The sequence below is a fragment of the Pleurodeles waltl genome, chromosome 2_2 (genome assembly GCF_031143425.1).
Source record: "Pleurodeles waltl isolate 20211129_DDA chromosome 2_2, aPleWal1.hap1.20221129, whole genome shotgun sequence".
Lineage (NCBI taxonomy): Eukaryota > Metazoa > Chordata > Amphibia > Caudata > Salamandridae > Pleurodeles > Pleurodeles waltl.
Genome location: NC_090439.1, coordinates 71,108,137 through 71,252,315, shown reverse-complemented (window position 1 = coordinate 71,252,315; position 144,179 = coordinate 71,108,137).

The following is a 144,179-nucleotide window of genomic DNA, read 5'->3' as shown; positions in this document are numbered from 1 at the left end:
GCCTTTTCATGGCAGTGGTACTGCCATGAAAAGGCTGGCAGAGAACAAGGTTGTAACCAGCAGGGTGGCACTGCATTTAGCGCCACCCTGGCTGTTTACAACCTGCGCCCAACATCAGCCCGTCGGGATCGTAGATCCTGGCAGGGGTGGCGGTAGGTTAGGGGGTCTGCCTGCCAACCTTGTAATGTGGAGGTCGGACTGCTGTAACCTTGGCGGTCTGACCGCCACCACAGCATTGGCGGTCCTTGGACCACCAATGTCATAATCTGGCCCATTATCTCCTCCAAAGAGTACATCTGTACCACAGTACTTGACCCATGCTACAAAAAAAATCTTTCCACTTTCATTCCTGTTCCTGGGGATGTTTCAAAATACAAGTGGTGGACTGTTGAGACAAGCTGTAGAACTTGAAGAAGAACAGCTGGAACTTAGAGTCCCACTCTGCAGTTCTGGGGTTCTGGGGTGCCGCCTTCAACTTCCAGAGAGAGCAGTCTTATCTCACAGCAGCCATCACCAGCAACAACACCATCATAAGAATCAGACCCAACCTCCGCTTTGGCTTGGTTTCAAGTGGCAGGTCTTAAGTCCAGTGCTGAGGCGAAGCAAGTGGCAGCACTTGAAAGGATGTTCCCGAAGCATCTGGATGACCAAAAAGAGGCGTATGTACACCAAAACGCATTGGTGTACTGGCATCGAAAGGTGCGCCAATGTCCAGAGCTCAGCAGGCTGGCAATAAAGTGTCTGACTTGCCTTCCTGTCAGGCGTATCAGTGTGTCTGCTGAATGTGGGTTCAGTGCAGCTGGTGCAGTTGGTACAGTGAAAAGGACCAGCCTCTTGCCTCAAAGCATTGAGAGATTAACCACGATCAGAATGAGCCAGCATTTTATACCACTTTATTAAACTGTTTCCGAAACACCACATAAGGAGGAAGAGGATGATCGGTCAGAATCAAGTGTTTTTGCTGACCAACTTCTGGGTGAACCACCTGCGTTTGAGTCACATATTACATGGCTGGATTGGAGTTGGGCCTGTGTGCAGTGACGAAGCCCCCACATTCCCTTCAGGACATTGGAGACAATGCCTGCCTCCCTCAATTGCCATTACCTATCCTTTTTTGCATCACCTAGCATGGCTGCCCCAGAAGATCATTGTTTGGGTCTCTAGTTGGCAAAGGTATAAACCCTCTGTCCAAGCAAGGATCCTCACTCTAGTCAGGGTGAGTCACAACACAATCCAAATTATCTTGTGCCCACCCTCTGGTAGCTTGACACTGAGCTGTGAGGCTTAACTTTGAAGGCAATCAGTAAAGTATTTCTGCAATAGCTTATTCAGTAACACAGTGAAAACGCTCAAAAATATGCCACGCAGATTTAGAAAAATAGATAATATTTCTCTGAATAAAAGAAGATCAAAATGACAAAAATTAAATATGCACAAGTCGAGATATCCCTTTTTAAATGGTTAAAACAGCCTCAATCCTTAATAATCAGTGGTTGTATCCTTGTACCACACAGTATGTGGGATGCGTCAAAAATAACAATGCTGCGTCGAATTTTCTGGCATGGCACAGACAATGCTTCATTTCTTTCCATGCAGCAGAGTGACGCGTCGATTTCCAGGAGCGCAGCCCTGGTTCCTCACTGCAATGCGGGGATATTTTGAGGCCCAGGGACGATGCGTTGAAAATCCTTGATGTACTGGTAGAAAGGAGCAGGAGCTGCGTCAGTCCGGTAGGTGCTGCTGTGATTTTTCATCTGTGAGGCAGGCGCTGTGTCAGATTTCCAGTTGCGAGTCCAGCGCTGCATTGTTCCGGTCAGCAGTGCAGCGATTTTTCAACTGCGATGCAGGTGCTGCGTTGACTTCTGCAGGCGTTGCATCAATTTTCCAACACATGAGGATTTCTTGAAGGGCTGAAGTCTTTATTGGCCCTGAGACGTCAGAAACAGGAGGCAAGCTCAATCTAAGCCCTTGAGAGCACTTTAGGAGGAAGGAAAAGTTCAGTCAGGAGCATCAGGCAACACAGCAACTAGCAGGAAAGGAGTCCTTCAGCCAAGCAGTCCAGATGAGTCCTTTGGGCAGCTAGGAAGTCTCTCTGACAGAGTCCAGGTGTAGGTCCAGAAGTATCTAATTTGGTGGGCCAGAGAACCAGTATATATACCCAAAATGCCTTTGAAGTGGGGGAAACTTCAAAGCGTGGTTTTGAAGTGCACAAGTTCCCCTTTCAGCCTAGTCATGTCTGCCAGGATCCCTGGGGAGGTTATCAGTCCTAGGTGTAAGGGCAGGCCACTGGCCTCTGAAGTGTAAGAGAGAGCCCCTCCACCCTTCCTGCCCAGGGAGACCCATTCAGTATGCAGATGAATGCAGATGTGACTGAGGGGGTCATTACAACCTCGGCGGTCTGCATGGCAGACCGCCGAGGTTGCGGGTGCCAGAATACCGCCATTGCTGGCGGTATGGCTGGCTCCCTATTTTGACTTTTCCGCTGGGCCATCAGAGAGTAACAGAGTTACAGTCCGCTGGCCCAGTAGAAAAGTCACATCAATATTGCCGCCAGCTCGTAATTGAGCCGGCGGCAATGCTGATGTGCAGAGGGTGCAGTAGCACCCGTTGCGCATTTCACTGCCCCCATGGGCCCCCTGAGTCCCCTTACCGCCAGCCTCTTCCTGGCAGTGCAAACCGCCAGAAACAGGCTGGCGGTAGGGGAGTCATAATCCCCAGGGAAGCACTGCTTGCAGCACTGCCCTGGCGGATTATCAACGCCGGGGCTAAAATGGCGGTATACCGCCACCCCAGGCGGTGCGACCGCGGCGCTACCGCCGCGGTCAAAATACACCGGGAGGCATCTCCAGCCTGTTGGCGGTGCTCCCGTCGTTTTGGCCCTGGCGTCAAAATACCGCCAGGGTCATAATGACGCCCTGTGTTTATGGCTGTCTGGGTAGAATGCACAAGGGGAGATGTCAACCAACACAGACTAGACATGGATTGGAGACAGGGCTGTAAGGTACAGATGGCAGTAAGTGCAGATAAATGCCTACTTTCTAAAAGTGGCATTTCTAAAATAGTAATATTAAATCCAACTTCACCAGTAAGCAGGAGTTTCTATTACCATTCTGGTCATACTAAACATGGCAGGGCGACTCCTTCCAGATCAGAATCTACCACTTAAAAGTATATGAGGGCAGTTCTAATGCTAGTCTATGAGAGAAGCAGGCCTCACAGTAGAGGAAAATGAATTTGTGAGTTTTTCACTGCCAGGTCATGTAAAACATATAAGTACATGTCCTGCCTTTTACATGCATAGCACCCTGCCCTATGGGTTACCTAGGGCCTACCTTAGGGGTGACATATGTGGAAAAAGGGGAGTTAAGGCTTGGCAAGTAGTTGTAAATGCCAAGTCGAAGTGGCAGTGAAATTGCACACACAGGCCTTGCAATGGTAGGCCTGAGACATGGTTAAGGGGCTACTTATGTGTGTGGCACAATCAGTGTTGCAGGCCCACTAGTAGCATTCACTTTACAGGCCCTGTGCACATGTAGTGCACTTTACTAGGGACTTACAGGTAAATTAAATATACATATTGGGTAGGAACCAATGTTACCATGTTTAGGGAAGAGAGGATATGCACTTTAACACTGGTAAGCAGTGATAAAATGCTGAGAGTCCAAAAACCACCAAAAACAGTTGGGGGATGCTCCACCCTAAGACTGTCAGGTCTAACAATCATTGATTAAAAGACTGCCATTGCCAATACCAAATTCCACTGTGTTGCTACTTGCTACCAATGTAGGAGATAACATTTTGTTTAGCCACCATGCTTGGATTGGAAGAGGTAACTTATAACAATTTCACCAGTGAGAGGTGATATGTTGAGTGATTGTGAGTGATGAATGATGACAGTGAGGGGGTGAGTTTAACAAATTTGCAAACTTGAATTCTGATGATTTGCAATGTTTAGAAACTGATGGGTGATCATTTTTTCATGATGTGGTTGGTCTTTCAAACTTAGTGAAATTTACCTGCAGGAGCCACTCCTTTTTTCTGGTTCCCCACACCAGACCAGTCACTTTAGTTACCAAATCTACACAAAATACTCCAGTTCTAGTTCTCTATTTGTTCTTCAACAGCAGTGCACTTGACTACACAGATCTACCTCGCTCGGTTTGGGACTGTGACAGAGTTCCTCAGAATCAGGGGAGGAGGATGAAAGGACTCAGAACGGGACTACCTTAACAGCTGGAAGGAGAAAGTTATCGACTTCAAAGAGAAACCATGATGATGGCAAAGACTCTGAGGCCTAGTACTAATCAGCTCTGTGGACTGTAGAGAGGTGTGTTGATTTGAGAAATGCTGCTGACCTTGTTTTTGCTGGCTCAAGGGTGCAACTCCTCTTTATGTTCTTGCTCAGCCTCTGGTACACTCCTGGCTCCTCATGAAGCTTACTTTGCTTCCTTTTGTCCTTCTCTTTTACTTTATAATACAGTTACTGTTTTTTTCAATAGGCAGACCTTCTCCTAGTCTTTTCCTGCATGAACAAAACTTGTTGAAAGCTCAAGACTCCAGCTTTTCTACCAGACAGGTTCAGCCAGTTACCCAAGAGTGACAGACACTCCAAGAAGACTGTCGAGGCACCGTCCAACTGGCAAAACAGCATAATTTTCCTTTTCACAATCATAATTTTTAGAACTCAGTGGGTTAACTCCAGTCCTCCATAATTTGTATTTTGCAAACCTAGAAGACATAACATTGAAAGATATACTATCTGGTGTCTCTCTGGGGCAGAAGGACTGTTTGCAATGCATTTAACTGACCTGTGTCATACTTATCCCTTCATTGTTTCCTTCCACAACAGATTAATGATCGTATGTTGCTCAGCGCCACAATGAATGTTGTCATGGTTTCTTTTGTGTAGTGTTTGTCTTGTCACACCTTTCCCCAAATCCTCTTTCCCATCCATTCATTGAGCCCCCTAAACCTCTTTCCCCAGGCTGTGTGATTTATTTATTGAGGTGTGACTTAATGTTATACCATAGATGAATCACACACTTGCTGGGGCAGATGTGGTGAAAGCGGCACCAACCCACTGCATGGCCTTCTATTACCTGAGAAATATTCCACACCGGCCCATCAACATCATTATTAAGGCATCTTAATAATGATGTTGCATAAATGCAGAATCTTGTCCAACCACTCTTGGCACTGAGCCAACTTTTCCTGACTTCATGATTTCATTTCTTAAGTTTAGTTTTTAAATACTAGCTCCCCACCATTGCTCAGAAGAAGTTAATATTGCTAGTTTTTATTCTCAATTCAGGTCTTCTTTGTCAAGTACTGTCATTGTGGTACCCTGGTCTCAGTTTCCTAAAGTTATGATATAATATGACATATTAACTCTCTGGTTTATTTCAATCTAGTTCACGGTGATAGATAACCCTTTGATTAATCCTGAAGATGGAGATCACATAGGTGGGAATGGCACCTTTTGTCTTTTCTGTTAGCATGCTAGCCTCCTACTACTACTACCTACCATCCCATTAAGATGCCACCTTAGGAAAAACCCTACAGTAAGAAAACTCTCTCGCTTCATCTATTTAGGTATGGAAAGAACTATGGATTGAAGTTATCTTGTTTAGTTAGTTAGTAATTAACTCCTACTGAAGAAGTTGCCTGTCTCTATCTAGACTTTTGGAGGCAAAATAGGCAATGGTAACCATTCCCTAGTGGCCAATGTAGTTTCAGAGGGCAGTAAAGAAAGGGTATAAGTAAATGACATACACTTTTTAGCAGATTTAAAAAATAGGCTACACTAAAAGACAGCAGTACAAACTCAAACACCAAGATAAAGATTTAAGGTATAAATCAAGTAAAATAAATGATCCTCTTTTTATTTTTTTAAAATACAAAAACCCACCCTTTCCACCCAAAACAGGCCCACCCCTCTCCCCAAACAAATAGCTCTGACCCCAAAAAGTCCAATGAAAAGTACAATATGAAAGGTTTTGAACAACCCACACCAAGTCCCTCCCACTAAAACAACATTTTTTAAAAAGGGCTCAGAAGAGGGCACTGTCTTTATGGGTCTGGAGGTGGTCCATTCTCTGCTCGATCCTAGAGAGCCGTCTCTCTACCAGGTCCATCCACTGCAGGATACAGTAGAGCAAGGCCCTGTCAGAGCAGGAGGGGGCAGCAGCAGGTGCAGTAAGGGACCCTGACTGCTGGCAGCACCAGTGATGTAGTGGCTCAGAGGCTGAAGGCTAAGGCTGGTGTGCTGCTGAGCTGGGTCTTGGGTCTGAGGCAGCTATTTCATCCTCTTCCTCCTCCAGGAGCACCAGCACCAGTATTCGGCCTGGATGTTCTCCAGCCTCTCCTGCTTTAGACAGGCTGTTATTTCCTGCCTGGTTGGTGGTTGTCCAGCAGGAGTAGCTAAATTGAGAAAAACAAAAATAAAAAAGACAAATTGTAAACAATGATCTGAACAAACACTTCTTCAGAAGTAGGTAGTGGGTGGCACATTAGCACTACATTGCTGGTCCCCTAGGGACATTGGGATTTGATGTGATTGTGATTAGGAGAGTCATAGGGACATTTTTATTTGTTGGCCCATGCATGCCTCACATAAAAAGCACTGACTGTCTGATAGAAAAGAATTGAGGCAGAATAACACCAGATTAAAAAAACTGTGATTTCTTTTTTCTTTTAAAGGCTTTTCTAGTAACTAAACAGACACTTTTAGTACAAAAAATTAAAATGAATTACCTCTCAGTTAGGAGTTAGGCATTATGCACTATGGCGTACAAGATGTTGTGCCAAGTTAATGGAGGCATGCTAGCCAGCGTTTTGATACTTTGCTACTGTCTGCAGCTGGGCAGCTGAAATTGACAATTCTGTAACTTTAATTCCAATGGCCCTGCTCTTCCCCAAATGTCTCTTACTTAGTTTCCACCCTGACTTCAAAGAGGCAGATGAATAAATAAGATACGTCACACATGTCATGTATAAAATGTAGATATATTTATCCTGTCTGGCATAGGTAGACAGTGGGGAAAGCGATGCATTGCACTACAGGGAGAAGAACGGGCTATATTGGTTGTCTTTGCACATTCACCACAGAGTAGCCCTTATGCCAAAATTGAAAGCAAATCGGGCACTTACTAGTCCCTCTTTACTCAGTGGCTCTGCCCACCACCACAAATTCTTTCCAACAAATTAATTCGCTGGGCAGTAAGGAAAGGAAACTTGACTTACCCTGATGTAGAGTAAGGCAGAGGGATTAGGTAGGTAAGTAGAGCTTTTGCTAAAGACTACAGAGGTGTCACTTATTATCGATTCATCATGTGCCTAAGCTTTGGCTTATTCAGTCGCTGTAAAGACGGAGGTCTAAAGCGACAAATCTGAACAGGTGTAAAATAAATCTGTTATCTGAACCATAAAATATATTTTGGAAACACTTCACATGGCAATAAAAATGTGGCGCATGCCAAGAATTGATTTTTCCATTTGTTTCGTAGGCTTGGACGGAAGAGCTTAGGAAAGAATAAAGGAGTGAAGGACTAAGAGGTGACTAAGTGGGCGAAGGGAAAACAACACACCTTGTGTGTTTGGTTTGCAATGCATTGGAAACTTTGTAAATGCTGCATTAACTGAAGCAGACGCACATTGAACAGCCAACACTGCAGGCACAAACTGAACCATACTACACTTCTTCAGTCACAGGTTGCGACATACCATGGCCAGGGAGAGGGTTGATGAATGAGGATGATGGGTGGGACACATGTCTGCCTCGTTTAACAAACACTATGAGTCAAGGGATTAGAACACATATTAAAATACCCCCCACTTTGAACCATAGCTTTGATAACCATTAAACACAACGTAAGCGAAGTAGGTGAGCAGCAGCCCCTCTACAGAAGAGCCCTCTTGTTTTTTCATCCAAGCAATTATCCAATCATCTTTTCATTCTTCCTACTATATTCACCCATAGACACCATGATTTAAGCTTCTCTTTCTCTCATCCAGTCTTTTTCCAAAAGTCACAAGCCCCCTCCGAACAATTTTTTTCATCAGTAGTTTTGTTGCAAATGTTGCAGTTCTGTTATGAATGATGTCATAGAAGATGTCATTACTGATGCAAAATGTGGGGTAAGTAGCAGTGCATTGTGAGGGCACTAGTTGTATTTACCTCAGGTCACAAGTTGTAGTTTCTTGAGATAGGTATAACTATAAATGGTGAATTTCTATGGTTTAGAGCGTATAAACTCTGGCCCTGGGGACCCCATCCTCTGGAGCAAGGTCACATCCTTGTGTGTGTCCTGACCTCGCACATGGCACCCAGTTTTCTCATATGGGGGCTGGAGAGTGAGCCTTAAGGCCCCCGTCACACCTGCGGGCTTCCCACCTCCTGCAGGAGCTGGCATTGCTCCACACGCAGGGAGCAATTTTTTAATCTGTTTCCCTGCCTGCTTTACAGCTGGCAGGAAAACAGATGAAAGTCTGCTCCCAGCAGGTGGGAGCAGTTTTCCTGCTCCTGCTTGCTGGGAGCGGACTTACTGTTTACTCTCGCTTGGCGGGGTTATCAAACATTCTGTCAAGCGAAAGCAAATAGCTATGTACAGAAGGTGGGCACCTCAGGACATAGGGAGCCGTCCTTGGGGGGGATGGTCCCCAGGACCATTAATGGCCTCAGGAGGGCCCCCCCTCCATTAATATTGCTGGTGGTAAAGTTGCTTCGGCCTGCCCTTTGCTGCATCAGGCACTGCCTTTGCTACCCCTGGCACTGCCTTTGCGACTCATGGCTTGCCCTTTGCGGCCCCTGGCACTGCCTTTGCAACCCCTGGCCTCAGAAGTGGCAAATCCAGTGCCAATGACACAGTGGCTTTATTTTGAAAAAATAGGGTAACCCAGTACCATGGGTCCTGGGTAAGTGTATAATATAACAAAAAATATTTTGGTCCCTCTGGGGGAAGGATATGAATTAACCTCCACGACACTGGTTGTACCATAAAGAACTTTCTGTATCGATGAGGTTTGTGAGTAATATATCACATTTATTAGAAACTTAAATTCATCCTTAATGTACATATTTGCCTGTGTCATCCTGTTTATAATAGTCCTCATCTATAAATGGATATGTCAATTTGTTATCGTGCCTGGCCAGATCTTTGGCTAACTTGTCCAGCTTTTTCTGTTGAGTAATATATGTAAACTCTGCCGAGGGTTTTTCCAGGGCTTCTACTGCCTCCTTAACATTTGTCAATGCAGTGTCATCTCGAATCTCCTTTGTGAGTTCCTCAATCTCTTTTTCTAATTTGGTTATATGTTCCAATGCAGTATCGATACCTAAAACCATCCAGTGTTGTGAACTCTGGTTGGCTACATAGCTGAAATTCTTCCTATATGTAGCATCCTCAATACATATTGCTGGCTCGTTCCTTACTTGTAAGCCCACCGGAATCACATTGGATTGCAAATATTCTTTCATCAAATGCCCATGTAACTGGGTTCTCACTAGCTTTTTCTTGATTCTTTCTAACTTAGTAGTTTTATCTTGTAAGGCATCTACAACCTTTGTGGGGGATAAAGGACAGAACGTTTAGAAGCCAATCATTATAATCCTCTATATATGATACTGTGGGGCATATTTATACTCTGTTTGCGCCGGAATTGCGTCGTTTTTTTTTACGCAAATCCGATGAAAAGCTAACTCCATATTTATACTTTGGCGTTAGACCCGTCTTGCGCCAAAGATCTTGGAGTTTGCGTCCTTTTTTAGTGTGGACACCTACCTTGCGTTAATGATATGCAAGGTAGGCGTTCCCATCTAAAAAATGACTCCAAGGCATGTGCGCCTTATTTAAACTCACATGCAAAAATGACGCACGGGAGTGGGCGGGTCAAAAAAAATGACGTTCAGCCGCTTTTGCGTCATTTTTTAGCGCCTGGTCAGGGCAGGCGTTAAGGGACCTGTGGGCTCGGAAGGAGCCCAGAGGTGCCCTCCCATGCCCCTAGGGACACCCCCTGCCACCCTTGCCCACCTCAGGAGGACGCCCAAGGATGGAGGGACCCATCCCAGGGAACTTAAGGTAAGTTCAGGTAAGTATATATATAAATATTTTTTTTGTGGCATAGGGGGGCCTGATTTGTGCCCCCCTACATGCCACTATGCCCAATGACCATGCTCAAGGGACATAAGTCCCCTGGGCATGGCCATTGGGCAAGGGGGCTAGACTCCTGTCTTTGCTAAGACAGGAGTCATGTCAATGGAGGGTGGGAGTCAAAAAAAATGGCGCAAATCGGGTTGAGGCAGATTTTTTGCCTCAGACCGACTTGCCCCATTTTTTGACACCCAAGCTCCATTTTCCCCTACGCCGGCGCTGCCTGGTGTGGGTAATTTTTTTTGACGCACACCAGTCAGCTCCGCCGGCTAACGTCATTCCATAAATAAGGCACCCGCATGGCGCTTTGGAATGGCGTTAACATTTTTGACGCACAACTGCGTTGGTGCAGTTGTGCGTCAAAAAGTATAAATATGGCCCTGTGTCTTTATCAGACATATTCTATAGGAACCCAAAGAGTCTAAATTGTGTTCCAAACACAATATCCTTTGAAAAAAGCACTTGCAGTCCTGCGACTGCCAATAAATTATTTTGAAAAAATGGGGCAACCCAGTACCATGGGACCTCGGTAAGTGAATAATATAACAAAAAATCTTTTGGTCCCTCTGGGAGAAGGATATGAATTAACCTCCACAACAGTGGTTGTACCATAAAGAACTTTCTGTACCGACGAGGTTTGTGAGTAATATATCACATTTATTAGAAACTTAAATTCATCCTTTATTTGCATATTTTCCTGTGTCATCCTGCTTATAATAGTCTTCATCTATATATGGATATGTCAATTTTCAACGTACTTGCCCAGATCTTTGACTAACTTGTCCAGCTTTTTCTGTTGAGTAATATATGTAAACCCTGCCGAGGATTTTTCCAGGGCTTCTAATGACTCCTTAGCATTTCTTAATGCAGTGTCATCTACAATCTCCTTTGTGAGTTCCTCAATCTCTTTTTCTAATTTGGTTATATCTTCCAATGCAGTATTGATACCTAAAACCATCTAGTGTTGTGAACACTGGTTGGCTACATAGCTGAAATTCTTCATATATTTAGGATCCTCAATAAATATTGCTGGCTCGTTCCTTGTGAGCCCACCGTAATCACACTGGATCGCAAATATTCTTTCATCAAGTGCCCTTGTAACTGGGTTCTCACTAACTTTTTCTTGATTCTTTCTAACTTAGTAATTTTATCTTGCAAGGCATCCAAAACCTTTGTGGGGGTCCTACCTATAATGACAGACCTTTTAGAAGCCTATCAATATAATCCTCTGTATATGATAATGTGTCTTTAGCAGACATATTCTATAAAAACCCAAACACAATATCCTCTGGACAAATCCCTCGCAGTCCTGCGACTGCCAAGAAATTATTTTGAAAAAATGGGGCTACCCAGTACCCTGGGAGCTGGGTAAGTGAATATTATAACAAAAAATGTTTTGGTCCCTCTGGGGGAAGTATATGAATTAACCTCCAAGACAGTCGTTGTACCATAAAGAACATTCTGTACCGATGAGGTTTGTGAGTAATATATCACATTTATTAAAAACTTAAGTTCATCCTTTATTTACATATTTATCTGTGTCATCCTGTGTATAATAGTCCTCATCTATCCATGGATATGTCAATTTGGTATCGTACGTGGCCAGATCTTTGGCTATCTTGTCCTGCTTTTTCTGTTGAGTAATATATGTAAACTCTGCCGAGGTTTTTTCCAGGGCTTCTAATGCCTCCGAAGCATTTGTCAATGCAGTGTCAGCTAGAAACCTCAGTAGAGTTTACATATATTTCTAGAAAGAACATCTCCCTCCCCACCCATTGCTTTTCACAGTGTTTTATTTCATACATAAGAATTGTCCATCATTTCATTTTAACACATTATCTATGTTTTTTATGTACATTGTTCTGTGACTTCCACTTCTTAAACTACCAGGAAAGGCAAACTGCATGAAGAGTAACACACAGTTTTCTTTACACCTAAGGAACCCCAGTCTTCTTTCAAAATGTTGTGGAGTTTGTAACTGATTGGAAGAACAATAATTTAATATAGTTATATATTTATGGCCCCATTGGCAACAGTACATTCATAGCTATTTACAAATGCATTAAGGCGAAGCATAGACACAACTTTAGAGTGACATCTGTGACCTGTGTTCGGCCCTTCTGACCCATTAGACAAAAGAGTCAACCAACATCCTTGGTCATAGACCAGCCAATCAGCCTTGGTCATCAGGCAGTGGGAACAGTCCAGCTGAACCGAGAGGCAAGGTCGTCCCTAAGAAGGAACACGATGAATCATACACCAGGCTTAGCCTCGTGCCTCAATAATGAGCTGCAACCTGGGTGTCTGGCACAGCGAGCGAAGAATATAGGTCTGGCCAGACATACACACAACACTTCGAATGACTTACTTAAAGAACCAAAAAAACTAATTGATGGAAATGCCTGGATGAATCTTAAACCACTGACAGTTACTCAGGGCGCATTGAATACCACAGAATATTAGCTTAACTGTGCATTTACAGTGTAGAAATATGTTCAAATCGGCAGCGCCTTCGGAAATAGAGAAAACCTAGCGAAAACTGTGAGGGTACATCTACTATAAACGAGAACACAAGCTAATGTTTTCATCCTCGTTAAGTCCTGTCAACGAGTTCCAGCGGCAAAACAAGTCACCGACAAGTAACCAACAAGCACCACTTAATGCAACTCTCTTTGTCAGAAAACAAGCAACGGTAGAAGTGCTTGAACTATTCTGACCACTTCGGGCACATGCTATACCATAGCCTTTTAAAGCATGTGCCTGCTATTAATAGAGATCAGCAGTCATAATCAAAGTAGCCGATTAACACAGACCTATTAGAAAAAATAAACTACTTGTATGTGCCGGTTTAGACTGTCTCCTCAGTGAGGCAAGAGAAAGAGAAACCGAAAACTGGAAAATGTTGGTAAAAAGAGAGGAAAGGCAGAGGAGTACAGCGGTTTCCTTACGGAGTTAGATGAGCCCAGAGAGGCTCAGAAGCCAATTTTCCATCGCTCCTTGTGAGTTAGGGCTCATGACCATGGGTGTCCACAGATTTGTTTTTCTGGGGGTGTGGGGCATATTTTAATGTAGTGTAGTGTTACGCTGCACTGTGAGTCTGCACACCAGGCATACCTGAATGCAGGGGAGAGCAAGAGCCCGCCCTTGGCTCCCCTGTGGACGCCCATACTCATGACTGCTCATGACTGCCATTGCACCATGGACGTCGTTTAGGGGTCGCCAGAGGTCGCAGCTCTGGCCTGCCCTTTGCTACTCCTGGCACTGCCTTTGTGACCCCTGGTTTGCCCTTTGCTACTCCTGCACTGCCTTTGTGACCCCTGGCCTCAGATCCGGCAAATTCAGTTCCAGGAACGTAGTGGCAGCTCCTCCTTATGGACGTCAGTCGGAGCTCCACTTTCTTTGTTTTCTGTCAATATTTTATCACATTAATAGTGAATAACAATATATTACTCACTAGTAGGGTAATAAAAATGGAGTACAATTAGCTGGACTATGCCCTTCCATGGCAGCCAAGGTAAGTAAAAAATGCTTTAAAATGTATGTTGTGTGCATGCTTGCAGGTGAGAGTGTGTTTACGTGAGAGTGTACATAAGTGTGAATTTGTATGTGTGTTTGAGTGAAAGTGGAGGTCAAAGGGCGTGTGATGTCACTTCCGCTACCCCTGACATTTCGTTGTATTGACGTCCATGCATTGCACCCTCTTTTAATATAACTATGCAATAGCTTAATTGCCTTTATCTGCAAAGCAATGGTAGCTATTAATTGCCTTCCTTATTGTGTGTCTTCGTCTTGGGCTCAGGTCCATAAATGCGAAGAGTGTAACTAATTACAGTTATTGCCCGCAGGTGCAGGCATGAGCATTAATTAATGCACCACTGTGAGAGGATGCATAAACAAATAGCTAACTTCCATTTTGCAGAATATCAAAAGCACCCAGACCACACAATTAACATGTGCAAGACTTGGAGAACACCATTCAGCGCATGCACGATAGGCACAAACAACAGACGAATGCCATGCAAACTGAAATCACAATGAATCTTATTGCTGTATAAAGTAATGTAAACATGCTACATAGTATTTGCTCAACAATGTAGTATATGAGCACAATATAAAACTATAATGACCTTTCCAGGGTTGACCTGGGAATATGGCACAGAGGCAAAATTCTCAGTCGCTGAGAGGCACAGATTCTTTAAGAATGAGTGGGTTGAGTATTCCTGACAGGTCTGAAAGAACCCTGGGGCAACAGTCGTAATAGAAGATACTGAAAATGCTTGAATGAAGAACTAATGTACCTACGTAACATGCCATTCCCTGGAGTATTCAGAATTGAATATAATGCCTGCAGCATTTTAGCCGTTATATATGAATATTAACAGATATAGGGGGTCATTACGACCCTGGCGGAACAAGTCCGCCAGGGCCGTGGGACGCGGTGGCACCGCCGACAGGCCGGCGGTGCCCCGCGGGGCATTCTGACCGCGGCGGCTCAGCCGCGGTCAGAGAAGGGAAACCGGCGGTCTCCCGCCGGTTTCCCGCTGCCCCAAAGGAATCCTCCAAGCCGGCGCAGCATGCTGCGCCGGCATGGGGATTCCGACTCCCCCTCCCGCCATCCAGTTCCTGGCGGTTCTCCCGCCGGGAACCGGATGGCGGGAGGGGGAGTCGCGGGGCATGGGCACGGCAGGGGCCCCCGTAAGAGGGCCCCTAAAAGTATTTCAGTGTCTGCAAAGCAGACACTGAAATACGCGACGGGTGCAACTGCACCCGTCGCACCTTCCCACTCCGCCGGCTCTATTACGAGCCGGCGTCATCGTGGGAAGGGAGTTTTCCCCTGGGCTGGCGGGCGGTCTTGTGAAGACCGCCCGCCAGCCCAGGGGAAAACTCGGCCTGGCGGGCGGCCTCCGCCGCCCGCCAGGCTCGGAATGAGGGCCATAGTGTGCTTTTGAACTGCTTCACCTAATTTTTAGGTCTGGCCAGAGACAGCATTAGCTGCCCGGAAAAATCTAATTCATCAATTGTTCTAGAAAGGACAATAAGAAGAAACACAGAAAGAGAATGTGCTTTGGGTCAGCCCCTTCCGCCACCGACTTTCATGTGTTTTGTCATGGTTTGCCTTTGCTTGGATGGGCTGTCCATCAAGGCTATGGCATTCAATTGATGGTTATACTATCCCATTCGTATTCACGTTAGGTTTAAGTGATAGGGAATCAGGAGGGCATCTTGTAGACTTCACATACAACCTAATAGGTAGCTTGTAAATTAGAGCAGTGTGTGTTTTGATGTATTTACTTTGCTGACATGATGACATTTTAATTGTTGATTTATGGCTGTATTGTTGGTGAAGAACGAACCTGTTTGGATACCTTCAAATCTTAAAAAGAAACAGTTCTAGTCGCTACCCACACTTGCACTTTCATTTGTTTTATATTACATGATAACTTGTTGGATTTACAGCTTTTTTGTTACCAAAGTAAAGATGTATTTTCACAAAGGCTTTCTTAAAGATGCAATAAAAATACAGGTGCTTTGTCAAAAATTATCTATTTTGCTCTATTTGCCTGTGTCTTTCAAGTTCTCCACTGAGTCTCCTTATATATAACCTGGAGTTGAAGATCAACTTTTCTAAAGCCCATGTGATGATTTGTGGGCCAAAAACACCTATAACCAGGACATTATGGGCCTAATTCACAAAGGTAAACATACACTTTTGTGTAAGTGTACTCTTTTTCAAGAGTCAAAAACTACCATTTAATAGTTACTTTACAAACGTGGAGACTTGGCAGCCAGGGCAGAGAATTCCACACTTAAAAAGAAAGGCCAGGCCTCAGTGTTAAAAACAAAATTATTGTGTGGGTTTATCACTTTTCTTATCTGGGTTACATTCAATTCCGCTAGTACCCAGTCTCCTTGCTCTTACCTCAGATGGATGAACTTTGCCCAAACAGGTTGGGGTATTTTTTGAATTAGGAGTGTTGGAAAATGGGTTATTGGTAAGGGCAGGTAAGTACTTATACTTAGAAATAGGCCACTAACCTCCACTTAGGTCCAGTTAGGTCTCATTAAATTAAACCCAGCAACCCTTGGTAGCTTGGCAACGAGCGACAAGGCTTAATGTAGGAGACATATGTGTAAAGCATAAGCATAAAGCAAAACACAATAAAAATACAACACCAATTAATAAAAATAGATTATATTTTTGTCTTTAAAATGACACCTAAACGATAAAAATCTGATAAGGGGAACCCGGAGATCTGAATTTTGAAAGAATTAATGCTTTTTAATGCTTAGAAACGAAGAGCGACAATCTGGTCATCTGGTCGGACCTCGACCGGGGCAAAGTCAAAGTTTGAGGCTAACCATGATGGAGCCCTGCTCGGCTACAGCTCGCGGGAGGCCTTGGTCAAAAGTTTACCTTTGGACTTAATCGTTTTCTTGAAGATTTTCTTCAACGGGACCAAGTCGCAAGTCCAATCCGACCTCCTGGAACTCTTCCTCAGATGCGCGTTGTGGTAGCCCTTGGCGGAGATTTTTACCTTTGGATTTAGTCATTTTTTAGAGATGAAAATCCTTCGACCGGGGCAAACCTGAATCTTGATCCAACGTCCCTGGAGCCCTCTTCAGATACACTGCCTGGGAGGTCCCTATCAACTTCCTACATTCAGACTTCGTCACTTTTTCAGAGATTTTCCTCATTGGGACAAACTTGCAAGTCAGGCCGGGTTGAGGCAAGCCGGCTAGAGTTGATGCGGCGGATCAGTCCCTTTACGGAGCTTTTTTCAAAAAGTTCTCCAAACTTCTGAATCTTCTTCCAGATGTTCCTTTAAGGTTCTTTTGAGGTCCACAGCTCACCCCAATGTTCCAGAAGCTCTGAGATACTCCTTGAGGGGGGCGGACTACAACTCCCAGAATGCACCTGGCGCAAACTCCTTTTTGGCACCTGGACAGTGGTCAGCTGGTCGGTTTCTTCAGGAGGTGGTGCAGGGGACTCTGGTTAGCAAGTTTTCACCTGTAGCAAACAGGGAGTCCCTCCGTGAACCAGTTGAAGCCAGACAAAGTCCTTCTTGTGGTGAAGCGCAAGTGTTCAGCTGGTGCAGTCCTCCAAAGTGCAGTGTCCAAGTGCAGGTCAGGGGTCCAGCAGGGCAGTCCTTCTTCTGTAGTTCCTCCTTGTTGAAATCTGGTAGGATCTGAGGTGTGAGTGCAGGTCTGCCAGTTTTGTCCTTGCTCCTGGGTGAAAAACAGGGGGCTCCTGGTTCTCCAATCAGGTGCAGAGTCCTTCCCCTTCCTGGGAAGTGTGACAAAAATCAGTCCCAGGGAGCAACAGTCCTCAAAAATCCATCATGGCTGAAAGTGATTTTTGGAGGTTCCATCTGGCTGAGCCCACCCACTGGTGTGACTATAAATCTCAAACACACCCTTCTCCTGCCCTCTCCTAATATAATCAAGTGGGCACCTAATTGTCTGGGTTTGCAGGGTGTGAGGGAGGTGCTGGGTTGCTCCAAATGTCCTTCCTTGCCTTTGAAGACCAGTTTGGCAGACCTCCCCCTTCCTGCCTCTCCATCTGCTGAGGGAAGATCTCCTCCCCCAGGCACATCTCTTTGTGTTGAGCCAGGCCCATTCACACCTCATCAAGGCAACCTGGCCAGGCTGACAGAGGCTGGCCAATCCGAGCAAAGCAGCAAAAACACTGCACGGCTGAAGTTGGCAACTTTTCAGGTAAAGTTTAAAACTTTTTACCTGAACAAGTTATATTAAATCCAACAACTGGAAGTTGTGGGAATTATTATAACGATTAATTTGATACCAAACTTGAGATATCCTTTACTTAAGGGAACATGTAAAATTAAAATACAATCTCCCCATTCTAGCCTATGGAGGCCATTCACTACTATGAGGGAAAAATGAATTTGGCTGTTTTTCCTCACCAGGGCTTAGAAAACGATTTCTTGCTTATAGGTACATGGCACCCAGCCCTTGGGCACATAGGGCACACCTTAGGGGTGACTTATATGTAAAGTTAAGGTAGTTTAAGACTTTGGAACTACTTTTAATTACAAAATCGAATTTGCAGGTAACTTTAATTTAAAAGGCCTGCCTTTAAAATGGCACTGGGCACCTCAGCAGTGCACCTATGGGGGCACCACTTATGCTAGGGGCCCTAAACCTACATGTCCTACCATAAACTATGGACTTATAGGTAGGTTGACTTAGCCAATAATAACTAGCCTAATTTGCATACTCATTTTCTACAGAGCTCAGGCCCTGGGACTGGTTAGCAGTACGCAGGGCACCATCAGAGTCAGGAAAACACCAGCAGAAAGTGAAAAATGGAGCAAAAAGTCAGAGGGCCTCTGCAACCAGCCCTGTTTCCCCACAAGGAGTGTGTGAAATTTGCATAATTTGCTTTCATGTAACTATGCAAAATGATGGAAAACTTACATGGAATTACACCTAATTACACAAAATGCAAATCTATCATTTTGGGCTATAGTTTGGTGTGAAATGAATCTTCATATCAATTTTAGAGGGAGGATGCATTTAAACAAGAGCATCCAAAACGACAGATGCTGTGCATTTTCTGTACAATATTTCCACAAATTATGCCATCTACTGTAAAACTGGACTGCGAATGGAGCATAAGCACATGAAGTGGCATAATTAAGTAATTTGGGGAATTTCACATTACAAACATAATGCAAAATTTCCAAAATTACACTATTTATACCAGGGTATTTTTAATTTCACCTCTAAACTGGGATGGAAACCTCCTGATCAGATGGTAATGAATTTCAAAACAAAGTGTGTTCCAAGTTTGTGCAATGGTGATCATATTTGGGATTACTCTTCCCGTCCCAAATCACAACAAATAAAAAAATGCTTCTGCCACAGGTTCCTGGGTCTGCCTCCTAGCAAATGCACTTTTTACCATAAGGAGCTTGATCTGTTGTACGTTTTGAATGTTTGAATGTGATTTTGCTAGCTCTCTGATTTTTATGGCTATCAATTTGACGAAGCCTTAAAGCATCTCTCAATAAACCCTTTAATATGTATTGTCTTTTCTCCCCTGATGCAGTTAGAATTCCTTGGGTGAAATGTGTTAAATCTTCTTTTAGCCACCTCCGCTGATTGTCTCTACATTTTTTAACCTCTAGAATATTGTTAATTTAGATAAAAACAGGGTAGTGTAACACTTTCTGGAAAATTATATCTGCTCATGTGAGGATTCTGAGCTTCTTAAACCTATAATTCATGTGTACATTTTATTGCATAACTGATTTGCTCTGGAATTATGTTTATCAGCAGTTATTCACCCCGGGAAAGAAGTCGCCTTCATCACTTTAGGTTGGGCTCTATTCAAACCTTTCTTTACCTAAGGAGCAACTGTAGTTGTCTATGTGACGAGGTTTCACCTCAGTCTCCTTTGCACGTTATCCTTTTTTGTACATTTTTATCAATCTTTTATGTTAAGATTTTTATTCACATGGCTTAAAGCACTTGGGGTTGATTTAGGAGCTCCTAGCGCCTCCATGCACCACATTAGCATCATTTGTTTGATGCTAATGTCTCCCAACAAGGTCAAAATCGCAACGCCAAATTTACAAAGTGGCACGATGCATGCATTGCACCCCTTTGTAACCCGTTGCGCTACATTATGCATGCAGCAGGTATAATATATGCAAAGGGGCGGTTCCCCCGTTAGGGGGGCTAAAAAAATGGCACAAGGAAATGTAAGAGATTTCTTTGTGTCTTTTTTTCAGCACTTTTAATGCCTGCCCAAAGCAGGTGTTAAAAGGAGGCACACCATTGTTCACAATGTGCCTCGATGGGCTTTGCAGGATTAGCGTCAACATTTTTTATGCTGATCCTGTAAAGCTCCGAACTAGCATAAAAAATGTTGACGTTAGTTCCCTAACTACCGCCATGGTGCCCTGTATCTTAGATACGGAGCACAGATGGTGGTGTTAGGGGGGCGCTAAGGGGTGCAAGAAAACTGGTACTGCACTGGGTGCAGCACCACGTTTCCTAAATCTGGCGCTTTGTATTCCTCAGTATAGGTCCACCATAATGGATTTACAGATGCTGCCTGATTTATTTGGTTGTAATGCAACAGTCTTTTTTTAAATGTGCAGTTAGGTACATCAACTCATTGATGTTTTAACATGTTGTACTTGATACATTTGACTTCAGCATTCTTAAACAGTTTTGTTATATTGTTATATTCTAATATGTATTCACATGACTGTTATTTGTGATTTTATGTCATTTCTATATAGCCAATGTTAGACCTGAAATCCTTGCTATGGTCTTCCTCCAAGCTTTTTGTCTTCATCCTTCGTGTTTTCTGAATTTGTTTTTGTTGGCTTTAGGACTCTATGCACTTTACCACTGCTAACCAGTGCTAAAGTGCTTGTGCTCTCTCTTTCAAACATAGTAAAATTGGCTTACAACTGATTGGCACATTTAATTTAATGTCTAGTATATGGTACTACCTGGTACCTAGGGCCTGTAAAGTAAATGCTACTAGTGGGCCTGCAACACTCATTACCATCCACTGAAGCAGCACTTTAAAACCTGTCTCAGGCCAGCCACCTCAGCATGTAGTGCAGTTTTTAAACTGCATTTAGACCTGGCAAAACAAACATTTTTGTAGTCTTAAACCATCATTTTTAATAACTATGAGTCACCCCTAATGTAGGCCCTCTAGGCCTGGGTGCATTGTACTTAAAAAGTAGGACGTGCGGGTTATGTTTTACATGCCCTGGTAGTGAAAAACTCCATGATACATTTTTCACTATGGCAAGGCCTATCTCTCCCATTGGGTAACATTGGGTTACCTTATTACATTCAATAAGTGCCAGCGTTTGATTGGGAGCAGGACGAAGGATGATGGTGGGACTCAAATGAATTGCAATTTAAATTAGCTCTTTAATGGTAATGCCAAATTTTATATCACACATCTGAAAATGCTAATTTTAGAATGCTGGCCTTTACCTGCCTTAACCATTTGTTGTCTGCTGCCAGTGCCCTCAGTTACATTTCTGCGAATGGCTCTTCTGTTGGGGTTTGTATATTTCTGCCAGACAATGAGAAAAAGGTGCTTGGATGTATGCAGATTGCTTGGGACTGTTCCCTGGCCCACTTATATTTCAAAGGGGCTTGTCTTCACCACACACAAAGGAACCTGATACTGGTAGTCAGTCACCCCAGACATCTTGGAGCCTTGACAGGGAAAGAGAAGAACATCCCAGAACCAGATGTGGGGGTATACCTGGATGTTTTCCAATTTCAACGGCTGGCACCTCAGGGCAACACTTCAGTACACTCCTGAGCCTATGGAAGACTTCAAAAGGACTCACTGGGCCCTCAGAGGACTGCCCTTCTGCTTGAAGGCCTTCCTTTGCTGCTTGAAAAAGAACTGGACCATCTCCTTGAACCCAGGACCACCAGATGTGACTCCAAGGACTAGTTGGCTGACTTCCTGTGTGAACTATAGGGACATCAAAAGCTCCTGAGAATCTGAGCCCTGCACTTGGACTCTGCTGTAGTGAGTCCTAATCCCCTAAGCAGTGTCCCCAGATCCAGGAACCTTGGAAGTGGTGTTATAGGTGCTGCTCCTGTCTAACCCTAAAAGTTGTGACATAGAAGTGATTTGACAAAAAAATGCTAGAAGAACCTACCTGCCAGTCAATCTATTCAAGGTTCCTGCTACAATCATCTCTGTAGCAGCAAATCCTGTTCAGCTGGACCTCTCAACAACGGTATCCAGCCTCATGGAGCCCTCTTTGGCCACAGCCTAACAGCTTTGACCCTCTGGACGCTTTCGACTTCTAAAAAGTTGTTTAAGTCCAGAGGTGAGGTAAAAATCTTCACAGGACTGCACTGCAACATGCACCCAATCAATAATGACAACCTCCTCAGCTTGGAACTCCAGCTTTTCCTGCTCAGAACTTTTTTCTTGTCATCATCGATGGCTTTTCTGAGATCTTGTCCAGCAGCTCCCTGATGTCTCCTCCTTGGATACAGACTGCAGACTTGCCCCACTGAATGTAATCTTCTTCTGAACTTTTTTTCTTAATTTTTTTTGAAGTCGTTAGGTAAGATGATACCGTGATCAATACACCTTGTGTATTTAATCAATGCTCCATTGCAGTGGCCTTAACGTTTGACTTTGCCTCAGCCTCGCTTTACCAGATATCCGCAGTTGGAGTTTTGATCTTTTAAGCCCCTTTTTACCTTGAAAGCTTTAAATATTTACAACTATGGTTCTACTAAATGGATTTAATTCATTTTGGCGCAATTTTATTTATTAAAGTTTACTCAATTTTTCTAAATTGGTGTGAGACTTTCCTTGTGTTATCCCTTCATTACTGCTTGTGTGCTGCAAAAATACTTTACACAGTGCCTCTAAGTTAAGCCTGATTGCTTTAGTCCCACACTACCAGAGGGTTAAGCACAGGTTGATTTAGTGACCAATAACCCAATTTCTTACAGCTGCGTAATGCTTTCTTGATTAATTGTTTGAAGTTCACAACATAAAATGCACATTTAATCTTCTGACTCCTTTTCCTTTCCTAAGAGTACATACTAATGTGGTCTGTTCTGTAAAAGGCCCCTATTTTGTTGTTACTAAGAATAAACGCATACTCACAATTTTATGAATAAACCTTTATTTTCCTTCTCTTAGATGATGTAATTTTTTTATATTTCATGGTGGGAACTGAAAGAAACAGCGATATACAATTTACAGCAACAAATAGAAATGGAGTGAAACCATTCAGATAAGAAAAGCATGGGGCATATTTATACTCTTGTTGCGCCAAATTTGCATCTTTTTTATGCAAATTCGGGACAAACTTAACTCCATATTTATATTTTGATGTTCGACACGTCTAGCATCAAAATATTGGAGTTAGCACCATTTTTTGGATGTGTGAACCTGCCTTGCATTGATGAGATGCAAGGTAGTCGTTCCCATCTAAAAAATGGTGCTATCCTCATATCCTCTCTGCTAAAATGATGCAGGGTGGAAGGAGGGGCTAAATAATGGCGCTAAGCTTGCTTTGCACCATTATTTAATGCCTGGGTCAGACCAGGCGTTAGGGGATCTGTGGACCCATTTCCGTGGTTACACATCAGGGAAAGGGTCCACAGGTGCCCTCCCCAAGCCCCAAGAACACCCACATCCATACCAGAGGGACACCAGGGGATGGGAGACCCCATCTTAGGTAAGTAGGGTAAGTATTGGTAAGAATTTTTTTTTTTAAATTAAAGTGCCATCTGGGGCCCTAACTTGAATGCAATGGCCATGCCCATGGGACACTTGTCCCCTGTGCTGGCCATTGGTGCAGTGGGCATGACTCCTGTCTTTCCTAAGGCAGGAGTCATGTTTTTCATGGTTGTGTGCCAGGAAATGGCGGTAGTCTGGTTAGAGGCATTGTTTCTGATGCACAACCCCCTCCTTCCCTACCGCCACACCCTCCCAGCTAGAGTCTTACTTGAAGAGGCTGGTCCAAATTTAGCACCGGCTTGCGCTATTTAATAAATAAGGCGCCCGGCTGCTGTTGTTAAATGACGCAAGCCAGCACTAAACATTTTGCTGCAAAACTGCGTTAGCACAGTTTTGGGGCAAAAAGCATAAATCTGGGCCCATGTGTATTATTCATACCTACACATCTTTTTGCTGCTCCGTCACAGTCCAATTATATGTAAGCAAAAAAGTTTTGAATATAATTTAAAAGCATAAACTGATGTTATTAGATGTCTGTCATGACCCAGCAAAGGACAGAAAGTAACCAAACCATAAGACCAGACAAGAACAACTTGGATGTATAAAAAAGATTGCGATCAGAGTCGTTGATACTGTGGAAGACTGGGAAGTGGAGCTGGGGCTAAGATATAGGGGCCAGGTCTCCGAGGCCAGGCAGAGAAGAAAGACCAATCAAATAATGGAAAGATTGCATCCAGGACAATTTAAGCAGCATTAGAGTAGGAACAAGTTGTCTCACAAGTACTTGGCTGTATGGCCCCCATACAGTCAGTTCACTCAAACTAATTGTGTTCACTGCATCTTTGTTTTGCTTTCCCTGCCTTTCCTTCTCGTGTTTTCCCACTTAGCTGTGTCACCTACTAAAAAGGCTTCTGTGTCAGTCTTGGGCCTTTTTATACCCAAATGCATTCAGAAGTTGCATTTATGGACAGCTAGTCCTGATGCTTATGAGGTTGGGTAAGATATCCAGGTATGTCCGGGGTTTGTTACCAGCACTATATATTAGAACATCAGGAGAGCAAAGGGGGAGAAGGCTTGTTCAGTAGTGTTATACATAAACACATATTTTTATACACAATCCGTGTGTGCTTATCATTATATCCAGACTTGCTGTCCTATGGCATGTACACTCCCACTGCTGTTCTACACTCCTTGGGAAAGATAGATAGATAGAAAGAGAGAGTGAAAGAGAGAGACGAGTGCAAATCAGGGAGATGAAGTTCTAACCTCCAGTGTGTTTCTCTTCTTCTTCCTATCTTCTTCCCGCTGATGAGAACTTTTAGGATTGAGTGTATTCAAGTATCAGTGTGCAAGTCTGAATTAGTATTGGGGCCAAGTCATCTAAACTTTCAATACAATCTCCTCAGTCATAACAGTTTATGAGGCTCACAAAAGAGATTCTGGTGCTAATCTTTCCAAATCAGGAATCAGAATCTAAATCAGATCCAAAACGTTTGGTGTTCATTTGCCAACAACAGACATTTTTGTTAAAACAAAATAACATAATGAAGTAAATGACAAGACATATCTGGCACAGCTGTTTCTAGTACATCAGCAGTAACTAAAGATTACTTTAGAACCGGTGAGAGCTCAGCCACAAATAAATCAGAGACACTTCTTTACAATCCAGCACTGTTGGGTTTGCCCTGTCAGACATATTTTCTGGAGAACCTCGACAACTTAAAACAATCATGGTGCAGTGTCATTTCAGCTTTTTGAATAGGTGGCAAGCCTTTATTACTGTTACAAGCAAGATGGTTGTCAGAAATTGGGTTGTTGGTTGGGGGAGGTGAAACCCTGCTCAAGCAACAGCCATCATTTTTTTGCAGGATGAACCACAAAAAGTCACTAAATTAACCTGTGCTTAACCCTCTAGTAGCTTGGCACTAAAGCAGCCTGGACATAAAAGTTAGATGCAATGTGTAAAGTATTTAAGCAGCACTTCAATAGTAATGAAGTGATAACACAAAAAATAGTGTACATTTTAATAAATTATTTGACACCAAAGTGACAAAACTCCAACCAGTAGAACCTGAGATATGCAATTTCAAATATTTCAGATAAGTATAGCCCCTAAAAGCACAAAGCGCCACTCGTTTCTGGTCATGCAAGACCAAGTGAAAGTCACATGTGCATGCCAACTGCAAAAAAATGCAGGCCAGATACTGGGAGTCTTGCTGAAAAACTTACCTTCTAAAGTCCAGCATGAAGAGTTCCGTTCGGGGTGGAGGATGCCAAGGGGAGCAGGGAGAGCATTGTGGGTGGTGATTGCTGTAACACGAAATCCTGTCAGGCATCACAGACAGCTGCTTCTGGAGATGCAAATTGGTGGTCACCACGCGCTGTGGAAACTGTAGCACAAAGTGCAGATCTGACGTTGCCAGTCGTTGCTGGCGGTCACAGTAGCACAAAGAATCAGGTCCACCAGAGCTTTGCGTTGGCACTCAGCAAGGGCAGCAAAATTCTGGTGTGAACGGGTCCTTTCACAGTTGTGAGGAATCTAAAACTTCAGAATTTCTTCTTTTCTTGTAGGAGGACCTCAACTGATGCCACACCACTGGGCCAGGACCTGACAGGCACCTCTTGGGAATCAGGAACGCACTCCAGCAGGGACCAGGAGGACTCAGAAAGGTCCAGTTGCTGGGAGAAGGAGGTCAGTCAACTGACCCTTGGAGTCACTTAAGCCAGGGATGAAAGTTGCAGGCCCAGTCTTCCTTCTTATCAAGCAGGGTAGGCCTCAAGCAGAAGTGCAGCAGGACCTCCTAATTCTTTAGTATCCAAGGGTCTAGGAGTGCACTGGAGGGTGGATCTGAGGCACCCCTTTTTTATGCCTGGTGCTCACTTCAAAGTGGGATAAACATCTAGGGCTTTCCCCGACACACTTGCCAGGAATGTCTAGCCTCTCTGTCCTGGTCCCAATCTGTCTCGGGTCACAGGAGGCTAGTGTGAAATCCTTTGTGTGTGAGCCTAGCCAGTGTGTTTGAAGTGCAAGTGTGGTAGTTGACATATCTACCTTCCCATCCTTCCACAGATGTCCATATTTTGCCAACATCCAGACTCTCTATTGTGATACTGTCTGGGAGGAACACACAAAGGCCAACTGCCAACTACACCTAGGGGCCTCATTACAACCGTGGTGGTCTAATGACCGCCAGGGTGGCGATGGCAATCAGATCACCATCAATGTGGATGTCGGACTACCAGCACCACCAGTTTTCATCTCCACGACGGTCTGGTAGTGCTGGCGGTGCTGGCTGTGCAGGCAGTCCTAATCTGCCAGAGTCCCTTCACCGCCAGCGGTTTCATGGCATGACCCCACCATGAAAAAGCTGGTGGAGATGGGGTTCAGGGTGCCCCAGGGTGGCCCCTGCACTTCCCATACTCTTGGCATGGGCAGTGCAGGGGGCCCCCCGGCCAGTCTCGTCGCAATATTCACTGTCTGCTTAGCAGACAGTGAACATAGTGACTGGTGCACCCTATGCCCTACAGCATTGCTGCCTGCTCTATTACGAGCTGGAGACAATGCTGTAGGCTGTTTCCCGCTGGGCCAGCAGGCGGAACCTGTGTTTCTGCCCGCTAACCCGGAGGGAAACTCGTAATGGCCCTGATGGCCCCGATGGGGAGGCAGCCACAATGGCAGCAACCTCCCTGTCGGAACTTTCCGTCCACTGAAGTCATAACGAGGGACCTAATATTTGACGGGCATGCACTACGGCTCCTAAGATTTACTTCAGGAGTGGAGTGCATTGGGAATAAAGGTGCGCGCTACACTTCCTGTCACTGCTTGGTGTTCTAGTTTTCTGAGGACTGTATAGTAACCTGTGGAAACGCTTGTGCTACATTATTTTATGTTTTTATCCTGCTGCAACTAGTATGTCTCAGAGGAGTAACTGTAAAAGGCATTACATGAATTCCCGATGGACACAATGAAATCATGGATGCCTCGTTGGAGCATGATTTAATACATACAATATAGTAATATTTTTGTTATTGTTTTGCCTTTGTTGTTGGTTTATTATTGTTCTGTTTCTTTATAAACATTTTCAGCACATATAATTCCGCCCTCCAAAGGGTATTGTAAAGATAGGCAACATACAATAATCCTTCATGTAGTGAGAACTGTTCAAGCTTATTATAATTCTGATTCCCTGTTATTCTCTCCCCAATTTAGAGATTCTTATCACAACACACACCACTCACCAATAAGATAGGAGAGGGGAGCTAACAGTTATCTATCATAAAACGGAAGTTACATAAGAGGAGACTGGGAAAAAGATAAATAGACAAGTCACCCCGAGAGACGATCCTGCAGCAGGACAGCCAGACTTCTTCTGTTGTCTCTTCCTTTCCTTCTTCTCCATCTGTCGGGATCGTGTTCTTGTCTCGCTCCCGCAGAAAGTTTCAGGTGAGAGCCATTAGAGCTAAGCGAGCCAGGAGCAGGCTGCAGGCACCCAGTGGTTAGGACAAGTGGCATTTTCAGAATTGTGATTTAAAATCTGACTGTACCATTAAACAGAGTTTTAAATTCCAACTCCTCAGGCACCATACATGACTTTTCTACCTGCTTCCAAACAAAGGTTAACACTTGTTAAATGTAAAAAAAAAAAAATTCCATGTTATCCAATGGGAGGTAGGCCTTGTAATACTGAAAAACAAATTTGAGAGTTTTTCACTACCAGTATATGTAAAACTTAAACCCACATGCCTTACTGTTTAAATACAAAGCATTGGATACATGTAGTACCACATACCAACTTAGTAGGACTTACAAGTAAAGTAAATGTGCCAGTTGGGTGTAAGCCAACTTTATCATGTTTAAAGGAGAGAGGACAAGACCTTTAGCACTGGTTAGCAGTGGTAAAGTGTGCTAAGTCCTAAAGCCAACAAAAACAAATTCAGCAAAACAGGAGGAGTAAAGGCCAAACATTTTGGAGGCAGTCTACACTAAGGTTGACAAGTCTAACAGTGGTCTTTGTATTTTCATATTTAACTAAAGAAGCTCTTATCTGGGGCATTTCTCTAATTAGTGGAAATATTCCACTTTTGTCCAAAGTTCAGCTGCTTCTGGAATATTTGGCTGAAAGGTTGACTGGTGTCAAACTTACTAGAATGCTCATAAGAGGGTTCTAACATCAAGACAAGGAAAAAGAGACACAGTCCCTCATTTAGAGTTTGGCAGACAGCCATCTATTGGTCAGGGAGGTAAAGATAATAACCTTTGATGTCCTGGTGGACTACCACCTGCCATATTTAGAGGTCTTGCCTGTTTGGAGGTAGAGATCTCTATAACTTCAGAGGAGCCCATGCCATGGAGCCATTTCTGAAGGCATTGCACGTTTGTTAAGCAGATGTTTCATGTGGCCGCTCATCACATTTCTTTAAAAAAAAAAAGTCAAAAGTGGGCTTTTTTGTAAAACAAAAATGTAACCCTATCATCCTGTAAGTTTTCTCCAAGAGTGGTCCTTGTTTTATGTTTGGTCCTTGTTTTATGTTTCAGTTCAGGACCACCAGGCTTCCCTGGTAGTGCTGAACAGGAAAGAAATAGTTCAGAACATCTACCTTAAGTAGAGCAGATCGACTGCGTTAGTTACATCGACATCCACAAACTTGTCAGGCCAGGGCTGTAAGGTTTCCACTGACAGAGCCACAGGGGGCACCACCAGTGGAAACATGACGTGTGGGAGTACCTTGTTGGCCAAACTCTAAATGAGAGACTTATTTACTTAAAACACCATATCCAACACAGAAATTAATTGGATCAATGAGTCTGCAACATTTTACAATGGCTTATAGGATCAACTGAAAAACATTTTGGCTCTTGTAGTGAATCGACCTATGGAATGTGCTGAGTTATTTGATTTAACGCTATAGGTAGAAGCACAACAGCGTGCATGAAGAACTGAAAAAAGAAAATACTGTGCAGGTAGGTCACACCAAGTAACTCAGAAACGTCCTGTTGGGATGGAAAGTCCACTATAACGTAATAGACGTGCACCCTTGCCTCGAGTCCCCACATGTACTTTATCTGCATCTCTAATGCTGATTTTTGTTCTCATAATCCAAAAAGGATAAAAAATGTGGGCCATGACATAGGCCAGTCTCACATAATGAATTGTAGCCTTATTCGACCAGGAGGGGCACCCAAAGCTTTACCCTCATAGTGGTGGAGAGCTACTACCTTCACTAGGAGTTAAGTAGCTAGAGCACAGTGATGCCACCATACGGTGTAGTGATCAGTAGAAATGAACAGGTGTTTTTTAACCTGTGTTTCTGGAGTGAGGCCTATAGGCTCACTCAGTGTTAAGTTGCACTGCTATGTGCTTAACTCACCCTTGGTCTACTTCAGTTTGGTGTGAAATGCTGCACAGCACTGAAGTGGTGTATCTGAGCTGGGTGTACAATGCAGTACTGAGAATGCATGTACTAGATGTACATGTGCCTATGGATGGAACAGTACCTGAAGCATGTAGTGCTGTGCAGTGCGTCCAGAATAAATGTATGTGCTGTGAGTGTACAATACATCAAGGGTGCAATGTATGCATGTTAATTGCAAGTGCTGAATGTATGTGTGCCTCATGGTGGTAAAGTATATATGAAGGATACAGTACTGTGCAGTGAGCATAAGCTGTACGAATGCACTGGGTGTCTGTGCACCTCTAATTAGTACAATAAATGGAGGGCTCTGGGTTCCATTTTGGAAGATCCACGCCTGCAAGGTGAAAAATAGAGAGGAGATGGAGGGATCTCCCCAGACAGATTTGTCTATTGCTGCATTCCTGTAAGCTGCGTGGGACACACACTGTGGAGGGGAAGGCCAGGCTACCTGTGTATATTTCAAAGGGTGCTTTTTGATTCATTGAGCGGTAACTAGGAAGGGGTGTGAGCACATCTCCAGAAGCAGATGAGAATAACAAGAGAATTATAAAAAATGAAGACTGGGGGCCCTAGGCTGAATATTTGATGCAAATATAACTGTGACTGACATCCAGGTGTAAACTCTAGTCACTCCATGGCCTGTGTTATGGTACTATCAGCTTTGGAGGTGCTCCTGCTGTGACAGACTGCTTTTCAGGGGAAGAAGGGAGCAGAGGATTGGGCACTTCAAAAGAAGCAAAACCCCAACATAAAACCTCAAAGCCTCAGAACCTAAATCACATTTGGTGTGTGGAAATGGACAAAAGGAAAGGGGATTTGAGACCTCAAATATTGTCATCTGCTGAGCCACCAGACAGGCTGTGTGAGGAGAGGAAGCTCTGCAAGACTTATGCCTGTGACCAGCATAGGGGGCCAAGGACTGCTAGTCTCCTTGCAGGGTGGCGGGATATCACTCAGGGAATCCAAAACCACCTTCCCTGTAGCCTGGAGCACCAATGCCTGCCTGATTGCCTAGACCAAAGTGCACTGTGAGAAAGAGGAGAGAGTTGCAGGGAGCGGGTCCAGTGGGGAGCCATGTCGAGTGGACTCCATGTATGAGGTGTTAGTAAATGTCTGCTGTACCAATCGGGTTGCTGCCCATCTGCAGGAGAGAGTCAGCAACCCCATATGCCAGGAGAGGGCAAGTGAGGATTTAGCCATTTGTAGTGCTATGCTGACCAGTCCAGATCCCATGCATAGAAGCAGAGTGAAAATCTGGATGCCAATAGGGACCGCTGTGGGGAATTCTTCATGCTGATCAGGCTGAAAACCGTGGACTGTGAGTTGCTGTGACCCTGTATGCGAGAGGGTTCACGAGGAGCAACTAGGACTGTAAATTGTTATGTCCTTGTCGGAGAAGTGAGAACACAGCGGAGCACCTGTGCACCATCACTCAGGAGTTGGAACCCAGGCAGGCTTGTCATAGCCACCCCATATAGGGGGATCATCCACCCACGTACGCTGCATGAGGAGGCGCAGACAGTCTCCAGTCACCTCAGTGCTGCCTTAGGAGCCGTAGGAGGCTGGCCTGGTTTGTAGTGGGTGCCTTGGGTACTTACACCTTATACCAGGTCCAGTTATCCCTTATTAGTGAAATGTAGTAGTGTTCTAGCAGCGTAGGCTGATAGAGGTAGCTATAACAGAGCAGGGTAGGCTGAACTACAGTAGGAGACATGCAAAGCTCATGCAATACCACTTATAGTTACACAGTACTTATAAACAAGTAAAGACAATACTCAGTGTTACCAAAAACAAAGGTATTTTGTGTGACACAGTACCAAAAATATCTTAGAGGCAATACTCCTTCTGGAGGTAAGTATTATACACAATATATACAGTACACTAGACACCAAAATAAGGTATATAACTAGACATAGGATAGTGCAAACAATAGGAAATGCTATAGAATGCAATGGGAGAAAATAGGTCTAGGGGCAACACAAACCATATACTAAGAAAGTGGAATGTGAATCACGAATTCCCCCTAGACAAGTGCAGTGTGTGCAGAATCACTGGGAGTGTAAGACTACAGTAAAGTTAAGTAAATTACCCCACCCCTGAGCCCAGAAAAGCAGGAGTAAAGTACTGCAAGTTTCCTTAGGACACACTACACCTTGTGATATGGATTATTGCAGTAACCAACCAAGTCTGCAAACAAAAACTGCTGGATTCCTGGACCTGAAGACCTGCAAAGGAAGCGGACCAAGTCCAGAAGTCAAAAGAAGTTCCAGGAAGGACAGGAGCCCCTGCCAACCCAGAAGAGGGTGCAAGAGAAGAGGGCCCGGTTGGACGAAGACTGCATGATGCAAAGGATGTCCCACGGCGTGAAGATGGATGCAGATATGATTTCGTGTTGGAAGTCACCAACAAGCCTTGGTTATGACAAACTCGTGTTTTGCATCAAAATAGCTCTGGATGGACCCAGGAGGGACCTGGGGGCCTCAACTCTGTGTGAGGAGGAAGAGGGGGCTCTCACCACTTTAGAGAGCCCCCAGGATGCCAGGCAGAACCCACAGGAGTCCCAGGACACAGGGACCGAGGAGGTGCAAAACGTGGTTAGTGCAGCACTGCAAAGAAGGGTCCCACGCTGTGAAGGTCAACTCAGCCAGCTGAGCATCAAAGGATAGAGTGCTGGTGACCTGGGCCAGGCTGTGCTTGAAAGAATTTTGTAAATAGTGTACAGAGGCCTCAGGAGGTGAAGAAAACACAGTGCACAGGGGTACTGTCGTTCTCAGGGAAGGCAAGGTCTTACCTCCTCCAAATTGCATCAGCAGGACCTCAGGACAGTCTGTGTCGATGGGGTCCACCCTCTGTGTTTCTAAGAGCACGCTCATTGCTGTGAGAGGAGTCCAGGAGTACCGGTCATCGACTTGGAACGTGCCTGCATGAGCAGGGGAGTGACTCCGTGACCCCACAGGAGATTTCTTCGGTCCTTCTGGTGCAGGAGGAAGACAGGGAGTCCTCAGAGCGTGCACACCATGGAAACTGTTGCAGTTGCTGGCTGGAGCTGAAGTTGCAAAAGAAAAGTATCCCTTGTGGATACTTTGTTGCTGTTACAGCGGTTCCTGGAGCAGGCTGCAGTTGATTCCGAGGTCAGAGGATGAAGTAGTAGTTGCAGAGGATTCCTGCTGGAAACTTGCATGTAGAATCTGTAAAGAACCCACAGGAGAGACCCTAAATAGCCCTGAGAGGGGGATTGGCTACCTTATCAAGTAAGCACCTATCAGGAGGGGCCTCTGACGTCAACTGATGGCACTGGCCACTTAGAGACCTCCAGAGTGCCCCCACACCTTGCACAGCAAGATGGCTGAAGTCTGGGACACACTGGAGGAGCTCTGGGCACCACCCCTAGGATGGTGATGGACAGGGGAGTTGTCACTCCCCTTTCTTTTGTCCAGTTTCGCACCAGAGCACGGGACAAGGGGTCCCTGAACCAGTATAGACTGGCTTATGCAAGGAAGGCACCATCTATGCCCTTCAAAGCATTTTCATCCAGAGGCTGGGGGAGGCTACCCCTCCCCAGTCTGTTACACCTATTCCCAAAGGGAGAGGGTGTAACACCCTCCTCCCAAATGAAATGCTTTGTTCTGCCTTCCTGGGACTGAGCTGCTCAGACCCCAGGAGAGCAGAACCCTGTCTGTGAGGTTGCAGCAGCTATGCCTTCAGTGCAAGCCTCAGAGAGCGAGTTTAGCAGTACTGGGGGTCCATAGTGGAACCCCAAGATGTATGGAATTGGCTCCCCAATACCAGATTTGTAATGGGGGGACAATTCTATGATCTTAGACACCTTACTTTGCCATATTCTGAGTTACCATTGTGAAGCTACATACATGTATTGACTTATATATAGTGCACGCGTGTAATGGCGTCCCCGCACTCACAAAGTCCTGGGAAATGGCTCTGAACTGTGTGGGGGCACCTTTGCTAGTGCAAGGGTGCCCTTACCTTTAGTAACTTTACACCTAAACTTCAGCAAGTGAAGGTTAGACATGTAGGTGACTTATAAGTTACTTAAGTGCAGTGAAAATGGCTGTGAAATAGTGTGTGCACTATTTCACGCAGGCTGCAATGGCAGGCCTGTGAAAGGGTTTGTCTGAGCTCCTTATAGGTAGCAAAAGAAAGGCAGCAGCCCATAAGGATCTCCTGGAACCTCAATGCCCCTGGTACCTTGGTACCATATACGAGGGACTTATAAGGGGGGGTCTAGTGTGCCAATTGAAATTGGTAAAGGAAGTCACTAGCCTATAGTGACAAATTTAAAAGCAGAGAGAGCGTAAGCACTGAGGTTCTGATTAGCAGAGCCTCAGTGACACAGCCAAGCACTATACAAAAACACACATTAGGCCATAAACTATGAGCACTGGGAACCTGACCAGCAGGATCCCAGTGAGACAGGCAAAAACATACTGACATACAGGTAAAAATGGGGGTAACATGCCAAGAAAGATGGTACTTTCCTACAGCATGCAGCTGATTCACCTGAACTCAGCTGCAGCTGCTGTGACCTCCTGCGTATTGGAGCACTCAGGAACTCAAATGCTTGACACATGCCAGTGTGGGTAAGTACTTTTTGGCCTGTTGGCCCCAAGGGAACTTGCTGCTAAATTGGTGCGGTAGCATGGGAGCACTATTGACTTTAAGTTAGGGTCATAGTGGACTCTTGAGACTCGGGCTACTAGTAGGGCATACTCTGGATGTTACCAATAGTGAATGGGAAATAACCCTGATTGCTCATACAAGGCATGAATGGGACAGGGAAAAGCCAAAGAAACACTGGAGTCCGGACCTTAGTGTAGAATTTTGTAATTGTTTGTGAATGGCATATTATTCCCTTGTGTTGTTAGCTTTAGAAATAAAATAGTTCTGTTCTTCATGAAAGTTACTATTTGGCTGGATCATTATTTATTGCTGCTGCTGCATGAATTTTGATTTGTGAACCTGTGTTCAATATCGTGTATCCACCCCCCTCTATTGAAGCCTTGAACTGCTTGGATGACACAAAGCCTCAGAGTCAAGTGCAGAATGGGTAGGTGGCCCAGTTACTCAGAATTCATAGTAAGTCAGGCCCTGGGACATCTGGAGTAAAAGCCCTCAATCCTCATGGTTGGACCCAGTAACCCCTGATTGCCCTGTGGTCCTCCGAAGTGGGTGCTGGCACATCCAGTTAAGGAAAGTTCAGCACTCAGGATTTTGTCAGAGAAGAAAGAAACCATAGGAAATGAGAGAGACTATATTTATATTCATATGGAATTCTAAAGGAGACCTAACAGATTTGTCCCTGAAAAACAAAACCCAAGCAAGCCTTTCTTCATCAACAGTGGTTGTAATTTAAAGAATTCATTTAATGTCCAACTTAGAATCACCACGCCTCAAGACTCTGTGAAAACTGTGCCACTGAAGCCTGTGGAGCATCAGGCAGTTTTGTTAGCAGTGTTTAGTGAAAAATATGAAATTATGCTAATTCAAAAGACTCTAGCAGATAAGCAACACATTTGGGCCCATAGTTATACTTTTTTAGCGCCGCATTTGGTTGTTTTGTTACGCAAAAGCGGCGCAAACATAAAAAATACAATTGTATTTTGCAAGTTTGCGCCGTTTGCGCGTCAAAAAGTGACGCAAATACAGCGCTAAAAAAGTATAAATATAGGTCTTGGTCTCTGGAGATGTAAAGTGGGAAACTGAACCTTTACTGATGGCCATGGAGAACAGGCATGTAGATTCCTTAATTTTCGATGTAAGTTAATCTCCCATGTTTCCCATTGAATTAGGAACCTCTTGAATACAATTACGTACGTCAAAGATTGACTGGCGAGAATAATATATCATCATAGGTTCAGAACACTGCAAACAAAGATGCTGGCTAAATCCTACCATACATTTCAAGCGAATGTTGCCATGTTTTGCTCTGCTGGAACAGTTAGAAAATCTACAGATACCTCTGCACATCAAGGGGCATAAATACTACATTTCACGGAATGCAAAGCAGCAAGCACAGTTGCTGGTTAAGGCCTACCATACGTTTGAGGGAGGTGTTAAAATGTTTTGCTCTGCCTGAACAATCAGAATATCTACAGATACCTCTGCACTTCAAAGGGCATAAATGCTACAGTTTCATGCAATGGAGGGCAGCAAGCAAAGCTGCTGTGCTCCATGGCATGATCACAAGAGAGCTGAACAGAGCCATTCCAATTAAGATATGCGCTCTTCAACTCTCTACCTGCACTGGACCACTTGAGGCTGCCTATTGCCAATGTAGGCACTCTTTCACTATGGTGCAACAGTGCCTGCATTACAATCAGGATTGTTTTGAGGAGTAAGTGACGCCTTCCTGCTCAAAATCTATTCTAGGAAGCTAATCCCTCTGTCTAAGTGTAGAATGCATCACATATAGAAAGAGGAAAAAACGAGGTGAAATAAACATACTATGCCACCATTGTCGGGTGGCTTACTAATTTGGTGCATTCCCGTGTTTACTGATTTCAGCAAAACTGGAATTGAATCAAATTTTATGGATGGATGGATGGGAATGCCCATGATCCAGCAACTGTCACTCTGTTGCATTGCATTGCTTTTAAAAGTCACACAAGGCAACTCAAATATAAATTTTATTTAAGCCTTTGCATTGTCTTGCATCGCCTTGCGTGACTTAGTAAATCTGGGCCCAATACTTTAGAAATGTGCCAACTAGAAGGAAGTAGGTATGGCACCCCCTCATCATGTGTCTGACTTTGCAATTGACCTTCAACTTAGTGCCCAGATTCCACATGGGAGAAAGTATCCATCTGAACCCAAAGAAGACTTGGTACTGGAGAAATATTTATAAAGAGAACTATAACGAGAATTTAGCCAAAGTGTTTATTCCTCATCCTGTTTCATTTCCAAGGTATCCTATATTATTCATATTCAAGTCGAATGGTGAATATAAACCATAAATAAACCATGAATATATTATAGAGAGTTATATGCGATGACCATCTGCAGTAGCAATTGACATTCTTTCACCGCATCTCTGTATATGAGGACCAAATAGGGTCTTTTCTAAATGAGATCTAAGGAGACACTACAAAACTCTCAGTATCAGAATACAGGATGAGTGTAGGACAGTGTTCAATGGTAAATAAGGCCATTATGAATACTTGGTGATGCTGTTTTCCAGCACTTTGTAAATAATATATTTAGAGACACCCTTGACACTTTTGCTTGAGAACATGTTTTTCTCAGAATTTACAAAATCAATTAAAACATCTACGAGTACTACTATAATAACAAGAAACACACAACTCTTTATATGTTAAAGCTGACACGGGCAACTTTGAAACCAATAAATTACCCTTCCTTGGTTTTCTTGGGGATCAATGCAGATCAGGGATTTCAAATGGATCTAAATGAGGTGAAACCAGTCATGTATTGTCTGTTCTAGGGGGCATGGCCTGAGGCAGCAGTGGCAGCTTGAAGAGATCACCCTTCCTTGGTTTTCTTGGGGATCAATGCAGATCAGGGATTTCAAATGGATCTAAATGAGGTGAAAGCAGTCATGTATTGTTTGTTCTAGGGGGCATGGCCTGAGGCAGCAGTGGCAGCTTGAAGAGATCACGAGCCGAGGGCCCCAAAATGTCGAAATACTGGCGTGCAGCCAAATATAAAATCTTAGTGGGTGGCGAGAACCCACAGGCACAACAAGCAGCACCTCTCTGCACTGGAGAGAGGCACGGAGCAAAGCCTGAACGGTGAGACACCAGGGAGAGAGGCAGCAGATGGAGGAGCACAAAATGGCAGCCATGGGAGCCTAGAAAATGCCTGGGCCTGAGTAAATAGTCCCGGACTTGCCACGCAGGGAGGAGAAGCCCACAGGGCGATAAGGAGACCCAAGGAGGTGTAAGGGCATGAGTAGCTCAACCCTACCCAGTGGACCCCAGGAGGAGACATGATCTGGGGGGTAGGAGGGAGAGAGAGAGGTAGTCGGCCAGTGGTGCTGGCGCTGGGGGCCTGAGGCGGCAAAGGCAGAGAGGACGAAGGACGCCACGTGGGCCGTACCAGAGAGAGTTAGCATGGCTCAGGGACTGACCCCAGCAACCTAACTGTAAGCAATTGAGAAGTGTAGGAAGCTGGGGGGGAGGGCTGCAATGGTGAGGCAAGGAGAGCCCCCCAGTGCTGATCAAAAATGGCATGACCCCACGGGCACACATTTGCTGGTAAAAGATCTTGGGCCCTGACAGGGAGGCCAGCGAGAACAGCTGTCACCGAAAAAACAAAGCAAGAATTGGCACAAAAGAGTATTTGGCAGGCGCAGAGGGCGAAATAGCACCGATACGGCACTGGCTTCGTTGCACCGCAGGATATCCCAGAAGGGGGAAATGGTGCAGTGGTTGTATGAGTCCCTCAGCGCACTACTGGGGCCACACTTGATCAGGGGATCGAACTGTTGGACCACAGCTGGTGGCTCCTTCCTGCAAAGAGGGCACAGGACTGCCCAGCGTGGCCCCTCTCTCCTCTAGTGGGACTAGGTGATTTGCAAATAGCACTGTACCCCACACTTATATAAAATACTAGAAATGGCCAAGGAACAAACCTGTGACAGTGGGAGCGCTGAGGGGGGAGCCACTGCCTCAGGATGCTGCGGGAGGGACATTCTAGTCACCACTTGAAATTCTGAGGTAAAGGGAAAACGACCGGTCTGCAACCTAATCGGTCATAAACGGCAATGGAGCAGGGCTTAGTGGTGCATCCACGGAGCATGGTGCTACAGAGTGGAGGGAGTGAACATGGGAAAAGCCACAAGGAAGAGAGACACAGTCACCCTGCTAAACGAGGAACCCGAAGCAGATAGAACGGTGCGGCAAGATGTAATTTACGCTATAACGGCAACAAGAGATGCTTTGGAAACCAAAATTGATACACTGGAGGCTGATTGGAGCCTGTTGAGAGACGACCACCACAGATTCATGGATCGCATCGACTCAACGGAAAGAGAAGTGGCCGGTCTGCCCCCGGCAGTTGTAGGGCTAACAACCCACCTGACAGCCATGGGAACAAAAGTGAAAACCTTAAAGATGCGGGCTGAGGATGCAGAGAATAGGTCCTGCCGCAATAATATCCACTTAGTAGGGTTACCGGAATGAATAGAGGGGAACAGCATGATCACATATCTAAAAGAATTTATCAGGTCCCAGTTCCCTCAGGATGGTTTGTCACCATTCTTCACCCTGGAACTCGCTCGCAGGGTACCGAGTAGACCATCCCTGCTGGGAGCCCCACCACAATCAGTAGTGCCAAAGATACTGTTTTATAAGGTCCGAGATTGCATACTGGACCAGGCCCGGTGGAAGGAAGAGCTAGAGTTGGACTACATTATAGTGCACATATACCCTGACTATTCCCGTGAAGTACAAAAACGTCAAGCTACTTTTACTGAAACCAAAAGATGGCTCCGCCAGATGGGGATGACTTATAGCATGCTATTCCCAGCAAGGCTCAGGGTGGTGATGACTGAGGGAGCTCTTTTTTCACTACCCCAGAGGAGGAAGTTTGACACTGGATAGACAATCATCCACAACCTGGGCCCAGGTGGGTGAGAGGAGACCGACATATGGCAAGAACTAAATGAAGAAGAAGGACCTACCCATGCAGGGGGGGCCCCCGGGGGAAGACTTACACGATGAAAAGAGGAGAGCAGTCGAGGCAGTGGTGAACATGAGAGACGCAGGCAACAGGTCCCCACCACCACCCCCCGGGATGGAGAACAGTGGCACGGAAGACTCTGAATCAGACTCGGCCTCTAGCACGTCGAATACTTCCATCATAATACTCCCACAAGTCACCCCTGGAAATGCAGATGACATCATATAGAGATCGAATAAGGGTTGCTCACCACTTAACGCCAACTGAGAGATACAGTGGGTATGGTCCGACCAGCCCCGGGCGAGGGAGGAGTCTACTGAGATCACGGTACCAAGATGCAGGAAATTGATACTTAACTGTATAATCCTGATTGGGGCCCTGGCCAGGGGGCTCGAGCTGCAAGTACTGACCTGAGTTTTCCCCCTGTTGTTCATCTGGACTAACCCACATTGTTTGGTTGACGCTGAATCAGTTTGGACAGGGGGCTCTACCCGATTTCTCCCAGGGTGGGGAGGGAAATTGAAATGTTGGGAGGTTACGTGTTTGGAATCACAGAGATTGCATAACTACACTGAACAGGTTGAAGTCTTTGGGGGATACAGGGGCGTACATGCAGGGATTGGAGACAGCCAAGTAGAATATTTGAGCAACCTAAGGTTATTATGTCAGAGGTATGCACACCATTTCTAATAGGGACAAGGTATTTTCAGACTTCAAATAGGCGAGGCATACACATAGCACTGCTACAAGAGAATCACCTGAAAGCCCAGGAGGGAGCGGCAATGCAGCGCAGGTGACAGGGACAAGCATATTATACTAGCTATTCTGTCTTTGCCAGAGGAGTGCTCATCTGGGTAAGAGCGGGGGTCCCTTTCCAGTGTACAACGTAAGTAGTGGGCCCTAAGGGAAGATATGTAGCAGTGAGCGGGAGGCTGGAGGGCAGGGATCTAACCATAATTAGCATTTATGCTCCAAATGTGGATCAGGACACATTCATAGTGAAACTGTCAGGGCAACTCACACATTTGTTGACTCATACTATACTGATTGGGCGGGGACTTCAACTGTGTGGCGGATGTAGAGACAGATAGGTCACCCCCTCCATTGAGAGACGCACCAATGAGGAGACTGGCGCAGGTGTTCTCAGAGTGGCAAGGAGAATAGGGTTTGGTAGACACATGGAGGGTGACTCACCCCCAAGACAGGGATTATTCCTATCCTTCTAGCTTATACTCCTGATGTGCATAGCACGGAGACGAATGTGGAATACCTGGCCCGTACGATCTCGGACCATAATCCTATAATGCTCAGTTGCAACTAGCACCAGCCCCAATTTCAGATTCCCGCCTGGAGGCTCAAGCCGGAAATGCTTGAGGATCAAGCGACCAGGGAGGCATTAAGACAAGGTATAAAAGACTATTTCAAGGAGAGTAAAGGGACAGCATCAAGCACGCAGATATAATGGGAGGCATTTAAAATCATTCTCAGAGGGCAATGTCTAGCGACGGGGATGGGAACGAGGAAGACTTTAGTTGAGGAAGTAAGGGTTGCTGAGGAGGAACTACACCAGCTTGAGAGGCAGAGGCCTGAGCACCCAGATACACAGCAGCCACTGCCAGATAAGAAGGAAGAAGTAGCCACCAGGGTAGAGTGACTCAGATCTTTTGACTATAAGGGATGTATGGCACATATGCATGTGGAAAGTAATAAGTCAGGCACCTTACTGGCCTGGTTGGCCAAACAAGCGAAGAGGGCAACCCCAATCCTACAATTAGTAGCAGAGGAAGGGGACCGGGAATTTAGGCAACAAGAGATTAATGACTGTTTCCTAAGATACTACACTCAGTTATACCGAAGCGCAAGCGATTGGTAGGAAGAGACAGGAGGGGCGTATCTAGACACGGTAGATCTAGCGCAGATTGCACTTGAGGAGGCTGAGGAACTGGGAGAGGATGTTTCACAATAGGAGATCAAAGCAGCCATAAAGGGCATGTCAAGGGGAAAAACACAGTCGACAGATAGATTTACAGTGGAATGGTACATGAAGTAAGTAGACCAGTTAGCACCCAAACTGGAGAAACTGTATAACACAGCCAGAATATCGGGCTGACTACCTGACACTACCCAGGACGCACTGATAGTGCCCCACTTGAACCCTAGCAAACCTCCCTGTGATTATAAAGCTTATCTGCCACTGTTGATGTTAAACGTCAATAACAAAATCCTTAATAAAATATTTGCCACAAGATGACTCTCCCATATGCTCCAGCTGGTTCACCCAGACCTGGCTGGGTTCATCCCTGTGCGTAGCTCGTTCCTCAACATCAGACGTCTACTCTCCATAGTGGATCAGGGGGGCCGGGATTGCGATTGGGCAGTGATCATGGCTGTGGATATAGAAAAAGGTGTAAAATAGCCTAGAGTGGGACTATCTGTATGCAGTGATGGCACGAATGGTGCTAGAGAGAGGCTTCATAGCCTGGACCACGCTGCTATATATAAACTCAACAGCACGTGTGCGAATGAAAAAAGTAATCTTGCAGAGCTACAGGGTAGAGAAGGTGACACGACAGGGGTGCCTATTATCCACATTGTTGTTTGCCTTGGCCATGGAGCCTCTGGCAGCTAGACACGGCAGGGAACATGCTACAGAGGAAAGAAAGTAAGGGGATATTGGCATAGAATAGAATTAGATGCTGATGAAGTGTTGTTATTTCTACAAGATGCTACTGAGGAACATGCTGAGGGGCCAAGAACACGCTGGAAGAGTTTGGACAATTACCAGGCCTTAAGGTAAACTGGCAGAAGTCATGGGCGTACCCAGTAGTTGCAGAATTGACACCACCGGAGGACCTACCCCCACTGCATGGGCTCCAAGATGTGTGTCTTATTCGGGTGTCAGGATCTACCATGAACAAGCAAATTTATTAGAAGGCAATGTGGGCAGTGCCCTGCGGGCCTTGAAAACTAGTATAGCATTTTTGTCAACCCTTCCGCTATCAGTCATAGGTAGGATAGCACTACTGAAGATGATTGCTCTTCCTTGCCTCTTGTATTACTTTAGAGCACTTCCTCTGTGGATACCCCAGGCAACTTTCAAAGACCTGGACTCGACAGTGTAGAAGGCTGGCCTGGCTTGTAGTGGGTACCAGAGGTACTTACACCTTGTGCCAGGTCCAGTTATCCCTTATTAGTGTAGAAGAGGTGTTTCTAGCAGCTTAGGCTGATAGAAGGTAGCTATGGCAAAGCAGCTTAGGCTGAACTAGGAGACATGTAAAGCTCCTACTATACCACTGGTGTCATATGCACAATATCATAAGAAAACACAATACACAGATATACTAAAAATAAAGGTACTTTATTTTTTATGACAATATGCCAAAAATATCTCAGTGAGTACCTTCAGTATGAGGATAAGATATATACACAAGATATATGTACACAAACCAAAAGTATGCAGGTAATAGCAAGAAAAGTAATGCAAGCAGTGTAAAGTTACAATAGATTGCAATTGGAGCACATAGGTATAGGGGCAACACAAACCATATACTCCAAAAGTGGAATGCGAACCACCTATGTGAGCTTGTAGAGGGTCGCTGGGACTGTAAGAAAACAGTGAGGGTTAGAAAAATAGCCCACCCCAAGACCCTGAAAGGTAGGTGTAAAGTGCACCTACAACCCCCAGAGAGCACAGAAGTCGTGATAGGGGGATTCTGCAAGGAAAATCCACACCAGCAATGCAACAACAGTGGATTTCCGGACCTGAGTACCTGCAAGACAAGGGGACCAAGTCCAAGTGTTGCGACAGTGTCGAGAGTGGGCAGGAGCCCAGGAAATGCCAGTTGAGGGTGCAAGGAAGCTGCCACTGGATGGAAGAAGCTTGGTGTTTTGCAAGAACGAAGAGGACTAGGAACTTCCCCTTTGGAGGATGGATGTCCCACGCCATGAAGAAGCTTGCAGAAGTGTTCCCATGCAGAAAGACTGCAAACAAGCCTTGCTAACTGCAATGGTCGAGGTTAGGGTTTATGGATGCTGCTGTGGCCCAGGAGGGACCAGGATGTCGCCACTTGGATGAGGAGACAGAGGGGGCACCCAGCAAGTCAGGGAGCCCTCACATAAGCAGGCAGCACCCGCAGAAGTACCGGAACAGGCACTTAGAAGAAGAGTGAACCGGAGTCCACGCAAAGTCACAAAAGGGAGTTCCACGACGCCAGAGGACAACTCAGAAGGTTGTGCACTGCAGGTTAGAGTGTCGGGGACCCAGGCTTGGCTGTGCACAAAGGAAATCCTGGAAGAGTGCACAGGAGCCGGAGCAGCTGCAAATCACGTGGTACACAGCAATGCAGTCTAGCGTGGGGAGGCAAGGACTTACCTCCACCAAACTTGGACTGAAGAGTCACTGGACTGTGGGAGTCACTTGGACAGAGTTGCTGAGTTCCAGGGACCACGCTCATCGTGCGGAGAGGGGACCCAGAGGACCGGTTATGCAGTCTTTTGTTGCCTGCGGTTGCAGGGGGAAGATTCCGTCGACCCACAGGAGATTTCTTCAGAGCTCCTGGTGCAGATAGGAGGCAGGCTACCCCCAGAGCATGCACCACCTGGGAACAGTCGAGAAAGCCGCCAGGATGAGCGATACAAGGTTTCTAGTAGTCGTCTTGGCTACTTTGTTGTGGTTTTGCAGGCGTCCTGAGCAGTCAGCGGTCGATCCTTTGGCAGAAGGTGAAGAGGGAGATGCAGAGGAACTCTGGTGAGCTCTTGCATTCGTTATCTGAAGAATTCCCCAAAGCAGAGACCCTAAATAGCCAGAAAAGGAGGTTTGGCTACCTAGGAAGGAGGATTGGCTACTAAGAGAGGTAAGAGCCTATCAGAAGGAGTCTCTGACGTCACCTGCTGGCACTAGCCACTCAGAGCAGTCCAGTGTGCCAGCAACACCTCTGTTTCCAAGATGGCAGAGGTCTGGGGCACATTGGAGGAACTCTGGGCACCTCCCCTGGGACGTGCAGGTCAGGGGAGTGGTCACTCCCTTTTCCTTTGTCCAGTTTCATGCCAGAGCAGGGCTGGGGGATCCCTGAACCGGTGTATACTGGCTTATGCAGAGATGGGCAGCATCTGTGCCCATCAAAGCATTTCCAGAGGCTGGGGGAGGCTACTCCTCCCCAGCCTTCACACCTATTTCCAAATGGAGAGGGTGTTACACCCTCTCTCAGAGGAAATCCTTTGTTCTGCCTTCCTGGGCCAGGGCTGCCTGGACCCCAGGAGGGCAGAAACCTGTCTGAAGGGTTGGCAGCAGCAGCAGCTGCAGTGGAGACCACGGAAAGGCAGTTTGGCAGTACCCGGGTTCTGTGCTAGAGACCCGGAGGATCATGGAATTGTCTCCCTGGCATTGGGGGGATAATTCCATGATCTTAGACATGTTACATGGCCATGTTCGGAGTTACCATTGTGTATAGTGCACGCGTGTAATGGTGTCCCGCGCTCACAAAGTCCGGGGAATTTGCCCTGAACGATGTGGGGGCACCTTGGCTCATGCCAGGGTACCCACACACTAAGTAAGTTTGCACCCAACCTTCACCAGGTGAAGGTTAGACATATAGGTGACTTATAAGTTACTTAAGTGCAGTGGTAAATGGCTGTGAAATAACGTGGACGTTATTTCACTCAGGCTGCACTGGCAGGCCTGTGTAAGAATTGTCAGATCTCCCTATGGGTGGCAAAAGAAATGCTGCAGCCCATAGGGATCTCCTGGAACCCCAATACCCTGGGTCCCTCAGTACGATATACTAGGGAATTATATGGGTGTACCAGTATGCCAATGTGAATTGGTGAAATTGGCCACTAGCCTGTTAGTGACAATTTGGAAAGCAGAGAGAGCATAACCACTGAGGTTCTGGGTAGCCGAGCCTCAGTGAGACAGGTAGTCATCACACAGGGAACACATACAGGGCACATACTTATGAGCACTGGGGCCCTGCCTGGCAGGGTCCCAGTGACACATAGACTAAAACAACATATATACAGTGAAATATGGGGGTAACATGCCAGGCAAGATGGTACTTTCCTACAGACAGTGATAGTATTCATATGGGGGTCTACCCGCTGATGAGTCACACTAACTGCCCTGCAACACCGTATACCAGAGGGAGGGCTAGCGGTTCCAGATTTTGAGAGATATTATTTAGCGGCCCAGTTGCAGTGGTTCGCTCAATGGTTGGCAGGGAGACAAAGACCAGAGAGAGGGGGGAGCCCATTTATACCTGAGTTGCCAAATTTGACACAAATATTACTGGGTGTCAAGCACACTTCTGCGATGGACACTGAGAAATTCAATGTGATCACGAGGTGCTGGAGAAGATGCCTACAGCGAGCCCGGGTCGGTGTGTCCTGCTCACCTACCCTACCGATAAGTAGATTGGAGTTGCCTTGCAGTGTTGGTAGAAGCGGGAGTTTCCATTTTGGGGGACCTCTATAGAGATGGAGAATTGCTACCATTTGACGACCTTAGAGCGGACTATTATATCCCAAGGGGACCCTTTCTCCTTTATAAAGCAGCTACTATGGCGATACAACACCATTGGAGAAATGGTACAGTTGAGCCACTGGTAATCGGTGGCTGTGATTACTTGGCCCTCTTTGCAGGCACGGTTAAGATGATTTACAATCTGTATAAGGCAATAGACATGGATAGCGACCAGCCACTTGAACAGCTGAAGGCTAAGAGGGAGGAAGATTTGGGTACCCCGATATCAGAGGCAGCATGGGTTGCCATCCTTAACAGAATGCCCAAAGTATCACAAAACGCCCGATTTAAGTTGATTCATTTCTACGTGCTGCAGAGAGCATACTTGACCCCAGAACTTATACAACGTTACTTTAGAGTGGAGGACGCAGGCTCCCCTAGATGTGGGGAGAACAGGGTAGGGCTGCTCCACATGTTGTGGAGCTGCCCCCAGCTGCACCAATACTGGAAGGGGGACACGAGCAATTAACCACATTGCTAGATAGGGCCATCCTCTGCACACTGGGGCACTGCCTGTTAAGTTGGTACCCTCACACCTCAAAAAACAGAGGGGCATATTTATACTCCGTTCGTGCAGGAATTGCGTCGTTTTTTTTTACGCAATTTCGACGCAAAACTAACTCCATATTTATACTTTGGCGTTAGACGCGTCTAGCGCCAAAGTCCATGGAGTTAGCGTCATTTTTTAGCGTGGACACCTACTTTGCGTTAATTATATGCAAGGTAATTGTTCCCGTCTAAAAAATCGACTCCGAGGCATGTGCGTCGGATTTATACTCCCGGGCAAAAATCCCGCCCGGGAGTGGGCGGGTCCAAAAAAATGACATACGTCCGCTTTTGCGCCGTTTTTTAGCGCCTGCAAAAGGCAGGCGTTAAGGGACCTGTGGGCTCTCAAGGAGCCCAGAGGTGCCCTCCCATGCCCCCATGGACACCCCCTGTTACCCTTGCCCACCCCAGGAGGACACCCAAGGCTGGAGGGACCCATCCTAGGGACATTAAGGTAAGTTCAGGTAAGTGTTTTTTTTTTTGTTTTTTTTGTGGCATAGGGGGGCCTGATTTGTGCCCCCCTACATGCCACTATGCCCAATGACCATGCCCAGGGGACATAAGTCCCCTGGGCATGGCCATTGGGCAAGGGGGCATGACTCCTGTCTTTGCTAAGACAGGAGTCATTTCTATGGGGGTTGGGAGTGAAAAAAAAGGCGCAAATCGGGTTGAGGCAAAAAAATTGCCTCAACCTGATTTGCCCCATTTCTTGACGCCCAAGCCCCATATCCCCCTACGCCGGCGCTGCCTGGTGTACGTTCGTTTTTTTTAACGCACACCAGACGGCGACGGCGGCTAACGCCGGCTAACGTCATTCAATAAATACGGCACCCGCATGGTGCCTCAGAATGGCGTTAGCCGGCGCTAATTTTTTTGACGCAAAACTGCGTTAGCGCAGTTTTGCGGCAAAAAGTATAAATATGGGCCTCAATGCAATTGAGGGGGAGGGATGGAGTAGTTGAGGGATTGTAGTTGCTGTTGGTTGCTGAAGGCTGGAAGAGGGCATCGACAGTAGGAGACACTTTTAATTATGTATACCAAATAAGAAAGCTATATTCATGACATTGCTGTCTCACCCTGTAAATGGAACGAATGTTGTAATAATGAGGCCAGTCGGGCCTTCTGCGTTGTTGAAAAACAATAAAATATTTGTTCAAAAAATGAATTGGTCTGGTCCAAAGACAGGCAAACAAATACAAACGTTTTTGGAATTTGCCAGTTTGACCAAGAATAATTCCCTGTTGAAATGGGAGGAAGAATAAGAAAAGGCACCTTTCCAATTGTGACAATCGTAAAACAGCCAGATTGTATCCAGCCCTTATTTGTAGAGACAGATGCCTCCTATGTTGCTGTTGGTGGCAACTTATCACAAAAACATACAGAGGGCCATCATATTCATCCTGTAGTCAGTTTTTATCGCCTACTTCTGATCCTGTAAAAAAAAAAAACATTTATGACTGCAAAATGTTGGCACTCAATGAGGAAACAACTAAGTGAGTACACTACTTGGAACATTAACCACATTGCATCAGAGTAAGTTTTTCGAAAACAATTAAATGTTAATATCAACGTCGCCATAGACGTTGGACTTTTTCTTTTTTGGATTATCATTTAACATTACTTAAATGCCAGGCTCTCAGCAGGAAAAGGTCTACGTACTGAGAGGCCTCCTACTATTTTAGCCTTACAGAAAACAACCCTGTTTAGAGAGGCACAGCTACGTAAGCAGATAAGATGGGATCAAGAGAAGATAAATCAGGAGAATGGCCAAATAAGAAAAAGAAGTCACACATTTTTATTTCATGGAGAAAACTTTTTTATTCTTGGGTGGGAACTACAAACCTACATTATCAGTTTGCGCCATGACACCCCTTGGATAGACCATCCAGGAACATGTCTTAGAAATAGCTTGGAGGAAATCACCTCACAGGTTCCCCTCCTCCTTCAGTGCTTGGATGACTTTTTTCACCTATACCACCTTTCAAAATGTATTCAGGCAATTCTACTCAGAGTCCTTTACAGCCCAAAGGTATTTCCATTTCTTGTTGCAACCAAAACACTTTGTTACAAATACTGCTAAAGTTATCCTCATTCTTTCCCATCTCATGAAAGAGGGCATGGGTAAATGGTTTTAACCATTGACAAGATTCCCTGATTATCCACATTTAATTTGGTTATGTCAAACTTCAAAGGCATCTTCAATAGCACACCGTGCAATACACACACACCAGTCTACTCTCCTTAAAGTAAAGGGAATAATTAAAGGGTACCCTTTTCCGTGTGGTAAATAGAGCCACTACAGCTTCAGCATTACTAGACCTGACACTCTACATTGATGCGCACCACATGTAAAGGGCAGACAAAATGAGAAAAGGTAATATCCCATAGAGCATAGTCTGTGCCCCTTCTTTTGAGACAAAGGAAGCCTCCGACTGCCATGAACCCATGCAAGCAGGAGCAGCAAGACAAACCCTCCCTTCAGAGAAATGGAGCATGACAGAACATATAGCCTATTGTATATATTGTGGTATTCCTGCCCATTTTGTGTATCCATGCCCCACCTTGCTGAGAAACAAATTTGCTTATCACTAGAAGACAGACCTAGGACATGCATGTCTGAGACTAGACAGTCTGTCTCTGCCATGTCACATTTCTTCCTGCGAGTACTGTTGGCTACTCCTCGAAGTATGCTTATGCTACATTCACAAAAGGATTCTGAATTGATGAGAGTGCTTCATAGATCCTTCCAATCCCAACATACTAGTCCCTGTCATTCACACTAATGCAAATGAAGGGAATAGATGATACTTTGCTTACATCTGAAACAAGAAGAACAGTGACTATACCCTTAGTGAGGACCACCTTCTGTAGTCATGTTAAAAGCCTTAGATTCAACCTTGTAGAATCATATTTGCTTTCTGTCATCTTGGGCTACACTTGTTTAATGCATGTTAGAAATGGGGTCTCTAGTTGGCAGAGGTATACACCCTTGTCCAAGTAGGGACCACACTCCTAGTCAAGGTAAGTCACACACAATAAAAATTATTCTGTGCCCACCCTCTGGTAGCTTGGCACTGAGCAGTCAGGTTTAACTTAGAAGATTATCTGGAAAGTATTTGTGTAATACTTCATGCAATAACACAGGGAAAAAAACCCAAAATACACCACACAGTTTTAGAAAAATATGAGATATTTATCTGAAGAAATTCAAGTCAAAACAATTAAGATTTGATAATCACAAGTAGAAATGTCACTTTGATAATAAAAAGAGTCTTAAGTTCTTAAAAGCAACAATTGTCTCTTGCAAGCACAAAGTCGGATTTCCAGGCCCACACAGATAATGCATCGATTCTTTTCCATGCGGCAAGACCTTCACCTCGAATTCGGGCGCGCAGGCTTGAATCCTGAGATGCGGGGTCTTTTGACTCCCAGGGACGATGCGTGGAAATCAAGTCATGCAGAACGAATTCACAGGTGCTGCGTCAATCCGATGAGCGATGCGTCAGAGTTTCTGTCTCACGGCAGGTGCTATTTTGATTCCTCCCACAGTAAGTCAGGCTGCGTCGTTCTGGCTCAGCCATGCGTTGATCCAGTGGGCTGTGCGTCAAAGTTCCGGTCACAACCCTAGCACTACGTCGATCTCCTCTCAAGAAGCTGGACTCCATCGTTCTGGGTCAGGATGGGGTGACTCTTTACCGCTAGGCAGGCTGTGCATCGATTCTGGAAGACTGTACGTCGATTTTCGCCGCACATGGAGTTCCTTTGCAGAGGTGAAGTCTTTTTGGCCCTGAGACTTCAGGAAACAGGAGGGTACCTCAATCCAAGCCCTTTGAGAGCACTTCTCAGCAGAGCCAGAGGCCAGCAAGCCAGCAGGGCTACAGCAAGGCAGCAGTCCTTCACAGCAAAGCAGTCCAGGTGAGTCCTTTGAGCAGCCAGGCAGCTCCTCTTGGCAGGTTGGAGGGTCTGGTTCAGAGTATCTGTCTCAGGAAGCGTCTAAATTGGTAGGGTCAGGGACGCAGATTATATACCCAAAAAGTGCCTTTGAAGTGGGGGAGACTTCAAAGAGTGGTTTTGAAGTGCACAAGGTCCCCTTTCAGTAATATCCTGTCTGCCAGGGTCCCAGTAGGGGGTTTGGCAGTCCATTGTGTGAGGGCAGGCAGGCAGACCCTCCACCCGTCCACTCCCCTGTCCATCACCAACCCAGGGGTAGTGCTCAGAGCTCCTCCAGAGGGTCCCTAGGTTTTGCCATCTTGGATTCCAAATTGGCAGGTAACTCTGGGAGCATTCGAGTGGCCAGTGCCAGCAGGTGATGTCAGAGCCCTCCCCTGATAGGTGCTTACCTGTTTAGGGGGCCAATCCCCCTTTCAGGGCTTTTTAAGGTCTCCCCATTGTGTGGTTCTTCAGATTCAGATTGCAAGACTCCAGCAGGAATCCTCTGCATCCATTACTTCACCTTCTTACCAAAGAAACTGCATCTGGACCCTCCAGGATCTCTACAACTGCAACAAAGAAGCAAAGATGACTTCTGCAACATTGTATCTTCAGCTCCTACCAGCAACTGCAACTGTTTCCCGGTTGTGCACCCTCAGAGGACAGCTTGTCTTCAGCCTGCACCAGAATAACGAAGGACACTCCCTTGGAGTGAAGGAGTCCCTCACCTCTCAGCAATGATGACCAGTTGTGTGGGACCCCTCTCCTGACAAGCTGCTTGGATCCTGCATCACGGGTGGTAGACTAAAGTGTTCCCAACAGTCTTGACGTCCAACTGTCCAATTTTGGTGGAGGTAAGAGCTTGCTTCCCCATGCAAAACAGTACCCCCATGCACTGTGTGTTTTGTATTAGCCAAGGCTTGTTGGCATCCTTCCATGAAGTTCTACCATGCAGCTCCGGCCCCCAGCACTCCTACCTGTGATGAACAGCTTCCTGTGTGGTTCTCCCGCGTCGTGGGACCCTTTGTTGTAGTGCTGCATGGGCCCCCTTTTGCATCTTCTTTGTCCCTGTGCTGTGGGACTCCTGTGTGCGCTGTCTGGTCTTCTGAGGGCTCTCTGAATTGCTGAGAGTCCCCTCATACTCCCCTTCCTGGGAAGTGTCCACTAGGTCCCTCCTGGTCCCGGGCAGCACCATTTTCCGCTAACCGCGAGCTATGCGTGTGCCAAGGTTTGTTGGCAGAATCCAGTGAAGCAAACTATACTGCAATCATCAATCCGGTGTGGGACATCATCTGCACCAACCAGGAACCCCAATCTGTCTTCTTGAGTGCAGTACTGACTGTTGTTCTTCACTGATGGTTCTTCTTTTGCATCTTCATCCGGGTTAGCAGGGGCTCCTGTTCTCCCTGGACTCTTCTGTGCTTCTTGGACTTGGTCCACTTCTTCCACAGGTCTTCAGGTCCATGAATCCATCATTAGTGTCTTGCATTCTCTTCTTTCTCCTGTCCTGTGTGTTCTAGGAAAGTTACTGTGATTTACTCCTGCTTTCCTGGGCTCTGGAGTGGGTTCGATTACTTACCTTTGGTGTTTTCTAATACTCCCAGTGCCCTTCTACACACTGCACTTGCCTAGGTGGGAAACCAGCATTCACATTCCACTTTCTTAGTATATGGTTTGTGTTCCCCCTAGGCCCATTTTAACTATTGTTATTTTCACTATTTGCACTGTTTTCTAACTGTTTTTACAGCTATTTCTGCATACTAGTGTATATTATTTGTGTATTACTTACCTCCTAAGGGGGTATAGACTCTATGGTATTTTTGGCATTTGTGTCACAAAAATAAAGGCCCGTATTTATACTTTTTTAGCGCCGCAATTGCGCCGCTTTTTGACGCAAAAACGGCGCACAGTTACAAAATCCAATGGTATTTTATAAGTTTGCGCCATTTTTGCATCAAAAAGCGGCGCAATTGCGGCGCTAAAAAAGTATAAACATGGGCTAAAGTATCTTTATTTTTGTAATACTGAGTATTTTCTTTCATGTGCGTGAGTACTGTGTGACTACAGTGGTATTGCATGAGCTCTGTATGTCTTCTAGATAAGCCTTGGCTGCTCAGCTACAGCTACCCCTAGAGAGCCTGGCTTCTAGACACTGTCTACATTTCACTAATAAGGGATAACTGGGCCAGCTATAAGGTGTAAGTACCTTAGGCACCCACCACAAACCAGGCCAGCCTCCTACACTGCCCAAACAGGCATTGCAATGACAGGCCTGAGGCATGGTTAAGGGGCTACTTATGTGGTTGGCACAATCAGTGGTGCAGGCTCACTAGTAGCATTTAATTTACAGGCCCTGGGCACATGCAGTGTACTTTACTAGGGACTTACAAGTAAATTAAATATGCCAGTTGGGTATGAGTCAATGTCACCATGTTTTAAGGGAGAGAGCATAGGCAATTTAGCACTGGTTAGCAGTGGTAAAGTGCACAGAGTCCCCAAACCAGAACAAAACAGTGTCAAAAAGTGGAGGGGGGCAGGTAAAAAGTTGAGGTGACCACCCTAAGGCTGTCTGGTCTAACAATGCAGCATAACTATATTATTCATTAGCTGGTTGCCAGTGCCTTATTGTTGCCATAGTATTGTCTGCAGATATGCAGGACCTGTGGAATAAAAGAACAAATATAAAATACTTGCTGAATGTCTTCCAGCTGCTTATGCTGACTTCAACTGTGTATTCAGCAGGGAAGATGGTTATTCACTCCAGCGACACAGGGAGTATAATTGTGCTGTTGATTTAATCTCTGGAGAATGCAGCCTCCATGAAAGAGTCTAATTCTTAACTGTGAGAGAAAATGATGTCCTCAAACAAGATGTGTAAGAGAATTTGGCTAAGGACTTCATAAGGCATTCAACTTCTTCAGTAAGGGCTTCTACCTTCTTAAACCCTACACCAAAGAGAGAATGTCAGCTTTTTAGTGATTACAGTGACCTTTATGTTATTACATTTCCATTTTCTTAGACCAAATAAAATCAGACAAGATCGTTTCTAAATTTCATCTAAATGGGGCATACAATCTGGTATGGATCAGAGAGTGAGAGAAGAATGAAAGACCACTTTCTGTGCACAGTACAGCCATTACGAATATCGCATGATGCTTTTTTGGACTTTGCAGCGCCCCTACTACATTTCAACATTTTGTGAACGACCTTTTTTAGCGGTATACTGAGTACCTTTATGATCCTCTTCTTAGATAATGTTCTCATCTACTGAGAGGATCTACCGCAACAAAGAGTGCATGTTAAGGAGTTAGCACCTCTGGGCTCAGGAAGCATTCATGATACACAAAATTAAGAAAGAGTATTTTTGTATTTCTTGAGAATACTTTTCTAGGATTCCAAAGTTTCAGCAAATGAAATCGGAATGCGTGCATCCAAAATGAATGAGATAGGCCTCCATTCCCACAGCGGCAAAGTGATCCATGGATTAGTTGACTTTGCCAATTTTTAAAGGGATGTCACACATGCGTTCTCCACCACCATTCTGTCTATTGTTAATCTCACCAGGAAAGGAATTGCATTTAATTTACATTTTTTTTCTTTAAAGAGAGCCTTTACTACTGTATCCCTTCAAGTATCCTAATGTTTGTATCAACTTCCAACTACAATTGGAATCAGTTTTAAATCAAGGTAACCCAGACCCATCAATTTTTTTACTTAGATAACTGGTTAAGCCAATAACCTCTCCAGTAGCAGAAGTGAAATTATCTTTTTCAAAGAGGAGCTTTGTATATTGCTGAAGAGACAGTATAAGAACAGGAGTTACAGTGGTGTCATTACTCCCCTGTAACAGGTTATCTAGAGTAACACAAGAAACAAAAGTATGTGAGTCAAACGTTGTGGTGGTTCAAATTTATTCAGGAAGTCACAATTATGTACAAAGACATGCTACATGTGCACAATCCAAGGTATACCATAAGCGATGAGCTGGACGGGTTCATCCTCTTTCCATGCCCAATGACCATGGTCAAATATTTCAATGGACTTTCTCACTGAACTCGCTCATTCTCAAGAATTCACTATGCTGTTAGTCATCATATACTGCTTCTTCAAGCTTAGACATTTCATTATTTCATTCATTTACACAAGCTCCCTTCAGCAGTTGAGTTGACTCAAATTTCCATAAAGCATGTATGCAACTTCATGGACTACTAGCAGCATTGTAAGAGACACAGGTTTTCAACTCAATGCACAAGTTTGGGCTGAACTTTTGAAGAGGTTAGGAATAGTCCAGTCAAAGTCCACCAGACACCACCTCAAAACGTATCGGGAGACTGAGAGAGTAAATCGATCAATAGAGTACTGCTTACAATATATTTAATGAACCATCAATTTGATTGGTTGAAATGGATATTGTTACACCTGACATCCTTGGTGTGGTCTCCCCTGTCTTTTTTGCCCCTGCGTCCCATGTTTTGACTGTGTGCTGGACTCCGTTTTTGCTGTTTTTGGTACTCTGGGCATTTTACCACTGCTGACCAGTGCTAAAATGCAAGTGTTCCTGTGTTAATTATATGTGTAATTGGCTTTTCTATGATTGGCATATTTAATTTACTAGTAAGTCCCTAGTAAAGTGCAGTAGAGGTGCTCAGGGTCTGTAAATCAAATGCTGCTAGTGGGCCTGCAGCACTGGTTGTGCCATCCACATTAGTAGCCCTTTAAACATGGCTCAGACCTGCCACTGCTGTGTCTGTGTGTGCACTTTAAACTGCCAATTCGACCTGGCAAGTGTACCTACTTGCCATGCCTAAACCTTCCCTTTTTATACATGGAAGGCACCCCTAAGGAAGGCCCTAGGTAGCCCTAGGGGAAGGGTGTAGTGTATGTTTAAGGTGGGACATGTACGTATGTGTTACATGTCCTGACAGTCAAATACTGCCAAATTCGGTTTACTCTGTTGCAAGGCCTATCTCTCTCATAAGTTAACATGGGGGCTGCCTTTGAATATTAATAAAGTGCAGATTACCTTTGAGAGCAGATAGAAATCTGGAGTTTGGGGTATCTGGACTCACCATTTAAAAATACATCTGTTAGTGAAGTTTGTTTTTAGATTGTTAGTTTGAAACTGGCAATTTTAGAAAGTAGGAATTTTCTTGCTTTAATAATTCTGTGACTCTGCCTGTTTGTGAATTCCCTGTCTGGGTCAGACTGGCAGTTGGGCTGTTTGTAAATCTCCTCTAGACAGTGACACAAAGGGAGCTGGGGTGTAACCTGCATATCCTGATGAGCCACCTGAGCTGGAGTGGAGGGTGGAGTGGTCACTTACACATAAATGGGAGTGTCTGGGGCCTGGCCTGGGCAAAGGCAGGATCGTGTGAACAACAGAGACTTTCCTTTGAAGTTGCCTACTTCAAAGGCAGAAAGGGGTATAAGTAGTGGACCCAATATCCCAGATTTTTAGATCACTTCTGGAATCAAGAGGAACCTCTGTCAAGGAGAAGAGCTGAAGAGCTGAGGAGAAGTGCTGCCCTGCCTGTGGCTGTGCTTTTTTGGGCAATCCTGCAGTTGCTGCTTCTTCCTGTGAAAGGGAACAAAGACTGGACTTTGTTGTGCGTTCCTGCTTGTGCAGAAATTTCAAGGGCTTGACCTGAGCTTGCCTCCTGTTTTGAAGTCTCAGGGCCATCAAAGACTTCCTCTGCCAGCACCTGGACTCTCTGCCGAGACTCCTGCCTTGCCAATCCTATCCAGCCCCTGGGCCTTGAAAGGTGAAGTTGGAAGAAGAAGAGCTGAAATCCACGCACAGAACACAGTGCGGGGAAATTTTCAACGCACCATCTGCAACGCGGCTAATAAATGACATGCCACCCGCTTCGTGGCTGGAATGGACTCTCCACCTGCATCGCGGCTAGGAGATCGATGCATCGCAGCTGGAGAAACGATGCAACACCTGCTTGCGGCTACTCATAACTATGTAAACCCCATGCAGCATAGTTTTCTAATACCATGTGACCGGATTTCTCACACATTGTCCCTGGGCATCAAACCCATTGTGAACCTGAGCGCATCTAAAGTGCCCGGTCCGGAAATCGACTCATCGCTTTCTTGTGAGGGAGAAAAACAACGCATCGCCAACCTGACCGGAGAAGGAAACAACGCATGGCCTCACTTGCGAGTAAGGAATCAACGCATCGCTGACTTTTCCGACGCACGCTCGTCCGTGCAGCTTTATTTTTGACGCTAACTAGGTACTTTGTGTAAAATCAACGTTTCCATTGTTGTCTATGGAGTAAGACTCTCATTCTTATGAAAATTCATATTTTGACTTGTGTATGTTGGATTTTTGTCATTTTGGTCTTGTTTTATTTACATAAATATTATCTGTTTTTCTAATGGTGCCCATTTTGTAGTGTTTCCACTGTATTACTGTGTGTGTTGGTTCAAATACTTTACACATTGCTTCTGATTTAAGCCTTTCTGTTCATGCCAAGCTACCAACTGGGTGAGCGGGGGTTAACCAGGTGTGCTTCTCCTTTCCCCTGACTAGAGTGAGGGTCCTTACTTGGACATGGGATAACCTGACTGCCAACCAAAGACCTAATTTCTAACAGATATCACTTACTGAGGTAGCCTAAAATATCTCTGTGTCAAGGAGACCAGATCTTCGGGGCTTGCGCATGTTCCCAACATGTCCACCTCTTGGCAGCTCCAAACTCCACTAGTTATATAGCACAGAGTTAAAGAATGGCCAAGTGGGGGAATGGGTTTTGGGTTGGGAACAGCGGGGAAGGAGACCTGTGGAAGCAAGAGTTAAACAACACAATTGCAAGATTAATCACAATGACTTTGTTTCAAATAAACACTTGTGCTGAAAAACATGAATGGCCTAAGGCTTCACTATAACTAGGCCTCAAGAATCTAGGTACCTGGAAATCAAGAAACCTTATGCAAGGTTTTCTCATGAACATTCCAGAATTAACATATTATATTTTGAACAATAAACGTTCTCCAAATAGTTCTTAGAATAATCTCTTATGCTCTGAACACTGAATAACACTCTGTTGGATCTGTGTTTCAAGAATACTATGAACATTGAATAACACTCTATTGAATCTGTGTTTCAAGAATACTATGAACATTGAATCACACTCTTTGGAATCTGTGTTTCAGGAATAAGATGAACATTGAATAACACTCTTTTAAATCTGTGTTTCAGGAATACTATGAACATTGAATAACACTCTCCAATTAGTTCTTGGAACAGTGACTGCATTATAACAAAGATCGAAGAGCACCTGATCTTCTCTGCATGAATGAACTGTACCAGAACCATGAATAACACTGCTACATCACTCTCTGATTAAGAGTTTCAAGACTCAAATACTCAGGGAATATTATGCACTTTAATCAAAACTGCATATCTAGGTTTCAATGTCTAGAAATGATCGCGCACTCCGCCAATGTGTATTTCAAAAGTTAAACACCAGGAAAGAATCGCGCACTCTGTTGCCGATTCGAACATCTAGATTCACATGCAATGAAACGATCGCACACACTGCCGATCTTTGATTCAAGAGTTAAATGCCAGGAAAGAATTACACACACTGTTGCCGATTCGGAATTCACAACACAAATGCCATGAAATGATCGTGCACACTGCCGATCTTTGATTCAAGAGTTAAATGCCTGGAAGGACTCGCGCACACCGTTCCCGATTCGGAATTCACGAATACAAATGCCATGAAATTATTGCGCACACTCCCGATCTGAATGCCAAGAAATAAATGCCTGGAAAGCATCGCGCACACTGTTGCCGATTCGGAATTCACGATACAAATACCATGAAATGATCACACACTGCCAATCTGAATGCCAAGAAAGAAATGCCTGGAAAGAATCGAGCACACTGTTGCTGATTCAGAATTCACGATACAAATGCCATGAAATGATCGCGCACACTGCCGATCTTAATGCCAAGAAATAAATGCCTGCAAAGAATTGTGCACACTGTTGCCGATTCAGAATTCAAGATACAAATGCCACTGAATGATCGCGCACACTGCCAATCTGAATGCCAAGAAAATAAATGCCTGGAAAGAATCGTGCACACTGTTGCCGATTTGGAATTCACTATACAAATGCCATGAAAACAATCGCACATGCGATTTCAAGTTTAGGCCCAAAACTCGAGTGTCACTGGAAAACGACCTCCGCCTTACCGCCCTGGTTGAAGATCACCAAATAAACGAGGGCAGGCCTGGAAATGACTGGATAGGCCTCCGGGACAGGAGTTCTGAAAAATTCTGCTGCTTTGCACCGGGACCTCTGAATAGTGAGCACGTGAAGCTGGGCTGGCTCCCTTATATAGAGCCAAGCCCCAGCCACGAGCCACACCCAACCGTGCTGCAAGAAAGGCTTCTAGAAAGTCTTAGAATAAAGGACCACACCCTGTAGTCCTGCAAACAAGCCTTGCAAATGAACAATGAATTACAAACAGCACTGATGACTTTTCAAGGTAAAAGCTCTGCAATGCAAAAGGTTAATATACTGCATAGAAACACAATGCATGAAATATGACTTTGCATAAGGACTGGGTTTTTGCATTTACATCGCCCGTAGAGCGTGCACTGTCCTGATGTTGACACTTTGCATTGTTCACTAGTACCATCTCATTTTTATTGCACGCATGGTTACCATCCCAGAAAGCCCCCTTCCCTGCTAACAGTCTTGGAGATTCCCTTTGACTCTTAACTATATCATAAAGTTGGCACAAAAGCCCCTTCCGAAAACAAAAGCCTAATTTTAAATGACAAATTGGTTTACAGAAACACAGACAGGAACGCATCCAACGGAGGTCAATAAGAGTCTCCACGCAAATGCTGTCATTGTCCTTGGTTTGATCCATTCCTGTTGCAGCACTAGGCCCAGCCACACAGGTGGGGCAGGGTATTTATTGGCAAAGGTGAGGCAATGGTGGGTGCTAGGAATGTTGCAAATTTCTGCAGATCCTGGGAGCTTCCATCAAAGAAATATAAGGAAAATTGGTGATTTCAGGAAAGGTTGGAGGTTTGCAGGCCATTGGGGTAAGAAAACCTAATAGGATCCATGCAAGTCACACCATCCTGGATTCCCCTAGATGTCTAGTTTTCAGAAATGTACAGATTGGCTTTGCTTCTCTAGGTGGCAGCTGAGCTAGGGTGCAAAATCTAGAGCTACCCACATCAGAAAAAGAGGGTCAGTTTTTGGTGGAAAAATGCTCTGTATACATGTTGTATTTTGGGCTGTTTCCTTTCGGGGCATTAGGACTACCCACACAAATAAGATACCATTTTTATCGAGAGACTTTGGGAATGCCAGGCGGAAGGAAGTTTGGGGCTCCCCACAGTTTCCAGAACTTTCCAACATAGAAATGTGGGGAACATTTGTTTTTTTCCTCACAGTTTGTGGTTTGCAATGGATTCTTAGTAAGCAAACATTGGGAGAGCCACACAAGTCATCCAACCCCAGATACCCCTAGGTATCTAGTTTTCCAAAATGTACAGGTTGGCTAGGTTTCCTTAGGTGTGGGCTGAGCTAGGTTTCAAAATCTAGAGATACCCACATCTAAAAAAGAGGGTCAGTTTTCGGTGGAAAAATGTGCTGCATACATGTGCTTTAGACCGTTTCCTGTCACACACACACTAGGTCTAGTCACACAAGTTAGGTACCATTTTTATTGGGAGGCTTGGGGGAATAGTGAGGGGAAGGAGGTTTATGGCTTCCCACGTTTCCAGAACTTTCCATCACAGAAATGTGGGAAAATGTATTTTTAGACAAATTTTGAGGTTTGCAAGGGATTCTGGGTAACAGAACCCGGTGAGAGGCACAAACGTCACCCCATCCTGGATTCCTGGAAGTGTTTAGTTTTCAATGCCTATCATGCCTATGCCTATCTCCTCCCAAAGGGAATCTGTGCTTTAATTATATTTAAACACAGCCCCCATGTTAATCTATGAGAAAGATAGGCCTTGCAACAGTGAAAACCGAATTTGGCAGTATTTCACTGTCAGGATATGTAAAACACAAAGGTACATGACCCACCTTTAACATACACTGCACCCTGCCCATGGGGCTACCTAGGGCATAACGTAGGGGTGCCTTACATGTATAAAAAGGGAAGGTTTAGGCCTGGTAAGTGGGTACACTTGCCAGGACGAAATGGCAGTTTCAAACTGCACACACAGACACTGCAGTGGCAGGTCTTAGCCTTGTTTACAGGGCCACTTATGTGGGTGGCACAACCAGTGCTGCAGGCCCATTAGTAACATTTGATTTACAGGCCCTGGGTACCTCTAGTGCACTGTAGTAGGGACTTACTGGTAAATCAAATATGCCAATCATGGAAAGTCAATCACACATACATTTTACATAGGAGCACTTGTACTCTAGCACTGGATAGCAGCGGTAGAGTGCCCAGGGTAACAAAAACAGTAAAAACTGAGTCCAGCATCATCAACAACCTGGGAAACAGAAGCAAAAAGTTAGGGGAGACCACGCCAAGGATGACAAGTCTAACACGTGTCCCCCCTAGCTGAAAGTGGGGAGCAACTACCCAACTTCATGGGAATTCTCATCCCTAAGGTGGAAGGATCTGGACAGACCAACAGCATTGACGTGTTCTGTACCAGGGCATTGTTCCACCGTAAAGTCCATCCCCTGTAGGGAAATGGACCAAGTCAGCAGTTTTGGATTTTCACCCCTCATCTGCATTAACCATCTGAGGGGCCTGTGGTCAGTCTGAACCCGGAAGTGAGTCCCAAACAAGTAGGGTCTTAGCATCTTCAGGGCCCAGACTACAGCAAAATCTTCACGCTCAATTGCACTCTACCTACATGCCCTGGAACGGAACCTCCTGCTAATGAGGGCTACAGGTTGATCTAGGCCCTCTTCATTAAGCTGTGAGAGTACTGCTCCTATACAATGCTTTGAGGTGTCTGTTTGCACAACAAATTCCTTGGAATAGTCAGGTGCCTTAAGCACAGGTCCTGTGCACATGGCAGCCTTCAGGGCATCAAAAGCGGTCTGGCAAGCCTCTGTCCAGATCACGTTCTTTGGTTGCTTCTTGGAAGTCAACTCATTCAAGGGGGCAACAATGGTGCCATATCCCTTGGCAAACCTCCTGTAATAGCCGGTGAGGCCTAAAAAGGCCCTCACCTCAGTCTGGGTCTTGGGAGGCTCCCAAGCCAGAATTGTGTCAATTTTTGGTTCTAGGGGTGCCACCTGGCCACTCCCTACCTAGTATCTCAAATACACCACTGACCCCTGCCCTATTTGGCACTAGCTTGCCTTAATAGTGAGGCCTGCCTTTTGTAGGGCCTCCAACACTCTGCATAGATGCTGCAAGTGTTCCTCCCAAGTGGAACTGAACACTGCAATGTTATCCAGGTATGCTGCGATGAAGTCATCCAGCCCAGTCAACACCTGGTTGACCAGCCTCTGGAATGTGGCAGGGGTATCCTTCATCCCAAATGACATCACTTTAAACTGGAAGTGTGCATCTGGGGTAGGAAATGCTGACCTCTCCTTGGCCCCCTCAGTTAAGGCAATCTGCCAATACCCAGACGTCAAATCAAATGCGCTGAGGTATTTGACAGCTCCTAACCGATCTATGACTAATCAGCTTGGGGATGGGGTGCGTGTCAGTTTTAGTGACCGCATTAAGACCCCAGTAGTCCACACAGAACCGGACTTCTGGGGTGGCACCAGAAGCAGCAACCTTTGGGACCGAGACCACAGGGCTGGCCCAAGGGCCACTAGAAAACTCAATCACCACTAGGGATAATATCTTAGACACCTCGTCTTTGATGCTGGCCCTGACCTTATCAGTCACCCTGTAAACCTTCTGTTTAATGTGTGTTCTGTCCCCAGTGTCCACAATCTGTGTACACAAGTGTGACCCCTGGGATCAGGGAGAACAAGGAGGCAAACTGAGCCAATACCTAGCGACTGTCCCTCTTCTGTGCTGAGGTCATGGAGGGGGAAAGGCTCACTCCCTCCATAGGCCCATCTTTCTCTCCAGCAGACAGGAGGTCAGGAAGAGGCTCGCTCTCTTTGTCTACTCCATCATCTGTTGCTAGGAGCATGGACAATTCCGTAAGCTCAAAGTGTGGTGTGAGACAGTTCACATGCAGGACCCTTAAGGGGTTTATGGGAGTCCGTAAGTCCACCAGGTAGGTGGCTTCACTCTTGCACCTCACCACCTCACATGGCCCAGTCCACTTGTCCTGGAGTACCCTGGGATCCACTGGTGCCATTACCCACACTTTTTGCTCAGGCTGAAACTCGACCAGAATGGCATTTTGGTCATACCACTGTTTCATGTCCACATGGCTCGCTTCCAGGTTCTCTTGTGCAAACGCTGTGAAGCGGGCAGTCTGGTTTCTGAAGGCCAGCATGTAGCTAAATACAACCTGGGGAGGTTTACTGGGGGCTTTCTCTAAGCACTCCTTCACCAGACTCAATGGTCCCCTAACATGGTGGCCACACAGTAACTTAAAGGGACTGAATCCAAGCCCTTTTTGATGCACCTCCATGTAGGCGAACAGAAGGCATGGCACAAGGACGTCCCAATTCCACTTCAAGGGCTGTGACAGGCCCATGATCATGCCTTTCAAGGTGCAGTTGAATCTTTCAACCAGACCATTGCTTTGGGGTTGGTAAGGAGTAGTGAACCTATACGTTACCCCACACTCCTGCCACAGAGACTTCATATAAGTATATAAGAAGTTGGTACCCCTATCAGATACCACTTCCTTTGCGAACCCTATGCTGGTAAAAACCCTCATCAATGCACAACCCCCCACAGGGGAAGTGATTGACCTCAGAGGAATGGCTTCTGGTTACCAGGTGGCATTGTCCACCAAGACCAGGATGAACCGCTTGCCCATGGCAGTCTTGGGATCCAGGGGCCCCACAATGTCAATACTGACCCTTTCAAAGGGGGTACTAACCACTGGAAAAGGTTGGAGGAGAGCCATACGTTTCCCCCCATTCTTGCCACTTGCCTGACAAGTCTGGCAAGACCTGCAATGAGCATCTGAGTGCCTGTGCATTAGGGGCTAGTAAAAGTGGGTGACAAGCCATTCAAAGGTATTGTCCTGCCCAAAATGTCCAGCTAAAGGCACATCATGAGCCAGACCCAGTAGTAAGGCTCTGACGCACTGGGGTACCACCAGGACACGGGCTGACCCAGGATCAGCAAACGCAGGCTCACTCTACAGGAGGCCACCCTCCCAATAAATCAGGTTGTATTGTGACTCCTTGCCAGACGCCTGGTCTGCAGTCTGCTGCCGCAAACCCACTAGAGTAGGGCATGTTTTCTGTGCCTCACAGAATGCCCCTCTGGTGGGTCCTCCTTCCTGCTGCCACGGTGACAGCTCAGGAACCTCCCCCAGCTCAGCCACCTGTTCCCCTGTAGGCTCCGTGGCATCTCCCTCAGACTCTGCCTCCTCCCAGACTGTGGGAACTTCTGGGGCTGGTTTCCCACGTCCCCGCCCTTCCTCTTTTTGGCAGTCCCCTGGGCCACTGTTTTAGGCTCCAGGGGCTCCTGATTACCCTGACGGGCTGCCATTAACCTGGTGGATATGCATACCCACCCAGGCAGACCCAACATCTCCAAGTGTGACCTGTGTTCCACCTCCTTCAAAGGGGAATCCTCTAGGTCATTGCCAAGCAAGCAATCCACAGGCATGGTTGACTCACAGCTACCTTCAAGGAACTTGAGACCACCCCCCCCATTCAAAGGGAACCTGCACAACTCTGCACAGGCACTCTGAGTTGTCCACTGCAACTACTTGGTGAAGTACATGGGGATCTATCTGCTCTTCAGACACCAGGTATCGCCTCACTGTAGTCACACTGGCTCCTGTGTCTCTCAGAGCCTCCACCCTCTGTCCATTAATGGTCACCCACTGCCTGTACTTTTTAGTGTTCTCAGGCACTAGGGTTCTCTGGACCATCTCACAGTCCCCTAAAGAGACAAGGGTCATATAAGCTGCCTCCCACCCACCTGGAAACAACTCCTCCCCAGCGCTATACTAGCCAAATCCTGGGACTGAGCACCAGTGGGTGGCGGTGTACTCTTGGGGCATATGTGGTCCTCCCTCACATGACCCAGCTGGTCACATGCATAACACTTACGTTGGGGACCTCCTTCCACAGGTTTCCCTTTGGAGAACCATTACTTCTTTTCACTGGGGGACTGGGAATCCTTGCCCTGGGAACTAGGTTGGGGCCCTTTAGAGAACTCCCCCTGTTTACCCTTACCCCCTTACATCTGAGAGGGACCCTGCCCACTCTTGGCATGGTCTCCCCCATACCTCTTCTGGAGCCTGGTGCTCTCCCAGCAGTCCACTTCCTACGCAAGCTTCCTGGGGTCAGTCAGCTTGCTGTCAATTAGGTGCTGGCTCTGCTCTGGAAAACATAAACTGTACAAGTGCTCCCAAGCAATCAAATTGTACAGCACCTCATACGTTGTCACCTTACTGCCCTTCACCCAACCATCCAGTGACCTGCAAAAAGAATCAACACTTTCTAACCATGTTTGAGACCCCTTCCTCTTACAGAACCTAAACTTGTCCTTATACTGATCAGGGGTGGGACTATACCTTGTGAGTAGGGCATCCTTCATGATAGAATAGGTGAGACCCTGAGGATCCCCTAAGGATGTCTGAGTATCCCTTCCCTCTACCTCAAAGTATTTCCACAGAAACGTTCCCCCAATGCGCTTCAGGGCCCAGATTCCTTATGGAAAGCAGACTCATACTCCTTGAACCACAAGAATATGTCATGCTCCCTTTTGTAATCCTTCACAAGGTCTTTAGGAATGTGCACCCTCCTCTCAGGCTGCACTCTGATATTGCTGCCACCATCCCTTCTGGACAGGCTCCTCTGATCCAGCTCCCTTAAGCTGAGCTCATGAGCCAGCAGTATTTTCTTATCCTCTATGGCCATCCTCCTTTCTTCCATCTCCCTTTGCATCCTAAACTTTTCTAGCTCCAGCTGGTGAGCCCTCTCTGCCTGTCTGCCCTGTAACTCTTCAAGAGTCAGACCCTTGGATGGCACACTGCTACCTACCCTGGAGACTTTCTCCCTGGACATAACAGTCCCACCCAGTATACCATTGTATATGGATTGCACTTCCTCACCCTCACCCTCATTCTCCTCCTCCTCTGTGTGCCCCTCAGCTTCCTTGGCTGTCACCCAGGCCCTCAGGGCCTTTTGCAGCTCCTCCTTCCTGGTGGAGCCCTTAATGGGATAAGCAAGGTTTTTGCGGAACTGCCTCAACTGGGCAACTGTAAAGCTCTACAGTTTCCCTAAGTCAAAAGCATCGCCAGCTGATGCATCTCTAGATTGAGACATGATAAAGAATCAACAAAAGTGCAAGTTCCAAGGCAGAAAAAGGAGTTCCCGATGAAGTTCAAAAGTCAATCAGAGATCAGCAAAAGTATGGAAGTAGGAAAAAGCAATCCAAAAGAGGAAAAGCAAAAACAATCTGTACGTGGTCACGTGATGGTCTGCACTGAAAACAGTATTGAACACTTAATCACTGTATGTCAAATACAAGTCCAATCCCACCGCTGATCACCAGTGTTAGAAATTGGGTCTTTGGTTGGCAGTCAGATTACCCCTTGTCCAAGCAAGGACCCTCACTCTATTCAGGGTAAAGGAGAATCACACTCAGTTAACCCACAAGCAGGCAGGCTTAACTTCAGAAGCTATGTGTAAAGTATTTGTACCAACATACTTAGTAATTTAGTGGAAACACTACAAAATGACACAACACAGGTCTAGAAAAATAGGTAATATTTATCTAAACAAAACAAGACCACAACAACAAAAATCCAAAACACACAAGTCAAGTTATGAATTTTCAAAAGAATAGGAGTCTTTGGGCCAGATGTATCATCACGGCTCTTTGCGATTCGGAAATAGCGATTTTTAAGAAATCGCTATTTCCGACTCGCAAAGTGCCATGTATCACATTTGCGAATCGGTAATAGCGATTTCTTAAAAATTGCAAATGCTATTACCGAATCGCAAATTGCGATACCGGCTCCATTCGCAGCTATGGGCCTGTTGGCCCATATCTCCGAATTTTTTGCATTTCCAAAATTGCAATTTCTGAACCAGAAATTGCAATTTTGGAAATGCAAAACCCCAGGTGCTGGGGGGCTAAGGCCCACTCTGCTGCACCTCAAAAGTATTTTTGGGAACATGTAAGGTGCACACATGCCAAAAGGGCATGTGTGCTCTACATGTACAATTTAAAAATGCATTTTAAATGCATTTTTAAATTTTGCACATGGTTACCACCAAGTTCAACTTCGTGGTAATTAGTGATTCCTAAATGCCAAAATCGCATTTAGGAATGGCTTCATACATGTGCTAAGAAATCATAAATAAGGAATCCTTATTTGCGATTTCTAATTTAGAGAGTCGCAATTTGCGACTCTCTAAACAGGGTCGCAATTTTAAGGAACCGCTATTTTAGTGATTCCTTAAAATTGTGTTCAGAATGTATTTCATACATTCTGAAATGGCATTTTCCATTCGCAAACAGGCATTCGCACCGTTTGCGAACGCAAAATGCTGTCATACATCTGGCCCTATATCCTTAGAAAACAGTGAGAATGCTGTTATTTCACAAAAGTACCTGGGTAGCGTCAAAATAAAGCCGCATGGGCGAGTGTGCGTCGAAAAAGGGCAGCAATGCGTCACAAGGGAGACTGTGCGTCATTCCTCCTCCAGTCGGGTAAGAGTGCGTTATTTCTTCTCTTCTGCAAGAGAGCAATGCATCTATCCGGTCAGGTACCTCAGCTCCGGGCAGGTTTGCCTTGCTTTTCCACTTCCAGCGATGTGGCGCTGAAAATCCGGTCGCACTGTATCACAAATGCACACTGCTTGGGGTTTGCATCATTATCAGCCTCCGTTACCAGGTGTTGCATGTCAGTTCTCCAGCCGCAATGCGTTGATCTTCCAACCGCGATGCAGGTAGAGCGTTGCCTTCATCCATGAAGCCGCGACGCATCGTTTATCAGCCGCATCACAGAAGATGTGCCAAAAATGTCCCCGCATGGCAGTCTGTGCGTGGATTTTCAGTTCTTGTCTGCCAACTTCACCTTTCAAGGTCCCAGGAACTGATAGGGCACCACTTGGCAGGGCAGGAATCTGAGCAGAGAGTCCAGGTGCTGGCAGGGGAAGTCTTTGAGGGCCCTGAGACTTCAATAACAGGAGGCAAGCTCAGTTCAAGCCCTTGGAGATTCTTCACAAGCAGGAATGCACAACAAAGTCTAGCCTTTGTCCCCTTTCACAGGCAGAAGCAGCAGCTGCAGGATTGCCCAACAAAGCACAGTCACAGGCAGGGGCAGCACTCCTCCTCAGCTCTTCAGCTATTCTCCTTGGCAGTGGTTCTTCTGACATAATTTGCAGGGGTTTTGGGTGCTCTTCTTATTCCCCTTTAAGCCTTTGAAGTAGGCCTACTTCAAAGAGAAGTCTCTGTTGTTTTCAAGATCCTGCCTTGCCCAGGCCAGGCCCCAGACTCACACCATGGGGTTGGAGACTGCATTGTGTGAGGCCAGGCACAGCCCGTTCAGGTGTGAGTGACCACTCCTCCCCTCCCTCCTAGCACAGATGGCTCATCAGGATATGCAGGTTGCACCCAGTTCCTTTGTGTCACTGTCTAGAGAGAGGTGCAAACAGCCCAACTGTCAAACTGACTCAGATAGGGAATTCACAAACAAGCAGAGTCACACAATGGTTTAAGCAAGAAAATGCCTACTTTCTAAAAGTGGCATTTTCAAACACAAAATCTAAAAACGAACTTCACTAACAGATGTATTTTTAAATTGTGAATTCAGAGACCCCAAATTCCATATGTCTATCTGCTCCCAAAGGGAATCTGTGCATTAATAATACTTAAAGGCAGCCCACATGGTAATCTATGTGAGAGATGGGCCTTGCAAGAGAAAAAAACAAATTTGGCAGTATTTCACTGTCAGGACATGTAAATCACATAACTACAGGACATGTAAATCACATAACTACATGTCCTACCTTTAACATACACTACACCCTGCCCATGAGGCTACCTAGGGCCTTACTTAGGGGTGCATTAAACGTATACAAAGGGAAGGTTTAGGCCTGGCAAGTGGGTACACTTGCCATTTTGAATTAGCAGTTTAAAAGTACACACACAGACACTGCAGTGGCAGGTCTGAGCCTTGTTCACAGGGACACTTATGTGGGTGGCACAACCGGTGCTGCAGGCCCACTAGTAGCATTTGATTTACAGGCCTTGGGCACCTCTAGTGCACTGTACTAGGGGCTTACTAGTAAGTCAAATATGCTAATCATAGAAAGTCAATTATACATACATTTTAGATAGGAGCACTTACACTTTTGCACTGGATAGCAGTTGTAAAGTGCCCAGAATAACAAAAACTGCAAAAACAAAGTCAAGCATACATCAACAACCTGGGAAGCAAAGGCAAAAAGTTAGGGGAGACGACACCAAGGATGCCAAGTCTGATACTGTTCACTTGCTCCCACAAGCCCATCAGGCCAAAAAATATGTACAGAGGCCAGCAGTTTAATAGCTTAACCCCTAGAGAAGGCTAGTGCCCTGCAGGCAACACAAAAGGATGATGGACAGAGTAATGAACAATGCAAACACTCACCCATAATCACAGATCTGGGTTTAATCCATCGTTCTTTTGCTCACCATGCCACCCCAGTTTGGACCCAGCCATATGCAAATCAGTCTTGACCCTGTTCCTCATGGGAACAGTCCAGCCCGAACTGCCAAGCTAGATCCTCACTGGACCGGAAACAAGCATCCTGGGACCGGTTTCAGAGTTTCACCCTTCATCAGCCAGGCTAGCTTGAATCCAATGGCGCAGTGAGCAAGGGACCCACGTCTGGGCATACCCTTCCCACTTAGGTCAACTTTAGCAACACAAAAGGATGATGGAAGGAGTGCTGAACAATGCAAACACTCACCCCCAGTCACAGATCCGGGTTTAATCCATCATTCTTTTGCTCACCATGCCACCCCAGTTTGGACCCAGCCATATGCAAATCAGTCTTGACCCTGTTCCTCACGGGAACAGTCCAGCCCGAACTGCCAAGCTAGGTTCTCACTAGACCAGAAACAAGCATCCTGGGACCGGTTTCAGGGTTTCACTCTTCATCAGCCAGGCTAGCTTGAATCCAGTGGCACAGTGAGCAAGGGACCCACGTCTGGGCATACCCTTTCCACTTAGGGCAACTTTAGCAACACAAAAGGATGATGGACGGAGTGCTGAACATTGCAAACACTCACCCCCAGTCACAGATCTGGGTTTAATCCATTGTTCTTTTGCTCCCCATGCCACCCCAGTTTGGACACAGCCATATGCAAATCAGTCTTGACCCTGTTCCTCATGGGAACAGTCCAGCCCGAACTGCCAAGCTAGGTCCTCACTGGACCAGAAACAAGCATCCTGGGACTGGTTTCAGGGTTTCACCCTTCATCAGCCAGGCTAGCTTGAATCCAGTGGCACATTGAGCAAGGAACCCACGTCTGGGCATACCCTTCCCACTTAGGGCAACTTTAGCAACACAAAAGGATGATGGACGGAGTGCTGAACAATGCAAACACTAACCCCCGGTCACAGATCTGGGTTTAATCCATCGTTCTTTTGCTCACCATGCCACCCCAGATTGGACCCAGCCATATGCAAAGGACCATCCAGAGATAGGGTACGCAAGGCAGCCCTGATTTGTGAATTTCCTTAAACTGCAAAGATGGCAAGAATCCCAGAGGTATCTTTAAAGACTGAGGTGTCATCCATATATTGGCCAACCTCCACCAGGAAGGTTATGTGCCACAAGAGGGGGACTGATAGTCTCAGAAGTAGAAGAATGGAACTGTCACTCAGAGTAAGAACTAGTTACCTTGCCAGAACTAAGTAGCAGTGCTTAGTGGGCGGGGGCTGGCGGGACCATGAATTATTAAGGGGCTTGTTTAGGGCCCCAATCTACAAGAACACAGGTATCCCCCTAGGACAGGTGCAAGTGCCATAAAGAAACAAATAAGGGTGCCAGTGAGCACTCTGTAAAAGAAAACAGAAGTTGACCAGTCACAACAAAGGGAGCAATGTAGCCAGCTCAACTCTGTGAAAACACACCTCTAAAGCCCTCACGTGAGCCATAAAATTTGAATATCAGTACTGTGGCTTCTGAAGGATGGCAGTGGCACCAGCAGTGGTGTTGTCACAAGTTGTAGGGGTGGTCAAAAGAGCATCAGGCCCACCAGAGGACGCCACACACAATTTTAAAACTTGTCACTATAGACCCTGGTTATTGTGTTTTGACACTCTCTTCAATCCAGAAGGCTTAACAGGTATTAAAGGCACTCCTCGTGTTGCTATAGGCTTTGGGGTGTATTGTGTTTCTAGGTACTTATGTTGTGCTAGCACGCAGACCTTTAAAGCTGCCTCCAGTGCAGGGGCCTCATGATACTCCAACTGTTACTATTGGGGCCAAGTACCCCCTATCCGCCACACCTGATTTCTGACAAAACCCCTTACATATTTAGAAAATGGTGGGATTCCATTAGTATCATTGTGTTTTAGAATGTACAGCTAGATAGCAGTTCTTACTAATTGCTATAATGATAAATAATTTACCAACCACAGACAAGCTGAATTGGTGTTTGATATTACAGCCATGGGTTTCCACAGGGGCAAGAGGTTGGTGCTTGCCACTCTCTGGATTTCAGTACAGCCTGGTGTGCAGACTCACAGTGCAGTGTAACAGTATGACTGACATAGTGTTACACTGCCTCCACTTGTACAGTACTGCTGCAGCCCCTGTAGAAATTATGCTCCACCCCTGAAAAAACTTCTGAGGATGCCCATGATCACTGCTAACAGATCACAGCAGTGAGAGTTCAATTATTTACCTCACCTTATGGCCTGATGAAAATGAACTCTCTTCAAAGAGACCTCTGTCAGTTAAAAAGTGACACCTGAGTTCCCACATCCCTGGTACAGACCCAATTGAAAGATACACATTATTCACAGAGTAAACCAACAGCCACTCCTGCGCTAGAGATGCCATGTAGCCCCCAGATTGAACCATCTATATATATCTATATCTATATCTATATATATACATATATATATATATATATTAAATATATATATATTATCCAGGAAAAGCCACCTCGCTGTTGAGTTGAGTTGTGCCAAGCAGCTAAGTCCAAGGACTCAGACCTTTTATTTTGTGTTTATTTAGAGAGCTTTGCAAAGTGAACAATTTACCTTAAAAATCCCTAAAGCAGAAAAAGCTTCAGATAGTAGAAGAAAACATTCCTGCTTGCGAAAAGGGCACCCTAACCATGCTCTTAAGAGTGTCCTTAAGATGCAGGCCAAAATACGTTTTTTTAATCCATTTCTATTGGCCTTAAACAGATGACACTGAAAAGTGAAGGAGGCACAGATTACACTGTAAAACAGAGGCTAATAATAGACTTTTATAAACTATAAAACAGAAGAAAGAACTGAAAGATTAACAGAGAAACAAAAATGAAATGGGACAATGTTGAAACGGGAGAAAACAAATGAAGGACTGAAGATCAGACTTGAAGTGATAGCAAACTCTATGTTGTGTTCCACATTGATTCATTTTGAAATATACCCCCTATCAACACTGTAAGCGACTGCAGCCACCTGAAGGGAGATATCCACCCCCTTCAAAGGGCTCCCTACTTGTGGTAGACAATCAGTGCGCATCCTGATGGCCTCTTTGCCTCTGTGCCCATGTTCATAATATATTACAGGTGAGAGGCAAAGTGTTTCCCTCATTTGCATGGGCCACACATCCACAAGAATGAGGCAATGTCCCTGTAATATAGCACTGGTGCTATACTGTACTGGTGCTGCCTTTATGATAGAATGGAATGCACAAGTGTCTTGGGTACAAACAACATACAGGCACACACAAGCCTGTTGCACCTTGGGGTATGTCTGTAGTACAGCCCTACGTACCTTTAACATGACATGTTAAGTCCATTGTTGTAGCTTCACCACAACGCTACCAGCAATCGAAGTGACCACACAGTGATCATGTCAGTGTGTACAAGTCTCTCTGAAGAAATAAAGACTGCAAGTGACAAAGACTGCTGGCTTGTTTCACCAGGAGCGTCTCACATATACTTACAGGGTTGGACCGGCCTATAAGGCAATCAGGCATCGTCCAAAGAGCTGGTTTGACGCGTCGGTGTTTGGGCCAGCTTTTTTGGTTGTTTGTGGGTGTGTTTTATGGTCTGCTGAACCAGATTGTAATGTTGATTTCCTTGATATTAGAAGAAGCATTGACTGCAGCAATCTCAAATCCATGCAGTCTTCCATACCTTGCAATACACTTGTATAGCGTGTCTTTACAAGTTCAAAACTGCCCCAATTTGCAAACATGTGCCACTTTTTAGCTATCTCATTCACCAATGAGGGCCACTTTTATTTTGGTGCCAGTGCCTATTTTCTGTCACAATCCGACCCATGTGTACATGTGCGTAGGGGAAAATAGCTGTATGGACCATGGTGAAACCACTCTACAGAAACCCAAATGTGACACGAGCAGACGAGCAGAATAGAAACAGAACCACCTGAGTTCATTAACTCATAGTTTTACATGAAACAGTCCTGCACCACAATGTAAAACATAACTGTTACACTCCACTACTTACAATGTGTAATGCTACATCTGATGGCTTCAGAATTTCATCAGATTGCCTGTGAATTTTATTTCTCAAGTTGGTTAAAAATATACTTTTCCATGAGTTGCTTAACAAATTTATGAAATGACACATCGAAAAGCATAATACTAATGCTCTAAATTGTCACACTGAGTAACTGTGTTTCAATCGCAACAGATCAGGGATGTAGCTACCATTGGTGAAACAGGTGCAGTGCACTGTGATCCATAGAGCCATGATAATTCTCATATTTTACTACCCCAACAATAGGGAAATGGGCCATTTTCCTTGCTTACACCAGGGCTTGTGGCGTCATCGCTGTGGTACTGGCAATAGTACGTAGGAATTTGTAGAGTATGTACGTGATGAGCATCACGGGACTAATGCATCCATTGCAGTGATCTGTCTACTCAGCCTTTCATCCTTCTAAGGACAAGTAATTAGCACTATTAAGCTGAGCGCCAAAGAGCCTCTCCGGGTTGATTGTGAGCTTGACAGATTTGCCTGTCATGTTAATTTTCAACCACACATTGAAAAGCAGTGATTGTATATCATCAAAGGTGTTGGAAATAGCCCTCTCTACAGGGTCATCCCCAAACGTTTTGTCTTCCTCCTCCTACTTTTTGCTGGATTTTTGCTTGTTGGCCTTAAGACTCTGTGCACTTTACCACTGCTAACCAGTGCCTTAGTCCTTGTGCTCTCTCCCTAAAACATGGTTTGATTGATATATACCTGATTGGGATATTTAATTGACATGTAAGTCCCATGTAGAGTGGTATACCATATACCCAGGGACTGAAAATTAAATACTACAAGTGGGCCTGCAGCACTTATTTTCCCACCCACCTTAGTAGCACTTTAAAACATGCCCCAAGCCAGTCATTGAAGCCTCAAGGCAGTGTTCCACTGCCATGTCGACTTGGCATTCGAAACCCTTTGCCAAGCCTTAAACTCCCCTTTTATTGCATGTCACCGCAAAGGTAGGCCCTATGTAGTCAAGAGGGCAGGTTGCTGTGTAATTAAAAGGGAGGACATGTACTTTTTAGTTTTACATGTCCTAGTAGTAAAAAATGCTCAAATTTGTTTTCTCACTACTGTGAGGCCTACCCCTCCCATAGGATAACACTGGGGATTCCTTATTTAAATTAATATGCTGTAATTCTTAAACAAGAGGTGGTAGATATTTAATGTTTGGTATTTATAAACTTGTAATGATAAACCCTCTTCAGTGGTAAAGTCGGATTTTTCCATTACAAGTTTGAAAATGCCATTTTTTCAAAGTTCCGGCCCTTAGTCCTCTGTGCCTGTAGCCTGTCTTAGGTCACATGACTGGGTATAACTGACAGTTGAGACTTTGTGAATTCACCCCAGGCAGTCATTAGCTGATTTGATGGTGGGGGAGCTAAGCACAGCCCCACTTGCAAATTGATAGGCTGGGGTCTGCCGCCACACAATAGGCTTAACGACTCTGCATTGTCAGTGCAGCCAGCTAGTAGCCCGGGTAGGGGAGGCAGGAAACTCCTTGAACTTCAGAGAGCCCTTCTGGAATCTTCTCCCAACTTTAGGAGCAGTGCAAAAGGGTAGAAAAATAGGGCTCTCAGATCTAATTCTCAGTTCACTACAGGGCCTGTGGAAGGACTCTCAGAGGACTGCGTGCTGCTCTGACCTGCCTTCTTTAAACCTTCAGAGGCCAGCCCTGCTTAGAGCCCCGCATCTCCACCTGCACCCAGCCCTTCAGAAGTGACTCCAAGGGCTAATTTAGCTAGTCTTCTGTTCAGAGTCACAGGGACATAACAGGTTCCTGCCATCTTGAATCTGCACCTGGACCCAGCCTGAGTGAATCTTGAACCCCCAAGAGGTCTTCATCCAGTCCTAGACTCGTGGTTGTGGTGCTAAAGGTGCCCAGGTGGGCATTTTCCAAAACTGAGGACTTGGGCCCATATTTATACTTTTTGACGCAAAACTGCGCTAACGCAGTTTTGCGTCAAAAAAATTAGCGCCGGCTAACGCCATTCTGAAGCGCCATGCGGGCGCTGTATTTAATTAATGGCGTTAGCCGGCCTTAGCCGCCGGCGCTGCCTGGTGTGCGTGTCAAAAAACGACGTACACCAGGCAGCGCCGGCGTAGGGGGATATGGGGCTTGGGCGTCAAGAAATGGGGCAAGTCAGGTTGAGGCAATTTTTTCGCCTCAACCCGATTTGCGCCATTTTTTTCGACTCCCAACCCCCATAGAAATGACTCCTGTCTTAGCAAAGACAGGAGTCATGCCCCCTTGCCCAATGGCCATGCCCAGGGGACTTATGTCCCCTGGGCATGGTCATTGGGCATAGTGGCATGTAGGAGGGCACAAATCAGGCCCCCCTATGCCACAAAAAAAAATGGAAAAAAACACTTATCTGAACTTACCTTAATGTCCCTGGGATGGTTCCCTCCAGCCTTGGGTGTCCTCCTGGGGTGGGCAAGGGTGACAGGGGGTGTCCCTGGGGGCATGGGAGGGCACCTCTGGGATCCTTCAGAGCCCACAAGTCCCTTAACGCCTGCCTTTTGCAGGCGCTAAAAAACGGCGCAAAAGCGGCCGTACGTCATTTTTTTGGACCCGCCCACTCCCGGGCATGAATTTTGCCCGGGAGTTTAAATCCGACGCACATGCCTTGGAGTCGATTTTTTAGACGGGAACGCCTACCTTGCATATAATTAACGCAAAGTAGGTGTCCACGCTAAAAAATGACACTAACTCCATGAACTTTGGGGCTAGACGCGTCTAACGCCAAAGTATAAATATGGAGTTAGTTTTGCGTCGAAATTGCGTCGCAAAAAACGACGCAATTCCGGCGCAAATGGAGTATAAATATGCCCCTTGGGATTTTGAACCTTAAAGGATTTCATGACTCCATTCTACTAATTGGATTTTGATGGTTTTGGTGTCAAATAATTTATTTAAATGTTCTCTATTTTTCTAAATTTGTTTGGGATTTATATTTTGTTGTGTTTTCACTGTATTGCTGTTTGTGTACTGCATAAATACTTAACACATTGCCTCTAAGTTTAGCCTGACTCATTTTTTGTGCCAAGCTACCCAGGGTTCAGCACATTGACATCATTTAGGGGTTACCAGAGGGAGCTGATGTGACCCCTGGTTGCCCCTTGCGACCTTTGGCACATCATTTGCGACTTATGGTCTCAGAGGTGTTAAAATCAGTCCCAGGCACACAAGGGCAGCCCTGTTTTCCTTAGTGTTTTATCAATTCTTTTTTATGCTAATAGTGAACCACATGTTATTATTCACACTTTGGGACAGAGTTACAAGGCCTTAGCATCTCCTTGCACCACATTGGCATCATTTTTTTCACGCTAATGTGGCTCAAGGATGCAGTTTTCATCGCTCCATGTTTACAAAGTGTTGCAATCCATGCATTGCGCCACTTTGTGACCCCTTGCACCACATTATGCCTGCATCAGGCATAATGTATTCGAGGGGGTGCTCCAGCTTTAGGAGGCCCACTAAAATGGTGCAGTGAAATTTACAAGATTTCACTGCACCATTTTTGGCATCATTTTTAATGCCTGCTCAGAGCAGGCATTAAAATGAAGCACCCATTGAAATCAGTTGGCCTCCTTGCACTTTGCAACACTAGTGTCAAAACTTTTGACACTAGTGTAGCAAAGTGCCACAATAGCGTCAAAGATTTTGACGCTATGATTCTAACGACCACCATTGGTGCGCCATATTATAAATACGGCCCACATATGGTCTCGTTAGGTGGGGCAGGGGTAACGCAAGAAAAGTGACGCATCTGCACTGATGCAACACTTTCTTGTAAAACTAACACTTAGTGGAATAAAGGATGAATTACAATTTTCTGGAATATGACCCTCCCTGGCAGCTGAGGTAAGTAAAAAATGATTTTAAATGTATGTTGTGTGCACGCTTGCCAGTGAGTGTCTTTATGTGAGAATGAGTGTGTATCTGTGTAAATGTGTGTGTATGCATAAGCATGCATGTGTGAGTGAAAGTAAAGGTTAAATGACATGTGATGTCATCTTCCCTATCCCTGAAATTTGGGGGAATTGACATTCATGGTTAAGCACAGGTTAAATTAGTGACTTTTTGTGTTTCACCCTGCAAGGGATTGTGTCTGTTGCTTGACCACGGCTCACACACTAGTTTAAAAACAACCCAATTTCTCACAAAGACATTTGTAAGAGATTATTTTTCTGGAAATTATGAACCTGCAATGTTTTTCTTCCTCTAACAACAGCAGATAAACTTGCCCTGTTTCCTTGCTTGCTATGTGTTGTTTAGAGCATGTGCAAAATGTGAAACAAACCTTAAGAAAATACGTTATTTTGTAAGAATCAATAAAAAATGCATTTTACAGAAGCAATTACTGTGATTTTAAATTGCTCAGCTTTTAGATCTGTTTTTATTGCTAGATTTAAATTTGTATCTGAATTATTCACGAATACTCTGCTGTAGCAAAACGTGCCTTGTGACTCCCAAAGGGTTTGAAATTCATTACCAAGATCCAATTGCTTTACTTGAGTGGGCTGCAGTAGAAACATTGTGTTCTCTGTAAGAATAAGTGACTGTACGGGAATGTATATTGAAGAGAGACCTGCTCCGCGCGAGATTTCTGTAGCTTGTCATGCATAGCATTGAAACTGGCAGGAACATATAGTCCTCTTTTGACCTTATGTAGCAGCGCCAAGAAGTCAGTGTTTTTGTGATGTAGAGACCATGGCATGTACATGCCCTTTAAAAGGCAATGTGGTAAAGGAAAATAATTCATAGAACAAGCCTACTGAGCCGCTCTCATATTCCACGGCTACGACTATTTCCTACTAATCACCTTTGTGACAAATTGGGCTCGATCAATAAAAAAAAGATGGAAATGTACTCCCGTAGATTTCATTCTGCTGTGATTAAAGTTCACTTTTTCGGGAATTCTCAGTGGGGTCTGATGACATAAAAACAGTAAAGCTAAACTTGCAAAAGCACTCGTACGAACTGGTGAAAATGTGGAATTCAGAAACATTGCCAGTAGTATGCCAGGACAGTTGTACCAATCACAGGCTTCCAGACATACTTATACTTTCATGTGATACTTTTATGAGTTCTCTGTCCAACATGGAATTTTACAGAGATACAACTACACATTAGTGAAGGGCAGTTCCATTGTGCAATTGTCCATATTTTTTCTTGTTCTCTTTTTCCCTCCTCAGAAAGCCACATTCGTTCACGGGAAAACCCATTCCCCTACATTTCAAGAAGCCTGCGGGTGTAACCTAATATCCCCTCTCCACCATGGGAGGAGATTTACTCGAGCTTTTTCTGCAGCAAAAATCCAATTATTTCCAAAATGAGAAAGGGTTAGAGAGGTGTTTATGGATGGGCCCAAACTCGCGAGTTTGAGGGCGTCCACAAATAACAGCTTAATCCGCCAACTCCCCCCGGTGTAGGATATACTAAAGAGTAATTGTACACAGTTGTGGCCTGCAATTACACAGAAGTAAATGTGTTTGTGTACAGATGGACATTCGGACGTAAACTGAGCCATTTTCACCCATAAATTACCCCATACAGAAGAAAATATATTTGAGAGTCAGGACCATGTGTCATGGAGTATGTCAAGGAAGCTGCGACAGTTGCAAGTTCCCAGGAGTACTCCTTTAACTGTTTCCCCCGAAACCAACATATGTCTATCTACTTCTAGAATTCTTTTGTGAATCCCATTTATGATCATTCAAATACCCTTTTTTAAATCTGTAAATGTACATTGTGTCCAGGTCCGAACGTGTAAATGCAATACTTTCAATATGCTTTTGTGCTTTTTATGCACAAAGAAAACTGTAGGGTTGTCCAGTCGCATCCTGGACAAATATTAACGTCTGCTGGACAGGAGTGCATAGCGAATTGTTTCCCTTTAAGGATGGAGGGGGGCCCAGAAAAACGTTGTTTATATTTTAAAAAAAACAGGTAAGGGCCAGATGTATGACCATTTTGTTTTGCGATTTGCAATTTTTTTGAGAATCGGCAATTGCACGTAAATAAACAAAGGGGCAGATTTATGGAAAGTGGCGCTGCACCCAGAGCAGTGCCACTTTCCCTGCGCTCCTTAGCGCCCCCCCTACTGCCTTCATGTGTGCGCCATATTTAAAATATGGTGCACCATGGCGCAGGGTAGGGGGCAATAGTGTCATTCAATGTGACGCTATTGATGTACTCTGCAGGAGTAGTGCCACAATGTTGGTGCTACTCCTGCAGAGCACAAAGGAGCCCATTCTTAATAATGGAAGCCTCCTTTTAACGCCGGCTCTGAGCAGGCGTTAAAAGTGGTGTAAAAAATGGCGTAAGGAAATCTCATAGATTTCCTTGCGTCATTTTTCCAGCCCCTCCCCCCCCCCAATTGGGGGAACGACCCCTTTGCATACATTATGCCTGGCACAGGCATAATATAGCGCAAAGGGTTACGGAGTGGCGTAATGCATGCATTGCGCCACTCTGTAAATACAGCGTGGGGATTCCGGCCTCGTTGGGCCACATTAACATCAAACATAATTACCCTAATGTGGCACAAGATGGCACTAGGGGCTCATAAATACGCCCCCAAATGTACAACAGTGTCAAGCACACTGTTTGCAATTCATAAATGGGTCGCAAGTGACATGCCTCATCAATGATCATGAAGCAGGTTGCACATTGTGACCCAATTGTGAATGGCAACAATCACAGGGATAGTGGCTTGCTGGGGTCAGCAGACCACAATGTCTGTGATTGCTTTGTCAAGAAAGCATTTTTTAAATGCATCCCGTTTTCCTTAAAGGAGATGCATCCCGTTTCCCTTAAAGGAAAACGGGATGCATTTCAAAACAAAAATTAAAAGTTACCTTTTCATTGTTTCAGAGCAAGCAGTGGTCCATGGGACAACTGCTTGTTCTGAAAAAATGTTGGTGCCCACATTCACAAATGGGAAGGGGTTCCTTGGGGACTCCTTCCCATTTGTGAATGGATTACCACCAGTTTGAAATTGATGGTAACTGTGATTGTTTTGCAACTGCATTTACAATCAAAAAATAATCATACATGGGCCTGCGAGTTGCAATTAAGAAGGGATGCATGTGGCGCACCCCTTCCTAATTACGAGTCGGAATCCCTATTTTGAGAGTCAGTAACACCATACTGACTCGCAAAATAGGGATGGTATATGCAACAAGGCCATTTTGCCATTGCACAATAGCTTTGTACATCTTGCCCTAACTGTTTAGTGTTCACAAACCTCCCAGGGCCTTTCCAATATGGGAGCAGATTTACTCACACAAAAGGTGCACATGAATAATTTTTTTACGGGTGGAAATGTAAAATATTCCAAGATTTTTTGGTTCTCATTATGCTTGACCTGCTTTGAATATCGCTTAGTTTATTTTCAGGAGTAGACCAGCAATGCAAATTATGATACTAGTATGAGACAGCTCTTTTTTACTTCAAAAATTGGACTAGGTGATCCATGCAAGGAATCTATTTTGACCTTAAAGTCATAGGTTCGAATAACGACAGGATTTCTCAGCGTTTCACCCTCTGAGGTGGGTAAATTGAGCATCACTGAGTGGGGAAACATACAGGTGAGAATGCACTTTACATGTATATTTTGTAGTAAACTGAGTGAATATATGAATAACACTAGGTGAACATTTGCAAAAGCTGGGGATTCAAGTAATGTGTGGGTCATGTTTGTACCATAAAATCACTATAAAACTTAGCCTCAAGGTATAAATGTCTGAAGGGAGGAAAGGGCTAAGGCTATGATTTAGATATTGGCAGGTGAGTTACTCCATCACAGCGAAGACGGATTTCCCATCCGCCGAAATCTAAATCTTCCTATATTCTATGGGATTGAGATTTTGGAGGGCAGGATATCTGATGGATTAACTCTGCCTATGTCTGAATCAGGTCCTATGATGGGGTCAGAATCTAGTGAAAGAGGAGAATTAAGTTGCAGGTGTGAAATGATGGGTAAAAGAGCACAGCACATTAGACACTGTGCTTTAATCAAGGGGGCTGGTAACCAGAGCTTCAGGACCCCTGGATGTTACAAGATCTATGGATTTGGAACAGATTCACTGTGTTTCACCTAGTTACTTCACCTTCTTGGGTAGTCAAAATCTCCTGGTGAAACTCTGTGGGAAAATGAGGAGTTACCAGGGAAATCAGGTGCAGTATTTCAGATACGCCTGGTAATTGATCATTTCTGGGCGTGGGCATTCTGTGTTCCCTCATAATCACATGGACTCTCCCATCTAAAGTAATTATTGCCTTTGGTATTGGTAACTCCAGGGGAATACAGAGCCCATTACCAGGGCACTCAGGTGAGGTCCCAAGAGAGGTTCATATTTAAGCTGCATGAGAGGTGCTTAATTTGAGCCAGTGGTTTCCAATGGGGGGCACCGGCACTTATTTTTGAGAGCCGGCACTTATTTTCCTTCATCGGGCATTTACTGAGAGCAAAAGATACATATGAGAAAAACGGAGGAAGGGAACAATTAAAAAGTGCACGAAGGGAGACAGCAGAAAGCTGCAAGCGTAAACTGAAGGAGTGGCTGTAAACGGTTAAAGAGTCCCGAGATGGATTTAGGATTACGCTGCCACACTAGTCTGCGTTAGCACATTTAATTGTAGCACCAGCAAGTTTCAAATCAGAGCTCTGGGCACCGGCACGTTTTTATTTGCAATTTAAGCATTGTACATGAGGCAGTTTCTAGTTCCTGTAAAGTACACTGGTAGTTAAATTACCAGCTGAAGGGAACCAGATCTCCTGAGTTGTGCAGAGTAAGTAGTTCATCCAATCATGGTTATGCTTTGATTTCTGACATATACAATACTGCCTTTCTGATTATTAAAACAGGACTAAGGTACAAGCAATTTGCTCCTGGCAATGGACAATGTGAAAGACATGATGTTCTCTGAAAGTCACTGATTGCAATCCTAGTAAAATAGCTGAGTGGGTTAATGTATCTAATGTACAACATATTTTCTGGGCAGTAGCAAAATAGCAGTTTAACCTTCAAAGGCCCTCATTACGAGGCCAGGGTTAAACCCATGTTACACAGGGATTGGAATTACCAGCTGTATGATAATTATCACTGCCTCGGAATTTTCCCAGATAAATTCCGAAAGTCAAACCTGCTGAAATGTATCGTTGAAAAATGTTCGGTGTTGACCAGTACATGTGGATTGTGGCGCGGTAACCAACAAAAGCCACGTTCTTCCACAAAAACTTGTAATCAGGCATTATTTACCGCACCTGATGACTTCCGACTCTGCGGGCAGAATAAATCAGGTGTGATAAATATCACACAGTTTACGAGCCACTAGTAATTAGAGTTTAGGAGTCCTAACATGAAAACTATGGAGTAACAAAACCAATAAACACAGTTACATTTTCCAACTAAGTTTCAACACCTCCTACGGTATATTCGAATTCCTTTTAGGCAGCTACAAAAAAGTACATTTTCTTACATCTAGTTTTCTTTATGAGCATTTGACAACTGGCAATTGTTTAATCTTCATAAAACAAACATCCATCTAGGCAATAACTTAAGCGCTGTGATTTTTAAACCTGTTCAAAAAAACTTTCAGACTGCCACACATCTTTACTCCTAACACTTAAAGTTTGGTGAAATCTGTATTTTAGAACAATGTGGATTATTCACTGTTATTGCTTTAGGGCTTATTTAGCTTACTGTTGGACGGCCCCTAAGTAATTGGGACAGCTGAGGAATGCCCTATTTAAACCCCTCCTCTACCGTGGTTGGAATGTTTATCACCAAAAGTGCTCCTGCAGACACAGCAAGAGAACTTACATCAAAAATACAATTCCAAAAAGGGGGCAATTAAGTCATTGTATGTTTTTTTGGAAACCCCCAATCTTAGGGGTTTATCTGAACATACACAATAAAAGAAAATGTGCCCTAATCCGCTCCCCCACTAGAGAGACAATCACCTATGATGTAGAGGGAATCCTCAATTGCAGGTGACAAAATGATCCAGTCACTAAAGACTAGGACCGTGAAGACATTTGCCTAAAAAGAAAGGGATCGCCTCACACACCACTGGGTGTCATGCTTCATCATCAGCCATCCGACGTTCGTCAAAGAATCCTGTAATGGCAAATGGGCTTTGTCAAAAGGCTGAGGGACTTAACTAGGGAGAACCTAAAGGCGGAGGGATCCAGTTAAAAAATCCCTATAATCCCTACCTAGACAATGAAGTTAATCTTTATTGAGGGTAGTGGTGAAGGGATGATTAAAAGAATATGTGAAGAATATGTAGGCTTTATTCAACTGCTCATATTCCTGGTGGTCAACATGTTTCAGCCTTGAAAAAGCCCCATGTGGGGTCCGGGACTTTCCTCAGGACCTGGACACAATTAATCCTGACTTTGTTTTGCTAATAACTTTGGTTCTCTTCATGGTACCCCAACCCCCATAGATCATACATGCCATCATAAGGGAGGGAGTCCATGCTGCGCCCCTCTTAGAGCCATTAATGGCCCTGGGGACCCCAGGGCCGGGCTCCTTCTATGTCCCAGGGTGCCCACCCAGGACATAGTGGTTTCCCTCCCTGCACTAGTGCTAACAGGGAAATCTCTGCTTGCTCTCGGTTGGCAGGAGCAATTTAAAACTTCCATCAAAAGAGAGCAAACAGTGAATTCGCTCCAAGAGGGCTGAGTGGAAAAAATGCTCCTGCTGGCTGGGAGTGGACTTTTTCCTGTTTCCCTGCCCGCTGTGAAGCACATATATATATATATATATATATATATATATATATATATATATATATTTAACCCCTTCGCTGCCAGGCGTTTTCCCCCTCCTGTGCTGAGCCTTTTAGCCTTTTTTTGGCTATTTGGGGCAGTTCACGCTTAGGCCCTCATAACTTTTTGTTCATATAAGGTACCCACACCAAATTTGCATCCTTTTTTTCCAACGTCCTAGGGATTCTAGAGGTACCCAGACTTTGTGGGTTCCCCAGAAGGAGGCCAAGAAATTAGCCAAAATACAGTGAAAATTTTGTTTTTTCCCCAAAAATGGGAAAAAGGGGCTGCAGAAGAAGGCTTGTGGTATTTTCCCTGAAAATGGCATTAACAAAGGGTTTGTGGTGCTAAAATAACCAGCTTCCCAGCTTTCAGGAATAGGCAGACTTGAATCAGAAAACCAAATTTGTCAACACAATTTTGCCATTTTACTGGGACATACCCCATTTTTACGATTTTTTGTGCTTTCAGCCTCCTTCCAGTCAGTGACAGAAATGGGCATGAAACCAATGCTGGATACCAGAAACCGAAACGTTTCTGAAAAGTAGACAGAATTCAGAATTCAGCAAGGGGTAATTTGTGTAGATCCTACAAGGGTTTCCTACAGAAAATAACAACTGATTTTTTTTTTTAGTAAAATTGAGGTGAAAAAATCAGCATTTTTTCTCTACGTTTTACTCTGTAACTTTTTCCTGCAATGTCAGATTATTTAAAGCAATATACCGTTACATCTGCTGGACTCTTCTGGTTGCAAGGATATATAGAGTGTGTAGGTTCATCAAGAACTCTAGGTACCCAGAGCCAATAAATGACCTGCACCCTGCAGTGGGTTTTCATTCTATACCGGGTATACAGCAATTAATTTGCTGAAATATAAAGATTAAAAAATAGCTATCAAGAAAACCTTTGTATTTCCAGAATGGGCACAAGATAAGGTGTTGAGGAGCAGTGGTTATTTGCACATCTCTGAATTCCGGGGTGCCCATACTAGCATGTGAATTACAGGGCATTTCTCAAATAGATGTCTTTTTTACACACTCTCTTATATTTGGAAGGAAAAAATGTAGAGAAAGACAAGGGGCAATAACACTTGTTTTGTTATTCTATGTTCCCCCAAGTCTCCCGATAAAAATGATACCTCACGTGTGTGGGTAGGCCTAGCGCCCACGACAGGAAATGCCCCAACACACAACGTGGACTCATCCCATTTTTTGACAGAAAACAGAGGTGTTTTTTAAAAAGTGCCTACCTGTAGATTTTGGCCTCTAGTTCAGCCGGCACCTATGGAAACCTACCAAACCTGTGCATTTTTTAAAACTAGAGACCTAGGGGAATCCAAGATGGGGTGACTTGTGGGGCTCTGACCAGGTTCTGTTACCCGTAATCCTTTGCAAACCTCAAAATCTGGCTAAAAAAACACATTTTCCTCACATTTCGGTGACAGAAAGTTCTGGAATCTGAGAGGAGCCACAAATGTCCTTCCACCCTGCGTTCCCCCAAGTCTCCCGATAAAAATGATACCTCACTTGTGTGGGTAGGCCTAGCGCCTGCAACAGGAAATGCCCCAAAACACAATGTGGACACATCCCATTTTTTGACAGAAAACAGAGGTGTTTTTTGCAAAGTGCCTACCTGTAGATTTTGGCCTCTAGCTCAGCTGGCACCTAGGGAAACCTACCAAACCTGTGCATTTTTATAAACTAGAGACCTAGGGAAATCCAATATGGGGTGATTTGTGGGGCTCTGATCAGGTTCTGTTACCCAGAATCCTTTGCAAACCTCAAAAATTGGCTAAAAAAAGACATTTTCATCACATTTCGGTGACAGAAAGTTCTGGAATCTGAGAGGAGCCACAAATTTCCTTCCACCCAGCGTACCCTCAAGTCTCCTGATAAAAATGGCACCTCACTTGTGTGGGTAGGCCTAGCGCCCACGAATGGAAATGGCCCAAAACACAACGTGGACACATCACATTTTTCTTTTTACAGAAAACAGAGGTGTTTTTTGCAAAGTGCCTACCTGTAGATTTTGGCCCCTAGCTCAGCCGGGACTTAGGGAAACCTACCAAACCTGTGCATTTTTAAAAACTAGAGACTTAGGGGAATTCAAGATGGGGTGACTTGTGGGGCTCTGACCAGGTTCTGTTACCCAGAATCCTTTGCAAACCTCAAAATGTGGTTAAAAAAACAGATTTTCTTCACATTTCGGTGACAGAAAGTTCTGGAATCTGAGAGAAGCCACAAATGTCCTTCCACCTAGCATTCCCCAAAGTCTCCTGATAAAAATGATACCTCACTTGTGTGGGTAGGCCTAGCGCCCACGAAAGGAAATGGCCCAAAACACAACATGGACACATCACATTTTTCATAGAAAACAGTGCCTACCTGTGGATTTTGGCCTCTAGCTCAGCCGGCACCTGGGGAAACCAAGCAAACCAGCACATTTCTGAAAACTAGACACCTAGGGGAATCCAAGATGGGGTGACTTGTGGGGCTCTGACCAGGTTCTGTTACCCAGAATCCTTTGCAAACCTCAAAATGTGGCTAAAAAAACAAATTTTCCTCAAATTTCGGTGACAGAAAGTTCTGGAATCTGAGAGGAGCCACAAATTTCCTTCCACCCAGCGTTCCCCCAAGTCTCCCGATAAAAATGGTACCTCACTTGTGTGGGTAGGCCTAGCGCCCACGAAAGGAAATGGACCAAAACACAACGTGGACACATCCCATTTTTTTTTACAGAAAACAGAGGTGCCTACCTGTAGATTTTGGCCCCTAGCTCAGCCGGCACCTAGGGAAACCTACCAAACCTGTGCATTTTTGAAAACTAGAGACCTAGGAGAATCCAATATGGGGTGACTTGTGGGGCTCTGACCAGGTTCTGTTACCCAGAATCCTTTGCAAACCTCAAAATATGGTTAAAAAAACACATTTTCTTCACATTTCGGTGACAGAAAGTTCTGGTATCTGAGAGGAGCCACAAATGTCCTTCCACCCAGCGTTCCCCCAGGTCTCCCGATAAAAATGGTACCTCACTTGTGTGGGTGGGCCTAGCGCCCACAAAAAGAAATGGCCCAAAACACAACATGGACACATCACATTTTTTCACAGAAAACAGAGGTGTTTTTTGCAAAGTGCCTACCTGTGGATTTTGGCCTCTAGCTCAGCCGGCCCCAGGGGGGGCAGAAATGGCCTAAAATAAATGTGCCCCCCCCCCCCCCGGAGAGCGACCCTTGCCTACGGGGGGTGCTGTAATTTCTGGGGTAATTAGCAGTGCATGCCCAGGGCATGAGTTATAGTTGCCTTAGGGCACGTGTTATAGTTATTTGAGAGAACTCTTACTATAACAGGGGAATTTCCATGGTTTTGTACGCTTAAAATGTGAACTTAACTATAACGTCCCTGTAACCTTTGTTATTTTTCATTAAATTTCTAAGTTTTTTTCATTCTATTTCCTAACTATAACATCTGATAACTTTGTTTTTTTTTTTTACTGTATTTTCATGGTTTTTTTTTACGTAAAGTAATTGAAATTACTATATGTTACTTCAACCACTGCTGTGCATGGTCATTGGCCGTGCACCACAGGGGTTGGCCACAGGGCCTGACCAGCAACAAGGTCCTGCATCCAACCCCCTATAACCATCCAAATCCACGCCACTCATGGGCTTTGGCCATGCATGGTGGGGAGGGCTGCTGGGCCTGGCTGTGGCCAGGCCCTGCAGCCAAACCTTTTAAACACCTAATCCCAAACCACACACGATCTTTGGCCGTGCATGGCCGGGGTAGGCCCCATTGCTGACCTGTGGCAAGGCCTTGCTGCCAACCCCTATAACCACCCAACCCTGCACTATGCACATCCTTTGGCCATGCACGAAGAGGACTGGCCACATGGCCTGTCCTGTGGTTGGGTGGTTATAGGGGGTTGGCAGGAACCGCAGGAACCCTAAGATTTTGCTGGTAAAAAGACTTCAGTGTTCCATCACAAAGAATGTTTAACATTCAAAACAATAGTAAATCAACAGATACTCCACCATGAAATAGTAGGAGTCCTAGTGAGTGTCAGCCAAAGAGATTTACCAGAGGGACACAAGTGACTCTGCTCTATAGTGCATCAAAACATAGCTATAACATTTGAACCAAACATCTTGCTAGTGTGACACTTTGAAGACATTGTTTATAGAGACCACTGAAATACCAATCTCTATCACTCTCTCTTCTATCCCATTATGAGATGGATGTGAGAGAGAGAGAAAGAGAGAGGTTGAAAGAGAGGGACATTTAGAGAAAGACTTTGACTAAGAGAAATGGCGAGAGAGAGAGAGCGAGAGATAGACCCACATTTATACTTTTTCACGCAAAAGTGCACTAATGCAGTTTTGCATGAAAAAGTATACCGCCAGCTAGCACTAGTCCAAGACGCCGGCAGAGCGACATGTATTCGGAATGATGCTAGCTGGCGGTGAGGCCCGGCTAGTGTCATGAAAAAGGACGCTAGCTGGGTGGGGGAGAAGGAGGTTGTGCATCAAAGGATGACGCTAGCATGGTCAGAGGCATAAAAATGCCTCTAACCAGACTAGCATAATTTTTTGATGTAAAACCCCCATGGACATGACTCCTGTCTTAGTAAAGACAGGAGTCATGCCCGCCACCCCAATAGCCAAGCCCAGGGGACATATGTCCCCTGGGCATGGCCGCTTGGCTCAGTGCCATGTAGAGGGGACCAAGTTAGGCCCTCCTATGGCACTTTAAAAAAAATTACTTACCTGTGCTTAACTTACCTACCTGGGATGGAGTTCCCCCATCCTGTGGTGTCCTTTGGGGTGGGTGGGGTGTCCCTGGGGCTGGGAAAGGGCACCTGTGGGCCCATTCCATGGTCTCAGACCATGGAAATAGACCTACTGACCTCCTAACGCCTGCCCTGACCCAGGCGTTAAATAATGGGGCTAAGCAAGATTAGCACAATTATTTAAGGCCCCCCGTGCGTGATTTTAGCATGGGGGATAAATATGGTGCTAAGGTCATCTCATTGATTCAAGGTAGTTTCCTGCAAGCAAAAAATGACTTTAACTCCAAAACTATGGCGCTAAACAAGTCTAACACCGAAGTATAATTTTGGAGTTATGTTTGCGCCGAATTTGCGTAAAACAAAATGACACAAATTTGGCGCAAAGCAAGTATAAATCTGGGCCCTAGTTTTTTTAGAAGTTGATAAAAGATATACTTAGAATGAGATATTTTAGGACAAATTGAAAAGGAAAATGGTTTGTCAAGTAAAAAAGAGCACGATCACATTTTGGCATATACCTTAAATATTTGAATTTGAAAATTAATTGAAGCAGGAATGTGACTACTGAAACACCTAGACTGGAACCCACAACCTTCAGTGTAAGGGCCTGAGGAATTAACCTCTCGGTCACTGGAGACTCTTTGTTGGAGAGTTTCAAGATATAGATGTGACATTCAACCTAAACATTTTGATGGCAAAAAGATGTAAATGTTCCATCAAAAGGAATGTTTAACAGTCAAAACACACTAGTACATAAACAGACACTGTTGGACTGTTTTCCTTATGCAGGGTCATCGCCAATCTTTTTGCCTCCTGCCTCCTATTTTTTCTGACCTGTTGTTGTTGGCTTTTGAACTCTGAACACTTTACCACTGCTAACCAGTGCTAAAGTGCATAGCCCCTCTGTGTAAATTGTATTGTTGATTGGTTTGTCCATGATTGGCATATATGATTTACTGGTAAGTCCCTAGTACAGTGCACTATAGGTGCCCAGGGTCTGTAAATCAAATGCTACTAGTGGGCCTGCAGCACTGGTTGTGCCACCCAAACTAGTAGCCCTGTAATCATGTCTCAGGCCTGCCACTGCAGTGTCTGTGTGTGCAGTTTAAAACTGTAAATCTGACTTGGCAAGTGTACCCACTTGCCAGGCCTAAAACTTCCCTTTTCTTACATGTAAGACACCCCTAAGGTTGGCCCTAGCTAGCCCCAAGGGCTGGGTGCAGTGTATGCTTAAGGAAGGACATATAGTAATGTGTTTTATATGTCCTGACAGTGAAAATATTGCTACATTCATTTTTCACTGTTGCAAGTCCTGTCCCTCTCATAGGTTAACATGGGGGCTACCTTTAAATATGATTAAAGTGTAGATTCCCTTTGGGAGCGGATAGACATGTGGAGTTTGGGGTCTCTGAGCTCACAATTTAAAAATACACCTTTTAGTAAAGTTGATTTTAAGATTGTGTGTTTGAAAATGCCACTTTTAGAAAGTGAGCATTTTCTTGCTCAAACCATTTCTGTGACTCTGCCTGTTTGTGGGATTCCCTGTATGGGTCAGTTTGCCCCTGTCTGGTGGCACTTCTCACTAGACAGTGACACAAAGGGAGCTGGGGGGTAGTCTGCATTTCCTGATGAGCCATCTGTGCTAGGAGTTGAGGGGAGGAGTGGTCACTTACACCTGAAAGGGCTGTGCCTGCCCTCACACAATGCAGTCTCCCACCCCATAGTGTGTGTCTGGGGCCTGGCCTGGGCAAGGCAGGATTTCACAAACAAGAGAGACTTTCCTATGAAGCAAGCCTACTTCAATAGGGCAAAATGAGTATAAGAAGGGCACCCAAAACCACAGACTTTAGAAAACCAAGACGAACCTCTCCCTGGAGAAGAGCTGATGAAGAAGAGCTGCCCATCTTGTGACTGTGCTTTGTGGAGCTATCCTGCAGTTGCTACTTCTGCCTGTGCTAGAGGACAAAGACTGGACTTTGTGTTGCTCTCCTTCTTGTGAAGAACTCTCCAAGGGTTTGATTTAGAGCTTGCATCCTGTTGTTTGAAGTCTCAGAGAAAGCAAAGACTTCTCTCTGCCAGCACCTGGAGTCTCGGGAGAGACTCCTACTCTGCCAAGTGGTGCCCATCCAGTTCCTGGGACCCTGGAAGGAGAAGCTGGCAGCCCAAGAATGAGAAATCCACGCACAGACCTCCGTGCGGGGAAAAGATCAACGTGACTCCGATCTGCAACTGAAAAATTGATGCGCCGCCGGCTTCGTGGCTGAAAATCAACGCTCACCTGCAACACGACTGGAATATCGATGCCCACGGCTGGAGAAACGACGCACAGCATCACTGACGGAGACCGGTGAGATCGCAACCAGCGCTGCGTGTTTTTTGGATCATAGTGCGGCTGAATTTTTGACGCAAATACCGATGGGCGTCTAAAAACGATGCAAGGCCTGCCCAGACCCGAGAGTGCTGACCGGATCGAGCCATCGCTCTCCTGCTGAGAGAAGAAACGACGCATGTCTACCTGATTAAAGGAGAAACGACACAAGGTCTCGCTCGTGAGTGAAATCGACGTATCGCAAGCCCTTTTTGACGCACACTCGCCCGGCAAGGCTTATTTTTAATGCACCCAAGGTACATTTTCACGCTAACAACGTAAGCGTTGTGTTTAAAATCACATGAAGACTTTTTTTGCATTTTTAGTAATAACTTGACTTGTGTATTGTGGATTTTTCTCGTTTTGGTCCTGTTTTGTTTAGAATGATATTTTCTATTTTTCTAAGCCTGTGTTGTGTCATTTTGTAGTGATTTCATTACGTAACTGTGTGTGTTGGTACAAATACTTTACACCTAGGACTCTGAAGTTAAGCCTACTGCTCATGCCAAGCTACCAAGGGGGTGAGCGGGGGTTAGCTGAGGGTGATTCTCTTGTACCCTGATTAGAGTGTGGGTCCTTGATTGGACAGGGGGTAATCTGACTGCCAACAAAGGACCCCATTTCTAACAGACACACTGCCATGACATACCAGGATTTGGACCTTTAACTACTGAGTGACAGTCCAAAAGCTTTACCAGTAAGCTACAAGTGACTCTGCCGTACTGTGCATCAAAACATAGCTATAACATTGGAGGCAAATATCTTGTTTGTGTGCCGCTTTGAACTCATTCAATGGATAGGCTATTGTTATTGCAATGGTCTTTCCATAGAATGATTTTAAAGTGGCACTCAAGCAAGATGCTTGTGGCAAGGAGAGGACCTCAGGGTGGAGTTTGAAGGCCCCCACAGTCCTAGCCGCCTCCCTGCATCTTGAGGGTGCGGGCATTGTTCCTGCAACAGGGAGCTGCTTTAAATAGCAGCTCCCTGCTTGCGGGCAGTGTTTTCATCTTTTTCCCTTCACACATTCTTGCATTCAGGGAAACAGATGAAAACTACAGCAGCTGTTTGACAGCTCTCAACTGCAGATAGCAGAGTTATGTTTGCTTTTTTCTTCATGGAAGATGTCAGTTCCCACCAAGCAAAAGCAAACAGCTACCTCCCGAGGGTGTAATTCCATCCAGGGATTCAAGCTGTAATCATGCTCAAAATCCGTATGGGAATTAAATTGGAAGAAACACTTTTTTTGACTGTCCTCTTTTATCGGCCCCCCTCTTGACGGGTCGCCCCTTAACTTTCCATGTACAACAGGACACCTGGGCACACTTTTTTTAGAAAATTTCATACAGATTCATTAAACGGCACCAAAGATATAGCCAAGTCAAAAAATGCTCTTTCTATGGAAACTAGGTCCTAACTATAACTACCTACTGGTGACCACCAGTAGGATAAATATATATATATATATACAGTCACGGGGAAAAAACAAACGTTACATGGACATTATAGTTTGATCACATTTTACTCACACAAAACAATAGAAATTCAGCAGTTATATACTTATACTAAGAAACTCTAACTCGTGCCCTAAGGTTACTCAACGGCACAAGTTATAGTTTTTCAGATAAGTATAACCATGAGTATAACTGTAACTGCTAAATTTCTATAGTTTTGTGTGGGTAAAACATGAACCTAACTATAACATCCCTGTAAACCTGGTTCTTTTCAATGAATTTCCATGTTTTTTATCATAAAGTAATATATAAATACCGTACGTTATTACAACCACCAACTTTAGCCATGCGCGCCTGGGGTGAGTCGTAGAGCCTGGCCTGGGCCAGGCCCTGCAGCCAATTCCCCCTCATGTAACGAACCCTACACTGCAATGTGGGGGTGTGGTGTGTGGGTGGGTGAGGTTTTGTACCCCATTGAGCATCGGATCTGCTGATCCATCATAAATTTACATCACGATGTGAGCTGCAGTGGATCCACGGATCAGCCCAAAAAAATTGGGCAATTTTCTGCCCTTGAGGGGTTCCTCAGAGACACCTCCATGTGTCCTATGGAGTCAAGATACCTCTATCCTGAACCCTTATGTGTGTTTTTTATTATGTTTCCACCCCTGGGCCCAGCCAAAAAACAAAGTGGTGGCTGCAAGTTTCTTGTCAAGTTGTGGCAAGCCAATTAGAGTATTGCTTTTCACCCGGCTCGGTGGGTACCCACTGGTACCAGCGGATCCCCCACGGGTACCCCCAGATCCACAAAGTGTCTACATCCCTAGATATCTATAGTTTTTTACGGCCAACTCCCTCTGCCCACGGCCAAAGGCTGTGCACAACGTGGGGTTGGGTAATTATGGGGGTTGGCTGCAGGGACTGGACAAAGGCCAGGCCCTGCAGCCAACTCCCACCCTGTAACCTTTGTTTTTTAAAGTGAATATACATATATATATATATATATATATATATATATATATATATATATATATATATATACTCACTGGCAGTCGGCAGTGGGTATAGTTAGGACCCCATTTATATAGAAAATTTATTTTTTGGTTTGCTAATAACGTAGGCGTTGTTTGATGAATTTTCACAAAACTTTCAGAGTGATCCATAAAGTGGGTGAAGAGAAAAAACTGTGTCGGTCCCAAACAAAATTTCTGTAGAGATGCTTAATAGGCACTACAGGAAAAGCGGCTGAACAGAAGTTCACCAAATTGGCAGGACACTAGACTTTGGTCCAGAAACTGTGATTTTTGTGATCTGGTATAAATCTTTTTTTTTTTTTTTTTTAGTTTTATTTTACTGGCTTTTCATTTAAGGTTCAATCCGGTACATGAATCATTTGATATTCTGTACATCTCATTACATAATATACGTATATACAGAACATTTATATGAGACAGGTCAAATGTAGTTACAGCGTAATATGATAATACCTTTGGATCACTGAAATTATCACCCCGTTACATGCTAGCTATTATACCAAAATGTTCAGTAGTTGTCAGCAATTTCCTTTGGTAGTGTAAGGCATTGGGTGGGGATATTCAAATTCCTGCAAACCTTTAGCCGGTGTCTACCATAGTGTCCACTGTAGTACTCTAAGGGTCACCCTACCTGTTCATGGTTTGTATTGCGTTGCCGGTGGGGATAATCAGGATTGAAGCCAAGTAAAAATACCAAAACCAAAACAAAATCAAAAGAAACAATCAGCCCATGGTTCCTACATATATATGACTAGAATGTGTGGTATCATTGAACTTAAACTGCTTTCGGGGCTGTGCATGGGGTTGTCACCAACTAGGCGTGTAAGGGGGAGGGACCACTTACTCCTGTATCTTGGCTCTTAGGCTCCAAACGCAGCACTGAGTAGTTCTCACAACCATCCCCTCTAGAAGCTGATCACAGAGCTGTAAGTATCCCTCCCGGAATCGGATCCAACTTCCATGGCTATGTTCTCCCAGCTGTCCATCACTTCTGACCACAATGGGGCCAATGGTCTGCGCCTCACCCTTCCACTTTCATCTCTTTTCAGGGCACTAACCTCCGCTCTCCCCCATCTTGTGACATCCTGTGTCCATTCCTAGAGGCTAGGACCTACAGCGCTATTCCACGCTATGGATATTCTACGTTTGGCCAGAGCCAGTGTGAGATCTATAAATCTATTGCCTACTTTCTTGGTGCGTGGCCGATTAAAAAGTCCCAGGAGGCATATTTCCATTGTGGATTCTAGATGTCTAAGTTGTGTACTGTTGATTTTATGTATGGCCCCCCTCCAAAACTGCTGCAGCCGAGGGCATTCCCATGTCATGTGTCCAAAGCCAGCGTCTGATAGGCAACACCGTGGGCAGCTCATTCCAGCCTCTCCATAAATGAGTGATAGTCGTTGTGGGGTGAGGTAGGTCCTATGTGAGTAATTATATTGTATATATTTCAGTTGGGTGTTTCGGGAGACCAGAGCAGCATATGCAAGGATTCTACACCACTCTCCATCCATGAGTTGTCTACCCAAGTCAGTCTCCCACCTAGTCCGTAAGCCGTCCAGAGGGTGCTGTATCATATTCAACAGTGATTTGTACAACCAGCAGACCAGGTGTGAGCCTCCCCAATGGAGAGCATGGTCTGTAACACCTTGTGTGTGGGGGGCTCGCCCACAGTCTCTTTTCAGAGGGTTCGGACAACTCCCAACAGTTCCACACAAGTCAAGAACTGTCCTAGGGGCAGGCCAGTCTGCTCCACGAGATCTTCAAACGGTATCAGCGAACCCTGGTTGTACAGTGCCCCCAGTGTGGTCAGTCCCGCAGTCATCCAACAGCGCAGTCTTCCCTGTACAAAGCTAATGAGAGGGTCCCTGCAAGGCATTCCCGTCAGTGGAACAGCCGGGGCATAGGGTACTTCTGTTTGTGTTCTCTTAAGTGCTCTTCGCCAGTTGTCAAGGACCGTCCTCAGCAATACTCCTCTCTTAATGCCACGTACGGCAGGTAGGAGCAGTCCTGTCACTAGTCCAGGATGAGTAGGCCCTCCCCCCTCTATCCTCAGCTCCTCCAGTCCCGCTCCGTTGAGCCATCGCGCCAGCCACTGTAGCTGGGCTGCCAGGAAGTAGAGCTCAAAGTCAGGGACCCCAAGTCCCCCGGCATCCCTGGGTAGTCTCAGAGTAGTCAATGCCACTCGTTGTCTTCCACCGTCCAATATAGGTTCCCTGAGCAGCGTGTCCAGTGGTCGGAACCATGAGGGGGAGAGGGTGACAGGCAGATTAACAAAATAGTATAGCAGTCTAGGCAGTGGTACCATCTTGATAAGAGACACTCGTGCCATGACTGGGAGACGCAGGGAGCACCAGAAGGCAACACTGGACCACAGGGCCCTAATCGCTGGGCCCAAGTTTCCCTCCCTGAGATCCTGCATCCCATGGTATATCTGTGTCCCCAGGTAGCGTAAAGTACGCAGCGCCCAGGTCACCTCTCCTGGGCAAGAGTGTGGTCGGTCTGACCCCGGAACCATTGGAAAAACATAGGTCTTACGCCTGTTGATGCGAAGGCCTGAGCAGGCCCCAAATTCCTCTAGTAGCTGAAACAACTGGGGCAGTGTCTCCAGGCCATCATGGAGGTAAATAAGCAGGTCGTCTGCATATAAAGATACTACATGGAAAGATCCCTGCCGGTATATACCCCATTCTTTGGCCTGACGGGTGCCTCTGTGTATTCCATAGCTACAGGAGATCGTTCTTCCCATTTTAACCCGGGCCGTTGGCTGCGTGTACAGCAATCTGACCCAGGCACCCCAGTACTCCCTCAATCCAAATCTCACCATAGTTGCATCAAGGAATTCCCAATTTATGGTGTCAAAGGCTTTTTCGAAGTCCACCGACACAATCATTTCTGTTGGGCGAAGGGGGTGAGCGTCATCGTGCAGTAAGGAGTATAACCGACGTATGTTGTTAGAGGTGCTACGGGCAGGGATGAACCCATTCTGATCCTGGTGTATGGGGGTATTCATATGGGGTAATAGTCTTGCGGCCAATGTTTTGCTAAGGATCTTAAAGTCCGTGTTGAGCATGGACAATGGTCTAAAGTCCATGACACGTCGGTCAGTCTGCTCAGCCTTGGGCAAAGGGATCACTATGGCCTCCCTAGTAGTGGCCGGTAAGAGCTTAAGTTCGAGGGCCTCAGCGTACATCTCTGCCAGCCTAGGGGCCAGAACCTCACACCCCAGCCTATAAAATTCCGGAAGTAAGACATCTGCACTTGGAGTTCTGCCTGTTGCTAGTGTCCTAATGGCCTCCTTAATCTCTCCTACAGTGATTCGGTCCCCCAGCCCCTCCCTAGTTGCGTCGGTCAGTGCTGTTCTAGATAGAGAGGACAGAAACCTCTCTCTTGTGGCGTCAGGGTCTACGGGAATGTAGTGATACAGTGATTGATAGTATTCCCTAAATTTGGAGTTGATCTGGGAAGGTGTATGAATTATGTTTCCCTCCTCGTTCAACAGGCAGGTGATCTGTCTCCCTCCAGTTTCCGGGCCAATGAACCATGCCCAATAGCCTCCCAGCTTTACCTTCTTCGTCATGTATTTTGGTCAGGTAGGTCCTATAGTCGTGACATCTAAGACGTTCCAGTGCTGTCGCATATTTCCCTTGAAGTTCAAGTAACCTGTCCTGTGTGTCTGACGAACCATCTAGGTCATTGTCAGCTTTGTGTAAGTCATTTTCTAACTGTGAGATGTCTCGCTCGAGATCTCAACGGATACCTGCAGACTGCCTCAAGCAGTGGCCTCTCACCACTACCTTTAGAGCCTCCCACTCAATGCCCCTGCTGGTCGCCGAGCCAGGGTTCAGCAATAGATAGTCTGATAACTTATTGAGTAATTCCGTGTGGAATACCTCATCTTCCAGCGCTGTTGGACTCAGGCGCCACGTCAGGATAGGCTGTTGATTCTCAGTCGTGGCCAGGTAGATCAGTACTGGACTTTGGTCAGAAACAGTCCGGCCCAGGTACTCAGAATACAGCGTCAAGCCCCCGATGGAGGTCGAGCAGAGCATTCGGTCTATTCTGGTATGTACCTAGAAGAGGTGGGAGTAGTAGGAGTAGCCCCTTTCAAGAGGATGCTGTATACGCCAGACATCCACCAGGTTCCAGTGTGCGACCCAGGCCCTCATGCCTTTAGCAAACCTGACCGTAGTTGCCCCAGACTCCGGGTCTAGCACCCCGTTGAAGTCTCTCCCAAGCAATAACAGGGTGTCTGCAAAACGTGACAGCCGGGCAGATAATTTGTGTAGGAATTTAAGCTGATCCTCGTTTGGGGCATAGATACTCCCCATAACCAACGGTTTGCCATATAATCGCCCTTCTACTAGCACATTGCGACCCTCTTTGTCGATGTCGGTTGTTATGGGCTCAAATGGGACTCCTGCTCTTACCCACACCACCACCACCCTTGCATAGGCTGAGTATGTTGTTGCAAACAGTTGCCCCCTCCAAAGTCTACGCAGTCAGTCCGATTCCATCTGTGTGAGATGGGATTCTTGCAGCATGGCAATCTGCACCCCCCTGCGCTTCATATACGCTATTATTTTGTGTTGTTTCACCATCGAGCCCATACCCCTGACATTCCAGGACATCACTTTAGTTAAAGAACGTGTCACATTCTTGTATTTTTAAGGGTCCATCAGGAGATGCATACTCCCCCCTCCCGGGTCTCCTCACTGGCAGTTGCAGTAGCGTGTCACATTTGTCAGAGGAACCATAGGCAAAAGTAAACAAACTCAACATTTCCCAACTCCCCATCCCAAGAGCAGGGACGCAACTGCCTCACGCCCAAACTATGGTAACCAATGTACGAACAGTTATTATCATCATCCGGCTGGAGCTTCCGGTGGGTGATATGGGGCAGTCATACCGCACAAAAGTGGGCCATCAGTGCCCCTACCAGCCCACCATTAAACTGTTGAAGAGCGACAGGGCTGGGAGCTTACCGACCCCATAAGCTCAGATGATGTCCCCAGACGTCTGAGGTGTCACATGGGGGAGACACTGATCCTTGATTCTGTATCCATGGAGTCTTCATTGTTCAAGGACTCAGGTTCAGATCTCAGGCCATCTTCGGAGCTTCTCACCTCCATCAGAGAGGTCGCTGCCTGCAGTGCGCCCCTTTTTCCATGTGCCTGTTGGCGCGTAGGGTTTGTCACTTGCCGATCTTTCTGAGATTCTATGGCATGTTCCTCCTACCTCGACGTCTCTGCTGCTTGTGTACCGTCCGTTCAACACTTGTATGTCCCTTATGGTAGGCCTCCAACCAGGCCCACACCTCGTCAGGTTCCTGGAAGAAGTGTGTGTTGCCGTCCAGTCTGACCTTCAACTTAGATGGGAACAATAACGAATAGCGAAGACCTTCCTCTCGCAAGGCACGTTTCACCTCTAGAAAAGTGGCCTGCCGTGTTTGTACTGCCAATGTGAAGTCTGGGAAGAAGGTGGCACTGCCCCCGTCCACCTGAAAGGGACCTTTCTCGTGTGCCAACTGTAGCAGTAGGTCCCGGTCACGATAGTGTAGAAGCTTCATTACTATTGGTCTGGGCGGTCTTCCCGTCTCCGGTCTCCGGTTAGGGACTCGGTGTGCTCTCTCCAGTGCGAAGAAGGGCGTTAGGGGTCGTCCAACCATGATAGTACACAGCCATGTCTCTAGGTTGGTCACTGCGTCCGCGCCATCCATGCCCTCCTACATTCCAACGATCCATATGTTGTTGCGTCGACTACGCCCTTCCACATCCTCCACCCGTCGTTCTAAGATCTGAACTTGCTCGGATAGGCCTGTGACTTGTGCCCAGAGGGCCCTGTGCGCGGGCTGCAGTTCCTCCAATGAGGTTTCTGTAGTTGTTACCCTGTCCGCTAACTTGTGGTGGTCCGATCGCAAGTGACTCAGCTCAGATGAGACTTTCCCGATTTCCTGACTTAGGGTCAATTTAGTGTCTTCAGTCGCTCTGAGGATCCTGTTCAGGGTATCCTGCATCGTGCTGGGCACTGTCCCCACCTCCGGCTCTCCACCGATCAGCGGACGCTGAAGTCCCCGCTCCACTCGGGATGATCCCTGTATTTTATGGCTAAGTTTCCCCATCGTTCAGTGAGCGCGCGGGGCAGCCGAGTGCTATCGCCGGTCAATTACAGAGGGAATGATGGAGCCTCACCGCCCAGTCCCTGGTAGTCCTTCGTCACAGAGTCTCTTCTACTAACAAGGGGATTCCCTCAGGCAGCTCTTCACACAGGAATCATGCCATCGCCTCTATGACGACCTCCCCAGGCCTCTCCAGTCCATAGTGAGACAGAGCTGTCACCACCCTGAGGCTTCCATGAGGCCCACCGCAGTGTCAGACGCCTCAGCCAGCACCCCTCGTCCAAGCTCTCCGACGTCTGTAGGGGGGGGCAGGCCACAGGCACCCCTCCCACGATCCTCAGAGGGGACCCCCTCCCTGTCAATTCTCCACCACTTCTGAGCAACACTGTCCAGGGGTTTCCCTCAGCAGCCACTCAACCTCCTCACCTGATCGCAGGGTTCACTTGTCCTCCTCCATTGTTCCTGCGGGGGGCCTCCTATCTCCACCCCTTCAGCAGTGCGCAATGTAGAGGCAGTCCTGTGCGCATTCACAGAGTCTCGTTAGCCAGGACCAAGGCTTCTGCGCACTCTACAATGGGGGCGTGTCAGTCCTCCAGGGCAATCAAGGGCCCAGCGGCACCGCAGCTGTCTCCAGGGGCCCCCAGGACTTGGACAGGCCCCACCATTAACGTCTCATCGCACAGGGCTGTGGGCGGCCCGGCACCTACCACCGCGCTACTGCAACGCATCAAGGGCCGCTGTGTACCTCTGCGCCCTACTCAGGTCTCTCCCATCCACTTCTGGGCAGGGCTGCCAGTCAATTCAGGGTCGCCACGGGGCCCTTCGCCACCCCCAGCGCCTCTCCTGATACCCCCACGCGGACTCTCTGAAATCCGCACGTGGGTCAGGGCGGGGGCAACCCCGCAGCGGTCCTCCGAGAGGGCCCCCTTCGGAAAGCCTCCTCCGCCTCCGGGCCACGCAGTCCCGGGGTCTCTCACCAACAGAATGCAGCCTCCTCACCTGTCATTATGGGACACTCGCACACCACTTTATTCCTGCGAGGAGCTTCCCGTATTCTCTTTGTTGTTCGTTCACGATGTGGGGGATGATCTTCTGTGCACTCACAATGCCTCTTTGTCCGGGCCCAAGGCATCGGCGCCCACCTGATGGGGCCGCGCACGGCCCCCCAGGCCGTCGCGGGCTCAGCAGCTGCATCGGTCGCTTCCGGGGGCCCCAGGACTCGGTCGGGCCTCCTTGTCTGATTTTTGCAGATGTGTATTGCAGGCAGTGCAGTTCTTCCTGCCTCACCACTTTGACCCTCCAGGTGCCACCCTGCACGTATCGGTCGCATTTGTCATCGTGCCCGCAGTCTGCAGCCAATTCTCAGGTTGGCGGACCACGCGGCCGACCCGCCGGCGCACCCATCATACCCGTGACATCCTCCGTAGGGGGCCCGCAGCTCCAGGGGTCTCACTGTTCCAGTCTAAGTGTTGTGGGGAGCCTCCCCACTGTGTAATGGGTCACAGGGGGTCCCCCAGCAGCCGATTTCACAGGATACACATGTAGGCCGGCACGGAGCTTTGGGTTTAGGTGGCCGCCATCTTAGGCCGTCAAGCCACGCACCCCTGGTATAAATCTTTTCAGTAGTTTTCTAGACGTTAGGTTGGCCTCGCAAAATCTAAAATAGATCCATCTGATAAGCGAAGAAGGCTTTTTTCCCTTTGTCTGTCTTGTTTTTGTGAAAGTGAGTAGCTCTTGCAAGTCCAACAGGAGCTCACACTCTAATTGGCTGGCCGCAACATGAAGAGAAATGTTACAACTGCCATTTCAGGAAAGAGGGACGTGGTTGCCTTGTCTGAAAATTGAAGTATAAAGGAGCAAGCTAGGGGTACACTGACCTCCTGAACCCTGTGGAGATCCCAGAGGGACCCCTCCTGGGCCACATCTAAAGAAAATATTTTTTCCAGTTTTTACGTGATCCTGGAGGTTTCCATCTGGAGCTAATGAACCCCTGGACACTCACAGGAGTTCCACAGAAATGGAGGTGTCTTGTTGGCTCCCATGCGGCACCTGTGGGATTAAAAACAATTTTAAAAAGGGGAGTGTGTCTGTGTGTCTCTGGTGTGTTCCCACAAGCAGGTTGTTCACCATGCGGTCTCCAGCTGTGCAAGGCGAGGCATTGACGGCCTGCTGCCAACCTCACACCATGCAGATCCAAAGGAGGTAAATAGCACTATGGCCCATATTTATACTTTTTTGTGCTGCATTTGTGTCATTTTTTTAAGGCAAAAGCAACGCAAACGTACAAAATAGTTTGTGCCGCATTTGCGTAAAATAATTACGCAAATGCGGGGCAAAAAAAGTATAAATATGAGCCTATACCTTGAACCGTCGTCATGCACTGATAATTACCGCACATATTACATCTCCCATGACTGGTGAATTTTAGTGAATTTTAGAAGACAAAAGAGCCAGGCATGGGGTATTGTTGGTAATGTGTTAGTATAACTAATCCTATGCATAATTTCAGTCAAATTATATTTTGTGAATTTATTGAGTTTTTGAGGATATATTACATCCTAGTTTATCCTTCCCTGCTCCACATAGCCTTCAGGTGTGTGCAGTGTGTTAGGCTGTCAGGGTCACTGTGAATGGATAAACCCTTCTCAATGCAGACTTTAAGCAGGGTCTGGCCTCTTCTATTTTCTTTTTTTCTTAATTTATGAAAAAGCTGTAGGAGGTTTGTACGCTGCAGTGGGGTTTCTAGAATCTCTTTCTTGGACCCTTGTTGAGTCCCCCTTTAGGGTTCACAGGGTATTCTGACAAAATAGTGTATACAAAATATTGTGGGTCGCAAACATTATGTAAAAATATTGTGATTGAAAAATGTCATGGGACACAGTGCAGAAGGTAAGAATATTGTGTTTTTAGTTGTTTAGCATTGCAGATTGTTGTCAATGGAGCATAAAGCACATGCCAGGCTTTGCGAACGGTCGTGGCTGTAGCACAAATATCATGTTGGGTTTTGGGGACAGTCGTTGTTGGAGCTTCACATTGGCGGCCACTACAAGCTGTTGATGCTGTAGGGCAAAGTGAAAATCTTGCATTGCCAGGCGTCACTCTCGGTCTCTGCAGTGCTAAGAGTCAGATTCACAAGAGCTTCAAGTTGCAGGTGGTAAGGTCAGCAAGATCTTTCAATGAACAGGATGTTTGCATTTGTGAAGAGCCCAAAGCATCAGGACTTCTCCTTTTCTTGAGGAGGGTGGTCAACTGATTCAACACCAAGAGTTTAGGACCTGCGAGGCACTGCTTGGGAATTAGGAACTCACTCCAGCTGAAACCAGCAGGGCTCAGGCAGCAGGTCAGCTGGGCAGTTGCAGGGACCCTCTGGAGCTTGTTTTGTCACTATAGCTCAGAGCAGGAGGTCAGTCAGCTGACCCTTGGAGTTGTTTTAGCCTGGGATGAAAAGTGCAGGCCCAGTCTTCCTTCTCAGCAAGCTGGGCAGCAGAGCAGCAGCGTAGCAGGGCAGCAGAATGGTAGTCCTGGCAGCAAAGCAGCACATCAGTCCTTCTGCTTTAGTGGAGTGTACTGAACAGTGATTTGGGTCTCAGGGCCCACTATTTCGATCCAGTGCTCACTTTGAAGTAGAGGACGTTTCTAAAGCATTCCCTTTGAAGACCTTGACCTTTCCAGCCTCCCCAGTCCTGGCTCCGATCTGGCTGCATGAACAATTAAGAAAAAAGTAAGTACTTTGTGTAAAGGCAGGACACAGCCGATTCAGTTGCAAGTAGGGCTGTTCAACTCCGCACCGCCATCCTGACAGTGAATGTTCCATCCAGGCACACATAATTCTTCTATTGTGTGGCTGTCTGGGAGGAATAAATAACGTCTAACTGTCAGCTACACCCAGTCATGTGAACCCGGAACAGACTGCGGGCAACAAATGGTTAGGGCAGGAAAATGTCAACTTTCTAAAAATTGTTACTTAAAATCTGATGTTAGCATTGCAGAGGATTGAAATTACAGTTCTCAGACATCTAACATAAAACGTTAATTTGTTCCCAATCAAAGGGTAGCACCTATTGAATGTAATGATGCAACCCAATGTTGTTCTACAGGAGAAGTAGACCCCACAGTAGTAAAAAAAAAACTACAGAAGCCTTCCTCCTTTGAGTCGATTAATGAAAACACCAAATGTTGTCTCACTACTGATTTTCCCCGCAGACCGAACTTGTATATGCTACTCAAGACACATAAACATCCTATGCATCCGCCTTTTTGACCAGACATATCAGCTTGCTGATCTCTGCATGCACCTCTTGGAAAACACCTGGGCATCTTGTTTCAACATTTTGTTAAAAATTGAAAAAATACATACAAGACAACACTGCATTCCTAAATCGCCTCATCCAAGTACCAATAACTGATATCAACACATGGTGGATTTGCACCATTGTTGTAACTGCCCTATACGCCTCGATTCCCTGCAATGAAGCTGTAGAAGCAGTCCAGTGCGCAATACCACAGTAGGAACATGTTGATGCTAACAAAATATTCTTACTGGAACTGCTACACTTCTGTCTTTACCATAGCTATTTTTCATGGAATGGTGAATTCGATTTCCAAAAGAATGGAACCTCTATAGGTTTTTCAGAGGCATCCAGCTATGTGAACATTTTTATGGCAAAGTTGAAGAACAACATATCTTCACCGCACAGGCATGGCAAGAACATCTTGCTGTATATCTTCGATGCATCGACGATATCTTCCTCAAATGGAAGGGTCAAAAAGAGGACATTGAAAAGAACATCACTATACTTGAACCAAAAACATCTGTGGATCCAGTTCACACATACCGTCGGCAACCAAACCATTTAATTTCTTGATGTACTGATAGAACGTACCCTAGTTGTCATTAATACAAAAGTTTGCAACAAAACAATTGATCGCAATAATTCTTTGGTTTTTCACAGTTTTCACCACCTAGTTTAAAACATTATTTGCCATTTTCATAATTCCTTCCAATAAAAAGGTTCACATCTGGTAACGAGGCATTTTGTTCAATACTGGAAAAATACGAATCACAGTTTAGTGCTCGAGGGTACCCTGCAGACATACTTAATACAGCTGTACAAAGGGGGTCATCCCTGGATCGTGCAAGTCTACTTAAAAAAGCTACTACGGCTAAACCTACGTGGATGGCGTGTGTTTCCAAACTTTCAAGAAAGTCTCATGCTATTAAACAAATCATCCAACATCAATGGGAGCTGCTACAAACCTAGCCAGATTTCAAGGGCTTGTTAACTCACAAACCTATCTTTGCTTAGCAACGACTGGGAAATGTTAAATAATTACTAGCTTTCAAAACACCTGTGAGCCTGGGGTCCCATGTTGGCGTCAAAAAATGCTATAATTATATACATTGCAACAACATTCCTTGGCAATACATCCATACATCCGAAAACAGGTCAATCCATTACATTGCGACGCTTGAAAGACTGCAACACTAACAAGCATTTGCAATGCAATGGGTTTCGCATTTGTTCGACTTAGAGCTATTAGCGTTGTAAAGTCCTAACTGGACTTTTCTTGCCACATAAATTAAAAATGAAAAGTAATAACATTTAACACAAGGGAGCCGATTTAATGTATCATGCCATGAGCGTGCGCGTGAACGAGCACTCTCTCTGAACACACACTCTCCCGCAACCACGCTCACAACATATATTTAGAAGCATTTTTTTAATTTTTTTTTTAGACATATAATGATTAATATAACATTATTCGCTATTTCTGTTAAAAAAAAAAAAGTTAAGGAAAACAAAGAGGGCAGAGCCCCAACCCTCTTCCAATGGAGGAGCTGGTACTAATTTTGCCACCTCTGAGGCCAGGGTTCGCAAAGGCAGTGCCAGGGGTCGCAAAGGACAAGCCAGGGTGGCAGCTGCAACCTCTAAATGACGTCCATGATGATGCTGGACTCACTCCATATGTGCAGAGCCACTTAGTGTTTGTGTCAGTTTGGGATCACTTCTGTGGGTCAGCACCAGAGAGGTCAGTTAGGGGTCACCAGGGGTAGGAGTTGTGTAGCAAAGCCGGCCCTGCCCTTACGACCAATGGTCTCTAGGGTCATGAAGGCAGCCGCAAAGACAGAAACTAAACTCTGATTTGGGAACCTTTCCTAGCAGTAGTTTTCATCCCGTGCCCTTCCATGCGCCACTCAGCAGAAAATCTGAGAACTTTAGTTTTGTGGTTCAAAAGTGGCACATCTGCTGCTTTTAAAGGGAAATCCTAACTTTTGTATTTCTGCATGGACATTGGCCTTTGAGTCTTGACTGGCTGCTTGAAGGGCCACTCAGAGGATTTCCCCATTATAAAATAAATAGGGATAGGAACGCACAGGGTTATGTGTACAAAATAAGTAAAAACGGAAAACGGTGAGCCCTACTCAGAAGATTCACACGAGGCTGCCTACGTATCCTTCTCTCCCGCAGAGACAAGCACTGGTTTAATTAACTAATTGGACAGAATTTCTTCATAGTCTGAGACTTTGACCCAAAAAGAGCCAGGGGGAGGGCGGAGGGGGCCAAGGTTGTGAGCTTTTTTTTATTTTATTTTTTTACTCAGACTAATGCTCTTAATAGAACAAGCATAGGCTCGCGGTGCAAATGCTCCTGGGTTCATTTATTCTTTTTTCTGTAATTGATTTTGGAGCCTGGTATTAGCGCCCCCACCTTGCTGCCGTGATATTTGAGATAACTACTGTTCCGAAGAGTTCAGAAAGGCCAGCTGTTTTTTTTTAATTTAATACATGATTCACTCTCGCGGGACATATCGGCAGGGCCACTGGAATTATGCCATTGTGCGGCCGCGGTGATTTTCACATAATTATGGATTTGCCACATAATCCATTATTTGCTGCATAATCTGCATTTAAAAAAAAAAATTCTAGCTCAAACGGATCAATAGTTACGAAAAATGCAGCCACACGTTGCCGCGCAGTGAAAGGCCCTTTGCAAAGCTGGACTGGTCACCTTTATGTTGCTTAAGGCTATATTTAGATGTTAAACTGATGCTAATGAGGTGCAACCGATGTCCAGAGACTGTTACCAAATTTGAAAATGATGAGATAATGAAGGAATACTATTATAAAATGTGCTGCATTATGTTTCATAATTTGAGTTATCTTGGCACATAATTTACTCATCCCTGCCGCAGAATTTCGCCCTCTTCTGCCGCATAATTCCAGTGGCCGTGATTAGACGTGACTTGAATAACAGGTACCATTTTGCTTAGTAGCATGTGCCTAGAAAACAGAGCACTGTACGGTGGGGGCGCAGGGGGGCTAGGCAAGGCAGGTGAAGGCTACTTACTTCTTGAGATCCCTCATCCAGAGAGTTTCCTGTGGATTTGGTGCTGATTTAACAGGAAGGCTTGGCTTCCTCGCTGAAAGGGAGGGGGCAGACAGGCTGGCCGAATCTGATTTTCTGTTTATCGTCCTCGGAAGGATTGCAGGCCCAGTAGGCCAGATGGGTGGTCAAACTCGTGGACTGCAGGCTCCATACGGGTCACTGCAGCTGGCACCTTATCCCACTGGTCTATTTTACAACACAAGCAGTGATTACAGATTTCAGAGCTGACAGGTAATCGAAGTGCTTGGGCTGTGGCAGGGGCCGAGTTAGAGAGACCTACCTTAAGGTCCCACTTGGACCTTGACTAGCATAAATACCTCCAGAAGCTGTACCCCCTTACCCCCCCCCCCCCCCCCCCCCCCCTTACACACACATCGTCCGTCCGCTATCGGATATCATGCTGTTTTATTGGGCGGCGGTTGGTAAGACTCGTAAATGTCTGCATGGTGGAGGGGGAGAAACGTGCAGGGTATTATTCAATAGAGAAGGTAAATCTATTAAGGTCGCCTGAAGGCAGTGGGGCCATCAAAGCACAAGGCGCGAAATTTAGGTATAGTTTAATTTTTAAAGAGTGTTGCATTCTTTATTTTTTAGGTTACCCCAGCGGTTACCTACAAGAAGCCCTAATGTGACCTAAAATTAGCTCTGGCTTCGACAGTTGTGCCTCGAACAATGAGGCTGGTTATTATATAGCTCAGTTGCACTCCTTTAATCTCCCTCATAAGGATAAACGTCCGAGTCAGCCGTGTACAGGGAATGGATCCTGGGGCGCGTAAGTAACACACAGGCCTACGTGGAGACACAACCTGTTGTGCGGGGTGGGAAAGTGCCCCTCCCTTATGGGGTCTGGTGGGGGTTAGGGGCAAGGACCAACCCCCTCCCCGGGCCTCAGATTAGCAGTGACGGTAAACATGAGGGTCCAGTCAGTGGCAAGAGACCAGTACTGCGCTGGGGGCCCAGAGGCTTGAAGGGGCCACTGAACCCTAATTTTTGCTGTATTTCAGTTATAGCAGCAGCCAGGGGGCCTATGTCCTTCCTGGCACTGGAGCCCATTACACGCTGGCTACACTGCCCCCACCCAGCCGGTATGGCTGAGGCAGAATCAGCCATTTTATTAATTAATAAATTAGAGATAAGACATGAAACTGGTTCCTCAGATTGAAGCCTGGTGTCTCTATTCTAGTTGAGTGTTGTGATTCTGACTGTATTTAAAAACCCCACCAGCATCTAGCACCTTATTTCACCTAAGTAGTGCCTGAGAAACAGCCCTTCGCAGCGCTGCCCCTCTCTTGTTAACTAGTGAGTACTAGGCAAGGTGAGGCAACCCGCTCACGATCACACGGTGTGTCGGAGTGAGGGGTGACTTGGTCGTTCTCTTAATAATTGCAAACCAGCACTGTTCCTCCACGAATACCTCAGGTCAACCAGCGTTTGTAGCTCCTCACTCTCTCCCCCCCTCCCACCCCCCTCCCAAAAAAAACCAATGCAACGGGTCTCGCGTTTCCTCATGTTAGAGCTGATCGCGTTGTAAACTCCTAACCTGACTTTCCACCTATGGGGCAAAAGTGCATTTGTGTACACAACCCGAAAAAGTGAAACTAACTATGTAAAGCGCTCGACTTCTGCCAAGCGAGATTGCGCTGGTAAATTAGAGAAAAAGAAGTCCACGAGCCCGATGGAAAACAGCGAGGCTCGCATGTTTTCTGTACTTGGTCCCTGCACTGGAGGAGGGCTTGCCACCGGAAAAGACTAATGAAAGCAAGCAGATTTTATTAGGCAAGCCCACGAACCAATAAAAAACACTGACTTGAAGTTGACAGGGCTCCGAGACCTTTTCTAAATACAAAAGCGTCTCGCTGCCATACGCATGCACGAGCGCATGCAACGCAGGCTCAACCCTAAAAATGTAACTTGTGACATTTAAGGTCTGTGTGGTCTAGAGTACATTGGAAAGTCTGAAGACAAATACAGATAAGCAAACTGAACATTAAAGCATTATATGCAACAATAACAATAACTCTAGCCTAGCCGCACACTGGCTTGAAAACAAGCACACCATAGCACAATTTCGTTTTCAAATTCAATTCTTCATGCCCAACCCTGATATTTTTATAAAACTCTGGCACAATGAGAAACTAACTGGATTGTGAAATTTGATAATCTCTTACCTCAGGGGTTAAATGACAAAATGGAGATGTTTTGTTTCTAATAATTGGTGCATATTATGTTATGAGCACCCACTCTCTGTACTATACATTTAAATAACTCTGTAGGCATTATCTTGTATAGTCAACAGCTTTAACGTGTCCTACAATATCAAGTCTTTTTTAACAATGTTTTATTATGCAATAGTGCTTTTTTTGGATTCTTTGTATCTGCTTTAATTGTATTTGTTCTGATTATATTTCGGTGTGATTATGTTTAATGCTAAAGCAGCCTGGATGATCAAATATTCATGCCCAAAAAGCCATTTGAATGTTGTACACCATATGATATCTGCCTATTGTGAGTCAGGTATGTCTTATGCCACGATGATACTGTTAATGGTGTTTGTGTATCATTGTTATACATTATTGCCATTTATTTTATTGGACGTTGTGTTCAGGTTGTTAGTGTTGTCACATTATTTTGGGATCATATTTTAAGCAGTTCAACACAGTTTAGTTGCGATCACTCCTGCCAATTGATAAATATTGACACCAGGCAGTAGTAGATTTACTTTTTACGGTTGCTTTAGACAGGACTCAGAGTATTTTGTTTCTTTTACTAGTTTCCCGTTGTCTTCCAGGTCATGCGTCCTTGACAAGCTGCAAGTTGTATTTAAAAAGCAGTCACTTCACTGGACTATCACAAAGAGCACATTCACGTTGATGTGAGCTGGAGGGGCCATTTTCTCGTTGTCTTTGGAAGGCAAATGTTGCAGTCTGATAGAGACTTCTAGTTGCAGATTCCAAATCATCGAATTTCCCCCAGGTGTAAAACTGGATCCTGAGATTTTCCTTTGAGCACTACCCTTGCGCACAGTCAGGTGGTGTTGATCGAGTCTGCATCTGTTGTTGGTGACGTGGTTGCCGTGATGGTGTCACGGTCATAGATAGGTGCCACCCTGGTGCGCTGACATCAGTTGTTTTCTTTCCGCACCTGCCTATGCGTAGAACCAGAGAGAGCTGCCCTTAGTCGTTGTTTGACTGACTTCGACTGTTTTGTCAAAAATGTTTACCCTTTTTGGTGCGTCGAGAATGTCACGAAAGATTGAGTTTAAACTGTGTGACTCCTGTCACTGAATGATGTCGGTGACAGATTCGCAACTCGTGTGTTTGTGGTGTCTGATGTGTAACCATGATCCGAAGTCGTGCTTTGAGGGCCAGGCCATGAACCCAAAGGCTTGAGGGAGCAGTCCCTGAATCACATGCTGGCCCAGCACTTGACTCCGCATTGCTCCAGGTCTTGTTCGAGAAGAAGCTCATGAGACCGCTGACAGAGTCACCACCGCTCTTCTTCGTCCCACTCAAAGTTCTCAGCACGCTTGGGTCACATGAAGAAGCAGTTGAAGAAGGCCAAACGTTCTTCAACTTCGCCCCTTCACTCAGACAACGCCACGCGGCAAGAGTGTTGACGCTCTAGGTCTCCGTCTGCGGAGCCTACTTCTGTTTCGACTCTGCGTTTCCACAAGTTTCCAGGAGCTGAAGTCACCCCTACCAAGCTAAGAGAATTTACGAGGTCATGTGCCTCATTTTTGGGCAGACCGACCCCCCTGCGGCACTTTTGGGCCCTGTGAGGTCAGAAGGGGGGTCCCTTGGGCTCCGCACAAGAAGCTTTGGCCCTGGCTCCGGACAGCCCCTCCAGATCTGCTATCAGATCTGTGCGATGCCAGTCATGCCAACATAACCTTCCCGGGGGCCGGCAAAGATGTTGACGCTCCCAACGTTGATTGTGCCCACAATCAACTTCAATCTAATACTTATCCCAGATGAACCGGAACAGCATCGTTCGATGCCGGATTCTTCTTCTTTAGGTCTACTTACCCCCAGGTTGTTGGATCCTGACCCTTTTTCTTATGGGTACAGGTATAGGGAAAGTTTGGAGGGGTCGCTGGACCCTCTAGAACACCAGATAGAGAATCCTGAAATGGACTGGGCACAGGAATTGGGCAAGGCTAGTGGTCTGGATACTTTCCCAGACGCTGGCATGCTTTCTCCCCCTACCGTGGCTATGGAGGAGGGAGCATGATATTCCATGGTGGTCAGAAGAGTGGCTTAAGTACTTTGCCTCGAGCTCCCTTCTATGGCAGTCAGGACTAACCTCCTGATTGAGGTGCTTCAGCCTGGGGCTTCCACTTCAGAACCCCTGTTACCCTTCAATGAAGCCCTCACGGAGGTCCGACTGGGTACCTGGTCCTGACCCAGCACAGGGGCTCCTGTGAATAGGACAATCACCTGCCATCATCGGCCTGCACCAAACAACTCTAAATTTCTGTCCCAACACCCTACACCTGAGAGCCTTGCCATCCTGGCTTCTTCTTTATCTGGCGCATTCCCATCCACACCTCCGGACCGAGAATCAATGAGACTGGATCAGCTTGGAAACATGTTTTCTTCCTCCACTCTGGCATTGCGGTCCATGAACAGTGCATGCTTTTTGGGGCACTACTTCCACACCTTATGGGATACAGTCATGCAGGTACTGCTGCAGGTCCCGCAGGAGGCTAGGGCCATCCTTTCCCAAGCCATTGCTGATAGGAGGAATGCGGCCAAGCTCACGATATGTTGTGGGCTGGACATGACTGACTCACTGGGCTGATCAGTTGTGTCGACTGTGGCTTTACGGCACCATGCCTGGTTGAGGACGTCTTGTTCTTCGTGGAATGTCCAACAATCCCACATAGACATGTCCTTCATTGGCACCCATCTCTTTGAAAACAAACCGGACTCATGCTCAAGCATTTTTCAAGAAGTCCCAGGCTATGGCTCGGTCCCTTGGCCTCACAGCTGGCCCTCGTCCAACGCAGTCTGCTTTTCACCCCTTTCGTGGCTATGGAAGGGGCTGCCTACCGTGTCCTTTCCCTGCCAACCACGGAGCCGTGCATGCTGCACAGCCCCTGCATGGCATCGTACGCGGTATCCCATGGGCTCCTGGGTCAGAGAAGCCAGAGTTTTGCCCAGTCGCCCCTGCCCCACTGCAACCTCCAAACCCTCCTAGTCCGTCACACCATCCTGGACCAGTTGGAGACAGGATCCACCATCACCTGCCCCACTAGGAATCTATCACAACGGAAGGTGGGTTTTGGAAATAGTCTGAAGGGGCTACCCCCTCCCCTTTGAGACTACACCTCCGACCATACCACCGTCTTACAACCATTTACCGGAGGATCATTTGGCACTTCTTCATGAGGAAGTCACAGTACTTTTAGCCAAGGGAGCCATAGAGAGGTTCCCTGCACCAGAAGTAGGTCATGGTTGTTATTACTGCTACTTTCTGGTGCCCAAGAAGAACAAGGGCCTTCTCCCTGTCCTAGACCTCCCGGCCCTCAATTTCTCCCTCAGGAAGGAGAAGTTCAAAATGCTCACCCTGGCTCAGGTCCTGTCTGCCTTGGACCCTGGAGACTGAATGGTAGCATTGGACAGCAGGACGCCTACTTCCACATACCCACCCTACCTGAACACAGAAGTTACTTGCGATTTGTGGTAGGTCACGAGCACTTAAAAATTTACTGTGCTCCCCTTTGGCCTTACCAGCGCCCCTCGGGTGTTCACAAAAGGGATGGCGATGGTCGCAGCTCATCTGCGCAGGTTTGGGGTTTCATTCTTCCCCTACCTTGATGACTGGCTGTTGAAGGCGAGCATGCCCCAGACTGTCATCTCCCACCTTCAGACTACGGCGAACCTCCTGCATTTGCTGGGGTTCACTATAAAAATGCCGAAGTCATACCTTACTTTCTCTTAGACACTTCCTTTCATTGGAGCTGTTCTGGACAAAGAGCAGTTTCAGGCCTATTCTCTGAAAAAAGAGTCCAGGATATTCAGGCTATGATCCGATGTTTCAGCCTCTATCCTGGATTTCGGTGAGAATGACTCTGAGTCTGCTGGGCATCATGACATCCTGCTGGTCACACATGCCAGATGGCATATGCAGGCTCTGCAGTGGGACCTGAAGTACTAGTGGGTGCAGCATCAGAGGAACCTCTCTGACATGGTCCAGATCTCAGAGGGAACAGCTCAAGATCTGCAGTGGTGGCTTTCGAATTAGGATTGGGTCAACTGCAGATCCCACTCCCTTCCCCAACGATATCTCACAGAAGTGATAGATGGTTCATTCCAGGGTTGGGGCGGACACATGGGAGATGTGGAGATCAGAGGACTTTGGTCTCCAGTGGAATCCGGGCTCCACATTAATCTTTTGGATCTCTTGCTGATCAGGCCTGCATTGAAAGCATTCCTTCCCTCCCTCAAAGGGAAAATGTTACAGGTGTTCATAGGCAACACCACTGCCTCTGGACATGGGTGGGACACCAGGGCATACCCCTGGTGGTTAAACATCTGGCAGGCACTCTGAATGCCAAAGCAGTCTAATTCAGCCATCGATGCATAGTCAATCATGAATGGCGTCTCCATCCGTAGGTGGCACAAGGTCTCTTTCAGCAGTGGGGAGAGCCTTGATTAGATCTATTCACCTCTGCAGGAACACACAATGTCAGCTGTTTTGCGTGCTGGAGTTTCCAAGGTGGCACTCGCCCGGCGGTGCTTTTTATCTCGAGTGGAACACAAGCCTTCTTTACACCTTCCCACCAATACCACTTCTGCTCAGAGTTCTGAAGAAGAACAAGAGCGACCGGGCCCAAGTAAAACTTGTGGCTCCGGACTTGGCACGAACAGTATGGCATCCCAAGCTCCTGAGCATGGACACAGATCCTCCAATCAGACTACCCCTTTGGAAGGATCTTCTGCCGCAGCAGCAGGGGACGATTCTCCACTGAACCTGTCCAGTCTCCACCTTCTTGCGTGGAGATTAAGCAGTGGCAGTTGACAGCTTTCGACCTTCTGCATGAGGTCTGCAATGTTATCTTGGCAGCTAGGCGTCCCTTCAACAAAACAGCATACACCTGTCGTTGGCACAAATTTTTGGCATGGTGTGCCAACAAGTTTGTTGATCCCCTTTCTGAATCCCTGTCTGAGGTTCAACTGTTCATCCTCTCTCTTGCTCAGCAGGGCTCTGCTTTAGGCACCCTTAAAGGCTACCTATCTGCCATCTCAGCCTTTCTCAGGCTGCCAGATCAACCTTCCTTGTTCAAGTCTCCCATTATTGGGAGGTTCCTTAAGGGACTCATCCATTTGTTACCACCTACTCCGTTCATAATGCATCCGTGGGATTTTAACCTGGTCCTTACCTATTTTATGTCTGCCCCTTTTAAGCCACTACATAGTTGTCATTTGCGGCTCCTCACACTAAGAAAGGCTTTCCTATTGCCATCACCTCTGCTCACAGAGTGAGTGAGCTTCAAGCTTTGAATTCTAAGCCACCATTTTTATATGTCCATCCTGTCGAAGTAGTGCTTCATACTAGGGACTCCTTCCTTCCTATGGTGGTCATGCCCTTTCATCTAGGCCAATCCTTCACTTTGCCTACTTTTTATGCACCTCCACATCCTTCTCATGAAGAGGAAAGACTCCACCTTCTAGATCCAAAAAGAGCATTGGCGTTCCACCTCAATCGTACCAAAGATTTCTAGGTGGACGGTCAACTCTTTGAAGGATATGTGGGTGTGAAGAAAGGACGGGCGGTGCAGAAATGGACCATCTCACGATGGGTGGTGCTCTGCATCCAAATGTGCTATGCTTTGGCAAAGAAGCAACCCCCTGAAGGTTTGCATGCTCACTCCACCACAGCAATTGCTGCCACCACAGCGTTAGCACGCAGAGTTCCTGTAGTGGACTTCTGCCAGGTAGCAATGTGGGCATCTCTTCACATGTTTACAAAGCATTACTGCCTGGACAGTCAGGTCCACAGAGATGGCTACTTTGGCCGTGCAGTCTTGCAGGACATTCTAGTATGATCTTGGTTCGAAACCCAACACCAAGGATAGTATTGCTTGGGTATCTATTCTAGGGTAAAGAATCAGCAACTAGAAGTCTCTATCAGATGAACAAGTTACTTACCTTCAGTAACTAAATATCTGGTAGAGACATATTCTAGTTGCAGATTCCTTACCGATCTGTCCATCCTCCCCGCACTGCAAACTGATTTCTAGGGACAGGGATTCCCTTTTCAGGGACCTAGTTCTGGCGCAACATTCTCAGTGTTCTTCATGGCTTCATGCTGCTGCTGTGGAACTTTGTGAAAAGAAACTCACGTCAGCACGCTGGGGTGGCCCCCATATACAACTGTGATGTCAACGCCACTTGACAGCACGCAAGGGTGCTGCTCGAAGAAAAATCTCTGTATCCAGTATGATGCCTGGGGGAAATTTCAAGGTAAGGAATCTGCAACTAGAATATCTGTCTACCAGATAATTTGTTAAAGAAGGTTAGTGACTTGTTCTTCACAGCTGTCTCTCTACCACTTTTTCACACACTTTTTGATCAGTAACCTCATTACTACACTCTATTTTTTAGCATCCCACCATACTTGTGAAGGATTAGCTTTTCTGAACGCATGGATATCGGGACGCACATTCTTTTACCCATACACGTAGTAAGCCTATTGGTCTTCTCTGTGCGCCAAACGGTAAATAGTTTTCAGACTCGTTAAACAAGCACTCACGTCCTGTAATTCATTTAGAGAAATCATCTGTGTTATTTCTTTTTAATACAGATTTTGGTTGTATCATTTATGCATCAATATTTTATCATCTGTCTTTGTAAACTAGTGTAGTTACATTTACTGATCTACCATGCATGAGTATCACATTATCATATACAAACACAGCAGTATGCAAGAGGCATGTTTCCACTGTTGTCGCATGTGTCCTTTCTCTAGGAATCACTGGTTTGTAGATAACTGGTTATTTTTGATGCTCTGTTTTTTACGGTTTGTGACAGATCTTTAGGGCACACGGTTTAACCTTAATTTTGTGATGTGTACACTAGCACTTCAAGGGAATCATATGTTACATGAGGCACAGATATTGGTTTATTTGGGCACCAATAGATTTCAATCAATTTTGTTAAAGACATCTTCCGTATTCACATAGATCTACACCTGGCATGGACATCAATTGTTAAACATTGATCTCAGTTAGTTTCCTATGGCTTGTTCTATTAAGACCTTTTAATTTTCCACATTACCGTCACCCCTGATGAAGTATTTCTCCCGAAATGCATTGGGTCTACAATACAACTGTTACTTATTGTTAGACCTGACAGCCTTAGGGTGGTCACCCCTAACCTTTTGCCTGCCTCCCTCCACTTTTTGGACAATGTTTTTGCTGGTTTTAGGACTCTGCGCACTTTACAACTGCTAACCAGTGCTAAAGTGCATATGCTCTCTCCCTTAAAACATGGTGACATTGGATCATATCCAATTGGCTTATTTAATTTACTTATAAGTCCCTAGTAAAGTGCACTATATGTGCCCAGGGCCTTTAGATTAAGTGCTACTAGTGGGCCTGCAAAACTGATTGTGCCACCCACTTAAGTACCCCCTTAACCATGTCTCAGGCCTGCCATTACAAGGCCTGTGTATGCAGTTGCACTGCCAATTCGACTTGGCATTTAAAAGTACTTGCCAAGCCTAAAACTCCCCCTTTTCTACATATGTCACCCCTAAAGTAGGCCCTAGGTAACCCATAGGGCAGGGTGCTGTGTAGACAAAAGGCAGGACATGTACCTGTGTAGTTTACATGTCCTGGTAGTGTAAAACTCCTAAATTTGTTTTACACTGCTGTGAGGCCTGCTCCTTTCATAGGCTGACATTAGGGTTACCCTCATATACTGTATGAGTGGTAGCTCCTGATCTGAAAGGAGTAACAAGGTAATATTTAGTATGGCCAGAATGGTAATACAAAATCCTGCTGACTGGTGAAGTTGGATTTAATATTACTATTTTAGAAATGCCACTTTTGGAAAGGATGATGGACGGAGTGTTGAAACTTTTCAAACACTCACCCCCAGTCACAGATCTGGGTTTAATCCATCGTTCTTTTGCTCACCATGCCACCCCAGTTTGGACCCAGCCATATGCAAATCAGTCTTGACCCTGTTCCCCTTGGGAACAGTCTAGCCCGAACTGCCAAGCCAGGTCCTCCCTGGACTGGAAACAAGCATCCTAGGACCGGTTTCAGGGTATCACCCTGCATCAGCTAGGCTGGAGGGGGCAGCATGCCCTTTGCTTGGTCCTGGGGAGAGCAAAGCCACAGTCTCTAAGGTAGGTGTCTAACCCACTGGTTCTGGAGGGGGCATCGTGCCCTGTGCTCTTGATCCTGGGGAGGATGGGGTTGGTGGGTGTTGATCCTGGGGAGGCTGGGGTTGGTTAGTGTCTTACCCACTAGTTCTGGAGGGAGCATCATGCCCTGTGCTCTTGATCCTGGGGAGGATGGGGTTGATGGTTGTCTTACCCACTGGTTCTGGAGGGTGCATCGTGCCCTGTGCTCTTGATCCTGGGGAGGCTGGGGTTGGTGGGTGTCATGCCCACTGGTTCTGGAGGGGGCATCATGCCCTGTGCGCTTCATCCTGGGGAGTGCAAGGTCACAGTCTCTCAGCTGGGTGTCATACCCACAGGATTTGCAGGGGGCAGGCCACACAGCAGGCCATCAACGGCGCACAACGTCAGCGGAATTACCTCACTTCCACCTGTCCCTCCACACAGGACAGGTGAACGCCATTTCAGGGGGGGCAGGCCCTGGATAATAACTGCGTCACAGTTCAAAATAGGACGTACAGGACAAATACCACTTGTACATTACAAATTAACATAATGCATTGTACTGTTGCGGCTACAATGTTCAGTTTGTGACCGGCTCCTCACTCTTTTGCCCCTTAGAATGCTACCGCTGGGGATGAATAGGAGATGGAGACATACCTCCATGTACAGACCCCTGGTGGACTTGGCAACAATGGAGGACAGGCACATTATCCTCACCTATAGACTTGACAGGGCCACAATCACGGAGCTGTGTGCCCAATTGGATCCTGACCTGATATCTGCTATCCGTCACCCCACTGGGATCCCCCCTCATGTGCAAGTCCTATCTGTGCTCCATTTCTTGTCAACTGGTTCTTTCCAAGTGACAGTGGGCTTGGCAGCAGGAATGTCACAGCCAATGTTCTCAATAGTGCTGACAAGAGTGTTGTCTGACCTGATTAAACACATGTGCAGCTACATTGTTTTCCCTATGGTTGAAGATTTGGTCACAGTGAAGGCTGACTTCTATGCAATGGGACATATCCCCAACATAATTGGGGCAATTGATGGAACACATATTGCATTTGTCGCCCCCCCCCCGGCAAAATGAACAGGTGTTCAGAAATCTAAAGAGTTTTCATTCCATGAATGTGCAGATGGTGTGCTTGGCGGACGAGTAGTGGTGGACACACAGCTGATTGACGTGTCCTGGGGACAGAGGTATGGGTATGCTGGGTGGGTGCTGTGGTGGTGTTTCCGGATGGGGGAGGCTCTCTGGTGGTGGGTGACTGGGCCTGGGTAACCGGCTGTCCAGAGGGCCCTGATGGGCCAGGTTGGTCATCCAGATCCAGGCGACCAGAGTTGCTGTCATCACTGTGGGCCTCTTCTGTGGGGGGACTGGATAGCGCTGGCACCTCTTCGCCGCTGACATTGGCTGGGGTACCTGTGGGGATGTAAATGCAGTGTTATTGTTTCTGTGTGTGACATATTGTGCATCAGTAGCTTGCCCCCTTTGTTTGTATTTGCCATGGAAGCTCTAAGGGTGAGGCCCAGTGTCCAAAGAGAGCACAGCCCCCGACTGGAGGGCAGACACCCGGGTTGGCTAGTGTAGCGCTTGGGGGGGAGACAGTCCCAGTTAGCTTTCGGGAGCAGATAGAGGTTTCACTAGTATCCCTGGGAGAGAAGGAAACTGTGCCAAAAGCCCACATGCCTGCCAATACTTCCAAGTATAGGCAGTGGGTCACCATTGATGGGCAAAGGGTGGAGGCTCTGCGTGACACAGGATCCAGTATGACTACTGTCAAGGGTCAGCTGGTGTCAGCAGAGCAAATCATCTCTGATACATTCCACCAGGTCATAGCTGCTAACAATTGTAGAGTCACCTACCAGTGGCTCTGGTTCCCTTTGAGTGGGGGGTGGTTTCTGGTACTCTAAGGGTAGCTGTGAGTCCTACCATGGCTGTAGATTGTCTATTAGGCAATGATCTTGAGCAGACTGCCTGGAAGGAGGTAGAGCTCAGATCCCACCAGGAGATGTTACGTTTGCCTGCGTGGGTCTGCATGACAACGAGGTCCATGGCTGCCCGGGAAGGGAGTCAAGGGCATTATTCCTCCCAATCCCTCTATTTATTATTCTATTGAGTACAGCAGCTTAGCTGTGGGATGCATTATAGCCCCAGCCATGGAAAATTTCCAGGGGCTCAGTTTTGACGATGATATCGCGTCCGCTATCTTACAGACTCCGTCTATCCTAGGAATTGACGGTGCAGGACCTACCGGTCCGTCCAAGAAAGAGTGGTACAAATTGTCTGCACTCAAGCGTGACCTTATTAAAACGATTCTTCATGGGACCATTATGACAGAGTACTTGAGACCAAATATAGCACCTAACGGGCTTCTTGTATCCAATATGCCAAGGATCTTCTTACAAGATTTGGCCTTTAGAAAAGATTGGGCCCAGATCGCCTGGAAGTGCACCCGAGACTGGTTAGTTCTCATTATCAGCACATCCAAACGATTAGCAGAATCCATCACCATACAAATTAATCTTATGGAGAGTACATTAAAAACCTCTATTTCTCTTGCCGCCTTTATGAGCCGGTTGACAGAGATTAATTCGGAACTTAACGAGACGAAGGAATTCCTGACCCAGCAAAAGATTACCAAATTACAGAAGGATATTACCAGATTCAGCAGGGAGAAGGTCTATCCCTATATTAAAGAAGACTTCACTGCTGAGACCCAGTCAGTCTCTTCTGATGAGTCTTTCTCCTCAGTGAGGAAACCTTGCAAATTTAGCAACAGTTCCTCATCTGACGGGTGGAACACGGATGATGATAGACCTCAACCATTGTTTCACTACCCACAGTATCAACCTCTAGCATGGCAACAGCCCTTCCCCTTTTACCAACCATGCCCCTTTCTGCCTTACATGCCTTTTTTAGGCCGCGGCCGGGGCAGAGGAAGAGGCAGAAGGATAGGAAGAGGCAGAAGGGTCCATTGGGCCCAGGACGAACCACAGATGGTAACCCGGAGTCAAGGGAAGAACCAACCAAATCGGACCTAGTAGTGAATCTCTCTTCTAGACCACTCTCTCCTGATGAAGCTAGGGTCTTCAATAGAGGTTTGGGTTTTGTACCCACTCCAAAAGAAGGCTTCTTCCATCTTCAATATGAACTGTCTAAATTCTTTAGAAAAATCCGACTCCAGTTTTTTTTCAAAGACAGACCTATTGATAACCAACCTGAAGATTCGTGTCTGAAGAACCCGTCTAAATTCATGCCTCCCTCCGCATCTATGCCATGTGAAGTCTAGGCATTTGAGAAAGCAGTAACGAGTGATCTCACTAGATTGCAACCTAAACAGTGTTTCTTCAACATTTCTAAGATTGAGAGAGATGCGTTGAGGGCCTTGGCATCTGATTCTAGTATTGTGATTAAACCAGCAGATAAGGGTGGTGCGACAGTTGTGATGAACTCACCTGATTATAGATAAGAGTGTCTATGTCTGCTTGGGGATTCTACTTATTATGCCCAGATCAGACATGACCCCACAGAGAGATTACAAACAGAGATCCACGGGATGATAGAGGAGGCCCTGAGCAATTCATGGATCTCTCAGAAGGAAGCAGAATTCCTAGATATCTTGAATCCACGCATTCCTTATTTCTATTGCCTCCCGCAAATTCACAAGGGTAGAACACCTCCCCCGGTTCGTCCCATAGATTCGGGGATTGGTTCAGTCCTTGAACCATTATCTGTCTTTCGTGATCACTTTTTACAACCCATCGTTCAGGAATCAGCTACTTACCTGAAAGACACCAAAGAAGTCCTTAATCTGATCGAGACTATTAACTCTACGGTCTTTGTTCATGCTCTCATCACTCTAGACGTAGAGGCCTTGTATACTAACATACCTCAAGAAGCTACCTTACCGGTAGCTGAGACTGCTCTCTCTTCCACCAATCGGGTATTAACCACTCCAGTTCATTTCATCATGCACTGCGATGCTCTTGCAATGAAAGAAATTTGTTTCCAATTTGAAGATCTCCTCTTTCACCAAATACGAGGCACGTCGATGGGAAGCACTTTTGCACCAAGTTTGGCCTGCCTCTATATGTACGACTTCGAAAAAGAAATGTATACGGCCGACCACCAATCCATTTCATGACAATATCAAATTGTGGCACCGGTATATCAATGACATTTTGATTATCTGGCAAGGCACACCTACTGAGGTTGATCAGTTTACTACCTGGATCAATGGTTTAGACCCTTTTTTGAAGATCACTTCTGCAGCATCCAGAACCCAGATACCTTTTTTGGATTTCATGATCAGCATAGAGGGTAGTAAACTATATACCTCCACTTATCACAAAACAACCAATCACAATAGCTTGCTGTTATACGAGAGTCATCATCCAAGAGCATTGCGCGATAACCTACCTTACGGCCAGTTCTTACGACTACGTCGAAATTGCAGTAATACTCACACATTTGACTCCCAAGCGAAACATCTCTCTAATAAACTTAGTGATCGCCATTATCCAGATCATGTGGTGCACATGGCCTATAAGCGAGCCAAACACTATAACAGGGATACATTACTATCTACGACCCCCCATTCCTCTGACACCAAACTAACCTGTGTGTCCACATTCACCCTATGTCAAATTCCATAAAGAAAGTGGTGAATAAGAGATGGGCTATCCTCTGCAGTGGAGGATAGCAGATTCCAAAACCTCTCTTTGCTTTCAAGAGGACGACTAACATCAGGGACATGTTAGTCCATACCCGTCCTCGCCCTGACACTCGATTTTCTAAACAGAAAACACTATGGGATATCCCATCTGTTGTAGGTCACTTTCCCTGTGGGAATTGCAATGTCTATGTACTGACAAAACGTCTAAAGACTCTTGACCTTGAACCTATAGGCACATGGCGGTTATTAGCACATAACAACTGCAATACCCGCAACTGTGTATACTTGATCACGTGCCCTTGTGGTCTGCGCTATGTGGGTATGACCACTCGAGCAGTCAAATTAAGAATCAATGAGCATCGCAGTAATATTAGATGGGGACGTACCTCGACAAAATTGAGTATCCATTATATGGAGATCAGGCACAGTCCGGACGACATGTGGTGGGTTGTTCTACAGACCAGCTCACATGAGAATACTAGAACTCCTTTTGAATTAGAGCAACGCTGGGTGTTCAAATTGAACACACACATAAATGGACTGAACAATGACATCCCTTGGATTAGTTTGGCAAAATAGTGTTATCAGGTGCCTTGATCAGGTGCCTTGAACATACATTTCAGTTTGATAGTGACTGTATGACCAACCACTCCTCAATTTTCCTATATGGTTTTCCCTTAACATCACAATTCAATTATAGCTTCAATCTAAACATATTGACACAACCTTTCAGAAATTTCCTGTTCACTCACTGTCACACTTGGGAATTACCAGTTTTCCTTTTTTTTAAAAACCCACGAACTTGTCATTACTGGCCTTTCTTTGTCAACTATTTGTCTAGATTGTTAGTCTTTTTTCACTTTCTACCCTCCAACGCTGAGGAACGTGTGTCTAACCCACGCTGAGCTCGGTTACTTGGCAACGCGAGCTGCAACACTGCGGGTTCACTTCTGGTCGACGGGTTCTTCAGCCACCGGAGCCGCGGCATCCCCATTCTTTCGGGAGCACGGCTTCGGGTAGGTCACCCGTATCGTCCAGGAGCGCCGCAAGTAAGTGAAAGCGCACCCTTGGCCCGGAGGGCTTTGCCTACTATGTGTGACTGTGATAATTTTTTTACCGCTTTTCGCGATTCACCAACGCGCAGGCTGCGTGTTTCTTCTCTCTTTCTTTCGGAAGTACCCTCCGCAGTAAAATCTTTTCTACGGAGACAAACAATTTGTTTTCCATGTGCATGACTGTGCACATGTGAGCCTTCTATGTATGACAGTGATCATTTTTACCGCTTTCACGAGTCACTATCGCGCAGGTTGTGTGTTTCTTTATTCTGAAGTACCCTCTGCCGTAAAACCTTTTCTACGGACAGAAACAATTTGTTTTCCGTATACATGGAAATTGTTGACATGTCTTTAAATCCTTGCTTTTCATGGCCAGACACTACCAGGGGCATTCTTTTACCAACCCTTCTCTTGGGCCTTTATTAGCCTATAGACATACCGTCATGAGATTTAGATCATTTATTTAGATGCATGTCTTTATTGTGGGTTTAGCCATGGCATAGTTATTGTTCTAGACGACGGGTGCCCATTAAATTTCATCCATAATTCTGAATGACCGCATATTCTTGTCCAAATAATAACGGACTTCATTGTTGTTTCTTGGTTTTCATTCATTCTATTATTAGAGTGCTAGCACCCGGCTTTTGGCCGATGCCATCCCATGAAGCCCATTCCTTGATAGGGAGGGTGAGTTGGTATAAAATAATTTTGTTTTGCATGTGTGTGCCACAACTTCCACCCCCACCATTTTGCTCACTGTTTGACACCATCTGTCCTATGATTGGAACCTATGAAGTAATTACAATGGCAGCCAATGTTGATTTCACTACCTATAACCTGTATTTATTTTATTACAGGGCGACTTTTAGGAATAGTTCGTTCAAGTTTGTTCCGGACTAGTGTAAGTGACTGGATATATCATAACTCATAGTTAAAGGTTACTATAGTCCTTTTTTGATACTTAGGAGAAGCATGTAATCATTAGGTCCTGAAGAAGTGTCGTAGGATCCGGCTAGACCGCAGAGACGCGAAACATGTTGACCCTTTTGAGGGCTGGTTTGGTAGTTCCTCACCCCTTTTCTTGTATGCCTGTGGGAAAGAGTGATTGACCATTGTCTCTGTTTCACTCTTCCATCCCCTTTTTTAATCTTGGCCTCAACCCTCCTCTTGGATCAATAAAGTCTTTCTGGGTTTGTGAGGCAAGTTTAACTTTCACTTAGACTCTGCTAGTTTTTTTTTTTCTCATCCAAACTCACTCTTGGGGTCTTGGCATTATTGAGAAAAGATCTCTGGCAAAGAGCCCCCCCTTCACTGGGGGGAGCCCGTCAGACATTGCAGTGCTGGTCTGACGAGGAGCACTCCGATGATGAAGCATGACACTCATCTGGGTGTGTGAGGACTTTTGCTCCTAAAATTTAGGACTCCTTTAGAACCTTTCACCTATTTTCGCTTGGAACAGTGTATTTTGTTTATCCATCTGGGGCCTGGAACAATGGCCCAGACTGCTGCGCAGAGGAAGGGCAAGGGGCGCGGGAAACCAGCCCCATATATTCCCACGGTGGTGGATGGGGTCCAGGAGGAGGAGGCCCCTGAGCAAACTGGGGAGGATATTGCTGACCTGGGAGCCTGCCTGAACTTGCTGGCTGGCAAGTAGAGGGTGGGACAACAAGGGAGGAATTCTGCAAAGCGCAGAAGGAGTGCCCCACTCTTGAGCGTCTGAGGCAACAGGCCTCAGCCTAAGCAGCAGGTGAAGCCTCTGGTGATCACCACATATATCGGGAGAATTATCTCCTAGACAGTGAGCCTAAGTTACCGGCCGCTGGGGCAGCACATGTGCTGGGGGTCCCCCAGTGTTACCAGGCTTTCCTACTGGGCCTGGCTCACGACATCCCCCTGGCAGGACATTTGGGCCAAGCCAAGACCTTTGCCAGGCTTGTCATCCACCTCCATTGGCCTAGAATGCAGGTAGCCTCAGATAGCTTCTGTAGGGCCTGCCCCACCTGCCAGGCTAGTGGGAAGACAGGGAAAAGGCTTACGGCCTCCCTGATCCCACTTCCCGTCATTGGCACCCCTTTTGAAAGGGTGGGCATTGACATCATTGGTCCTTTGGACCCCAAAACCACCTTAGGCAACAGGTTTATCCTGGTTTTGGTGGACCATGCCACTCGCTCTCCAGAGGCAATCCCTCTAAGGACAGTGACTGCACCGGTGCTGACCAGAGCTCTGATGGGAATAATTACCGGTGTGGGGTTCCCAAAGAAGGTTGTGTCTGACAGAGGCACAAACTTCATGTCAGCGTACATTAAGTCCATGTGGGATGAGTGTGGGGTAACCTATCTGTTTGCCACCCCTTACCATCCTCAATCCAATGGGCTTGTTGAGAGATTCAACACGACCCTAAAAGGCATGATCACTGTCTTACCTGAGGCCATGAGACGTAGGTGGGACGTCCTCTTGCCATGCCTTCTCTTTGCTTATAGAGAGGTGCCCCAGAAAGGGGGGCCTGACCCTGTCAGGGGACCACTAAGCATAGTGAAGGAGGAATGGGAGAAAACTCCCAAGAAACCTCCCCAGGATGTGGTCAGTTACATCCTTGCCTTCTGCAACCAGACACAGTGCTTCTGGAAGCAGGCCAAGAGCAACCTCAAGGCCAGTCAAGAGGTGATGAAGGAGTGCTATGACTGGAAGGCCACTCTGGTTCAATTCTCACCTGGCGACAACGTTTGGGTGATGGAGCCAGTAGAGCCTAGAGCTCTCCAGGACCGCTGGACTGGTCCATTTGAAATCAAGGAGCGGAAGGTGGAGGTCACTTATCTAGTGGACCTCAAGACCCCTAGACACCCCCTAAGGGTTTTCCACCACAACCAACTAATGCCTCATTTTGAAAGGTCTGAGGTCAGTATGCTCCTTGTGACAGATGAGGGCATGGAAGAGGAGAGTGAGCCTCTCCCCGACCTCATCTCTGCCAAAGAAAGTGATGGGTCAGTGGAGGGTGTCAATTTCTCTGACTCCCTGACTCTAGATCAGAGGGGAGACTGCTACGAGTTGTTGGAGCAGTTCTCTTCCCTGTTCTGCCTCACTCCTGGACTTACACACTTGTGTGTCCATGACATTGACACAGGAGACAGTACACCTGTAAATAATAACATTTACAGGGTGTCAAAGTGAGGTCCAGTATCAAGGATGAAGTTTCCAAGATGCTGGCTCTTGAAGTGATAGAGAAGTCCAGCAGTCCCTGGTCCAGCCCAGTGGTGTTGGTTCCCAAGGCTGCTGCTCCCGGTGCCAAGCAAGAACGTAGGTTCTGCATGGACTACCAGGGTCTCAACTCTGTCATGAAGACAGATGCTCACCCCATCCCCAGAGCTGATGAGCTCATAGACAGGCTCGGCGCTGCCTAATACCTTAGTACTTTTGACCTCACATGAGGGTACTGGCAGATCACCTTGACTAAAGGGGTTCAAGGAAGATCCACTTTCTCCACTCCTGAGGGCCATTACCAGTTCCGGGTAATGCCCTTTGGATTGAAAAATGCCCCCGCTACCTTCCGTAGGTTGGTTAACGGGGTACTAGCTGGCAAGGATGGCTTCTGCGCAGCCTACCTAGACGGCATAGCCGTCTATAGTTCCAGCTGGGAGGAACACCTGCTCCACCTCAAGGAGATGCTTCAGGCCCTGCAACAGGCAGGCATGACCATCAAGGCCAGTAAGTGCCAGATTGGACGGGGTTCCGTGGTGTACTTGGGACTTGGGCAAGGTGCAGCTCCTCCAGGCCAAGATTGAAACTATCAAGGCCTGGCAACCACCTAGAACCCAAACTGAGGTGAGGGCCTTCTTGGTACTCACTGGTTACTACCGTAGGTTCGTCAAGGCCTATGGAACCATTGTGTCATCCAAAAAGCAACCTAGGATGATGAATTGGACAGAGGCTTGTCAGAAAGCCTTTGACTCCTTGAAGGAAACCATGTGCAATGCCCCCGTGCTCAAGGCCCCTGACTACTCCCAGGAATGTATTGCGCAGACGCTTCAGAGCATGGCATAGGGGCTGTTCTATCACAGCTAAATGAGGAGGGCCTAGACCAACCAGTAGTCTTTATTAGCAAAAGACTTTTACCACGGGAACAGAGGTGGAATGCTATTGAAAGAAAAGCATTTGCTGTGGTCTGGGCACTGAAGAAGCTGAGACCATACCTGTTTGGGACTCACTTCCGGGTTCAGACAGACCACAGGCTCCTCAGATGGCTAATGCAGATGAGGGGCGAGAATCCTAAACTCTTGAGGTGGTCCATTTCCCTACAGGGGATGGACTTTACTGTGGAGCATCGCCGGGGGATTGACCACACCAATGCCAGATACTTCTGCCTTAGTGATGAGAGCTCCCAGGAGGTTCGGTAGCTCTTCCCACTCTCAGCTGGGGGGGACACATGTTAGTCCTGACAGCCTTAGGGTGGTCACCCCTAACATTTTGCCTGCCTCTTTCCACTTTTTGGACACTGTTTTTTGCTGGTTTTAGGACTTTGCACACTTTACCACTGCTAACCAGTGCTAAAGTGCATATGCTCTCTACCTTAAAACATGGTGACAGTGGATCATACCTAGTTGGCTTCTTTAATTTACTTATAAGTCCCTCGTAAAGTGCACTATATGTGGCCAGGGCCTGTAGATTAAATGTACTAGTGGGCCTGCAGCACTGATTGTGCCACTCACTTAAGTAGCCCCTTAACCATGTCTCAGGCCTGCCATTGCACGGCCTGTGTGTGCAGTTTCACTGCCAATTAGACTTGGCATTTAAAAGTACTTGCCAAGCATAAAGCTCCCCTTTTTCTACATATATGTCACCCCTAAGGTAGGTCCTAGGTAACCCATAGGGCAGGGCGCTGTGTAGACAAAAGGCAGGACATGCACCTGTGTAGTTTACACGTCCGGTAGTGTAAAACTCCTACATTCGTTTTACACTTCTGTGAGGCCTGCTCCTTTCATTGACTAACATTAGGGCTACCCTCATATACTGTTTGAATGGTAGCTTCTGATCTGAAAGGAGTAACAAAGTCATATTTAGTATGGCCAAAATGGTAATACAAAATCCTGCTGACTGGTGAAGTTGGATTTAATATTACTATCTTAGAAATACCACTTTTAGAAAAGGAGCATTTCTCTGCACTTAAATCCTTCTGTGCCTTACAATCCACGTCTGGCTAGGTTTAGTTGACAGCTCCCTTGTGCATTCACTTAGACAAGCCCAAACACAGAATGCTCATCCACACTTGCATACATCTGCATATTGAATGGGTCTTCCTGGGCTGGGAGGGTGGAGGGCCTGACACTTACATGTCAAAGGACAGTAGCCTGCCCTCACACAAAGGACTGCCACGCCCCCTACTGGGACCCTGGCAGACAGGATGGAACTGAAAGGGGACCTTGTGCACTTCTAAGCCACATTTTTAAGTCTCCCCCACTTCAAAGGCACATTTGGGTATTTAAGCAGGGTCTCTGACCCTACCATTTCAGATACTTCCTGAAGAAGAAACCATAAACCAGAGCCTGCAACCTGCCAAGAAGAACTGCCTGGCTGCCCAAAGGACTCACCTGATGACTTTTCTACAAAGGACTGCTGCCCTGCTGTTGCCCTGCTGGCTTGCTGTTCTCTGGCTGTGCTTAGAAGTGCTCTCCAAGGGCTTTGATAGAGCTTGCCTCCTGTTCCCTGAAGACTCAGGACCAAAAAGACTTCATTCCTGCAAAAGAACTCCTTGTGCAGCGGAAATCGATGCACAGCCTGCAAGAAATGACGCACAGCCTGCATCGCGGTGTGAATATCACAGCAAGCCGAATCAGAACAACGCAGCCCGACTTCGCAAGGAGAAGATCGACGCAGCACCAGCGTTGCGACTGGAAATTCAATGCACAGCCCACTGGATCGACGCAAAGCTGAGCCAGAACAATGCAGCCTGACTTCCTGAGAGGAATCGATGCAGCGCCTGCCGTGCGTTAGAAATTTCCACACATCGCCCACCGGATCGACGCAGCCCCTATGACTTTGTCCTGCAAGCGCTGGATATCAACGCATCGTCCCCTGGGCATCTGAAAACTCCGCAACCCAAAGAGGATCCAAGTCCGCGCACCGGAAATCACGCAAAGTCTTCCCTGCGTGGAAAATAAACGACGCATCGTCTGTGTGCAACCGTAGAAATCAACGCACACTTTCCCGTTTTGCACGCATCTTCTCCTCTGCGGTCCCTTGCAGAGAATTTGAACGCAAACCAAGTACTTTGTGCTTGCAAGAGACACTTGTTGCTTTTTAAGAGACTAAAGACACTTTATATCATTTTTACAGTGATATTTCAACATATACTTATTGCATCTTAATCGTTTTTTACCTGTATCTTATCAAATATATATTATATGTTTTTCTAAACACTGTGTGGTGTATTTTTGTGGTGTTCTACTGTGTTATTGCATGATTTATTGCACAAATAATTTACACATTGCCTTCTAAGTTAAGCCTGACTGCTCAGTGCCAAGCTACCAGAGGGTGGGCACAGGATAATGTGGATTGTGTGTGACTTACCCTGACTAGAGTGAGGGTCCTTGCTTGGACAGGAGGTAACCTGACTGCCAACAAAAGACCCCATTTCTAACACTTATGATGATCCTTGAACTGCCAGATGCTGCTGACACAAGTTTGGTGTATCATCCTCTATGAATTTTAAATACTGGCATCATTGCGTCTTCAATAAAGTAATTGAAGAATTGGACAGCATCAGTTTGTTTCGATTAACTGTTTCAACATTGTCGATTTTGTTCAAATTTTGGAAACCAGCGGCTTGGAGGTTGTGCGCCCTGGGTCTTGTTGATCACTTGGTCACCAGCTATCAACAATTATCTCACACAAGTGTTCTGGGAAGACCACATGTCAGTGTTGCATACCTAAGATTTTGTTGATGTATTGACATATATATAAAAAAAAGTTAAGTTTGATTATTTCATGTGGACAAAAAAATCCAGGCCCAAACCTTCCCCTTCTATTCATATGTCAGGCCTAGGATAGGCACTGGACAGCCAAGATGACAGGGTGCAGTGTATTTAAAAGCTAGGGCACATACTTTTAAGTTTTACATGTCCTGGTAGTAAAAACCACTCACATTTGTTTTCCACTACTGCAAGGCTTACCTCTCCCATAGGATAACACTGGAATTGCCTTTTAACATTTTTAGAAGTGCAATTTCCAAATGGGAATAGGCCACCAGTTCATGTTTGGTGTCTCTGAAATCATAATTTGTAAGTTGTAATTCTGAAAATGGCACTTTTAGAAAGTTGGCGGCTTTCAGCCTTTTGCCATTTAGTGCCTGTAACCTGTACCTGAGTCACATGACTGTGTGTAGTTGACCAGTTGAACTTTGTGTATTCCTCCTAAATAGCCACACACAGCAGGGAGCTTATATGTGTCACTATGGGCCATCCCTGGCAGGATAAGAGAAAGGAGCTGGCCACAGCTCTACTTTCACTTGAATAGGATATGCGCTGCCTCAACACAAAGGACTTCATACCCCTGTAGTTAGTTTGGACCTAAGACAGGTAAGGCAGGATGCCTGGGAACTTCAGAACGAAGCCACTAGAAGCTTCTCCCCTACTTTAAAGGCACAACTGTGTATAAATACTGGACAGACCTCAGACACCAGCTCTTCGTGCACTTCTGGAGCTGTAGATACTCTGCCAAGAAGAAGGACTGCCACTCTGCTGAACTGCTACTCTGAAGGAGACACTGCCATGCTGTGCTAACCTGCTGCTTGCATACCCTTTTGCTTGGGGAGAAAGAACTTGACCTGCAACCTCATCTTGAACCCAGGACCCCAGATTGACTCCAATGGCTAGTCCGCTGACTCCCTGATCTGAGCCTCAAGGACATAAAATTCTCCTCAAAAAGCTTCTGGACCCAGCTGCAGTGAGTTCCTGACCCCCAAGTGCTGCCCCTCCAGTCCTGGACCAGTGGTGCGGCTCAGCAAGCTTAAATCAAGCTGATGGGCTCTTCGCAAAGAGGCCTGTTTGCATTGAGACCACGTTGCTCGCACCAAAAATCATCATGAAGCACCAGTAGCCCACCTCTTCACACTGCAGCATCAACCACTCGTGCGGGACGGCCTACATGAAGCTTCAGCCTGTCTGTCCACGATGCCCGGCCTGCTCTTCGACCCTTGCCAACAGCCTCTCACAATGCTTTCCTTGTTCCCCACAGCCCTCTCCAATGTGAACAGAACTCTGGACACAAAACTTGAAAAGGTAAAACTTAAACAGAACTAATCTGATACTACACTCAACCTGCACTCTATCATGGTCGCTATGAAATTGTGACTTTGATCTGGTCAAGCGCAACAAGATAGCGCAGTTAGCGCTTTATGCCTTTAGGTGCTATTCGACACTTTGGGGGTCATTCTGACCTCGGTGGTAAAAGCCGCTTACCGCCGGTCAGAAGGCCGCCACAATACCTCCGCGGCCGCGGTCAGCCGCCACGGACATTCTGACCCACAACTGCAAAACCTCCGAAAATCCGCCCTCCACTGCAGTCCGCCACATCAGCGGCCAGCGGTAAACTGGAGAAGACCAAACCTCCACCGCCACGCCAACAGAAATACGCCCATCCCATTATGACCCGCAAATCGACGCGGCGGTCATTCAACCGCGGTATTCCATTGGCGGTAGACCCCGCCGCAGTCAAAATACACACACCTTTACAAACCCCTACCACATTGGACAATTTGAAAGGCACACACCTGAAACACATACACACACCACTCCCACACATCCAATACCATATAAAACACACACCCACATCACCCACAAACCCCTACCAACAAAAACCAGAGACGAAGGAGAGAGAGAGAGAGAGAGACACATCAGAGAATAGATAGCCAGACACACAGAGGCACACCGCAACATCACACACACCACATAGAAGCACAAAGCACCACACACCAACACACACATCATCACATACACCACCCCACACCTCATACACACCACACCATGGCACCACAAAGGCACCCACGCTTTTCGGACCAAGAACTCCGGGTCATGGTGGAGGAGATCATAAGAGTGGAACCCCAGCTCTTCGGCTCACAGGTCCAGCACACCACCATAGCAAGGAAGGCAGAGCTCTGGCAGCGGATCGTGGACAGGGTCAATGCGGTGGGACAGCATCCCAGAAATAGAGAGGACATCCGCAAACGATGGAACGACCTACGGGGGAAGGTGCGCTCGATGGTCTCGCGACACAACATCGCAGTGCAGAAGACTGGCGGGGGACCCCCACCCACTCCACCCGAATTCACAACATGGGAGCAAGAGGTACTCAACATCCTGCATCCTGATGGCCTCGCTGGAGTACACGGAGGAATGGACTCTGGTAAGTACAAGGCCAACCACTTCACCCCCCCCCAGCATGCTAACCCCCACCCTCACCCCCAACCCCCCAGCACACTTCCTCCCTGAGAATGTCTCCCCAGCACAACCCACCCAACACCAACCCCTGCATGCCACCCCCAAACTATGGACACCCATCACCTAAGCATGACCACTGCACATACCCATCACCCCCCCCCCACAAAACACCCTCACAACACCCCCCCCCCAAGGGAATGCCAGCACTGGGGGACAAGGGCACCTATAAAACGCAAGCTAATGCACACACAGAAACAATAACCATACCCTCTTACCCCATGCAGGACCCGAACGACAACACACCGGTCAGGAGGGACCAGAAATGTCCATCCCACCCCCGGAACAGGCCACTAGTGATGACAGCAGCTCTGTCGACCTGGAACCTGACGACCAGCCCGGACCATTGGGGACCTCTGGGCAGTCGGTTCCCCTCACCCAGACACAGGCCACTGCAGACCCAACCCCCTCTGGGAACAACCGCACAGCTCCCACCCAGCGGGCCCATGCCTCTGTCTCTAGGACAGGTCAAGCAGCGGTGTGTCTACCACTACAGGGCCCCCAGGGTAACCCACCAACCCAACAACAACAGGGACCTGGGGGCAGTGGGAGTGGGCATACCGTCCAGGGGACAGAGGCCCAGGGAAACAGGGCAACTCGGAGGGCTGCTGTGCGACAGGGGGGGGAGGAGAGGCCCAGGGAACCCACTCTCCAAGAGGCCCTCACCACCATCATGGCTGCCTACCACCACTCACAAGAGACGATGGCGACGGTACTGGCCAGGTTCCAGGAGATCCAGGCACAGCAGGAGCAACGCTACATGGGGTTAAGCGACCAACTCAGCAACATCTCAACCGCTATGGGGAGCATAGTCCAGGCCCTGAACCGCATAGAGGACACGTTTCGGGACCATGTGGCATCACACAGGGCCCCTGTCACTAGCCAGGAACAGGAACAGCCTACCACCTCCGCCGGCGCTAGTGGACAGGAGGCCCCACCACAACGACAGGCCACCAGAACCCCACCTCCTGCTGAAGAACAACCGCCCCGCAAGAGGAGCCTGAGATCACAAAGGAAGACAGAGTAGGATGCCAAGACCCCCGCCAGCCTAAGATCCCCCCGGATGTCATTCCACTGTCCCACATTGCCACCCTGTCAAACCTTGAACTGCCCCAGCTCCATCCTGCCACAGGCATATGGACAATGCACCTGTGAGACTGAGAACTGGACTCCGCCATGGACATTACTCCACCCCCACCCATCACTGTTTCACTATCATGTACCAATATCTATGCACTAATAATAAATCACACATTGCACTGAAATCAATCAGGACTCAGCCTGTCTTATTTACAAATGTATGACACATTACATATCAATTACGTATTGTGAACATTGTGAATTACACATACCGAGGTAACTTAGCATTAGTCCATGGGCCAACCAAGCCGAGGTCACACAGTGGCTCATACAGCACAGAAAAGGGAAGGGCAAATCAAACATCATGTTCATAGGTCTGGGGGGAAACCGACAAAGTTGAGATGCAGGAGGCTTTCAGGAAATGTAAAATGGCATGGGTGATTATTACCTGTGTGCTACTGGAAATACTGTGCTATTACTCTGTCCCTGTTGTCTGTGTCGTCCTCTGAGTCTTCCTCCTCTTCACTCTCCGCAGGCTCCACAGCTACTTCAACACCACCATCTGCACCATCCTCCTGCAGGAAAGGAACCTGACGTCGCAATGCCAGATTGTGAAGCATACAGCAGGCCACGATGATGTGGCACACCTTCTTTGGTGAGTACATCAGGGATCCCCCAGTCATATGCAGGCACCTAAACCTGGCCTTCAGGAGGCCAAAGGTCCTTTCGATGATCCTCCTAGTTCGCCCATGGGCCTCATTGTACCGTTCCTCTGCCCTGGTCCGGGGATTCCTTACTGGGGTCAGTAGCCAAGGCATGTTGGGGTAACCAGAGTCACCTATTAGCCACACACGTTGTCTCTGTAGCTGCTCCATCACATAGGGGATGCTGCTATTTCGCATCACATACGCGTCATGCACTAACCCTGGGAACTTGGCATTTACATGGGAGATGTAGGGGTCAGCCAAACAGACCACCTGGACATTCATCGAATGATAACTTTTCCTGTTTCGGTACACCTGCTCATCGTCTTTTGGGGGTACCAAAGCCACATGGGTCCCATCAATGGCACCAATGATGTTGGGGATATGTCCAAGGGCATAGAAATCACCCTTCACTGTAGGCAAGTCACCCTCCTCTGGGAAAATGATGTAGCTCCGCATGAGTTTCATCAGGGCAGACAACACTCTACTCAAAATCTTTGAAAACATAGGCTGAGACATTCCAGATGACATGGCCACTGTGGTCTGGAATGACCCACTTGCCAAAAAATGGAGGACTGACAAAACCTGCACCAGAGGGGGAATCCCTGTGGGTTGGCGGATGGGGGACATCAGGGCTGGCTCCAGCTGGGCACACAGTTCATGGATAGTGGCACGGTCAAGTCTGTATCGAAGTATTATATGGCGTTCTTCCATTGTCGACAGGTCCACCAGGGGTCGGTACACGCAAGGATTCCTCCTTCTCATCCCAAGTCCTAGCGGACGGTGCCTAGGAAGGACAACATGGAGCACAGAGTCAGCCAAACCACAGGTACGTACAGACAGCTTGCACAGTTAAAGAATGGCAATGGGTTGAAAGGCGTGTATGTGTGGCAATGCAAGGCCTAGGCCTGTGTGTCGCAGTCAAAATTAAGCCATGTAGGCCCTTGAAATGGCGGCTGCCTGACCTGTGAAGTGGGACAATGGGATGTGAGGTCAATGCGCTGGCGGGGCACACCGTGGCGGTAGGCGGTCGAAGACCGCGGCGCAAAGCCGCATTGGTTAACATTGAAGCCTATGGGTTTCAGGAGCCAATGACGAAGTGCGCCGGCAGTCGCGGTACGCACCGCCGCGGTACGCACCGCCGCGGGCGTGACCGCCATTTTCTATCTGCTTAATCACTCGAGACCTGATCATCCACAGGAGAGGACCTATACTGCAAGTGCTGCTGTGACCTCGGTCTGGAAGATACAATGGCTGCTGCGACTGGGGAAAGGGCCCCTGCCTTCACGTCTGAAGAGTTGGAGAAGCTCGTGGATGGGGTCCTCCCCCAGTATGCGCTACTCTACGGTCCTCCAGACCAACAAGTGAGTACACCGGGTGCACATGGAATGGGCTATGCCTGTGTGGATTGGGGTGGATGTAAGTTGGTGGGGTGGGGGGCGAATGAGGAGTGCAACGCCCGACAGATGAGAGCATGTGCCATCTGGCAAAGTTGGTGGGGGGGGCCAATCACATCTAACATGCAGGTCATTGATGATTTCCTCCTTTCCACCCTGTACATGTCAAATAGGTCAGCGCCCATCAGAAGATCGAGATTTGGCGTGCCATCGCCAAGGAAGTCCGGAACTTGGGGGTCCACAACAGACGGGGCACCCACTGCCGCAAGAGGTGGGAGGACATCCGCCGCGGAACTAGGAAGACCGCAGAAACACTGCTGGGGATGGCCTCCCAACCTAGGAGGGGTGCCAGTCGCACCATGACCCCCCTAATGTCCCGGATCCTGGCGGTGGCCTACCCAGAATTGGATGGGCGCTTTAAGACATCACAGCAGACACAAGGGGGTGAGTATCAGCACATTCTCCTATCTTTCTGCGCAGTGGAGGCGTCTGGGTGGGGGAGGAGGGCTGTGGGTGACATTAGGCCAGGGCTCTTTCTGTAGTGTAGTCCTCTCCCTTAGGCATGGCCCTGTGCCCCCGGCCCCCACCTCGGTAGGGTGACAAGTACAGCCATTGAAGGTCTAGCATCTCCCATGTGCGCGTTTGACGTCTCTTGGCCTGTTGTCCTAGTCAGTAGTACTGAGTAGTGTACCCCGAATGCGCGGCTTAGTGCATTAGGCTCCTGTGTCTGTCCTCTCCGCCAACGGTGTTGACATTGCATGCACTCAACCTGGTCTTCTTTTTTCTCCCCCCACCCTTTCTCTTCATCTTCTTGTGCATGTGTGCATTAGCATCATCAGGCGGAAGAGATTTGGCATCGGAGCACGAGGGAGCTGCAGGACACAAGGCCCCGGTGGGCCCAGGAACAGACACCGAGGGCACCAGTGATCCGGAGGGCGAGGGGAGCAACACGAAGGGGACCGCTGGTGAGAGCAGCGAAAGCGACACGTCCTCGGATGGGAGCTCCCTAGCGGTGGCGGCAACATCCGTGCCCCCCGCCTCTACAGGTACAGCCGCCACCCAGCGCACCAGCCCCGCCCTCCCAGCAGCCCCTCAGTCTTCGCTCCGTGCCGGTTCGCCCAGGAAGGCGCGCGTCTCCTTCGCCCCAGGCACCTCAGCCCCTGCCCCTGTTGCCCCTGCTGCCCTCAGTGCAGAGCTCATTGACCTGGTAAGGACGCTCATTGTTGGGCAGACGACCCTTTTGAATGCCATCCAGGGTGTGCAAAGGGAGGTGCAACAGAGCAATGCGTACCTGGAGGGCATTCATTCGGGTCAGGCTGCCCATCAACGAGCGTTCACTGCTCTGGCCTCAGCACTGACGGCAGCCATTGTCCCTGTTTCCAGCCTCCCTCTTCTTACTGCCTCCAGCCTTTCTCTGTCTCCTGTTCCTCAGCCTATCCCATCCACACCATCAGACCAGCCTGCACACACCTTAACACCCAAGAGCAGCTCATCCAAACACAAGCACCACAGAACCCACAAACACTCACCCAAGCAACACCCAGATGCAGACATGCCAACAGCCACTGCCACCCATGTGTCCCCCTCCTCCTCGTCTCCCTCCTCCCTCCCTGTGACGTCTACACTCACACCTGCATGCACCCCAACATCAGCCAGTGCTTCCATCACCACCTCACCCTCCAGTACAGTCCACACTCGTGCAGTCACCACCCCCACTGCCATTTACACGTCCCCTGTGTCCTCTCCCACTGTGTCTGTCACCCCCTCTTCCAAGACACACAAACGCAGGCAGCCACCCACCCAACAGCCATCCACCTCACGACAGCCTACAGCACCAGCACCTTCACCCAATGACAGCACACCTGACTCTCCTACAACCACCTCCTCTACCTCCACTTCCATCTCCACTTCTCCTACCCTTTACCTTGGCCCTAAAAAACTTTTCCTGGCTAACCTTGACCTCTTTCCCCCCGATGAGCTCCCCCATCCATCTTCAAAGAGTCCCAAGAGCACCGCAGCCACCACCAGCCCAGCTTCGGGTGTCACTGTTGTGCATGGGTTCTGGAGCCCACCCTTTGCCAGCAGTGACACATCGATCAGCAGCAAGGACACTTCCAGCCCCCCACCCCGGCAAGAGGACCCGCAAAAACAAGGGCCGCCGTGCGAGGACCGACAGGGCTGCCCCCAAGGAGCAATGTGCGGCCACTTCTCCACCCACACCATCTAGGGGAGGCAAGGGCCCGAGAGCCCCATCAAAGGAGCGGAAGGGCAGCAGGAGCGCGGAGAAGGTGGACCCCACATGCCACATCCCAGCTGGGAAGGAGGACACTAAGGAGGCCAGGAGTCCGTCCCCGAAGGGTCCAGAAACGTCACGGTCCGAGGGCGACTGAGCCGGGAGTCCAGGCCAGGTCTGGCTCCCTTGACCTGCTGGATGAACACCGCTGAACAGGGCCCGCGGGGCAGAAGAGCACCGCTGAACAGGGCCCGCCGTGGAGAAGAGCACCGCTGAACAGGGCCCGCGGTGCAGAAGAGCACCGCTGAACAGGGCCCGCCGTGGAGAAGAGCACCGCTGAACAGGGCCCCGCCGTGAAGATAGGCACCGCTGAACAGGGCCCGGGGTGCAGAAGAGCACCGCTGAACAGGGCCCGCCGTGGAGAAGAGCACCGCTGAACAGGGCCCCGCCGTGAAGATAGGCACCGCTGAACAGGGCCCGCGGTGCAGAAGAGCACCGCTGAACAGGGCCCGCCGTGGAGAAGAGCACCGCTGAACAGGGCCCCGCCGTGAAGATAGGCACCGCTGAACAGGGCCCGCGGTGCAGAAGAGCACCGCTGAACAGGGCCCGCCGTGGAGAAGAGCACCGCTGAACAGGGCCCCGCCGTGAAGATAGGCACCGCTGAACAGGGCCCCGCCGTGAAGATAGGCACCGCTGAACAGGGCCCGCGGTGCAGAAGAGCACCGCTGAACAGGGCCCGCCGCGGAGAAGAGCACCGCTGAACAGGGCCCCGCCGTGAAGATAGGCACCGCTGAACAGGGCCCGCGGTGCAGAAGAGCACCGCTGAACAGGGCCCGCCGTGGAGAAGAGCACCACTGAACAGGGCCCCGCCGTGAAGATAGGCACCGCTGAACAGGGCCCGTGGTGCAGAAGAACACCGCTGAACAGGGCCCGCCGTGGAGAAGAGCACCGCTGAACAGGGCCCCGCCGTGAAGATAGGCACCGCTGAACAGGGCCCCGCCGTGAAGATAGGCACCGCTGAACAGGGCCCGCGGTGCAGAAGAGCACCGCTGAACAGGGCCCGCCGTGAAGATAGGCACCGCTGAACAGGGCCCCGCCTTGAAGATAGGCACCGCTGAACAGGGCCCGCGGTGCAGAAAAGCACCGCTGAACAGGGCCCGCCGTGGAGAAGAGCACCGCTGAACAGGGCCCCGCTGTCTCAAGCACCGCTCCGCTGGGCACCGCTGTCTCTCCACCTCTCCGCTGGGCCCTTCCTGTCAAGCACCGCTCCGCTGGGCCCTTCCTGTCAAGCACCGCTCCGCTGGGCCCTTCCTGTCAAGCACCGCTCCGCTGGGCCCTTCATCTCAAGCACCACTCCGCTGGGCCCTTCCTGTCATGCACCGCTCCGCTGGGCATCGCCGTCTCAAGCACCGCTCCGCTGGGCCCTTCCTGTCAAGCACCGCTCCGCTGGGCCCTTCATCTCAAACACTGCTCCGCGGGGCCCTTCCTGTCAAGGACCGCTCCGCTGGGCCCTTCATCTCAAGCACCGCTCCGCTGGGCACTGCCACCTCTGAACTGCTTCGCTGGGCCCTTCATCTCAAGCACCGCTCCGCTGGACACCGCTGTCTCTCCACCTCTCCGCTGGGCCCTTCTTCTCAAGCACCGCTCCGCTGGGCCCTTCTTCTCAAGCACCGCTCCGCTGGGCACCGCTGTCTCTCCACCTCTCCGCTGGGCCCTTCTTCTCAAGCATCGCTCCGCTGGGCCCTTCATCTCACGCACCGCTCCGCTGGGCACCGCCGTCTCAATCACTGTTTATGGTTCACTGTGCCCACCATGCCTCCTCCTTGACCAGTGGAGACTGTCATCCACCTGATGGACTGTGGCTTTGCATTCCCCAGGATGGTACAGTGGGCAGCCCACCCACTGTAGAGACATTGAGAGACTGTGGCTTTGCACTCCCCAGGATGGTACAGTGGGCAGCCCACCCACTGTAGAGACATTGAGAGACTGTGGCTTTGCACTCCCCAGGATGGTACGGTGGGCAGCCCACCCACTGTAGAGACATTGAGAGACTGTGGCTTTGACTCCCCAGGATGGTACGGTGGGCAGCCCACCCACTGTAGAGACATTGAGAGACTGTGGCTTTGCACTCCCCAGGATGGTACAGTGGGCATGGTGGCTCCTCGTGGATCTGGCGTCGTGGACTCATGTGGCTGTGGTGCCCCCCCCTTCCCTTCCCCCTGAGGTGCCTGTAGTTTTTACATCTGATGCCCCTGCAGTGTTCTCTCCAAAGGACTCAGGTCTCCTGTGTGGGCGTTGCCCTTGTTTCTCAAAACTTTGGCCCACGGACATGATGAATTCGTAGGATGTGCAGGACTTGTTACTTCAGTTATACACTGATGTGTATGTCATTAGTTTTGTTGTGAATATCTTTCATGGTTGTACGATAATTTTCAGGAGCTTTTTGGTACATAAATATTTATTCCAAATTTGATTATGTCCTAGCATTTTTCAGGGGTGTTTGGGTGGTGTCACTGTGACTTGTTGCTCTGCATTGGTGTGTACATAGTTGGGGGGGGGGCGCATATGTGTGTGCCCATAACCTTTCGTCCTCCCCCCTCCCGTGTGTCGTAGGTGCAGTACTCACCGTTGTCGTCTGCGCCGGACTTCGTACTCGTGGTAGATGAGAAGGTAGACGAGAGCAGGTAGGATGTTTAATTCGGGTTCCATGCTGTCCTCCTTCCTCCTGGAGTGCGTAGTGGTGAGCGTTTTCCCGTCCGTAGTCTGTTTCCGCCGTGTTTTTATCGGCGGTGCTCCCGCCCCGGAAAAGGTGGCGGATTGGTGAGTTGTGATAGTGTGGGCGGTACATTGGCTGCCGCCTGGCTGTTGGCGGTGACCGCCGCGCTGTTTGTTTGTACCGCCGTGGTGGGCGGAGTGTTAAAGTGGCTGTCTGTGTTGGCGGTTCCCACCAGGGTCAGAATCCCATATTTTTTACCGCCAGCCTGTTGGCGGGTTGGCCGCCGCTTTAACACCGACCGCCAGGGTTAGATTCACCCCCTTTATTCTTTAAAAACTCTAGTTCTACTGATCAGATTTTTGTTGTTTTCGCTTGTTCCATTTATTGTATTTAGCTCTAGTTTTCCAACTTGGTGTAGGATCCTTTTTGTGTGGTGTTTTCATTGTTTACTATTTGAAGTGGTGCACAAATACTTTACACAGTGCCTGTAAGCTACGCCTGACTGCTCTACAGTGCCAAGCTACCAGGGTGTTGAGCTAAGGTTCATTTGAGGGTTACTTGTGTCTTACCTTGACATGGATTGTGGTTTCTGCTTGACCTGGGCTCATACCCCAGGCAACCAGTAACTCAATTTCTTACACATGGTCCACCAAAACCAGGATAAACATTTTGCCCAGGGCAGTTTTGGGGTGCAAGGGTCAAACTATGTCAATGTCCACCATTTCAAAGGGGGTGGCAATGACAGGTAAGGGATTCAGGTGAGCCTTCAAATGTTTCCCTGTGTTCCTACTGTCCTGGCAGCTAGGACATGTCTTTTAGAATGTATCTGAGACTATCTTAATCCGGGTCCAATAAAAGTGGGAGACAAGCCTTGCAAAGGTCTTATCCTGCCAGGGGTATCTTGAGAGCAAGGCCTAGTGAGAAGACTTTGTAACAGTGGGGGGCCACCAACATGCATGTTGCCTCAAGTATAGGTGGCTTAGGCTCACTTTAAAGTAGGTCCTTCTCCCAGTATATAAGTTGATCTCCAGAGGTGTCACCAGCTGCCTGGGCTTTAGCCTGCTGCCTCAAGCCATCTAAGATTGGGCACTCCTTCTGCACCTTGCAGAACTCCTCCCTGGAGGGCCCACCCTCAACCTGCTATTATGCAAACTCAGTTAGATCTCCACTGGAGGCCATGTCCTCCCTTGTAGGCTCGGGTGGCCTCCTCTGGTGCCCTATCCACTTGTATCTCAGAAGTTTCAGGGGCTATTTTCTCACACCCCGGCCCTTCACTTTCTTGTCAGCTGCCTGTGGCACTCTTCCAGGCTCCTGGACTCCCCTCTTGGCAGCCATTGGCCATGTGGTCATACAGACCCACTGCAATAACCTCAACATCTCCAGGTGTGACATGAGCTACACTTCCTTTCATGTAGTATGCAGTAGATCATTCCTAACAATCCACAGGCATGGCTCACAGCTACCTTTGGAGAACCTAAGACCCTTCCTTACTCAAAGGGAAGCAAAGCCACTGCATAGTGACTCTCACAGTTGTCTGTTACCATAACCTGGTAGAAAATATAGGTATGACATGCTCTGAGGGCACCAGATCATAGCGTACCATAATCCTACTGGCCCTTGTGTCCCTCAATGCCTCTACCCTCTGCCCATTGATGGTGAGCCACTGCCTATATTTGGAAGTCTTAGAAGGCATGTGGTTTTTGGGCACCTTCTTCTTTTCACCCAGGGACAGTAAGGTAACCTCAGCTGCCCCCAACACTAACTGGGGCCATCTGCTCCCCAAGCACTACACTGACCAACCCTTGGGTATGCCTACCAGTTTGGGGCTGTGCCATTTCTGGGGTTTTGAAATCTCCTGTGGTGTGCCCATACTGATAACATTCAGAGTTCTTAGGGACACACTTACCAGTGTTCCTGTCCACAAACCCGTTTAGGGCTGAGCTATTTTCTTTGTGAATTCTTTTGGGTGCCTTGTGAGAATGCCTTTCTGTTTTTATCTCCCCTCTCTTTCTTCTTCTGGGAACTCTGGTCAGTCTTTTGGGAGTTCCCATACATACTGTCTTGTGGACCCTGGTGCTGATTCAGCAGTCTGCCTCCTTAGCAAGCTCCCTGGGGTCAGAGATCTTACTAGCCACTAGGTGTTGACACAGCTCTGTAAAACAAAGACTGAGCATGTGGTCTTTTGTAGTGAAATTGTACAGCCCTTTGTAACCACTTGGATCACTCCTCTTCACCCAACCATCTAGTGCTTTACAGAAATGGTCCACACAATCTACCCAGTACTATTGGGGCAACTTCTGGCTGTCCCTAAACTTTTGTCTATACGTTTCTGGGGTGAGCCCATATTTCCTATTGAAAGTGTCCTTCGTGAGTGGATACGTCATCCTATCCCCTTTCACTAGGGCTAACATGGCGTCCCTTCCTTCACTGAGAATGTGTCTCCAGAGGCTAAACCCCAAAACCTCCTCTCCAGAGCAACATCACAGGCTTCAAACCATTTATCTATGTCATCCCCCACGGCAAAGGTAGGCTCCAGATCTTTGGGAATGTGAACCCTTTTTTCTTCATTGGACACTATGGTATTGCTGTTATCATTTTGGCTGAACTCTGAGGTTTGCGTGCCTTTGAGCTCCAGCTCTTTCATGTTCTTCACATGCTCAAGCAGTAGTTTCCTCACAATCAAGGCCTCTCAGCCTTTCCTTTTGTGAAGGCTCTCTCTGCCTCATCCTTTCTGTCCTCTGCTTCCAGTTTAATCTTGGCCATCTACAGTTTGAGTTCCCTTTATGCCTTTCTGTCCTCCAGCTCCTCTGGGGACAGACCATGGGAAGACATACTGCTCTATGCTGTGACAATGGACTCCATTTCTGTAGCTAACTGGTCCCCCTCCTATGGGAGCTGCCACCCAGGGCCTGCCACCACGTCCTCCTCTAAATCCACTCCCTCGTGCTCAGGATTGTCATCCTTCTGACTTCCTTGGGTTGGACTGCGTTGTCTTCACCTCCTCATAGGCACAGAGGGATATTTGACGGTCCAGTTCTGTGGCCTTTTTCCTGCATTGTAACTTAAGTTCAGGATGTGGAATACTGCGCTGGTAAAGAAGAACGATACGAGGTCTGCATCAAGGATGCATCACGTAGCAGCGGTTCCAATTAGCTGTGAAGTCTGCAATGCGGGCTTGCGCCAAGGCTGGCTTGTCCTGCTACTGTTTCAATGAAGAGCTGCAAGGGCGGTAATGCAGGCTTGCATTGAGGCTGCAGCATGCCGCATTGGTTCAATGAAGGGATACAAGGGCTGTGTCAGGTTTGCATTGT